We start from the raw sequence: 142,457 nt of genomic DNA, 5'->3' as shown, positions 1-142,457 counted from the left end.
GTGAAGTGGCACTCAGGAGGGGCAGTGTCCTGAAGCTCTGGGGGTGTGATGGGGGCATTTGTGAATAACTTAAAACCAGCTGGTCTTGGCCATTAGTAGGCCACGCTCCTTCCTCCTTTATAGCTTTCCATCCACAGATTTGGAAGACCCTGAAGGTCACCCTCCCTTCTTCTCTAAGATCCTGCCCCTACCTCCCGCTGTGGCTGGCCCCCGCCCTGGGCTTCTGTCTTTCCTCTGGTCTTCTCACCAGCCCTGCTGGCCCCTGCTTGCAGGGTCAGTTTCTGAGCACTAAGCCAACCAGCATTTGGAAGAGCTCCCTATCCCCAACCCTGGAGATGCCCACCCGTCCCTACCTCCCACTCTGTGGTCACGGAGAGCCCCACGTGACCATCGGAGACAGATGTTTCCTTCCCTCAGGAGAATGCTGTGCCAGTGACCAGGCGAACCCCAGAACTGACATCTGCCAGCCCAGTCATGGGCCCCAGGCTTCTCCTGCTGCTGCTCCTGGGACGAGCAGGTAAGACTCAGATGGAGCCTTCCGTGCCCAGGAATAGCTGGGGTTCCTGTAGATGCCATATCCCCACGCTAGAGGCTGGGTTGGGAGGTGGCCCCAGCCCCCGGCCCACATTCACTCCCACCTCCTTTCCTTCCCTAGGTCAGGGCTCCGAGGGCAGCCTCCCAGAGGTGCTGCAGGTGCCCGTGGGGGGCTCCATTCTGGTGCAGTGTCACTACCGGCTCCAGGATGTCAGAGCCCGGAAGGTGTGGTGCCGGTTCTCGCCTGAGGGGTGCCAGCCCCTGGTGTCCTCAGGGGTGGATCGCTCAGCCCCAGGAGACAGGCACATGTTTCTCACCGACCTGGGAGGGGGTCTGCTGCAGGTGGAAATGGTCACCCTGCAGGAGGAGGATGCAGGGCAGTACGGCTGCATGGTGGAGGGAGCCTTGGGCCCCCAGATGTTGCACAGGGTCTCTCTGGAGGTGCTCCCCTCGGGTGAGTCATCTTGGGCCTTCCATCACCCTCTGACCTGCCCTCCCAGCCCCCACCTGTGGCCAGGGCTCTTGGGCCTTGAGGGATGGGGGTGCCTGCGGGGAGGCTGTGGGAGAGATATCTTCATAACAGCCCTGTAGGGAGCGGAAACTGAACTGGGTGGGAGTCTGAGATAAATCACCTCCCACATCATGGATTCCCCTGCCACTAAGAGTCTCCTCCTCACACACCATGGTTTTTGCTTCCTTTTCCAGCATACTCAATGCTATCTTTTTTTTTCCTCCTTAGAAATGTTTTAAACAAAATTGAGTTTGAGCCGAGTGTGGTGGTGCAGGCCTGAAATCCCTGAGGCTCGGGAGGCTGAGGCAGGAGGATGGCGAGTTCAAAGCCAGCCTCAGCAAAAAAGTGAGGGGCTAAGCAACAGTGAGAGTCTGTCTCTAAATAAAATACAAAATAGGGCTGGGGATGGGGCTCAGTGGCCAAGTGTCCCTGAGTTCAATTCCTGGTACCTGCCCGACACCCCAAAATTGAATTCGAGCATATAAATAAATTAAAATTTTTATACCTTTAAGATTTTTCATCCTGTAGTAACGAGTTTGATGACCTAAAATGAAATGAATTCATATCTTAACCTGACAAGTCTTCATGGAGCATCAAGTGGGTATGTGACCTCCAGGCAGGGTACAACTCAACTATTTCAACTCATTCAGTTTTAAAAATGGAAAAAGTGTCATTAATATGTAGGCCCAAATTCTCAACCCTAATTTCAGTATATAAAACACTTTGCTTTTACATTTCATTCATGCAGTCCATATCTTTCAAGTATTTAAGTACTAAAATAAACATTTTTTTTTACCAGAAAAATAAGATGCTATATAATAAAGTATACTGAAGGAAAATATCAGCCACCTAAAGTGGGGACTACTGCTACTTTTCTCTGATGGATACTGACTTTTTTTTCACTTTTTTCCCTTCCTTTTCTCAAATCATTTGTGTCTAATCCCCAAAGAATAAAATTAAGAAATGTATTCCATAAATAAGAGGGTAGACTGAATGGTGAGTGGAATCTGCTCATCTTGAGTTGTTAACCTGTACCACAAAAATAGTGGTTAATCCTAGTTATTCTTTGTCACTCTGTGGTCAAGGAATTCTTTTAAATTCCTAAAAGGCAAATTGTGATAAGCCTCACTGGGAAGAGGGGGCAGGAGGCAGGTCCCCAGAGCCCTCTGCAATGTGTTGCTGCTGCAGAGGATGCAGGTTCAGGCAGGTGTGTGGAAATGGTATGGGGAAGCCAGAGGCTGTGGCCTGAAGCTCAGGCAAGCATCTAGCTTCAGAGAGCATTGACCAAGGCAGCCTCATGGCACCAGGAGGGCAAGACATGGGCAGCAAGATTGGCACCACAGCACTTTCATGGTGAATCTCAAGAATAAGGTGAGGCCCCATCCTAGATGGCCTGAAAAGACTGGCCAGGTACCCAAACTGATGTTCTGGCCCAGGTCAACTAAACCTGAGTCCTGTAGCCAGAATTCAAGCATTTTGTAGGGATGACAGTCACAAAACTGAGTCTCGGGTACTGGTGAGGCTCTCAGAGAGTGTCCCTGTGTTGCCTCACATTAATGCTGACCAGAGGGCGGAGCTTGGGATGGGGCTCGACCAGCACTCAGGTGGGACCACAGGGTCACAGGTATACAGAGAGGCAGCATTTGAGGCCAGTGAGTTGGGAGCAAGGTCACCACTGAGGGTGAAGCTGGAGAGACCTTTCCTGGGTGGGGGCAGAAGACAGGCAGAGATTACTCAGTGGTTTTTCTGCATAGTCTGGGCAGCCTGGGAAGACTAGGGGGGTGCAGCGCGGAGCAGGCAAAAGAGAAGAAATGCAGGGGGACAGGGAGGGAGCTGCTGGCAGAGGAAATGCAGGGGGCCAGGGAGGGAGCTGGTGGCAGAGGAAAGAGGGTACATTTGCAACTAGGTAAAGATACAGAGTCAGCGCCATTCCCCGACCCACAGAGTGAGAGGCCCTGAGGAACGTCCCAGCTGCTCCTTTGTGTCCCTTTCTCAGGGCTTCTTCTTCCTTGGCTCCATTTTCCTAGTCCCTCAGACCCCATCAAGCCACGAAGCCTGCCCACAGTGGGTGTTCTCATTAAATGTTTCCTTCTGAGTTAGCTCCTGGCCTGAGAGAGGAGGAGGAGGAGACCCATAAGCATGGCAGTCTGGCTGAGGACCCCTCCTTGGACCCTGCAGGCAGTGCCAGCCCCTGGGAGCCCAGCCAGCAGAAGAGGTACTAGCAAGACTGGATTAGGGTGGCTGGGAGAAGGTGACTGGTGAAGATGTGACTTATTTTGACTCTAGACTAAATTGAAGGGGGATTCCTTCCATCCCCAGGAGCTTCTGATTGACAGACAAACTGACCAATCTCTTTACCCCAGTTCAGCATTGGGTCCTTCATCCTAGAGGATCTTTAGCCAGGACACCTTGATAATGTGTTCGTCTACCTGAGTCTACTCTCCCCACCTGTTCCATGTCCTCTCAACCCTGGATCCCCAAGAATGTGGCTCTCCTCTCAATGTTCCAGAGTTCCTGGTTAGCAACTCTCTGTAGGGTTAGGGCTAAGCCTACCTATTCCTTTCTGTCCCTCAGCATCCCCTTGATCTGGTTTGCTGTGTCCCTTCTTGGCCTTCTGGTGGCAGCTGTGGTGCTGTTTGCTGTCATGACCAAAAAGAGAGGTCAGTAGCTGTCTACCCACCTAGCCCAGCCTCAACCAGTTTTGCAGATGAGGCCAGGAGTCTAGGTCTGTTCCCCTACAGAAAGACTTGTCTGGGCTTTAGTTAAGCACCCACACCCTAGAATTCCCATAGCTGAGGGGTGAAGAGGAGGGAGGGAGAGTCAATGGGGGCAGGCCTGGGGAAATACCGGAATTGGAAAGAATGGGGATGGGGATTAGAAGAAAGGGGATGGAATAAGTAGGGGAAGGGTTCTAGGAGTAGACTGAATATGGAAGCAATAAATGGGTGGGGAGAGATGGGGAGACTGGGGGAGGGGTCTGGGAGATGAAGGGTAGAGGTTTAGCAGTGGGAAGGGGTAGGCAAATATGCACTAGGAAAAAAGTTTCAAAGGCTTCTGAAGGGAGTGAGGGAGTAGAGTCAGCCCTGGAAGTAGACTGTGTGCTGTTGTCTGTCCTGCCAGGGAACAGGCCTGATGTCTGTGACCAGTTCCCGAGCCAGAGAGTTGCAGGCACGGTAAGAGGTTTCTGCATGTCCACCACCAAATTCCCCCCGAGTCTCTATTCATCACAATTGCTGAGAGGTCCCAGGATGATAAAGTGGAGAAAGGAGAGGGACCCAGTCCTCTTCCTAAATGCTGTAAACTTGGCCCCAGTGATCACCTGGGTAACTCACCTCCCTAGATCTGGGGAGTAACTTGGTCTTGAAAATATTCATCAACTTTCAAAGTCCTCCTGTCCACTGATAGACATACTTAGGATTGGAGAGAGGTGGAGGGATGGATATCCAGGATGCTCCCAGGCTTCCCACTGAAGGTAACTGGGGCATGGGGGGCACTCCCTCTGCCTGACCTGCCTGCTTTTGTTGCAGGGCCCCTCCTCAGTAGTCCACCACATCCACGATTCTGGACCCGCTGCTGGATTGCCTTTGGATGCACCATGTGCTCAGATTGACTCATCACTTTCCTTTGACAATGCCGCCTATGCCAGCTTCCCTCTTGATTGCCCAACCGGGAAACCTCCATCCCCATCCTCACCTCCTCTGCCTCCTAAGGTTCTATGTCCTCCAAATCTGTGACATATGCCACAGTTTTTTTCCCAGAAGGGGACAAAAGCGGAGGGGCCTCCTGGGAGTCGGTTCAGGATCTGCCTAACAGTCAGACTCTACCCAGCTGAACTGCTCACCATACTGTACACGCGGAGGGGCTGACCCTGGGGGCTCTGCGCACCCATCCCCCCAGCTCAGACCCTATATTCTCAGAACCTATGAACAACTAGGGATTATCCAATATCCTCACTTTATGGATAGGGAATGTGCTACTCAGATATGACTGAGGGCTCTTGGGGAAGACCCCTGCCCCACGATGCTTCCTCTGCCATTACACACTGGGCTAAATAAACCATAATTGATGATATGTGAACTCTTAATGGTTGATTTGGGAAGGAAAGGGACCAAGTTTGACAATCACTTGGGCTGCAAACCAAAGTTATTTTGGTCCAGTGTTTGTGCTGCGTGATCTCCTGGCTGTCCTGCAGCGGTTTCTTCCCTGGTCAGAACCTTGCAGTGCAGTTTGGGTCAAGGGTCACCCAAAAGACTCCTCTGAAACTATTTCCTGCCTCTTCCCTAAGGCCTGGAAGTAGATTCATTTGCTTGAGTCAAGGAAGCTCTTTTGCTTCCTGCTTTGCACCTTTTGTACAAGTGACATGTTGATAGCATATGATGGGACAGTGGGGCAGTTAGTGATAAGTTAAAAGAGACCCAGGACAGATGGGATATGGGAGATGGGCCTGAAAAGAAACAGGAGTTAAGGAGAGAAATAAAAATAGACACCATGTCTGTTTCCTGGAAGGACAAAGGAGTTTCAAGCATTAGGCTATAAAAGACCTTTGTAGACATCAGTCTGACCAGAACTGGTTCTCTTGGTTAGGTGACCATATGGTAGCTCTGTTTCCTTTGGTCTGAACTATAGAGGCTGGGGAAAGCCCAGTGGAGAAAAGGCACAGCAGGGCAGGGAGGGCTGTGGCCATGTTCAAGTGTGAATAAAAGTTAGACCAGGCTAGAAACAGAAAGGCCTTTAAGGTCTCTGCCAGAACTTCATCTGAAACTGTTCCTTTGAAAACATCTGCCCAAATTGGGATGTACAGCTTAAATGCAGGAGATAAGTACTCAGGAACTGGCCATATTACAATCGCAGAGAGTTTAGCCTAAAGAGATTTTCCCTGGTCAGGTGTGGTGGCACATGCTTGTAATCCCAGCTACTCAGGAGACTGAGAAGGGGGATCATAAGTTCAAGGATGGTCTGGTCAACTGGTGAGATCCTGTCTTAAGAAAAGGAAGGAGGGCTGGGGATGTGGCTCAAGCGGTAGCGCGCTCGCCTCGAATGCGTGAGGCCCAGGTTCGATCCTCAGCACCACATACAAACAAAGATGTTGTGTCCGCCGAAAGCTTAAAAAAATAAATAAATAAAAATTCTCTCTCTCTCTCTCTCTCTCTCTCTCTCTCTAAAAAAAAAAAAAAAGAAAAGGAAGGAAGGAAGGGAGGGAGGGAGGGAGGGAGGTTCTAGATGTAGATGTAGCTAAGTGATAGAACACTTGTCTAGCAAGTGTGAGGTTCTGGGTTCAGCCTCTAGTACTATAAATAAGAACAATAACAACAACAAAAGTGGTTTTCCCCAGCTGGAGGAACCCTAAGGTTTGGCTTAGGCACATCAAGAGAAGGGTCAGGGGCTCTGCCCCAGGTTCTAGGTTTTTAAGTCTAGGGATATTGTTTTCAATGAGCTTGGGCAGGATGTTCTGAGTTTCCTGTGATAAAAATTTCAGGTGGTGACAGAACCTATTTAACTTCTGTTCCTTGTGGACTCAACTGTCAGGTTACTCACCAATCAACTAAGCCCTAATTTTCTCTGGATAAGATGATTAAAAACTGGAGGAGAAAGGAGGCAGACAAAGGAGAGAATAAAGATTAAAAACAACCAGAGGGAAAAATGTGCTCTGAATGTATTTAGAACTTTTTACAATCTGGCATAAGTAAAATGTCTATTCAACAGTGCAAGGAAAATACTAAGGAAGATTATATGATCAATTGAATGGAGTGGAAGCAGGAATATGAAGAGTAAGTACTCCTCTACTTACCATGGGATTATGTCTTGATAAACCTATTTTAAGTTGAAAATATCATAGTTCAAAATGCATTTAATACAAGTAACCTACCAAGAGTCATTTGCCTAGCCTACCTTATGTGTTCCCAAAACACATTAGCCCATAGTGTACAAAGGCATCTAATGCAAAGACCGTTTTATGCCGAAGTATTAAATATCTCATGTACACACACACACGTGAGCATTTTGTAGACTTGATGGGATGTGAGAACTCAAAACTCAATAACCTAAGAGCAGTGGCAACACAGTACACTATGGATATCGGTGTTTTCCTCTCGTGATCCTGCAGCTGAGTGGGAGCTGTGACTCATTGCTGCCACCCAGAATTTTGAGAGAGGATCTACTGCATATCACTAGGCTGGGAAAAGATCCAAATTCTATGTATGGTTCCTACTGAATAGGTAGCACTTTTTACACCATTGCAAGGTTGAAAGATCACAAGTTAAACCATTGTAAGTTAGGAACTGTCTAAATTCTGTCAGTGCTCATGATAAGAAGTCTATGAATAGCAACCAGAGCCATAGTTATAAAAGTAACTTCTAAGATGCAAATACTGACTTTCTAAATTTTATCATAAGAAACCACATGCAAAACAAATGCAGGCTGCCTGGTGAGACAATTTCTTTATATTAGAATCTTTGGAATTCAGCTAAAAACACCTTTAGCAGTGATTAGGCATCTTACTCAAATAGCTAATTTTAAAAGAAAAAAGGATATAATACATACATAAGACATAAATAGTCCCTACATAATACATAAATAAGAGAACTTATTCTTTGAAATGAAATAAAAGACAAAGTTATTACTCAAGAAGGGTCAAATAAGAAATTAAAAGTGGGAAATAACACAGATTCAAAGACAATGAAAAAACAAGTATTTTTTGTCTTTTTTGGGGTACCATGGATTGTACTCAAGGGCAGCAACCACTGAGCCACATCCCCAGCTCTATTTTGTATTTTATTTAGATACAGGGTCTCACTGAGCTGCTTAGTGCCTTGATTTTGCTGAGGCTGACTTTGAACTTGTGATCCTCCTGCCTTGGACTCCTGAGCTGCTTGGGATTATAGGCACCCAGCAACGATAAGAATATTTTTGTGCTGGGCTTAGGAGTATTGATGGAGTGGGAATGATGACAAAGGAGCCTGAAAGAATTTTTATTTTATTTATTTAATTTTATTTATTTATATGTGGGGCTAAGGATCAAACCCAGTGCCCTCACACTGTAGCTCTGCCATTGAGCTACAGCCCAACCCCTGCAAGGAATTTTTTGATTGAAATGTTCTCTTAACAGATTGTACTAGTAGTTGCATTGGTACTAGTGATACATTTGTCAAAACCCATTATTAAAATGGGTGTATTTTCTTATATGTAAAGTATATTTCATAAAATTGATAAAAAAAACCCATTTTTTTGTATGTGTGTGTGGTTCTGGAGATCGAACCCAGGGCCTTGTGCGTGTGAGGCAAGCACTCTACCAGCTTAGCTATTTTCCTAGCACAATATCAGATAAAGTGGACTTCAAACCACAGTTAGTGAAAAAAAATAATAGGTATTTTCAGAAACAAAACAAAACAAAACAAAAAAGAATACTTTCAAGACCAGTGGGGAACAGTTAAAATAATCTTAGAGGAAAAGGCCCTTTAAAGTATAACACAAAAATTCAGAAGCATAAAACACTCTCAGATACATTAAGATTGCTACTTTAAGACACATTAAAAATACTTGGAAATCAATCTAACAAAAGAGGCAAAAGACCTCTACAATGAAAACTACAGAACACTAAAGAAAGAAACTGAAGAACTTTCCTTAGAAGATGGAAAGATCTCCCATGCTCCTGGATAGGTAGAATTAATATTGTCAAAATGGTCACACTACCAAGATTTATTGCAGTTCCTATTAAAATCCCAATGACATTCTTCATAGAATTAGAAAAAGCTATCATGAAATTCATTTGGAAAAATAAGAGACCCAGAATAGCCAAAGTAATCCTTAGCAAGAAAAGTGAAGCAGGTGGCATCACAATACCATTTGACCGAACTATCCCACTCTTAGGTCTATAACCAAAGGACTTAAAATCAGCTTACTATAGTGATGCAGCCACATCAACGTTTATAGCAGCACAATTCACAATAGCCAAACTGTGGAACCAACCTACATGCCCTTCAATAGATGAATGGATAAAAAAAAACCTGTGGTATATATGTACAATATATATTACTCAGCAATAAAAGAGAATAATGACTGGGAATAAGACAATCCTTCAATAATAACCCCAAATGTGAATGGCCTAAACTCCTCAATTAAAAGACATAGACTGGCAGACTGAATTTATTATTAAAAAAAAAAAGACCCAACAATATGCTGCCTTAAAGAGACTCATCTCACAGGAAAAGACAACCACAGACTGAAGGTGAATGGATGGGAAAAAAATGTATCACTTACATGGACCATGTAAACAAGCAGGGGTTTCCATCCTCATGTCAGGTAAAGTGGACTTCAAACCACAGTTAGTGAAAAGGGATAAAGAAGGACATTTCATACTGCTTAAGAGAATCATACATCAATAGAACATAACAATCGTAACTATCTATGCCCCAAACAATGGGGCATCTATGTTCATCAACACACACTTCTCAACTTCGAGAATCAAATAGATCACAACACCATAATAATGGATGGCTTTAACATACTTCTCTCACCACTGAATAGATCTTCCAAACAAAACCTAAACAAAAATATTATAGAGGGGATTCCAGAAGATGGCGGCGATGGGAGAGCAGCACCCCAGTGCGCCGCGTCACTGTGTGGGAGAAAGACGAGGTAAAACGGCTGAAGGCTACCTTGGTGGGAATTTCCAGTGAAATTGAGGTGCTCTAGAATCTAGAGGACAGATTTCCAGCGCGTGGGATTCGGCTGCAGGGGCTTGGTCGCGGGCGATTTCTCCAAACGGAGGGTAGCAGTACCTGGTCGGCGGACCGCCCCGCGGATGGAGTCTGGGGCGCGCGCTAGTTAGTTATCGGCGAGGTACCAGAACGGGATTACAGCGAAGCGGATTCTGGAGGCTCCTGCCAGCGGTGCACTGGCTGCGCTGAGTGCTGAGTTCCGGCCTTGAGACAGAGGAGAGAACCGGTCCAGTTCGATTCCCGACACCGGTCGGAACTCAGAGGAGGGCAGCAGCTGCCATCTTGGAGAGCTGATGCAATCATCCCTGTTTTCTACTGATCTCAGCTCATTCAACTACGGAACAGGTGATTCCAGGCTGGTATTTGCCTGCGTCTCGCAGACAGATCGCTCAGGCTAGCGACTGGAGAACCTGAGGTGAATACTCTTCGGGGCTCACCCCTGGCAAGGCGGGCGCCGGACTTTGAGCGGCCAGATTCTAGCTCCCCGGGTTGCTTTGGCCCAGGGCAGGGGATCCTTCGGGGACTCCGGGCTGAGGCCAGTTACAAGTGGATTGTGCGCTGAGGGGTGGCGTGGCTCGGACTCCCGGAACAGTTTTGGCCCGGGGCTAGGGAGCCCGCGGGGACTGCGTCTTTGACCCTGCCCCTGGCGGAGCATACACTGAGCTGGGAGAGGTTGGAGCGGCCAAGCTCAGGCTCCTGGGGCTGCTGGGGCCTGAGGCTGGGGTACCTCTGTGGAGCCTACTCCTAGCAGAGTGTGGCAGGGTTCGGAGAGGCTGGGTTCTGGCTCCCGTAGCTGCTTGAGCCCAGGGCCGGGGAACCTGCGGAGACCGCGAGCTGAGGCCAGCTACAAGTGAAACTTGCGACGAGGGGCAGCGGGACTCTGACTCCCGGAACAGTTTTGGCCCGGGGCTGGGGAGCCCGCGGGAACTGCGTCTTTGACTCTGCTCCCAGCGGAGCGTGCACCGAGCAGGGAGAGTCTGGTGCGGCCAGGCTTGGGCACCGAGCAGGGAGAGTCTGGTGCGGCCAGGCTTGGGCTCCTGGGGCTGCTTTGGCCTGGGGTTGGAGAACCCGCGGCGGTTGTTCTGTGGAGCCTGCTCCTAGCAGAACGTGGCGGGGACCGGAGAGGCCGGCTCCTGACTCCGAAGCTGCTCTGGCTCAGGGTTGGGGACCCTACAGGGACTGCTTCTTGGTCTGGGTCCTGCTGGATGCTGCGGGGGCCTGGGGGGCAGAGTGGAGCTGCCACCTGCGCCCAGAGCAGGCTAAGGGACCCGCCGGTGTGGTATCACGACACCCCAACTGCAGCTGGGGCCGAGGAGAGTAGCCGCCCACACCTGGAACGGGACCAGCGACCCGACGGCAGGGTAGCCAAGTCACCCCACTTGGAGTGAAGGCCGTGAAGAGTCGCCATCTGATCCTGCAAGGTAGGCAGACCTGCGTCCCACTGGCAGGACAGGCTTGGCAGCCTGCCAGTGTGGTGGACAAGTAGCATCAAGGCAGTCACGTCACACTGGTTGGAGTGGGGGTTGAAGAGAGCCGCCGCCAGTGTCTGGAAAAGGCCCAGCGACCCATTGGAGAGGCAGTTAGGTACCCCCACTGGGAGTGGGGGCTGAGCAGAACTGCCGCCCAAGCCCGCAAGGTAGGCAGATCTGAGACCCACCGGCGGAACAGGCTTAGAGGCCGACCAGCGTGGTAGACACGTCACACCAATTGGAGTAGGGGTGGAGCAGAGCTGCCGCCCACATCCGGATCAGGACCAACGATCCGAGGACGTGGTAGGAACGTCACCACAATTGGAGTGGGGGCAGAGTAGAGCAGCCACCCGTGCCCGCAGGGTGGGCAGACATACGACCAACCAGCGTGGTAGATAGATCACTCTAATTAGAGGAGGAGCACAGCCACTACCCGCCCTACAAGAGAGATATCCCAACTATACAAGAGCAATATAAATAAATAGGGGGAAAATTTCAAAAACACAACAGTTACACCAAGCAGAAAGAAACGCAAGCAATATGAAAAGACAAGGAAAGAAAGGTCCACAAGCAATGCAGGTCAACTCAACTCTAGAAGAGGTAATAGCTGCAACAGATGGAATGTCAGATAAAGAGTTCAGGATATACATGCTTCAGATGATCTGGAGTCTCAAAGAAGACATGAGACAGCAAAATCAGACAATGAAAGATCACATTGACAAGGAACTACAGAAACAAATCCAGGAAGTAAAAGATCAATTTCACAGGGAGTTAGAAGTAATAAAAAACAAACAAATAGAAATCCTAGAAATGCAGGAAGCAATAAACCAACTTAAAATCTCAATTGACAATACTACCAGCAGAATAGATCACTTAGAAGATAGAACATCAGACAATGAAGACAAAGTATTTCAACTTGAAAAGAACATAGACAGTTCAGCAAGACTGCTAAGAAACCATGAACAGAACATTCAAGATTTATGGAATAACATTAAAATACCAAACTTGAGAGTCATTGGGATACAGGAAGGCACAGAGCTCCAAACCAAAGGAATGAACAATCTATTCAATGAAATAATATGAGAAAACTTCCCAGACTTGAAGAATGAAACAGAATCCCATATCCTAGAAGCCTACAGGACGCCGAAAGTGCAAAATCATAAGAGATCCACACCTAGACACATTATAATGAAGATGCCCAACATACAGAATAAGGAGAGAATTTTAAAAGCTACGAGAGAAAGGAAGCAGATTACATTTAGGGGCAAACCAATCAGGATAACAGCTGATCTCTCAACACAGACTCTGAAAGCTAGAAGATCCTGGAATAACATTTTTCAAACACTGAAAGAAAATGGGTTCCAACCAAGAATCGTGTATCCGGCGAAATTGAGCTTCAGGATGGAAGATGAAATTAAAACCTTTCACGATAAACAAAAGTTAAAAGAATTCGCAGCTAGAAAACCATCTCTTCAAAAAATCCTTGGCAAAACATTACAGGAAGAGGAAACTGAAAATAACATTGAAAACCATCAGTGGGAGGTAGGACAGTAAAGGGGGGAAAGTAATCAAAGAGGAAAACTAATCAGGTTTAGTAACATTAATAAACAAATATGACTGGAGGAACAAACCAAATCTCAATAATAACCCTAAATGTTAATGGCTTAAACTCACCAATTAAGAGACACAGGCTAGTCGAATGGATCACAAAACAAGATCCAACAATATGTTGCCTACAGGAGACGCATTTGATAGGAAAAGATATACATAGACTGAAGGTGAAAGGCTGGGAAAAATCATTCCACTCATATGGACTGCGGAAACAAGCAGGAGTGTCCATACTCATATCAAACAAAATAGATTTCAAGCCAAAGTTAATCAAAAAGGATAAAGAGGGACACTGCATACTGCTCAAGGGAACCATACACCAACAAGACATAACAATCATAAATATATATGCCCCAAACAATGGTGCAGCTACGTTCATCAAGCAAACTCTTCTCAAGTACAAGAGTCTAATAGACCACCATACAATAATCATGGGAGACTTCAACACACCTCTCTCACCACTGGACAGATCTTCCAAACAAAAGTTAAATAAGGAAACTATAGAACTCAACAACACAATTAACAACCTAGACTTAATCGACATATATAGAATATACCACCCAACATCAAGTAGTTACAATTTTTTCTCAGCAGCACATGGATCCTTCACAAAAATAGATCATATATTATGTCACAGGGCAACTCTTAGACAATATAAAGGAGTAGAAATAATACCATGCATCTTATCTGATCATAATGGAACGAAACTGAAAATCAACGATAAAAGAAGGAAGGAAAAATCATGCATCACTTGGAGAATGAACAATAGGTTACTGAATGATCAATGGGTTATAGAAGACATTAAGAAGGAAATTAAAAACTTCTTAGAGTTAAATGAAAACACAGACACAACATATCGGAATCTCTGGGACACATTGAAAGCAGTTTTAAGAGGAAAATTCATTGCTTGGAGCGCATCCCTTAAAAAAAGAAAAAACCAACAAATAAACGATCTCATATATCATCTCAAAATCCTAGAAAAAGAAGAGCAAAACAACAGCAAAAGAAGTAGAAGGCAAGAAATAATTAAAATCAGAGCTGAAATTAATGAAATTGAAACAAAAGAAACAATTGAAAAAATTGATAAAACCAAAAGTTGGTTCTTTGAAAAAATAAATAAAATCGACAGACCCTTAGCCACGCTAACGAAGAGAAGAAGAGAGAGAACCCAAATTACTAGCATACGGGATGAAAAAGGCAATATCACAACAGACACTTCAGAAATACAGAAGATAATCAGAAATTACTTTGAATCCTTATACTCCAATAAAATAGAAGATAGTGAAGGCATCGATAAATTTCTTAAGTCATATGATCTGCCCAGATTGAGTCAGGAAGATATAGACAGCCTAAACAGACCAATAACAATAGAGGAAATAGAAGAAACCATCAAAAGACTACCAACTAAGAAAAGCCCAGGACCGGACGGGTATACAGCAGAGTTTTACAAAACCTTTAAAGAGGAACTGACCCCAATACTTTTCAAGCTATTTCAGGAAATAGAAAAAGAGGGAGAACTTCCAAAGACATTCTACGAGGCCAACATCACCCTGATACCTAAACCAGACAGAGACACATCAAAGAAAGAAAACTACAGACCAATATCTCTAATGAACCTAGATGCAAAAATCCTCAATAAAATTCTGGCGAATCAGATTCAAAATCATATCAAAAAAATTATACACCATGATCAAGTAGGATTCATCCCTGGGATGCAAGGCTGGTTCAATATACGGAAATCAATAAATGTTATTCACCACATCAATAGACTTAAAAATAAGAACCATATGATCATCTCGATAGATGCAGAAAAAGCATTCGACAAAGTACAGCATCCCTTTATGTTCAAAACTCTAGAAAAATTAGGGATAACAGGATCATACCTCAACATTGTAAAAGCAATCTATGATAAGCCACAGGCCAGCATCATTCTGAATAGAGAAAAATTGAAGGCATTCCCTCTAAGATCTGGTACAAGACAGGGATGCCCTCTCTCACCACTTCTGTTCAACATAGTCCTCGAAACACTGGCCAGAGCAATTAGACAGACAAAAGAAATTAAAGGCATAAAAATAGGAAAAGAAGAACTTAAATTATCACTATTTGCAGACGATATGATTCTATACCTAACAGACCCAAAAGGCTCTACAAAGAAACTATTAGAGTTAATAAATGAATTCAGCAAAGTGGCAGGATATAAAATCAACACGCATAAATCAAATGCATTCCTGTATATCAGCGACAAATCCTCTGAAACGGAAATGAGGACAACTACTCCATTCACAATATCCCCCCAAAAAATAAAATACTTGGGAATCAACCTAACAAAAGAGGTGAAAGACCTATACAATGAAAACTACAGAACCCTAAAGAGAGATATAGAAGAAGACCTCAGAAGATGGAAAAATATACCCTGTTCATGGATAGGCAGAACTAACATCATCAAAATGGCGATATTACCAAAAGTTCTCTATAAGTTCAATGCTATCCCAATCAAAATCCCAACAGCATTTCTTGTAGAAATAGATAAAACAATCAGGAAATTCATATGGAATAATAAAAGACCCAGAATAGCAAAAACAATGCTAAGCAGGAAGTGTGAATCAGGCGGTATAGCAATACCAGACTTCAAACTATATTACAGAGCAATAGTGACAAAAACAGCATGGTACTGGTACCAAAACAGGCGAGTGGACCAATGGTACAGAATAGAAGACACAGTAACCAATCCACAAAACTACAACTATCTTATATTTGATAAAGGGGCTAAAAGCATGCAATGGAGGAAGGATAGCATCTTCAACAAATGGTGCTGGGAAAACTGGAAATCCATTTGCATCAAAATGAAGCTGAATCCCTTTCTCTCGCCATGCACAAAAGTTAACTCAAAATGGATCAAGGAGCTCGATATTAAATCACAGACACGGCGTCTGATAGAAGAAAAAGTCGGCTATGATCTACATACTGTGGGGTCGGGCTCCAAATTCCTCAATAGGACACCCATAGCGCAAGAGTTAACAACTAGAATCAACAAATGGGACTTACTCAAACTAAAAAGTTTTCTCTCAACAAAAGAAACAATAAGAGAGATAAACAGGGAGCCTACATCCTGGGAACAAATCTTTACTCCACACACTTCAGATAGAGCCCTAATATCCAGAGTATACAAAGAACTCAAAAAATTAGATAATAAGATAACAAATAACCCAATCAACAAATGGGCCAAGGACCTGAACAGACACTTCTCAGAGGAGGACATACACTCAATTAACAAGTACAAGAAAAAATGCTCAACATCGCTAGCAGTCAGAGAAATGCAAATCAAAACCACCCTAAGATACCATCTCACTCCAGTAAGATTGGCAGCCATTAAGAAGTCCAACGACAACAAGTGCTGGCGAGGATGCGGGGAAATGGGTACACTTGTTCATTGTTGGTGGGACTGCAAAATGGTACAGCCAATTTGGAAAGCAGTATGGAGATTTCTTGGAAAGCTGGGAATGGAACCACCATTTGACCCAGCTATTCCCCTTCTCGGTCTATTCCCTAAAGACCTAACAAGAGCATGCTACAGGGACACTGCTACATCGATGTTCATAGCAGCACAATTCACGATAGCAAGATTGTGGAACCAACCTAGAAGCCCTTCAATAGATGAATGGATTAAAAAAATGTGGCATTTATACACAATGGAGTCTTACTCTGCAATAAGAAATGACAAAATCATAGAATTTGGAGGGAAATGGATGGCATTAGAGCAGATTATGCTAAGCGAAGCTAGCCAATCCTTAAAAAACAAATGCCAAATGTCTTCTTTGATATAAGGGGAGTAACCAAGGACAGGGTAGAGACGAAGAGCTTGAGAAGAAGATTAACATTAAACAGAGATGATAGGCGGGAGGGAAAGGGAGAGAGAAGGGAAACCGCATGGAATTGGAAGGTGAGCCTCAGGGTTATACACAATTACATATAAGAGGAAAGGAGGGGTAGGAGAAAAATTATATAAGTGGAAGAAACGACTTATAGTAGAGGGGGTGGAGAGAGAGAAGGGGAGGAGAGGGGAGGGGAGGGGAGGGGGGATAGTGGAGAATGGGATAGACAGCAGAATACATCAGTCACTAGAAAGGCAATTTGTAGATCAATGGAAATGTAACTGATGTGACACAGCAATCTGTATACGGGGTAAAAATGGGAGTTCATAACCCACTTGAATCAATCTGTGAAATATGGTATATTAAGAACTATGTAATGTTTTGAACAACCAACAATAGAATTAAAAAAAATATTATAGAATTCAATAGAACAATCAATAATTTAGACTTAATAGACATATATAGAATAGTCCATCCATCAAAGAGTAAATACACTTTTTTCTCAGCAGCACATGAATCCTTCTCCAAAACAGACTATATGTTATGCCACAAAGCAAGTCTTAGCAAATACACACACACACACACACACACACACACACACACACACACAGATACTACCCAGCATTCTATATTACCATAATGGAATGAAATTAGATATCATGATAAAACAAAAAAAATAGAAGTTACTCCAACAACTGGAGTATGAATGAACAAAGGATTGCAGAAGACATCGGGGAGGAGATAAAAAAATTCTTAAAAGGCAAATAGAAACCCTGATACAAAATGTTAAAATCTCTGGGATACTATGAAGGCAGTATTAAGAAGAAAGTTCATTGGATGGACTTCATTCCTTAAAAGAAGAAAAAGTCAACAAATAAAACGATATACCAATATATCTTAAAGCCCTAGAAAAAGAAGATGTTAACACAAGTTAAACAGATCAATTTCAAACAATGAAATAGAAGATATTACCAAAAGCCTACCAACCAAGAAAAGCCCAGGACCAGATGGATTCACAGCTGAGTTCTACAAGACCTTCAAAGAAGAACTAATACCCAATACTCCTCAAATTATTCCATGAAATAGAAAAAGAGGAAACTCTTCCAAACTCATTCTATAAGGCTGGTATCACCCTGATTCCAAAACCAAAGACATATCAAGGAAAGAAAACTTCAGACCAATATCTCTAATGAACATAGATGCAAAAATTCTCAATAAAATTCTGGAAAATCAAATACAAAACCATATTAAAAATACAGTGCACCATGATCAAATGGGGTTCATCCTAGGGATGCAAGTTTAGTTCAACAAACAGAAATCAATAAATGTAATTCATCTCATCAATAGACTTAAATATAAGAATCATATGATCATCTTAATAGATGCAGAAAAAGCATTTGACAAAATACAGCACCCCTTCATGTTCAAAACACTAAAAAATCCTATGAACATATCTCAACATTGTAAAAGTTATCTATATTAAACCCAAGGCCAAGACCATTCTAAGTGGAGAAAAATTGAAAGCATTCCCTCTAAAAACTTGAAGGTGACAGGGATGCCCTCTTCACCACTTCTATTTAACATAGCTCTTGAAACTTTAGCCAGAGCAATTAGACCACAAAAGAAATTAAAGGGATACGGGGCTGGGGATGTGGCTCAAGTGGTATGCGCTCGCCTGGCATGCGCGGGGCGCTGGGTTTGATCCTCAGCACTACATAAAAATAAAATAAAAAAGATGTTGTGCCCACTGAAAAATTGAAAAATAAATATTAAAATTCTCTCTCTCTTAAAAAAAAAGAAATTAAAGGGATACAAATGGGAAAAGAAGAACTATCACTGTTTGCCAACAACATGATTCTATACTTAGAGGATCCAAAAAATTCCACCAGAAAACTTCTAGAACTAATAAATGAATTCAGAAAAATAGCAGGATATAAAATCAACACCCACAAATCAAATGCACGTCTATACATCAGTGATGCATTCCTCTGAAAGAGAAAGTAGAAAAACTACCCATTCACAATAGCCTCAAAAAACAAACAAACAAACAAACAAAACAACAACTTGGGAATCAACTTAACAAAAGAGGTGAAAGACCTCTACAATGAAAACTACAGACCACTAAAAAAAGAAAGAAAGAAATTAAAGAAGACCTTAGAAGAGGGAAAGATCTCTCATGCTCCTGGATAGGCAGAATTAATATTGTCAAAATGACCATATTACCAAAAGCACTATACAAAGTTAATGCAATTCCAATCAAAACCCCAATGATATTCCTCATAGAAATAGAAAAAGCCATCATGAAATTCATTTGGAAAAATAAGAGACCCAGAATAACCAAAGTAATCTTTAGCAAGAAGAGTGAAACAGGTGGCATCACAATACCAGACCTTAACAGAGCCATAGTAACAAAAACAGCATGGTGATGCACCAAAATAGACTTGTAGACCAATGGTACAGAATACAAGACACAGAGACAAAATAATACAATTATTTCATATTAGACAAATGCGCCTAAAACATATATTGAAGAAAAAGTAGTCTCTTCAACAAATGGTGCTGGGATAACTGGAAATCCATATGCAGCAAATGAAATTAAATCCTTATCTCTCACCATAAACAAAAATCCATCTCACAGTGGATCAAGATCCTAGGAATTAGACCAGAGACTATGACTAACAGAAGAAAAAGTAGGCCCAAATTTTCATTATGTCAGATTAGACCTCGACTTCCTTAACAAGAAAATCAAGAATCAATAAATGGGTTGGATTCAAACTGAAAAGCTTCTTCTCAACAAAAGAAACAGTGAGGTGAGCAGAGAGTGTATGGGAGCAAATTTTTGCCACATGCACATCAGATAGAGCACTAATCTCCAGGATATATAAAGAACTAAAAAAAAAAAAAATACCAAAAATCAAACAAAAAAACCCCACAAATAACCCAATAAGTAAATGGGCTAAGGAACTGAACAGACACTTCTCAGAAGAAGATATACAATCGATCAATAAATATATGAAAAAATGATCTCATCTCTAGAAATCCAAATCAAAACTACTCTAAGATTTCATTTCACTCTAGTCAGAATGGCAATTATTAAAAATACAAGCAACAATAAGTGTTGGCAAAGATGTGGAGAAAAAAGTACACTTCTACATTGCTGGTGGCAAACTGTTGCAACCACTATGGAAAGCATATGGAGATTCCTTATAAAACTTGGAATGGAACCACCATTTGACCCAGTTATCCCACTCCTTGGTTTATATCCAAAGGACTTAAAGTCAGCATACCATAGTGACACAGCCACATTAATATTCATAGCAGCTCAATTCTCAATAGCTAAACTGTGGAAGTAAACTAGATGTCCTTCAACAGATGAATGGATAAAGAAAAGTGTGGTATACATACACAATGGAATATTATTCAGTCTTAAAAGAGAATAAAATCATGGCATTTGCAGGTAAATGGATGGGGTTGGAGAATATCATGTTAATTGAAGCCAGCCAATCCCAAAAAACCAAAAGCCAAATGTTTTCTCTGATAAGTGGATGCTCATCCACAATGGGTGTGGCCAGGGGAGCAGGGGAGGAATGGATGAACTTTAGATAGGGCAAAGGAGAGGGAGAGGAAGGGAGGAGGCATGGGGGTAGGAAAGACGGTGGAATGAGATGGACATCATTACCCAGGTACATGTATGAAGACACTAATGGTGTGACTCTACTTTGTGTACAACCAGAGAAATGAAAAATTGTGCTCCATATGTGTTTTATGAATTGAAATGCCTTCTGCTGTCATGTATAACAATTTAGAACAAATACATTAATTATTAATTTTAAAAATAATAAGTAAAATAAAGCAAAAAAATGGACAAAGAGAACTGGGGATGCAGTTCAGTGGTAGAGGACCCCCCTACCCTGAGGGGAAAAAAAGCAGTGATTTTCTTAGATTTCTCCAAGAAGGTATGCTCAGTATCATTATTCCTTAAGGAAATGCAAATCAAAACCATGAGATATCATTTCATACCTATAGAAAGGCTACAAGAAAAAGATACACAATAACAAGTGTTGACAAGACTTATGTAAAGTTGGAAATGTCATATATTGCTGATGAGAAAGTAAGTGGTACAGTGACTTTGGAACAGTCTGGCAGCCCCTCAAAAAGTGAAACACAGAATTTCACTTGACGATTCTTGGGAATTCATAAATTACACAATATATACCCAAGAATATATCCAAGAATTCACACAGAAACTTATACATGAATGTTTATAGTAGCATCATTCATAATATTTAAAAGTCAAAACAAGCCAAATATTTAATAATGATGAATAAACTGATAGTTAAAGTGTGGCATATTTGGGCTGGGGCTGTAGCTCATTGGTAGAGCGCCCGCCTTGCATGTGTGAGACACTGGGTTTGATCCTAAGCATCACATAAAAATAAAGATATTGTGTCCAACTATAACTAAAAAACATATTTTTAAAAAGTTTTTTTTAAAAAGTGTGGCATATTTATACAATGAAACATTATTTAGCCATAAAAAGTAATGTTACAACATGGATGAATCTTGAAAATGTTAAGTGAAAGAAGCCAGATGCAAAAGACCATATGTTCTGCCATTTATAATAAGTATCCAGAACAGGCGACTGTATAGGGACTGAGAATATACTAGTGTTATCAGGGACTAAGAAAAGAGGAGCAGAGGGTGACAGCTCACGGGCACAGAGTTCCTTTTTGGGACAATAAAAATGTTCTGGAATTAGATATTGATGATGATTGTATGACCCTGCAAATAGAACTTAAAATATTGAATTGTATACACCAAAAGGGTGAATTTTATGTTATGTGAATTCTATCTTCAAAAAAGTGCCAAAAGGGAATGCAACAACAACAAAAGTATGTAGTGGCACTGTGTATCACCACCATTTATGGAAAAGAAGGGTGCGATAAATATACATGATTGCTCGCATGTGCATAGAAGAATTTTGCCAGGCTTCTCAAGGAAGTGTTAATACAGTTCACCTCTGGAGAAGCCTACTGGAGACAGGAATGGGAAAGACTTTTTTACTGTTAAAGTGTTTTTGTTCCTTTTGAATTTTGTACCATATAAATGTATTATCTATTTTTGAAATATAAAAATTGAATTGGTAACAATAGCTAACATTTGCTGAGTGCTTACTATGTGCCAGGTACTATTCTAAATGTTTTGCATTTATTTCTTTTTCACAATGACATTCTTTTGTGCTCTTTTTTTCTCATCTATAGAAAAGGAAATGCAGGCATACACAAGACAAATTATACACCCAAAAAAACACAGCTAATAAGTCCAGTCCTTGCTTTTGACTGCTACTCTATATTGCCCCTCAGAAATTTAAAGCAGTGAAGGAGGTGTGGGGGGAAATGTAGGTGAGGAGAAAGAAAAGAATGGGTAAGATGAGGAGTGCAAGGGGGAGATGGAGGGCGCAAAGGGAGAGAAAGAAGGTTGGCAAGAGGGGAAAAGGGGTGTGAGGGGAAGAGGGACAGGAGGGCCTGAACAGACTGCACAGCATAATTTATCGGGCAAGTACAGCTCCCTCTTTGCACACATTTCCCTCCTTGTCCTTCAATTTCCCATCTTGGCCATTTGCAGAGAACAGTGAAGACTGGGTATAGGATAGCTTAGTATAGGCCAGTTCCTGTAAAAGCCTATATAGCCTAGAGGTTAGCAGAATAACCTCTGGAATGAAATCTGAACTGGATCCCTGATTTCCATTTGTGGCTATGTTTCTTTTCTTTTTTTTTAAATATTTTTTTTTAGTTGTTGATGGACATTTTTTATTTATTAATTTATTTATATGTGGTACTGAGAATCAAACCTAGTGCCTCCCACATGCTAGGCAAGCGCTCTACCACTGAGCCCCAGCCCCAGCCCTTGTGGCTACATTTCTTGGGTAAAACTTAGATTCTAAGCTTTTATTTCTTCATCTGTAAATATGGGATAAAATCAGCTTACCTCTCACAGAGTTGATACAAGTATTGAAATACTCCATTTCAGGCATAGATTAAGTAACTACACAACACTAGGCAAGTGACTCCATGGACAGCAGGTGACTGAGGTATAAAGCAAACAAAGTGAGTGGGAAGATCACACCCATGGATGAACCACCACCAAGGAGAAAAGCCCAATGGTGGCAGCTCCAAAAAGGAAGATGAAAAAGGAAGACGGTGGGAGTCCTCCACCTTCTGGCAACACCCACAGTTTCCCCTGGGAACACCCAATCACAAAGCACAGAGGGAACAGACTCCTACACCTCCTGTACCTCTCAAAAGAATCCTTGACTTTTTTGGATCCCCCTGACAAATCTCAATCAAAAGAAGACAACACCCAAGTACCCCACTGCTGGCCTTCTTGAAGCAACGACAACCTCTTTTTTGTAGATGGATACAATACCTTTATTTTGTTTAGTTTTTTTTAATGTGGTGCTGGGAATTGAAACCAGTGCCTCAGGCATGCTAAGCAAGCACTCTACCACTGAGCCCCAGCCCCAGCCCCCTAAGGGCAACCTCTTTATTAGGGGTGCAGTTTCCCAACTGCTAGTGGATCCCACCTTATATAAGATAGAACTGGTTTATTTCAAAGCCCCCAGTCTACCTCTGGTTCTCACTTCTGTTGCAATTGTGGTAATGACTATAAGAGTTAACGAAGATGTCAGTGCATGCTTTAGAAACATAGGCTTTTATTTTGACAAAGACATAGGCTGCAGTGACTATGAAGGCTAGTCTATTCAGCATGCACATGGTGAACACAGAAAACTCAGGGCATTTCCTTGCATTATATACAATATGAGAATCCTGGTCCCATCAGGTTATTTTTCTTTTGTTTTAACATATATATTCTTTGAGTTTCTTCTGTGTCCTTATTCTCCTTGACATCAGCCACACTGTCAAATTCTGAAAGAAGGAACATAAAAAATATCACAAACCAGCCTCGAAAGGAGGAGATCTGCAGGGCCCTGAGGCAAAAAGTTATATTCTTTCTTTCTTTTTCATGCCTACATCTTCACATACATTACTCTGTGAATTTTAAGGCCTTCTTTTTTACCCTTTGTGACCATCCATCCACAGAAACAACCCAGTTATTTAAGCCAAGTCCAAGGAAAAATTTTCTATGACTAAGAGTTTTAGATGCCAAAACAATTGAAGCAATTTCTTCATATAACAATAGAATTGTCTGGGCTGGGTCCAGCACTAGGGAGAGGACTATACTTACCTCTGGAACAAAGACTAACTTCTTATATCTGTGTGTCCTTTTTTTACATTAGAGGTATAGCCTTTGACTGCTTCTAAGAATCTGAGACTGTTCTTTGTGTCTCTCACACAAGGGTTCCAGGAAGGAATGCTTACTCTGTATTCCTAATTTTTTTTTCATAACAGTTGTTTTTCTTTAGGAATTCTCCCTCTATCCAAATCCTGGTCAAGCTGGTCTCAAAAGGTCTGATGGAGTTAGTCAAGGTCATGGATTCTTTCTTTCCACACCTCATCACAGAGGCCTTAAGCTCAGAGACCCACTCATGATAGACAGGGCAGGTCACACACCGAGAGAAGAACTCCTTAAAGTACTGAAAGAAAAGGAAGATCCATTAGCTCTGGAATTAGTACCCTCTTCCCCTACATGCCACTGTAGCAGAACATACAACAGTCTTCACTCAACATACTCACTCAGTGCTTAGGGGACAGGGAAGAGTTACTGATGGCAAAATAAGTCTGGAAAATTGGTTCTGGGATACAGTAACTTGGAATGTATCTTATACTCAGAAGGTAAGATTGTAGAAAGATGTGTTTAATCACAGACTGAGTCACCGAGTAAGCCCACTGAGGAGGGCTAAATATTAACATTTTAATGATATTGGGTAGTAGCTGTGTGAAGGCATAAATATAATGAACCAAGTCCTAATCTAGATATAAAAATATCTAGGAAGGTACATGATATGTTGATAGCAACTTTCTAGATGGATAAACAAAGTATTCAAGGAGAAAAGGGAGGCAGAGACAGTGAGAGAAGAATGTGGAGAGATGCAAGTGGCAGGAACTTTTACATTAGGTGTTAGTTGAATGACAGAAGAGAAATAGCTACCTGGAGGGTATGGCTGGGGGTCTCTGGGGAAAGACCAGAGACCTCCTCTGGCATCTTCTGTAACATCAGCACACAGCACTCTAGGAATCGCACAAAGCCATGTGAACCAAATAGTGAGGCATTGGTTCTTTTCACCAATCGGCAAGCCTTGGAGAAGTGATGCTCAAAAAGGTCCCACTGTGAGTTCCGGGCAAACCTAGAAGGTAAGAGTTACAACTCTCAACTCTACCCCCTGTTTATAAACCATGGTTCTTTCATGAACTGTCACTTCTTTAAGGCCCTGAGGTACCCAGTCAGAATTATGGTGCTGGAAAATGTTGAAGTCTAGCTCACATGCAGGGAGACCAAAGAACAGACCATGATAATCAGCCTTGCTGTGGGACAGACCATGATAATCAGCCTTGCCGTGGGTTACTCTAGCTCTTAAATGTAACCCTCAACGTATGGGCCCAAATCTACAAAGGGCGAGAAGAACTGTTTTAGTAAGATATAGGGGATGGGTGGTGAATGGTCTTTAAAAGTAAGATGTTGAATTGTCCTGCTTAGAGGGGTGAGGTGCCGAAATGAGTTCAGGAGGACCTTAGAATTCTACCCTTTCCCACAGATCCTCAGCGGGACATTACCACATGGCCAGGGAGGAATGGACCCCCAGCATGACATTGCTTTGAGAAGTTAGAACGCAGCTGTGCCCATAGTGTTGAATGAAACACAGACACTCGTCAAAGGGCCGACACAGCAATCCTGTGGACAGAGAGAGTAACCGGGCTAGTATATATCGTCAACATAGAGAGTGAGGTATAGAAGGGGTGGTACAGGGAGGAAACAAACCAGAAAAGCAGATACCCTCTAAAACACAACTCAGACTTTAGGAAAAAGGGACCATGCCCGAGGGATGGGTTCATATTGCCTATGTTCCAAACCTAGTGCCCCATCTGACGTTTGCATCCCTTAAGCGTAGAGCAGAGCCCTGTGCAATATTTACCTTTTCCATACAACAGCAGATCTAAGCAAGCAGAGTAGAAGCAGGCCAGGCCAAGGACATCATCACCCTGGGAAATTAGCGCCCACTGACTCTCCAGCACATGGACACACAGATCATATCTGCCGAGAGACAGAGCCACTGGGACCAGCTAGGGAGTGGGGGAAGATGGTGCAGGAAAGGAGGGGATCTTAACCTTCAAAGCATCTAACACTCCCAAGAACTCCTCTCCAGAGCTGTATTTATATAGAGAACATAGGCCTGAGATCAGACTTTCTCTAGGTAAAGGAGGTGGGAAATGCCTCTGAGGCAGTTTCAAGGAACCCGAGCTGTTGTAATCCCCTACCTCCCTGCAGGGAAATGGGGGGTGGGGAAACAAAGTTTGCCCACTAGGTCCAAGTGGAGTTCCACTCTGCATTTCCACTCCTGACACCCTGCACTTAAGATAATGCTTCTTGGAGGGGTCAGGGTAAAGAGCCCTGGCTGTGGAAATGGAAAAGCATCTCCCATTCCAACCCAAACTTCTCTGAAGGACATCTCTCCCATTCTTATACAATGACTACAATAACTGAAAATGATCTTAATACTTCTTCTTCAGAAATGCAGATCTGAAGAGAACTGAAAGAACTAGATTCTCCAGAGCCGGTTTCTTGAGGTGTCTGCATATCTCATGAGCTTGAAAACCTAAGGAGGTTAAAGAGCATTGTGTGAGGTCTAACTGTGAATCTGGACACTGTGAAATCTCTGGGCCCACCAGCCCCAACATCCCATTACCCAGCTTGATGGAGAAGTCAAGATGGCCAAGGCAGAGCTTGGTGTAGGCCAAGGCCTGCATGAGCTGGGCTGTAGCCAATAATCCTTCCCTGGAGAACCAACACAGGCTACTCTTCTGAATGGCTATCTGTTCACAGTGCAGCCACTTCTCCCTATCGCCCATGTTCTGGGAGAACTGGGAGAGGTCCACGTAGGTAGAGACAACCTGTAGGGTAATAAACAAATTCCCATTGCCCATTCATGTGACATTTCCATTTGGCTTCTTTCCTGTTTAAGGGCCTACTATGGTGCCTTACTGCTCTCAATCTGGACTCCTGGTGTTGCTACCACACTCTTCTACTCCACCTAGGAAAACATGCTCCTTTTACCCTTCCACTTCTAATTTGATCATGCCCCCTGCCTGTTCTTTAAACAAAGCACTTTCTCTACATGCCCCTCTTCTCCTTCAATCCAAGACTGATTGAAACACCCCCTTTTTTACCCCTCCACTAAGGCCTCTGAGTCTTGCTCCTTATGGCTCTTCAGAACAGCTGCTTAGATCTCTATTACAACTATGTACACATTTGACATGTTAGTGGCTCTCTTCTTGAAATACTGTATTCCCAAGGTTTCTAAAACATATGCTCTTTTGGTTTTTCTCCTGTCTCTCTGGCAACTTCTCAGCTTCTTTTATTAAACCAACCCTTATCATTCCTGACCTCTAATATTGGAGTTATATGAACACAGTCCTTGGATTTCCTCTTTTCTATGCTTATTCCTATTTCTTTGATGTTCTCATCCAGTTTCACAGCTTTAAATAGCATTTATACACTGTGACTTCCATATTTCCATTTCTAGTTCAGAAAGGTCCTATGATATCCAGACTCATATATTCAACTTCCTACTCCACAGCTTCACCTGGATGTTCAACAGGCATTTGAAATTGAATATCTCCAAAGTCTAGCTCCTAATCTTCCACTGAATCTGCAGACTTCCCTGTCCAAACGAAGAGCACCTCTATGCCTCTAAAGGGCAGGACGCAGATCTTGAAATTATCCTTGATTCTTCTCTTTTCCATCCCATAAGAGGTCCATGAGCAAATTTTGCTCATTTTATTTTGACAAAAGATCACTCTTCCTTCTCCTTCTGCTGCTGTAACAATCTTAGCTATCACCATCTCTTGCCTAGATGACTGCCAACAGACTCTGAAATGGTCTTCCTCCTTTGTCCTCTTCAGTTTGTTCTTGGCATAACATCTAAAATGATCTTATTAAAAGTAAACCTTGTACTGCTCCCCCCCCCCTTTTTTTGGTGTGTGTGTGTAGAACCCACCAAAAGCTTCCCATCTCTTTTAAAGTAAAAGCCAAACCCTATTTTTGGCCTACAAGGCCTGTACCATCTGCCATCCCGCCTTTCCCTAGTCCCTCTGATCTCATCTCCTGGTTGGCTCTCTTCCTCTCCCTCCCCTCCAGTCACACTTGCCTCCTCACCATTTCTCGCACACAGAGGATGTGCCTTGTGCTTTCATTGTGTCCTCTGCCTATACAATCTTTCGCAAGACAGCCTGGCTTCTCATCTCCTTCAGCTCTTTGCCGTAATGTCACCTGATCAGCAAGACATTCTCTGACTACCCTGTTTAAAATGGCAACCTAATGGGTGCAGTGGTGCATGCCTACAATCTCAGTGGTTTGGGAGGCTGAGGCAGGAGGATCACGAGTTTAAAGCCAGCCTCAGCAAAAGTGAGGTGCCAAGCAACTCAAGAGAGATCTTGTCTCTAAATACAAAATAGGGCTGGGAATGTGGCTCAGTGGGTGAGTGCCCCTGAGTTCAATCCCCAGTACTCACCGCTCAATAAAGGCAACCCCTGCTCTCAGAACCCCATGCCTCCCCGTCTCCACTTTATTTTTAGCCATTGCACTTATCATCACCTAACAAACTATATGTTGCTATATTTTAACACACTACATGTTTCCCTGGAGCCAAGTTCAGTACATGACATATAATGTTTTCATCAAATATATGTTGAATAAATGGGTAAAAGAGAAAAACAGATGGGAACTAAAATTAGAAAAATATTCACCATGTTTTCCCCCTTAAGTCAGCAGTTCTAATCCCTTTTTAGATCAGGGACATGGAGAATCTGAAGAAAGCTATGACCTTTCCCCCTCCTACTACCCAAGAAATGCCATTTTGAATATAACACAAAATTCTGCCTTCAGTTCAGGGTGATCCCACATAGTTCCACACCTGGAAATCCTTCTATAAACTTCGAATTGAGAAGCCCTTCTCAAATACATGACCAATAGTGTCTCGTTAAGTCTGGGGTGTTGGGGAATGATGCTAAAAACAGGAACTTGACAGGGTCTTTCTTTCTAGTACTTGAGGTTTCTCAGTGAAGTCCAAGAATTGCTCACCTGGGCTTCATTTGCAAACTCCTCAGCTGAATTTTTCTGCATGAGAGTGGCCAGGCAGGCAAACCTGCGGCTGCTGGCTGTGGCCTCCAGATTATAGAGTTGCCAGAGCAAGGAGAGGCAATGTACCCGTTGTTGTAGAACTGCCAGCTTCTTCTTACTGTTGTGAAGCATGGGGTGGTTAGTCAGCACACCCTTATTCTTCATCATGCCCAACTCTCCCTCCCCACAAGAGTCCTAGGTCTACTCATTAGGGGCCATCTACAGATTGTCAAACACAGAAATGTTCCTGGAACTCCACTGCTCCCAACCCCACGGACCATTTTAATTCATCCCTCTAAACCAGGAAAAGTCCAGAAAGAGATTTTTTAAAAAGGCTCATTCTTTGACTTGCTATTTGTCATACTTAATTAGCTGGGAGAAGAAGGTGGATCTTGTTATATGCTTTTCTGCTAATATGCTTGAAAGTCACTTGATAGCAAGAAAAAGAGGACTCTTACTTAGATCAATATAAGAAAAGCTCTAGGCTGGGTCCTACTTTAGCTGTGGTTCTCTGTAGCCCTAAAGGGAACCAGGACAATCTGGACTGTCTTCTCACTTCTCACTGGGATTATTTGGAGACTGGCTCAGGAAACAGGAATACCAATACTTTTCCAGAAATGTTTGGAAAAAGACACCGATCCAGGTCCAAGGGAAATTCCTTTTCAGCAGTCGAAGGGCTTGCCTGGCTAATTTTTTGGCCAAGGTGATCTGTCCCATGTTGAAACAGACCTGGAGTTGACAAAATAAGAAACACTTGTGTAAATGTGGGAAGAATACCATGGACTACGTTTTGTTTTGTTTTGGGTACTGGGAATTGAACCCAGGGGTGCTGTACCACTGAGCTACGTCTACAAGTCCTTTTTATTTTTTATTTTGAGATAGGTTCTCACTAAGTTGCAGAGACTGGCCTCAAACTTGCAATCCTTCTGCCTCAGCCTCCCCAGTCACTGGGATTATAAACATGTGCCACCACATCCAGCTATGGATACAATATACTGGCTCTTTCATTTGGAGATGTGTATGTAGCTGGAATCACTAAGGTGCTAGAGTGAACTGAGTTGGAGAACAGCCTGGTCAGAAGTCACAAAAACAAGGACCAGGAGGGCAATAAGCATTAAAGGGGTGAGAAAACAGAATTCTGGAGAAAACACCTTCTTTTCTCATTGCCTACACATCTGTCAGTGGGCAGTAGAGACAGATTGAAAGAAAGTGGTGCTGGCTAGATTGAGATGGCATCATCATTTGGGCAGAGACTCAGATACTCTCAGCTGCCAGAAAGCATCTGTAGAAAATCCTATATCTCTCCTTCCTAAATAGGTTGTACTACCAGAGATGTGGATGTAGGTGTTGGGTTTCAAAACTACCTTGAGGTTATCCTATAACTTCATGTTCTAAGGCTCAATCTCCCAAGAAAGTGATGAAGTTTATGTGATTCTTGAACAATCTTGGGAGAAATGACAAATAATTTCTTTCCATAAAAGGAAAAAAATGTTTAACTTTACTCCAAAGACCACTTTGTTGAAGCAAAAATAATGTAACACTGGAAAACTATAATATTCTCTTTAATCTACAAAAGCCTATATATTTAAGTTCATAACCAGATTATCTTAATGTTTATCTTAAATTAATTTATTTACTCCAGAGGGCAAAGAACATAAATGGATAATTCACAGAAAATAAACAGAAATAACCAATGAACATAATAAAGAACCTTAATAATTAAGAGGTACACATTAAAACACAATATAACTTGTCTAGGAATTAGCAAGTTTAGAAAAGACTGATAATATCTGATGTTGTTAAGAATATGAAGAAATGGGAAAAATTCAAATTTATATAATATTTTTGGTGGTCAATTTGGTGATATATTTAGTAAGTGTAAAATTGTCCATATCTTCTGCCTGAGCATTTCTACGTTTGGGAACTTCTCAAAGAAGTTCCTACAGAAAGGGAAGAGAGAGATGGAACAAGAATATTCACTACACCAATTTTCAACCCCCAAATTAGAGACAACATAAATTCACATGAATAAAAGGAATAAACTATGCTCTATCCATACAATATACTTGGAGTACTTGTCAGTTGCAATTATTTGATGGATAAATAAGTATGCACATATGCAAGTATATATTCAATTGTACTATGAAAAGTAAAATTAGCTGCAGAAGAAAAAGAATATGGAATATGATCCTATTAAAATGATATAATTGAAAAATGACATGATTGTGTATAGTTGGCAGACTACAGATCAAATTTTTAACTATGATGGGAGTGATGTGGGATGAGTGGGGGCTATTTCATTTTCTATATAACATATAATTCTATAAAATATATCCAACTTTTTATCACATTATCACATTTACAACCATACAGAAAAAAAAGACATGATGGAATTTAAAAAATAGGGTAACTCTTAGAAAAAACAAAACTTCAAGGTTATGCTCATCCTCACCTCTGACCGAAGCCTGCAGAAAGTGGCCTCCTCAAACTGACAAATCTTCACTTTGTGCTTTTTCAAGAACGAGAATGCTGAGGGTTGGCCCAGAAGACTGCTTGCCTTCCTTAAATAAAAGAAAGCCTTCAAACAAAGGATGAAGAAACTGGATTAGGATTAGGATGGTGCTGGGGGTAAGGTTAGGATGATGCTGGATACGGTTAGGATGAGGGTCAAGATCTGAATTTGAATCAGGTTTGGGATTTTGAGGTAGAGTGAGGGCCCAGCCTGCTGTGCAGGTCAAGGGCAGGGCTAGTGTGGGTCAGTGCTCTCTCTCACCACATTCCCATTTCACGTCTTCTCCTAAATCCCTCCAGCTTCTCTCTCTCCCATTTTCCTCCACTTTCTATTCCTACTTGACAGGAAGCACTCTCAATCAAATTCCCAAAGTAAAAAGGCTCAGTTCAAGAGCAGAGAGCTGAGCTTGCTCACCATGTAATTATCAGACAGGTCCAAGGAGGCAGCAGCAGCCTCCAGCAGATAATAAAATGCACAATTGGTTTCTCCAACAACCAAGCAGTGCTGGGTGAGTGGTGAGAGCACTAGTTTCAGGATTTCCTCACAGTGGCAGGGCTTTGTGGTCAATGTTGGTCTGCACCCAACAGTCAACAGGTCTTTCTTGGGGCTGGTCTGAGCCAGCTTCCTGTTCACTCGCTCTAGGAACTCTTCCTCTGTTCTTTATGGAGAGAAGATCAAGAACTGAGAGTGGCCACAAAACTGTCACTTTTGTTGGGGCATTACAAGGTCTCAAAACCACTTTTCCCAGGAAGTGTCTGTATAATTAATTACTCTATTACTCTATAAAATTTAATAAGTCAGAAAACAGAGCTATAACTGTAATGCTCTATTAGGGATTTAAAAAATTAAAGCCAGCCAGGCACATTGGTGCATGCCTGTAATCCTAGCTCTTCAGGAGGCTGAGGCAGCAGGACTGCAAGTTCAGGGCTGGGCAACTTAGCAAGACCCTGTTTCAAAATAAAAAGAGCTGGGGATATAGCTCAATGGTAGAGCACCCCAAAGTTCCATCCAAGTACTGAGAAAAACAAACAAACAACCACCAAAAAACAAAGATAAAACACCCCCCAAACCTAAAACTAACCTAAGTACTTCATAATCTAAATGGGGAAACATTACGCCTAAAGAGTAAGCTAACAAAATAAATGTTAAATAAAACAAAATGATACAAACCAATATGTAATAATATATCTTCTAGTAGCATATTTCAATTTTGTAAAAAATATGCAATTTCATAGTATATTTAAATATTATTGTATATAGCAGCATCAATCCTATAACAATTCTATCAGGAAGGCAAAAAATACTTCTCTTTACTGGTGAGGAAACTAATGATCAGAGAAATTACATGACTTATGGTATCACAGCTAATGAGAAATAGAACCCAAACTAGAGCTCACCTCTCTGACTACTAGCATGTACTTTCTAAAGGCATCCTGAGGTCAAAAGAGGTCAGATATTCCTGAACCACAATGGTCTAAAACAGTAAAAATTGAGGAGGGGCTTGAAGGTTGGTCAACATGCTGATAAATGGAGGGAGGCAGAGGCCACTCAGCACTGAAAGAGGGATAGCTGGCACAGGTGAGTATGGGAAGTTCATGAGGAATACAGGTTTTTAAAATAGTTTTGTTTGAAATCAGTAGAGTAGCAGGTTAGGTAAGTGGAATGAGAAACTATGTCTAGAACAGCTGGTGAAAATGAAAGTTTAAAATTGATGGGATAGGCATTAGAAAGTCAGGAAGTGCATGGTTAGGAAATACACATTTTCATATCATCTGAAGCAAAAAAAAAATCGACAGATTTATAGCTGAAAAAATCTGCTTTGTATACAATGTTTGAAAGCTTAAATAAAATTATTCTTGACCCTTAAGAAATAATTTCCCTTTAGAGAACTGTCATTCTGAATTTTGGGCTGATTATAAGAGTTCCCACTTCTTTGCTGTACATTGCCTTTTTAATTTGATGCCATCCCAAAGGAAATAAGAATGTGAAGAGAGAATCACTAAAATGGGACAAATTATTTGCTAACTATTCTTCTGACAGAGGATTAATATTTAGAATACACAAAGAATTAAAAAACTTAACACCCTCCCCCCTCAAATAACCCAATTAATAAATGGACAAATGAACTACACAGACACTTCTCAAAAGAAGAAATACAAATGGCCAATAAATATATAAAAAATGTTGAACATCATTAGCAATTAGGGAAATATAAATAAAAACTAAACTGAGATTGTCTCACTCCAATCAGAATTGCAGCCATTAAGAATGGTAGCCATCAAGAATACAAACAGTAATATATGCAGGAGAGGTAGGGAGAAAAAGCAACACTTATACATGTTAGTGAGATTGTAAATTAGTCCAATTCCAAGATTGGAAATCAGTATGGCAGTTCCTCAATAGAATAGAAATGGAACCAACATATGACTCAGCTACACCACTCCTCATTATTTATCCTAAAAAATTAAAGTCATCAATGCATGTCTATCCATGTTTATAGCAGCACAATTCATAGTACCTAAACTATAGAACCAGCCTAGGTATCCATCAACAGATATGTTACACATATATACACAAATATGTAATCTATATACACAACAGAGTTTTATTCAGCCGTAAAGAAAAATAAAAGCCATTATTGGGAAATAGATGGAACTTGAGAACATTATGTTAAGCAAAATAAGCCAAACTCAGAAGGTCAAGAGTTGTATGTTTTCTCTCATATACTGGAGCTAGAGAGGAAAAGGGAAAAGAAAGTTGATTGTGGGATCTTGTGAAAATCAAAGGGAGATCAATAGAGGAAAGGGACCATGAGAAGGGAGGAAGAGAAGGAAAGGGGAAATACTGGGGAATGATTTTGGCCAAATTATATTGTGTGCATGTCTGAATATGAAACAACAAACCCCACCATTACACACAATTATAATGCACCAATAAAAATAATGGAAAAAAAAGAGTCTTTTGCAGAGTGGTCAGACTCCCTCTGGTATGAGGGTGAGGTGAGTACCCCAGTTTGATGGCTATCTGTCTCTCACTCTGAGACCTCTGTGTCCTCCCTGGGCATCTTCATCTACCTGCTTTGTTGTTCACTTGAGAAGGTCTCCTGACTTCTGAATGTTTTTTCCTGGAAATTAAAACTATCTGTGGGGAGAAAAAAAACAATTATTTTTAATTATCCATGTTTGGATTAACTGAGAATATTTAAAATTTTTAACTACCTTTTTCTCTGCAACTTACAATACAAAATTAGGATGATACATTATAAATTTCTAATGACAATTATTTGTGATTCGCATAAGTAATCCTCATCGTCAATTTCCTCAAACCAGTTCCCCCCTTGAAGGAGATCCTCGATGTTTGCTAAATGAAGGAAAAATATGAAGTATGTGTCCATTCTGGTTTGATGGATACTTCCAATGGTGGAAATCCCTAAATATATGTGGATCAAGTAGATGACCAGATCAGAGTGAATTGTAGGGCCAAAGACCAATAGAAGAAAACTATGGTAAGCACAAGATGCCGCAGTCTACTAGCTGAACTTAACTAGCCTTTATCTTCCATATTTGACCTGCAGCTGCCTGTCACAGATCAAAACAGCAAATATTCTGGATATTAGTGCTCTATCTGATGTGTGTATAGTAAAGATGTTCTCCCACTTTGTGGGCACTCTCTTCAGGCTACTGATTATTTCCTTTGCTGAGAAGAAGCTTTTTAGTTGGAATCCATCCCATTTATTGATTCTTGATTTTATTTTTTGTGCATTAGAAATCTCGTTAAGGAAGTCAGAACCTAATCTGATATGATGAAGATTTGGGCCTACTTCTTCTATTAGATACAGAGTCTCTGGTCTAAAGAACTCAAAAAACTTAACACCAAAAAAACAAATAACCCAATTAATAAATAGGTCAAGAAACTGAACAGACACTTCTCAGAAGAAGATATACAATTGACCAACAAATATATGAAAAAATGTTCTCATCTCTAAAAATCCAAATCAAGGGGTTGGGGATGTGGCTCAAGCGGTAGCGCGCTCGCCTGGCATGCGTGCGGCCCGGGTTCGATTCTCAGCACCACATACAAACAAAGATGTTGTGTCTGCCAATAACTATAAAAAATAAATATTAAAATTCTCTCTCTCTCTCCCTCTCTCACTCTCTCTTTAAAAAAAAAATAAATAAAAATCCAAATCAAAACTAATCTAAGATTTCATCTCAACTCTAGTCAAAATGGCAATTATTAAGAATACAAGCAACAATAAGTGTTGGCAAAGATGTGGAGATAAATGTACACTTCTACATTGCTGGTGGCAAATTGTTGCAACCACTATGGAAAGCATATGGAGATTCCTTATAAAACTTGGAATGGAACCACCATTTGACCCAGTTATCCCACTCCTTGGTTTATATCCAAAGGACTTAAAGTCAGCATACCATAGTGACACAGCCACATTAATATTCATAGCAGCTCAATTCTCAATAGCTAAACTGTGGAAGTAAACTAGATGTCCTTCAACAGATGAATGGATAAAGAAAGTGTGGTATACATACACAATGGAATATTATTCAGTCTTAAAAGAGAATAAAATCATGGCATTTGCAGGTAAATGGATGGGGTTGGAGAATATCATGTTAATTGAAGTAAGCCAATCCCCAAAAACCAAAGGCCAAATGTTTTCTCTGATAAGTGGATGCTGATACATAATGCTGGGGGGTGGGCGTGGGGAGAATGGAGGAACTTTGATTGGGCAAAGGGGAGGGAGAGATTGGGAGTGGGGATGGGGGCAGGAAAGATGGTGAAATGCGATGAATATCATTACCCTAGGTACATATATGACTGCACATATGTTGTGATTTCACATCTTGCACAACCAGAGAAATGAAAAGTTGTGCTCCATTTATATACAATGAATCAAAATGCATTCTGCTGTCTTGTATAACTAATTAGGACAAATTTAAAAATGTAATATGGAAATAATGATAATAATAATAATAATGATAATAATAAACTAGCAAATATTAAGAATGATGGTGAGATTTTACCTACATGGGCAGGATTGATAGAGTCTAAGAGCATTTTTAGAAGAAGAATGTTTGGGTTAACTAAAAGGACTGGCTCTCTCATGGTAATGATCTTTATAATAGATAAGGTAATTAAGGAAAAGGGTTTGGCAGCACTATTGTGGGCATAACTCCAATTGGCACTTTCTCATTCTAGCCTCTGGGAGTAGTGGCCTCTGGAGTTGAGTAATGTCAAGGCTGTATGGCCTGAGTCTGGGAAGCCCACTCAGCATTCGGCTGGGCTCTGGAGGTCTCGAGCCTCTCTCTCACAGACTGACCAAACCATCTAGTCTAAAGCTGACACTGACTTCTCAAAAGTAAAGGGGCCATACAGGAAATATGGTAGCACAATTTCTTTACAATACCAGATTTTGGAAACTACAAAAAATGGAAATGCCCACAGGATTGCTCCAAGTCACTGGTTTCACATTCATATTATGTTATATGTAGAATAGGTATTAGGATCATAGGTCAAATCTCTCTCTCACTTTAGCTGTCCAACAGGAACAATCTACCACTTTCCCCCTAGTGTCCCTGCCCCCTAACCCTCTACCCAAACCAACTTCTAACAAATACAGAAGGAGAAGATTTGGTTTGATCTTGACAGCTGGTTTCAGTCACGGAAGATGGCACAACTGGGAAAACTAGGTGGAGTGCAAGAAGGTAGATCCCAGCCTGATGAAAGAAGAAATTTTTTGATAGGCTGAGGTAAAGAAATATGAAATCCTCCAGGTAAGCGAACTGAAGAGGTTAAAACAAAGATGGATGAACCCTGGTCTGGTTTAAGAGGCTATGGTGAACATCTATCAACTAATACAAGATTCTTCAAATGGCCAACTTCATTATCCCACAGATTCAATTCTGGCATTATCTCCTTCAGGGAAGTGTTTTCTCTGAAACATTCCTCAGTCTGGGTTAATGGTGCCTTTTTCTAGGCATCCCTAAACTCGATGTGTAGGCCATTTTCAATGTTTTTACCATGCCATACTAGAATTCTCAATTTATACCCCCAAAACTGACAGCTTCAGGAGTTCAGAGGCTGAGGCTTACCCACATTGTATCCCTAACATCCAGTGTAGCATCGGATACATGTAAGGACTCAATATATGTATAGTGAACTGAAAAATAATGAAGGCAATTACTAAACTGTACTGAGTACCCAACATGTGCTTGGCAATAAAAGCTGCACATTATATATTTTAACCAATTCAATTCTCAAAATGATAATATGAAGTTGATATTATTACTTTTTCTAATTAATTGAGATCAAGTAACTTTCTCAAGATAGTCAAGTATTCCTTGGAACTCTGAGATCACATTTTTTAAAACACTCTGTACTTCAGGGTTAAACAGTTCCCTTCTACATACTCTCTCCCGATCTGAATCTCAACTTTTTGATGGAGAGCTCCAAGTGCATGGAAAAAGAGAAGTGCTGCCCACATGAGTTCTTTCTGCCTACTGGTTTACCTTGGGGAGAAGGCAGCTGCAATTTGTCTGTGGTCACTTGTGTTAGAACTGAGCCTCTATCTTTGTAAGTACAGAATCTAAAGGTACCCCCAGAGCGCTTAGTAGAACAGATTGCAAAACGATGGAAGGGGACAAAGTCTTCTCCATGGCAGCTCCCACAGCGGCAGGCCAAATCTTGGAGAAAACAGGCACATTCAAGGTGCAGCGCAATCTGTTGTTCCTTGGGCCACAGCTCCCAAGCAGCTTCCCGCAATAGAGGCATTCCAAATTCTAGAACATCAGTTTGAGGCAGGGATGGTTCTTTTTGCAGCCGGAGAAGAGAGGCTGAGCCAGCGTCTGAAATTTAGGAAAATTCAAGTGAGACTCTCCCTTATAGTATTTCAATGCTTCAGTATAGCAAACTCCCAAGCACATTGTTGCTACTTTATAAGATTTTATTTACAACTCATGGTTGGTGTGCCTGCCTCCTTTGTATAAAAAATTTTGTACCTATCTGAAAGTGGTATTGACCATTTCTACTTGATGATATGGTACAAAATGGAAGAAATTATTAGTTTTACTGAAATACATTGGGAAGATTTCTTGACGGTTCCTTCTAACTGAGCTTTTTTACTTTAAATTGTTACAAATCTCAAATCATAAGACATATTCTGTTGAAATATGAGTGCAAACATCTCAAAGTCAAAGAGAAATGGGAGACTGGGAGAGAGTATGTAGAAGGGAACTGTTTAACCCTGAAGTACAGAGTGTTTTAAAAAATGTGATCTCAGAGTTCCAAGGAATATTTGACTATCTTGAGAAAGTTACTTGATCTCAATTGGATCATCAATGCTATGACTTTATTCTTTCATATGGAGAATTTGAAATCATAAGCTGTTCAATTGAATTTTGCTCCGTTCAAGTCTGTTTCAATACCCCATGAGTCATTTTCTTTATGAATTTCTAAAATTCAAAATGATTTATCTTTTTTTCCTTATTATTTGTACCTAGAAAACCAGTAAATGATTATGACAATATTTTATGAACCAAAAAAATCAAAACACAAATACTAACACAGGAGTTAACAAGGAGCTGGAATAAGGATACAGGATATTTTTCTATTATAACCATGGCTCCTTCATAGATAAACAAAAATTTTCTTTCCATTTCTGAATCGCCAGCCTTCAGAGAGAAGCCCCAATACATGATATTAATGGTCTTTCTAAACACAGAATACCCCCGCCTTCCTCACCTGACTTTTTCTTCTCTTTGGTTTGATCAATTATGTCAATAATGGAAGGTACTAACATGGACTCAGCAGGAAGCTCAAGCCAGCGGAGCACATGCATATCCACAAGAGCCCCCAACAACTGAAGTAGCTTATTTTTATGCCAGCCAGGCAGGAGGTGATGCAGCAGATTTATATGGAAGGAGTGACCAATGATTGCAGCACACTTCACTAGCAACTGTTCCTCTGGGCTCAGTTGATCCAGTTGGTTTACTGCTATTTCTGTACCCCCACCAAAAAAAAAAAAAAAAAAAAAAAAAGGAAAGTAAGAAACAGCAGTGAACAATGGTTCTATAAACCTGGGATACATTATGTTGATAATTTGTACATCTTAAAAATAAAAAAGCTTGCTTCTTATATACCCCTATTTATTTCCTACCTTAATCCCCCCTTCTCTAGTCAACCAAACCTCTTGAAAGAGTTCTATCTCCAAGTTCTTGTTTCCCATTAATTGTTCAACCAACAACTAGGTCTCTACCACACTACTGAAACTGTTCTCCTATGATCACCAAAACCCTTTGCTGGCAGACCAAAACTGTGCTCTGGATCACTCGGCTACACTAATCCTTTCCAACTTCATGACCTATTAGTACTTAGACTTACTTTTTATATGAGAGAGAGAGAGAGAGAGAGAGAATTTTTTAATATTTATTTTTTAGTTTTTCGGTGGACACAACATCTTTATTTTATTTTTAAGTGGTGCTGAGGATCGAACCCAGTGCCCCGTGCACGCCAGGAAAGCGTGCTACCGCTTGAGCCACATCCCCAGCCTAAGATCCTTATTTTAAATTAAACTTTCAAGGCAGATTTCCTGGTCCTAGATCTCTAATAACTGTAAAGATCTTAATAAACTCCAAGGATTTCATTAAATCTCTCCATATTCTGACCTAAACATTAAAGTGGTTGGTATTAAATAAATAAGTCATCAAGTTCAAAAACTTGAAATCATCCTAAACTTTGTTCTTTCTCTTCACAACCTACTGGTCATCCATCCATCCTCTTTCTAAATGTCTCTTGGATATATTTCATACTAAACAATTTTAAATGACTAGCAAGCCATTTTCACCTGGATCACTATAAATCCTGTTTTGCACATCTCCAATTTCTTTTTATTCTCATCCCAACAATATATTATTAACTAGTGGCAAAATTAGATATCTTAAAAACACAATATGATCAAGTCAGTCTCTCTCTCAAATACCTTTAAAACTCAGTGTGATCTTTCACAATCTAGCTTTGGCCTTTCTTTTAGACCAAGGCTTTGCTGACCTATTCATTTTAGCTTGCAGTTTACAACCTCTTTTCCTTCCCTGACAATGTTGACTTTGGGTTAATTTTCTAGCTGTTTCTTGGGATCCCAATAAAATTAGAACGTGGGCAGTGTTACCAGGCAACATGGCTATGCTAAGAATGACCTTTGAATTTGGACTGGGGAAATGTAAATGAGCTGATTGTGAGATACAATTTGGGGCTTCCTTGAGTGTAATAATTCTTGTAATAGATCATGATCCTTGCAGGGCCAAGTCCTTATCTGGGACTTGGGGTTTCTAAGCATCCAAGCTTCATGGGTCTCATTCCTGACACTGGGACTATTATTCCTTGAGGCTCCAGGGAATAGTCCCTGGGTTGCCAGGTAAATTGTTGTAAGGACTCCCACTGAAGAAAACCACCTGCTACTGTCCTGCCAGCATGCTGCATTTACTTCTAACTAGAGCCAATGCCAAGTTTGGCCTGTCAGGGTTAGAGCAAAAACTGTCTAGTTGAACCCAAAATCTCCAGAACGAAGAACTATGGTGTCATACATTAACAGAATATTATGTGACATTATTTATTTTGCTAAATCCTCAACAGAACCCATGACGTAGGGTCTATTGTTATCCTCTTTTGACTGATGAGAAGACTACAGCTAACTTATCAAAGGCCTCCAGCCAGTAAGTGGAGGGGCCAAAAGTGTCCTCATTTTTCTGATTCCAGAGTCCCAGCAATTGACTAGCATGTCTTTATGGTGGTTTCATGTACATGTCTTATTTTCTCAACAAGATGATATTTTACTTGAACTATATTTATCATAATATTCCTTAAGAGGGCTTAATATAGTATCTCCCCCACCAAACACTTGAATAGAACATTTGAAAAACAAAACATAATAAAGAGAATAAAATCATGGCATTTTCAGGTAAATGGATAGAGTTAGAGAAGATAAGGCTAAGTTAGCAAATCCCAAAAAACCAAATGTGTTCTCTGATATAAGGAGGTTGATTCATAGTGGGGTGGGGAGGGGGAGCATGGGAGGAATAGATGAACTCTAGATAGGGCAGAGGGGTGGGAGAGGAAGAGAGGGGACATGGGGTTAGAAATGATGGTGGAATGTGATGGACATGAATATCCAAAGTAAGTATATGAAGACATGAATTGGTATGAATATACTTTGTACACAACAAGACTTATGAAAAATTGTGCTCTATATGTAATAAGAATTGTAATGCACTCTGCTGTCATATATAAATAAAAATAAAAAAAGTTAAAAACAAAAAAACCATAATTAATCTCAAAGAACGTCTCCTCTCCAACTATGCCTGCCTGCCAAGTTCTTTGTTCCTTATTGGTCAAAATAAACATACTTTGCATTCTTTTTTATTAAACTCTTGCTATATACATAACATTATCAGCATAATAGATTTTCTTAAATCTCAGCAACATCATCTCCCTTGCTTATTGCCTCCTTTGGCACAGGAATTTTCACAAAGGGAAACTCGGGACCTAATTTTTATTAATAAACTGAAAAAGCTTCCAGATCATCAAAAGAAAGCAAAAGGCCATTTAAGTAAACATTATTCATGTCTTCAAAAGGCTCTTCAGGCCATGCTAGAACTTATTTCTGGAAGACAAGTTTCCTGTTTAGAATAAAATGAAACCAGAATGATAATGAGAGACTTGTACTCATTCACTCACCCAATTACTAATTGCAGTGACACCTGTAATTGGTTCACTGGCGGTATTCAAAGAACTTGCCTTTTAACAGTGGTGGGAGAAGCACTGTATCCAAGTTTACATCATCTTTGACTGTGCAGACATAAAGTTCCTGATCTTCTTTGGAGCTGGCAGGAGAAATACTATACATTGTGGATTTTATGGCATTGGCTGTAGGGGCAAAAAAAGGACCATGACTGAGGAAAACACCAAGCTCAGTGACTGTAGTTTTAAAGGCACAGAAATGCAAGATTAAGTCAAGAGACTTCAGGATGAAGATGAATGGAAAACACTATGTTGTTTTTTTTTTTTTTTTTTTTTTTTTTTAAGAGAGAGAGAGAGAGAGAGAGAGAGAGAATTTTTTTTTAATATTTACTTTTTAGTTTTCGGCAGACACAACATCTTTGTTTGTAGATGGTGCTGAGGATCGAACCCGGGCTGCACGCATGCCAGGCAAGTGCGCTACCACTTGAGCCACATCCCCAGCCCAACACTACGGTTTAACATGCTTCACACCAACCCATCCTGCTTGTTCTTTAATTTTCTCTTATAAACTAATAGCATCCTTTGTACCATATTATATTTCACCAATGTTCATTATTCCTGCTTACTTTATAATAGCTCTGTTTCTATGATATCACAGCTCTAGGATGCCTTTCTGGATATACATGTAATTCTACCCTTTCCTCCTAGCCCATCCTCCTTCCTTCTCCCATCCCCCATCCAAATCCTCAAGTCCTCCTCATCATTAATATACAATTCTCTGTTCTGGACTCTCATCGTTAAAAACCCTATTTCCTACCTGATCTCCTAGGCTACTCAAAATAAAACTATTGCAGATTGGTTGACTGAATTAAGTTATCTGAGGCAGCGATTTAGTGTTTTCACCCTAGTTGCATAGTATTTGTACATTGTACTTAGCTGGGCTTAATCTGGCCCACAATGTCAACAGGGAATGACCACAAGCTTCATAAAGACTAGGTAATGCCATGATGGAGATCAAACGTCAGTGGTTGCAAGGCTGAACTTACCTGAGAGGGTTTCCCACTTGCTGTTCTCTTCCTCCTCCTTTTCTAGGTCATGAAAAAGCAATATGTCCTTAGAGAGAAGGTCCTGGCATAGGATCTCACAATACAGGGGGTTTCCAAAGCTCCTGTGCAGAAGGTAGCTGCAGAAAGTAAGTAGGTGATTGCTGACTAAAGATGCCCACTTGAGGGGAGCCAAATATTAAGGATACTTCATACTGAGGAATCTTCTTTTATTAAAGTCAGATCTTGATGTATATACACTAACAGAGGGAAGCAGCAGCAGGGAAAAACGTAGGAAAAAAACAATTTCTTGGGTTTTTTTTTTTGGGGGGGGTGCACTGCAGTTTTAACTCAGGGGTGCTCAATCACTGAGCCACATCCCCAGCCTTTTAAAAATATTTTATTCAGAGACAGGGTCTCGCTAAGTTGCTTAGAGCCTTGCTAAGTTGCTGAGGCTGACTTTGAACTTGTAATCCTCCTGCCTCAGCCTCCCGAGTCGCTGGGGTTACAGGTGTGCACCACCATTCCCAGCAAGAAAAACAATTTCTGATTGGCTTTGAAATATATTTTGGCAGTAACTTTTTTTTTTCTTAACTATTTTGCTTCTACTGATGTTAAAAGGAGCTAACATCTCCTTGCTAAAAAAGGCTTGGCAGAAACTGGCCTGATTGTATATAACTGACACTATAAGTAAGCCATCCAAATCCTAACTGTCTTGTTAAAACTTGCATGGGCAGCCGGGGAGGTAGCCCCTTCATAGTTTACAAGGAGACTGAAATCTCATCTTGGGCTTCATCATGCTTACTAATGCCACTCTCTCCCCCAGCTCTGTTGAGCCCTGAGCCTTCTCTTTTATATTATGGCACTGGTTCCTCCCTTAATGAAGTGCCCAGCTGATCCTAGCCACTCACATCTGCAGCTCTTGGGGGATGCTCACCACCCCTAGTTCCCAACATGCCATTCTCAACAGCGAGGTTGCTGCCAACTTTGAAATGGGCACAAGGATAGCCTGAGGACTCTGTAGGAAGTGCTGGGCCCAGCCACACAGGGTGACAGGAGGGGTCAACGTCATCACCATGATGATGGGCACACTGGAGAGCAATGTTCCCAAAAACTCCCAGGAAGCTGCATCCATATACTGGGCCTCATCAATGAGGAAAATCAGTGGTGTTTCCCTCACTGCCTGGAAATAACAGCAAAGAAACAATAAAAACCTCTGATTAGAAATAAAGATCTACTGAAATTTTTCCATCAACAATTTAAACAAAATGTCAAACAGGATGGAATTTTCAGAGTAAAATGTATTTTAAGTCCAGGTCACATTTTACTTTCTAAATATAAAATATAACCTACATATCTAATTCCTAAATAAAAAATGTATGGATAAAATAAGTGAACAAGAAAATGCTCTAACTAAAAATAAGTATCAAAATATTCTCTAACTCAAACTTGAAGCTTTCAAATATTTCATTTTGACAAAGACTTTATTCTGTATGAGAATTTATAACATTTTAAAATGGCAACTTTCAAACCCGGCTGCACATTAGAATCTCCTGGCAGTGCTTGTCAACACTCTCATTACCAGGCCCCACTCACTGAACATTCTGAAAAAATTGTATCCATTTTTATCCCCACTCCTGCTCTGCTTCCCATGGTGTCAGGTGATCACTCTAATGTGTTTATCCTATAGATTTTTGTTTGCATTTTGTTCTTTTAAAATATGCATTGTTGTTTTGCCAAATACATTGTTTTTATATAAATACTACTGTATTACAGATCTCATTATTTCTTCCTCTTTTTTTATTCAGGACTGTTTTTATTTTTGCGGTGCTATGCAAGCCTTCTACCACTGAGCTACATCCTCTGGCTTCAGACTATTTTTTTTTAATATTATTATTAGTTGTTGATGGACCTTTATTTAATTTATTTATTTATACACAGTGCTGAGAATCAAACCCAGTATCTCACAAATGCTAGGCAAGCACTCTACCATTGAGCCACAACCCCAGCCCTCAGAATTGTTTTTATATCACTCCACATTGTTAAGTTTTCATCTTATTCCCTTAGTTCTAACTTTAACATTTACTTCACTGTGTTTATCCACGTGTTCATGCCAGTACCTCTCTGGCCTCCACAAATAAACACAATGGACATGTTCCTTGGGAGTTCCTAGATTTAGAGGATACATGCTATTAAAATTTGAATTGTTACTTTTAGATTGCTTTCCAGAATGGTCACATCATTTTCTTTTCATATAGATTTTTGATTCTGTAATTCTGAGGTAGAGTCTGGGTATCTGTGCTTTTAATAAATAATAGGTAAAATAGCGATTCACCTGCACTGTAAACCATTGTTTTACATCAAATTACTAAAATTTCATTAAGAAACAGGACCAAGAAAGAGCCAAAACTCTTTTGTGTACCATGCCATGCTGTAGAATGAATACATGTTTGCAGATAGACACAAACACTGAAGATAGCAACAAATGGAAGGCCAAGAAAAGCCTAGAACAATGTATGATGCAAACTGGTTAAACATAAACCATCTCCAAATATTAAGAATAAATGGTATGTAGCAAAAGTACCCACCTCCTGAAGCACTTCAATAAAACACTCTTTAATCTTTTTTTGTCTGGCCAGGTCATCCATGTGTGAAACTTTGAAGGACAATGGAAACTGATCAAAAAGAAATATTATGTATTAGCATTTAAAATGGCAACCTAATAAAAATATGCATATTCTCCAAAGGAACAGAAAACTATTCTATTTTAATGAAGAGTGGGTTTCTGTGAGATTGAGCATAGAGAGACAAGATCCAATCCAATATTAATGTGTAGCTCAAAGTGTAATATTGAAAGTTCATTGAGGGTTAAAGACAGATACTTACATCTCTTTTTGTATACCAGAGTCTAGAAAATTATTAAAGGCTGTAACTAAGGAATAAATGACAGGTTGTACTTAGTAATGCTACTTTGGGCAGCTCCAGTATACAAGTTACACCAAATATACCAGGATGAATCTCTACATGCAACTTGTCAGAAAGAGATGCAATGGATATCACCTAACATTTTTTTACTGTGCTATGTTAAGGCACATAAGCTACCATGGATCTGTTAGCCAAAGTGAGATTCCTGCTTGACTATATGAACAAGGGTTAGAGCTCAGACAAAACTTAATAGAGGGCTATACTGAGGAACTGGATAGATTTTATATCAAATACTTTCTTTGGAGGTAGATTAGAAGTTAGAAGTGATGGAGAATGAACAGGGTATCTTTAGTTTGCTGGCTGTTGGGTACCACATAAACCCTAGACCACTGGAAGATTTTGAGACTTAGATGCTGGCTCAAGGGATATACTCCATGGCTAGGGAATAGGAAGGCAGCTTTAAGGAATAAAAAATCACAACTGACTTAAGAACACATGAATATAATTCCTAGGGTCAGGATCACCTTAACACATGTAGCTGTTTAAAATTTATAATACAATCTCTTATACACTATCTTCTTTAAAATTTATGTAAAATCATATAAAGTATGTAAATCATTTACAGATGAAAAAATTGTGGCTCAGAGAGGCTAAGTGATTTGCTCTAGGCCATATAATTAGCAAGTGTCAGAGTTAGTCTTAGAATCCACTCTAATGAAAAAAAAAAAAAAAAAAACCTGGGTTTTGGTGAATCCAAATCTTGATCCTCCCAAGACTATGTGTTCTTAAGCTACATATATATGGCCTAAGGGTATTAATTACGTTAAAAGACAACAGTGGATCTGACTATCCAGAAAGAATAACAGTAACCCAAATTCAGAAAGTCAAAGTCTTTGTTACCTTCACAAAGAAGAGGTCATTAAAAAGGCAATGAAGTGGTTCATCCACCATTCCATGGAGCTGTCTGTGCAGGCACTCTTGCCGATAATAGGCTGGGCATGTATCAATCTCAAAGAAGATGGCCATGAGGGTCTGGATAACATAGAAGCACTGCTGGGAATCTGCTTCCTTCAGTTTCAATGGCAACACCCTGGTGAATATTAACATGGTCACTGGGGGACCCCAGACCCACACAGAGATTATTCATTCCACCAGTCCAAGGATGCTGAATCTAATGACATGTAGTTGTACCAATAAGGTAAAGAAGCCCCCCCAAAGTAGGTTTTGAGTCAGAAAGCAGGTGTCTTTACCTTTGCCCTTTTTTCTGGGCCAAGAAGTTTATTTCAGCTAAAATCTGGCTTTTTCCATAGCCTTTTCCACCTTCATACAGAACTGCCTGACCCTTCTTCTGTTGCAAACATGACTGCTGTGCCAATCTGAAGGCCTCCAGTTCCTTTTCCCTGTCTGCAAAGAGACAAGAAGCACTCTGTGCTTTATAGTAGAGACTATTTGAATTGATTTTCAAAGCTAGCTCTCTTAAAAGCTCTATCACCTCCCTGTCCCAGAATCCCTGGCAGAATCCAGAATCCCATTCTTTGATGGAATTTCATATCTAGGTCTAGAAAATCAACTTGAGACAAACAGAAGTATGTGCTGAGGAACTGGATAGATTCAGGGTTTATTGCAGAGCCTAAGCAATAACATTCAGAACAACCAGGCACCATATGGATATGGGGCTACTATTATTTTCTTAGTTTGTTATAAAAATTTCCATAATAACAATTTAGTCTTCAAGGTCTGAAACTGTTAGGTAAAGATAATGGATTAATAAATGTAGATTAAAATAAAAATAGGGACTATATAATGCAGGTGGCAGAATAGACCCCAGTAGCAAAACCCTAACTTACAAAGATTCTAACTAAATGTTGGTACTTCTCAAGCAAAATGGTAGAACTTGACCTGAAATCTGAATATTCAACATGAAAAAGAAATGACAGATCCTCTTCAAAACAAATATAAATTCACTAAGAAGGCTGCTCTCTATTTTTAATACAAACTTAAAATCATTTAGTTTGCATTCCATTTTATTTTTAAAATCATGTCTAGCCATCTACAGCTGAAACAAATATGATCTAAGTTAGAAAACTCACCTAACAAAGGGCAATTTTCATTTCTCGTTCTGGCCAAATGTCTTTTCCCAAACATTCTGCAAAAAAAGAACAAAGAGAAATGTTTTATTAAAAATAGCATCAAGAACTCTTGTCTTCCTAAGCAAGTACTTCAAATAACTGAAGAGGTACAGAGATCTGTGTAAAAGAACTAAAAATTGTTAGGGAGTGAGAAAGGGAAAGTAGTATTGATTACTGCAGGCTCAGAGAGGTAAGTAAATTGTGAAGTACATGCACACACACACACACACACACACACACACACACACACACAGAGAACACCTAGATTAGTGATTTACTGCTATTTTCTTCCTGTTGGAGAGAAGGAAATTCCCCAAAGAAGTAGCTAAGAGCTAAACAGACAAGCTAAAAATCTCAAGATGAGAAAGCCTCCTTTTATGTGTCTTATTCCAACAGGGAAGTACTAGTATTACTAAATTTCATACAACTGAAAATTTACCATTCTCATGCCTCTATTCTGCAAGAGATGAGAATAAACTCTCACCAATAATACTCACATACATCTTCTATGGCCAAGATATTCATACATCCTCCCTGGGTTGGAGATGTTTTTCATTATTTTCTCTGGCAGTTTCTTAAAGTTGTAAGCAGGAAGCATGGACCTTAAATATGTTACCTCATCACAGGATACCAAGCCTGGATAAGCAGCTATCATTCTGGCCACAAGGCTCACTTTAGGGCCAATAACTGTGTTAGAAAGACAGTAAAGAGTGGAAAATTTTTGGACCACCTCTTCCATCTTCATCCCTTAAGTCATAGAGCTAATAATCCAATCTATTCTACCTGTATATTCATGTCTTGCTACTGCCCCAACCAGGCCACAGAATACTGGTCCATTGGTGATACTGATGGAAACAAGCCTGGGGATCAGAAAAGTAACAACTGAGTAAATATATAGTCAGAAGCCTCCAAATTCAGGCACAAAATCTGCCACTCTCTAGATCTAGAAGTCTAGTTTTAGAGCTCAGAATGAAAAAAGGTCAGTGGCTAATGCCAATCTGCATCACATGATGAATATGAAGAACTTAACAAGAAAACAACAAAACCTACAGAATGGTCTCCCTCTTTTAGGAGTTTTATTTGGGGAGTTATTATTGGTAAAAAGATTTTTAAAAACCACTTTTATCTGTCAGATGATTTATATATGCTTTTTGAGGTACTTTCAAATTGATTGCCTCATCTGGTCCTTTGAGATATAATTAACAACAAACTTGTATGACAGTCAAGGCAAATATTTTAATAGGCTTTGAGAAAAGAGGAAAAAACTAAAGGGGTTAAGTTAACTTTCCAAGAGTTATACAGCAAAAGTCAGAATGAGAATCTAGATTTCCAGATCCTTAGATCAGTGTTATTTTTGCTATTCCATGCTGCCCTTAGATAAAACCCAAAAAATGAAAAGTAGAGGAACAGATGGCAATACAGAGTTGAATCAAATAATTCAATGTCAGAGTAATGAATAATCAGAATGTCAGGACTGCTGGTGGAAGAATTCTGAAACAAACTGATCTTTGGAATATACTTTTTCAATGAGCAACTTTTTCATTCAGTTACACATGCATAAAATTATTCAACAAGCACTGAGAAGTATGCACAGTGCCACACACTTAGCTGGATATTTAAAATGTGTGTCCTGGAGAAGTTCAGGCTGGGGAAGAAGGTTGGGAATAAGGGAGGTGAAGAAACAGTTATATGATGTCAAGACAAATATTCTTATAAGAGATCAGTAAAGCACATTCATAAAGCAAACAGAAGGTATACTAACTTTCTGTACTAACTTGTACAGAAAGAGTATTCATAAGGGAGAGGACATTAGTCAGACCTTGAAAGTTGAAAACACTGTTGAAACAGAGAAACAGCATTCTTTCCAGTAGAAAAAGGCACAGGCTTTGGAAGCCTGGTGTAGTTATGCAAAACTAAGTACTTCAAGATGGCTAGAGCACCGATGGTGTTTGGAGTAGGGAGAGGTGAAGGGAGAAGTGATCTTATATAGATGAGAGATGGGAAAACATGCACAATACGGATTACTTAAAAAGAGAGTATAATAGAGAATGGGCAGATTTACTTGATTGACATGACAGGTCACAGATATATGGATGGAGAAAGAAGGAGCAATGAGGCATAATTAGGTTCAAGTTAATGTACAAACAAACAATTTTCAGTGGTTCAGAGAGAACGTGAAAAGTAGTGATCATGTTAACATGACTGTCTCCTATACCAACCAAATTCTCCTGGCTTCCTGAGGACAGGATTGAGGGCTCTCACCATTCATATGCTGTACCCACTGTCCATGGTGAATAAAAGAAGTGCACAAGACAAGAACCAGGTAGTCGATTCTATCATCACCCGAACAGCAAGAATCAAAATCTTCTACTGGTTTAAGATTCTTCCTCAGGCTAAAATGACATTTCCCACTTTCTCCACCTGCCAAACTCCTTTCTTTTTCTACCCAGCACAGATATCCCCAGAGATATCAAAGATATCAAGACTTCTTTGATATCTCTGGGGATAATGAACTATCTCTTCCTAAAGCATCTTGCTTTAGCTCCCAGAGAATTTTATTCCTGCACTTAAATTTCACTGTACTACAAGAAAGCTGTTTACCTGGATGGGGAGGAGGTGGTCTCTTTATTGTTCTTATGTCCAAGGCATAAGAATACTTAATGAATGCATTTATGCACGTGAGAAACTCAAGCACTGGATCACTAACAAGATAAGTCACACTGTACTTTTCTCACTTGGTTGTTTCTTCTTTTTATTGTATTTTATAACTACCCCCTGTTCTTCCTGACAGTCCATATTCATTTTTTATTTTAAAAACATTCTCTATTGAGGAAGAATATATTCTTTATTTGACATATGCAATTATACATGAAGTATTTATGGTACTAAACACCATCCTGATCACTCCATGCTCAGGGAACCATCTTTTCTCTAAAGGAGCTGGAAACTAAACGTATTTTTCAGATTAGAAAGAGGAACTTACAAGGTGAAGAGGAGACATGGAATGCAGTTTAGGATCTGAGTGAGAATTGATGTGATGCAGACAGACATGAACAATGACATTTGTTACTGAGGCTCCAAAAGTACTGCTGAAGCTTCAGCATTTGATTAGTGTGGCATTTCCCAAAATATATTCCAGAACACTAGTCATTCTGGATATTTATAGGTCCTTTTAGAGAAAAGAGTTTGATGATCAAGTACATTTAGAAAATTGTGAGTAAAACTAAATATATTAATTTTCTTCATCATAAGACTACCCAGACCCTTTTATGTATAAATGTATACTGTGAATCTCTAGGAAGAAAATAGAGTTTGTTTCACTACCCGTTAGTATGATAAGGCACTAGAGTTCTACCGAACATACTTAGGGAAATGCTGAATTGGTAATTTGTCTTCAAGGAAAAAAATAATGACCTTGAAATCTAGCTTTCAGGTTGTGAGATTGTCATACTATTTGTCTTAACAACATAATCTCTCTGGATCTTAGTTTCCTTAGGTTAAGAAGGTCAGATTAGATGACTCTAATATTCCATCTTGTTCTTAACATCTATTATATTATAAACTAAATAAGACCAAAACGACAAGGTTATGGCCTAAGAGTCACAGAATGTATCTTTAGGGCATTGTAAGACAGCCTCTACAGGCCAGAGAAATGAGTATCTCACTCAAGGGTAGCACCATTGAAGGCCACAGGTCAAAGTAATATTCAAGAACTGAAAAGATCAGTACTAGAAGGGGAGGCCCTGTATAAAAGTGGTAGGTAGGCTATGAGAGTCTCTGCAGATCCCACCCAAATTGAAAGAAGTGACAACATATATTTGCCTTGGGCTGAGAATTTGAGTATGTTTTAAGAAACTATAGCATCTTTCTTTTCTGTAAAATCAGGAGTTAGATCAGATAATTTTTAAATTCCTTTTCATTACTAACATTCTATGTATCTACAATTATATTAATAATATATGTAATCCTTTGGGGGTAACCTTTGCATATTGTAAGAATCAGCTGTGGAATAATAAACAACATAGGATTTGAAAACCAAAGATCAGGGTTTCATTTCTAGCTCTGCTATATGCTAGTAAATTCTCTTATACAGTCTTAGTTTCTTCATGTCTAAAAGAGGGATATAAATTTTCACACTGGTAGAATGTACCTTAAGTAATCTACAAATGCTCAAGTGCTATATACATGTGTGATAAAATTTTTTATTCATTCTTTTTTTGGGGAGGGGTTGTACTGGAGATTGAACTCAGGGGCACTAAACCACTGAGCCACATCTCCAGCCCTTTTTTGTATTTTATTTAGAGACAGAGTCTCACTGAGTTGCTTAGGGCCTCACTAAGTTGCTGAGGTTGTCTTTGAACTCTATGATCCTCCTGCCTCAGCTCCAGAGACAAAGGGATTACAGGTGTGAACCACTATGCCCGGCTTTATTAATCTTGAATAAGTTAGAGCAAGTAAATTAATCTTTGACTCAATATTAACATTGGAAACAACTGTTTTTCAAATTCATTCATTCACACTTTTCCTAAGGCTTTCTATTGAAAAAAAAAAAAAGGTCACTTGGGAAATTCCAACTAACTTTGTCATAATGCAACAAGGGGCACTTTCTATGCCTTCATTAGTATTAGGTTTTGTAGAAGGTGGTGTGGGTGGAGTGGGAGTGAATATGAAGGCAGGAGATCAGTTCAGTGTGAAATCTAGAAAAAGCAATGGGATCTGGGAAAGACCAAGAGTGAGAGCCAAAAACACAAGTGTTAACTAGCTGTGGTCCCTCCTCTCTAGGTAATAATCATCCTACAACTTCCCTCATCTTCCCGCTTATAAATAGGTAGCTTTGTTTGCATCCTTTCCATATACAGCTATGTTATTTGCACTATATAAATTTCCCTATTTGCTTATTCCTTTATAATGTTCTTGAATTCTGTCATGTATATTCTGTTCCTCTACCTTTCCTGCTTCACTAAATGGAAACCTATATTCCCCACCCCTGGGTATCCAGTATAGAATTCTGTATCTAATAATTTCTGAATATCTTGTTTGCTGACTTTCCTTAGCAGGTTCCCTCCCTATCAGGCAGATTCTGAATACCCTCAACCCCTGCTACCTGTTACTGCCTCCTACCCTGCCTGAAGAGCCCCCTGGGGCCTGAGAAGCTCCTCTCTGCCCCACTTTCCTCCTCACTTGGTCTCAGCAAGATTCTCCCAGCAGAAGCTGAAGATGCTGAAGGAGCTCTCCAGGGCATGTGCACATTCATCTGGCTTCTTATCTCCAGGAAGGCCGAAAACACAGAGGAACATGCAGCCCTGGGATAGATGACAGAGGAAGAACAGTTTATCTGATGAAGGAATATGACTTGCCTCAACTACGTTACTGGTTTGCTACAGGGAATAGAGTATTCTATATGATTTGTGAAGTGGGTACTCTGGGCTACAAAACCAGGAAAAAAAATCTTGGCTGGAGGTGTGGCTCAGTGGTATGAACATTTGTGTAACATGCATGAGGTCCTGGGTTCTATCCCGTTTCATGAAGAAAAAAAAAATCTTGATTTAATGAACTACTTCAAAAATAGGAATTTAAAACATAAGAAAAGGTGGTATCAAGAACCATTCAAGCTGGATGCAGTGGTACATGCTTGTAATCCCAGCAGCTTCAGAGGCTGAGGCAGGAGGATCCTAGTTCAAAGCTAGCCTCAGCAACTTAGTGAGGCCCTAAGCAACTCAGTGAGACCCTGTCTCTAAATAAAATACAAAAAAGGGCTGGGAATGTGGCTCAGTTGGTTGAGTGCCCTGGAGTTCAATCCCTAGTAATCTCCCCCCCCCCAAAAAAAAAGAACCATTCAAGCCAGGTACAGTAGTGCATGTTTAGGGTACTAGCTACTTGAAAGGATTGAAAGGAACCCAAGTTTGAGGCCAGGCTAGACAACAAAGCAAGATCCTGTCTCAAAACAAACAAACAAACAAATAAAAAAACATGCAATTTCTAGTGTTAAGACTATCTGCCCACATTTTCTTTGCTTATAATGTCAAGTATTAAGATGTTGCTCTTTTTCAAGCTCAATTGGTTGAGAAAAATATGATTATTTACTTTGTTATTAGATCCAGTAAAGCACTCCTAATGCTTTCACAAGGCTTTTTCAACAAGAACTGAATAAAATCTTCAGTAACCCTGAAAATTAAACTAACTATAACATGGCATTTCTTAACTTACATTACTTGAAGTTTTAATGTTATATAGAGGCCTACAAAATAAGCAGCAGGAAATCTGATTTACACTTGTGTTACATGGGTGACAAACAGATCATACAAGATGTATTATTTCTCACTCACCTTTAATACTTACTTTCTCAAACATAAAGATCCGGCTTAACTGGCCACCACCTTTCTCAATGACTGTAGAGATATATAAGGCAGCCTCCTGGATAAGATGACACAAATGCAACATCCACGCTGTCTTATGGAACTCAAGATTCACCAAAACCATAGTCACTATACGGAATTCAGATACATACTCCATAGGTTGGCCTTCATCAATCTACAAGACACATAGAGTTACTTTGCCTATGTCTTCAACTCTCAGTAACATGTTCAGGCATTGTAATTATTCATTTCATGCTAAATATAAGCAAATAACTTATGGGTGCCAGGCGAGATCTAAAACTTCAGGTTTGAGAGGTACAGAAAAAGTATGAACCAGTGTGCTTAGAATTAAATTATTTGACTTTAAACCTAATTCCCTGATGAAAACTTCCAGGATTTTATATTTTCTAAGAGTTAGTTTGATATGCCTAACTGTGCTAATCATTGTATTTATCAAATGTTCATATTCATACATACACAATCAAACAACACAAATTTACCAATCATGTTTTCTAAACCCTGCTTACAGTGTAATAAATGCTTCAAGGACAAACAAGAACAAATGTGGCTTCTACTTTCTAGGACTGAGAAAGCCAAGTAAAAGACACATTCATACAGTAATTATATTGGTGCAGATGATAACATCTGCTGAGATTAGAGTGGGGCACAGGAGATGAACTAGATCAATATTAAAACATTATCTCATTTAATGTACACTTATTTACACAAACACACACAGTCTGTGTAATGATTCAAGAAGTAGGAAATAACCTTCTTCAAAAGGTTTTTCATTATGTATTTCCGCAGTGTTTGCTCAAGTGCAGAGTCTGGATCCAATTCCAGGGCAGTTCTTAGTGTGTCTAACAAAAGAAAAACAAAATGTCTCCAGCCATATGGAAAATTAATCTTTAAAATTTCAGAGTTAGGTAGAAAGGACACGTAACTTACCAGCACTTGTACGGTAATGTGGCAGATAATCAAGGCACTTGTCAAAATGCTCATCAAAATCAAATGGGTTAATGATCCGCATATCTCTTAACTAGAGAAAGAAAAACTGCTCAATTCTGTGTTCATACACCAACTTGATTACCACTGATCCCTTATCAGAGGGGCTGAGGACTCTAACTCCCTTATTTATTTTGAATCTCCCCAGCCTTACTATTCTGCCTTATCTCTTTTCTGGGAGAATATCCCTGGCCTCCCTCCAAATTTGAGTTCCAGTGGTTACTGGTTTGTTCACAATAATATGTGAACACCACCAGAGCACTGCCCTATGTAGTGGGAAGTTTTTCAGGATGTGCTATGGACAGAACCAGCTTCCTACCTTCACAGCTTCATCCTCCCTCATGATTTCCACTTCAAACATGTACTGCTCACAGAGCTTCCAGCAGTTCCAGGACAGGACAATCTCATTTGCCTGAGCCAAACGCTGAGCTAACTGGACACCATCTACATCACGCCCAATCACCAAGAGGTATTGCCGTTGCTCATCTCCAACAATAACTTGGGATATCCGACCTGCAGATAGACCTATCCAGAGGGGAAAAAAAAAAAAAAGAAAGAAAAAAGAGAAGCAGAGAATAGCCAAACGCAACTGGAAAACTATACAAAGGGAGGGGTCTAGAATCCCAACATGGCTTTATGTATCATGCCAATCTTGTTATTGCCATTAGTTGCAAAGTCTTAGGTGAGCTCACCTTTAAAAATAACACCTTGTCCCAGATTTCCTTTTCACTTATATAGACCTAGAGGTTGAAATTCAAATACACCTGGGTTGCAATGGGGGGAAGAAGTAAGAAATCTTATCTAAATTGCTCTCAAAATTACTATTCTAATTTACAGCTAGGTCTGATAGCAGAGTACTGAGGGAGGAGACCATATGGTTATACTAAGAAACTGCTACTGTCCCTCCTCAGTGTTACCAGGACTGAGTGACTAGGCAATCAGTATTACACCAGACATGGGTCCTTTTGTTCTACTTCCATTTTTCTGACCCTGAGGGATTTCTTACTGCTAATACAGCAGAAATTTTTGGTTTGCTTATCAAGAAAAAAAAATATATATATATATATATATAAAACCAATAGAAGTCTATCCCTAGCTAAGTCACTTAATCTGAGCTTAAAGCAAAAAAAAAAAAAAAAAAAAAAAAGGGAAAGTCAAGTACAATGGCAAATGCCTATAATCACAGCAGCTCAGGAAGCTGAGGCAGGATTGCAAGTTTGAGGCCAGCCTCAGCAACTTAGTTAGACACTGCCCCAAACAAACAAATAAAAACAGGAAAAATTTTTAAAAGAATGGCAAAGATTTATATTTTCAGCCAAGACAGAATATTTCCTAATACTTGAAACAACTAAAGGACTGGAAAAAATATATGAAACAATGGTTTTCAAAATACTGGATTCAGGTAATAAAGAACAGTGAACCCTGAGAGACAGGAAATAAGCTGTTATTCTAGTTTAGTTTTGGAGAGTTTCCAAAACACATCTCAGGAAGGAGGGAAACCTAGGTACAGTGAAGAAGACTCCAAGTTGAGAAGTCAGAGCTGGGAACATGAGAAAGCCTAGATAGCTAGAGTTCACAGAGCACTGACAGGAGTATTGGAGCAGTAAATCATGTACAGAGGGAGAATCCTACATGTCTGCACTAGGTCCCTTCTAAGTCTTAAGCTGAATACTGATATGTACATGAATATGAGAAAAATGTCTGATGCTGAGGAAAAAAACTACATAAAAAGATTAGAAAAATAATCTTTGTTATCACACAATGATGGGAATAGTACTTATTATCACTAGCCACATATCAAATTTAATTCACAGGACATCAGGGATGGTATTAAGAAGACGTCTGCCTCAGGAATGGGGTAAAACTAGCCTTAGACAAAACATTCTCTGGTCTCACCTAACAAAGTTGACAAGCAAATCCTAAAAGAATTAAGTTGACCATATTCCAGAACTAAGCTCAGGAATACTTTTAGAACTATTAAAAAATCCAGCACCAAACAAAGTAAATTCATGTCTGGCGCCCATCTCAAAAACTACTGTGCAGGCAAAAAAAGAAAATATGACTTATAATAAGAAGAAAAATCAACCAATTGAGCCCATAATAGAACTAGCAGAAAAGGACATTAAAAGTTTTATGATAATTATATTCCATATACACAAAAACCTAGAGAAAAGATTGAACAAGTAGAGACGTGATATACATATCTCTCAAACCAAATATATAAGTATGAAAACTATAGTGTCTAACATGAAAAATATCCTAGATAGGATAAAAGGCAAATCAGATTCTGCAAAGGGAAAGGTATTACTATGAAGACCTAGTAATAGAAATGATCCAAAATAAACACAGGGAGAAAAAAGAGTGGGGAAAAATAAAAGAACTGAACTGTGAGATTATTACAAGCAGCCTAATATGTGTGTAAATGGAGAGAGGAGTAGGGGAACAGATACAATTCTTTGAAGAAATAATGAGGGAATATTTTTCAAGTTTGAAAACAAACACACACCTATAGAATCAAGAAGCTCATGAGCTCCAAATGCAAGAAAAATAAAGAAAACTATACCAAGGTACATCATAATCAGATTACCTAAAACCACTGATAAAGAGGAAAATCTTGAAAACAGTCATAGGGGTGGTGGTGAGAAGACAAATTATGTACAAAGAAGTAACATTAAAGATTAAAGCAGACTTCTTTGTTGCAAAATCTGTAAGGTAGAAAACAGTGGAACAAAAGTTTCAATGAGAGAAAACTTCATCAACCTGAACGTCTATGTTCGGTGAAAATACCTTTCAAAATTAAATATGAAATAAAGATTTTTTTAGGCATGCAAATGCATGCGGCCCGGGTTCGATCCTCAGCACCACATACAAACAAAGATGTTGTGTCCGCCGAAAAATAAATATTAAAATTCTCTCTCTCTCTAAAAAAAAAAAACAAAGTTAAAAAAAAAAGCCTGGCATGCAAAAGTTGAACTACTATATGTTCAGCAAATCTGCACTATGAAAAATTCTAAAGGAAGTTCTTCAAATAGACAATAATGAGTATTAACAAAGACACAGAAAAACTGGAGCCTTCATACATTGCTGGTGGAAATATAAAATGAAATAATCACTTTGGAAAATAGGCTGACAATTTCTTAGAAGATAAAACGTACCATATGACCAACCTCTTCTACTTTTATTTACCCAAGAAAAATAAAAGGATATACCTATACAAATAATTGTTCATAGATGTCCATAATAGCTTTATTTGTAGCAGCCAAAAACTGACAACAGCTTAAGTGTCCATCCATAAATTAGCAGATATACAAACTGTAGTATAATATAGCCACACATGTATCACTAGTTAATTCCTAATACTACCCAGCAGCAAAAAAGGAATTAACTAGTGATACATGCTATACAATTGATGAAACTCAAGATAATTATGCTGAATGAAAATAGCCAAAAAGTATATATGTTATATAACATTTTTTTTTCCAGTGTTGGGAATTGAACCATGGTCTCACATGTGCTGAACTACATGCACAGGTCTATAACATTCTTTTTATTTATTTTATTTTTTAAAGAGAGAGAGAGAGGATTTTTTAATATTTATTTTTTAGTTTTTGGTGGACACAACATCTTTATTTATTTTTTTTACTTTTATGTGGTGCTGAGGATCGAACCCAGCACCCCGTGCATGCCAGGTGAGCGCGTTACCACTTGAGCCACATCCCCAGCCAAACATTCTTTTTAAGAAGCAAAATAATATCTAGCAACAGAAAGAAGATCAGTGATTGCTTAGGAATGTGGAAAGGGAATGGTGGGAGAAACCTTGTACAGAGGGACACAAGAAAATTTTTTAATGAATGTGTTTTTTAAAAAGTTGCAGAAAATCTCACTGTAGACATATGACTTATTTAATCAGTCCCTTTAGACTATTTTCTATTGTTTATCACAAACCATATTGCAATTAATAACCTTGAATATATAACACTTCACATATGCTGGAATGCCTCTAAGATGAATGGTCAGAAGTGGAATTGCTGGGTTAAAGAATGCACCTTTATAGCAGAATACAACAGTCACTAATATGGCAGTATGTAAAAATGTGGATGTGTAACCGATGCGATTCTGCAATCTGTATTTGGGGTAAAAATGGGAGTTCATAACCCACTTGATTCAAATGTATGAAATATGATATGTCAAGAGCTTTGTAATGTTGTGAACAACCAATAAAAAAAAAAGAAAAAAAAAAGAATGCACCTTTACTCTTGATGAAGATTAGCAAATCACCCTCCATAGATACTGACCATTTTTCATTTCATCAGTATAATAGTCATTCCTTATATCTTACCGACAACTGGTGTTTTCTAGCATCTGAATTTTTGCCTATCTATAGGTAAGAAAAAGTATCTCAACGTATTTTCAACTGGCATTTTTCTAATCATGAATGAAAATGACCATCTTTATACAGATTTAAATACATGTTTGTCTATGCAGCATTTATTCATGTCCTTGTCCATTTTTCTCATGTTAATTTTAATTTCTAGGTGCTCTTTCAATATTAGAGAAATTTACCCTTTGTCTATATGAATTGCAAATATTTTTTTTCTCAGTTTGTCAATTATCTTTTGAAACTTTTTGAAAAGATTGCTCTTTCTTTTTCCAATTGGAGCTCTCTTTTAGGAATTACTACCTATCTTTAGCCGCAGATCTTGGCCTTCTCTGGTGTGGTAGATCCCAAATTTCTCCTGTATCTCTAGACTGCATTTTGCCACCAGGGTTATGATGTCACTCAGTTGATTTTTCTCCACTGTCCAGAGTGCCAGGAGTACATTCCCTGTAGACACAGGAGTCAAATATCTAGACTTGTCCTATAGCAAAGCCTCCTATTATACAGAATATCAACTTGATCTGATGTGGATATCATGCAATGTGCCAGGCAAGGTTTCTCAGCACTATATATTATGCAAGGTTAAAATATTGCCTTTGATCTTCAAAATCATTCAGTATACAAAAACCCAACTAGGTAAAAACTGAAAATGTTCTAAGGATATTTTTTGTCATTTTTTCTCCACCAGTATATTAACAAGGGTATAGGTTCTAGCAAATTGGTTCATAACACGTAGGTTCAAGTTAAAAATCTAATTTTAAGGCTGGTTTATTAAGTTTAAATAAGGTGACAGGCAAACTCTGGACCATACAACTGTTAATGATCCTAAGAGTTCTCCTGATAGGAGACTCTTAAGTCTTCCCTATTTCACATTTAGCTTCTGGTATTAATGACCAAATTTCTCATCATTTTTCTCAAAAACACTTTATAGGCACATATTTTCCTATCATTTAATCTAAACTGAATGTAAAGCATATGTGATATTAATATGGGCAAAGCTTTTTTAAACTGGGAGATCCTTTGAGGCAGAGATACTTCCCTAGTGCTCAGTACCTATTAAATAATCAATGAATGCAGAATAAGCAAATATGCCAAACTCCACTTAAACACAGTTTTCCTCACTCACAGTCCTTTAAATAGTCATAAAAAGTACCTGTGATATTAAGTATATCCCCTCCAAAACAGAGCACATCTGAAATCAAGCAAGGGAGAAAATAAGTCAAGATTAGAGGGATATCAGATCATGGAAGAATTACAGTACATTTTTTTTAAAGGCCTACTGTTTTTATTTATTTTTTCCTTCTTTCTCATCTACTTATTCATTCCCAGCCTCAGGACTGAACCTTATCCTCAGATCTACTTCTTTTTTAAAAATTTTTAATTAATTTATTTATTTTGGTACCAGGGATTGAACTCACGGGCACTCGACCACTGAGCTACATCCCCAGCCTTTTTTTGAGTTTTATTAGAGACAGGGTCTCACTGAGTTGCTTAGCACCTCGCTAAATTGCTGAGGCTGGCTTTGAACTCAGGATCCTCTTGTCTCTGCATCCCAAGCCGCTGGGATTACAGGCATGCGCCACCATGCCAGGCTGATCTATACTTCTATATATCATCTCTAAAAAGTACTCCTATTCCCTTCAAAGCCACAAATAGTGTGATCTTATCACCTCTCACCTTCTCAAGGACTTTGCTCTTATCTACTCTCTAAGGATCATTCCCATCCATATCTTAAAAAAATCAAAAATAATCTACTTCTTCTGAGTCTATCTCATTCTTTTGCTATTGGCTGTTTTCTGATTTTTTTTTTCTGAGAGAGAGAGAGAGAGACAGAGAGACAGAGAGAGAGATAAAGAGAAAATTGACTGTATATACTTGTCTCATTTTCCATTCACTCTTTCTTTTAAATATCTCTACTATTCTCTTCTCAGCTTTTGCCGAAATGATGTTCATCTCTATCACCTCACCTAAATGATCAGGTCATCAACAACACTCATCTAACTAAATTCATCATTTTTCCAAGTTCACTGTACTTCATGACATAGCATTTTCAACAGCTAGTCACCGCCTTCTTCTAAGGCATACCATTTTCCCTTTGGCCTAAGGAACACAGTAATATCCTACCTCACTTGCTGCTTTATAGACTATCTTGTAGGTTCTTTCTCCCTAATCATAATCTTCCCTTGGTGTTCCTCAAGTCTCAGTCTTTCTCTTCTCTTTCACTAAGGCTCTTCCTGTATCTACTCTTTCCATATGAACTCAAACAATTTTTATGTACCATCTCTATGCCATTAGTAGATCTCTAAAGGAGATCTAGCCTCTGAGCTCCAGGTTCAATTATAGCTAACATGATTTCTCCACTTCAGTGACTTGCTGGCATCTCAAATTCAACATATTAAAAACAGAACCCTTTTCTAAGGATATTTTTCTTAAAGAGTTTCTTAATATTTTCTTAAGAGGTCAGTTTTTCTCATTTCAGTGACACTATCATAGCAATTCAGTCATGGAAACCAAAAAACCAAAGGTCCCTTTTTTTTCACCACTTCCTGCTGAAATCCAGTCTATCAGCAACTCCTATGTGTTGAACTTGCAAAATACATTTCAAGTTAATCTATCCCTATACAGCTATGTTGCCATCTCTAGATCAACAATTTTAAATCCGGACTATATGTTGGGGCTGCTTGTGAAACTTAAAATATCCTTATTCCTGGATATCTCCATCCCAGAGATTCTGATTTAAATGGTCTAGAGTGGAGCCATCAGGACTTCCCCAACTTTCTCCTGGAGTTGGCAATGGAATCCAGGGCCTCCGAGCATGCTGGGCAAGCATTCTACTATTGAACTACATCCCTGGCCATCAAGATTTTTTTAAAAGTTCCCCAGGTTTTCTAATGTGTAGCTGAGGTTGAAAAACACTACCCTAGACCAGGTAGCCTTAAACCTGTGATCCTCCTGCCTCAGCCTTCCAAGAAGCTGGGATTATAGACATGTGCCACTACAACCAGCTTCTCTATGACTATTCTAATTGCCTCTTTAAGCTTCCATTCTTACCATTCACTCTCCACTAGCTCCCTTTAATCCAATCTCCACGAGGCAGCAAAAATGAGCTTTGAAAATGTAAATCAGATCATATTACTACTCTTGTAGCACCTTTCAACAGTTCCCTTTTGTATAAAAATAACCTCAACTGTCCAATTCTTATTATGAATTCCAGAGCTTGATAATCTTATAGCTGCCTTCCTACCATCTTACCTTAAGCCACTCTTTACTCTGCTAGCTATACTCTGGTCCCACCAGCCTTTTGTCAGTTCCTAGGACATGCCATGCTTTCTTCTTTGTCCTTGGCATTCTTCTGCTTGAAATGCTTTACTGGTAGCTCTTCACAGTGTTCCCCTCATCATTCCTGTCTCAACTTAAATGTCACCTCCTCAAAGGAGCCTATGATCACTTGATTTCTTAGAGAAACTCCCTACCATTTTATTTTACTTCACTTGATTTATTTCCTTAATAGGATGTATAATCTATAATCACTGGGTTTCCTTATTATGGGTCTCTCTTACTAACATGGGAACTTCACAAGGGCAGGTACTATGTCTTACTTTCCTCTGTATTTCTAGCACCCAGCTGTTCCTGATATTATAATATATGAATGCTACATAATTTTTAATCTTCCTCTTTATTCAAACCTGATGAGAGAAAGACTTTCTATACTCATTCCTCATAGGTGAGGGGTGAGTGAAATAATAAAGTTCCTAAAGGAGGTGTCACATAGTAATGATTCTGGTGAATCTCAGAATATGGATATAACTGTATGGGGCACTATCTGTAAATAGTGAGAATATTATTTAAGTAGTAAACAGTACAGGGCCAGAGTTATTTCTGTTGGGCAAGTTTGAATGGGGTTCTGCCACCCAAAAACCAATTACAGTGCTTGTCATAGAGTAGGTACTTGAAATGTTTGCTGTACAAATAAGGAATTTTTTAAGAGTAGGTAGATATCTAAAAGCTTAACACATCTAAGAAAACAGTGAGAACACATTTATTTCTCAAGATCAAAATGCCATAACAGAGTAGAAAGGTGTTTTCTAATATATATATATATATATATATATATATATATATATATATATATAGTATAAATGGGACACATTATTAGAAGACATATCATGAATTTTATTTCTAAATAAAATTCAATGTACAAAGTAAAAATCACCATTAGGTCCCTCCCTCCCTCTCCTTTTACTGGGCAATCAATCAATGGGATTGGAGACTGGATAGAATGGCAGATAGAGGCAAAGAATTAATTCATCATTAGTAATCTGATAAAAACAAAGATAAGTGATGCCTAAGGAATGACCCTTTAGTACCTATTTAAAGTACCCCAGGTTCCTTCTTATAAACCCTCAGGAGACCAGACCACAACTCCTTGCTTTCCTACAAGGATCACTCACGCTCCACGATGTCACTAATGTAATAACTGAAGATGTGGGCCAGTTTGTCCATGTCATGTTCCGACTTGCACGTCAGGCTGAACCTGTCCATTAATGCTGTAAACCCTGACCAACAAAGCAAAAGTTATTATATTAGCTGTCAAGTTTAAACTTTTAAGCCCTCTTCCTTCCATGTATTACCTAAGGTAATCAGATCCTTTCAAGTGGAATAATTCCTTGATCCATTAGCACAGTATTGGGTATTGGAAAGTACCCAGGGCTGGGCTGGTTGCTGTTGTAAATGAAGACGATTTACCTACAAGTACTTTTTTCATCTGAAGCCAGCTGCCTCTTTCTTCCCACCCTCCCTCTCAGGCCAGAGGAAAGTGCAATTTCGCCCCATATGATGGCAAGAAAACACTTGACAAGGGAAAAGGATTAAAACTTGATAGAGAACTCATATGGTAAGGGCAGGCACCTCATGCTACTCATCTTCAAATCCATGACACATATACTCCATATTTATTAAATGAAGTGACTGCTAGGTTGCTAGCAAGTAGAACACGTGGGCGCATACTTAGAATGAGTTAACTGATGGGATAAAATGGAATGCTTATTGGAAAATACTCGGGGTTTGGAGGGAAACTTGGGTTCAAAGCCTCCTGTGGCCTGAAGAAATCCTTTTCCCCGCGTATTAATTTAGTCATCTCCGAACCGGGGCTAAACCAGTTCATCCCAAAGGGTGTCTTCCCGCTCGGAAAACAAAGGCCTTCAAAGGTTCCTGCACGAAGTTAAACCGCGCCTTAGGTTGCCTGGGCACCAGGGCTGTAACTGCGGCCGCCTCCCGGGGATCAGGCCAACGGCCGCCGCTCCCCGCCCTCACCCATCACGTGGACTCCTAGGAGGACGCCCTGGGCCGTGGCGAGCTCGGGTTCCGATCCCCGAGGCTTCCTGAAGACCAGCAGGTCGGGAAGCAGCGCCGCCAACCGGGCCTCCACAGGCCAAAGAGGCGGCGCCGCCTCCCGCTCGCCCGTCGCCATGGCGGCGGCGGGGCTGCCCGCAGTTACCGTGAACAGGTTCCCTCCAAGCAGCTGCCAATCCGCTTCGGTAGCCCTGGCGGGGCCCGCCCCCCAACCAATCCGCGCAGGCTTCCTTGGGACTCCGCCCCACCTGCTTCCCGCCGCTTAGGCTCCCAACTTCCACCAGGGTCTAGGGGAGGTGGTTTCTGAAGACTGCAGGTTTTAGGTTCCTTGAAACGCGAAAGACGCTCTTGGGATAAAACCCATCATCTGGGTTTTATCACCAGAGTAGTAATTTGGGTCACTCTGAATTTAGTAACTATTCAACACTGTCATTTTCCTTTATTATAGGAAGATTGAGAGGAGGTAAAAACTAGGAAGCCTTATCTTTAAAGGTCACAATTTTAACATTATCTGTTATCTGCCAGGACGGGCCTATGGCCTCATTCCAAGAAAGCTCCCAAAGTCTGTTTTTCTCTAGCTCTTGGTTCCAAGACTTGTGATAATGGCACATTGGAAGCTGCTAGTCTTTGTTGCTCAAATTGCTAGATCATAAAGCAGCAATAGGATGAGCATGCTGCGGATTTTCAACAATCAGAATTTGTTTTGTTTTAGCTCTCTGAAAATATAAAAAAGTGCCTCTTTGCACCCTTTAGGTCTAAATGCTTAAAATACCTAATAAATGAAGGCTGTTTTGATGATGAAAGGGCTAATTATTTCCGGTAGTTAAGACCAAATCTATGTTTAACCCACAGGTGACAGAAATTCCTCAGCAGGGTGGGAAAGCCAAAAGGGAGAGAAGACTGAGGAGATAAAACTAGGAAGCCTGGACACTACTAGATTATGATAACAGAGATCAAATGTCTATCTACAAAGTTCACAATTTTAATATTATAAACACAACCTATAATCCAGGGATGCAAACTCCTCAAAAGTCAAATCATTTTTTAGTATTTTTATAAATTTATTTTAAAAAATAACAATTGCAATGACATCAATGATTGATCACCTGTACTCCCCCTACCGCTGGAGGAAAACCTATATAGTGAGCCCCAAAGGAAAATCAAGACATTATTAGGCACCCTGTAGCTAGAAAATGCTGTTGGTCCAGTGGCATAGACACTGACATGTTCAATGTACCAGTGCAATTAAAATATATACATTTACAATTATCCTAAAAAAAAAAAAAAAAAGAAAAAAGCTCAAGAAGTGACACAACTATGCATCAAACCAATTATTCATTCATCTGTTCGCTCTGCATCATTGAAGTCATCACTGCAGTCACAAGGACAAATGAGTAGAAGACTTAGTAATAAAGGAAAAAAAATCCAAAGGTCAACTCCCCTGTTCCCACTTTGTGGGCTATTATGGTGTGCAAAAAATAACCATTATAAAAGGGCCATGAGCTATCTGAAATGCAGTGACAAAATGACAACTGATGCATTTCATTTCAAACAAAAGTCAAACTTTCCCCCCTCCATGAAAAATTCAGTAACAATGAGGTTGGTATTACTATGTACAAACTTATAGACACAAATAAATAGTATTTTAGAACCACCATTGGCTTCAGCACTAGAAATTAGGTCTGAGGAATTTCTCTCCAAACTCTCCATCTTAGACTCCTAAACTAACCAAGATAAATTCCTCATCATCTTTAATGTTATCTGAAAAAACTGGGGTGGTCTAATTTCTGAAACATAAAAGAGCCAGAAATTTCTAGTGAGCTTACCAAAGAGTCAGCCCTCTGACACCTGGAAAGCAGGAAAAACTACTAGATTCCCGGATCTAGGAAGATATTACACTTCCAATTTCCTTTGCATAGCTCTATATCTCTATTTCTACCTTTACTATGGCCTCCCCCTCTGATTTTCTCTTCAAAGGGTTTACTTTCTTTTCTGTCCTAATGCATTTAGAGTGATGTCAAGGATGCAATCTTTACTCTTGGTATTTAAGCCAACCCCAAATGGTCTTCAGAATTATTGGATTTTCCTTCTTTGTTTCCAGAGAAGGCAGCCAACTCTTCTGAAATATCATCTTGGTTCTGTCTCCCAGAGTTCAACACCTGGAAAATAGATTTCTGAGGTCCAACTCATTCTGGCAACTGTGGCCCAGTTCCTGACCCTGCAGCGTCTCTCCTTTCTTCCAGACTGTAGTTTATTCCTATAGTATGGGCGCAGTGTGAAAACCTTTCTGCACAAGGCCTACGGAGAAAGGGAAAAACAAATGCAAATGGCACCAAAGAATCAGCTGCCATGGGAAGAATAAGAATGTCTGATCTCTGGAGCCAGCACAAAATGCTGCTGGAATGAGGCCAACATCCACATCAAGCTATAGCAGGTAACCTGGACTATGCCCAGGACAGTGTGCTTGAATAGTGCTTTCCTGGCCCTTTGTCAAGGACTCAATCTCAGAATTCTCCCTGGCAGTACTTGTAAAAAGGTTTTAGAATAAATGTGAATTAGTCTCTTCATCTTAATGATCCATTCCAGGTACTCATCCACTGGAGGAGAATCAAGCTCTATGACAACACCTGATAGGTAGACTACTCTTTCTCTTTCTTCCTAGACTGAAACACTCTTCTATTCCCCAAATGTCATCAAAAAGACTACACTTGAAAATCTCTAGTTTGACTCTCTGTTTAGGAATTACTACAGATGTTTTCAGTGCATCAGCACAGAAGTTTTTGAAGAGTTTTGTTTTCTACTTAGGAAAGGCAGTTTCCAGTTCCAGGACCCTCTATATTGTCTGAAAAGTAGCCACAGCAAGACCTATGGTCCTGATGACCTGTTAACAGAGACAAGCAGACCACAACTTGTCAAAGCTAAAAAGAGAGAGTCAGCAATGTATATTTTAGGTTCTTCAAAATTTTATCACTTTATCCCTGGACTTTTCTTGACTGAAGTCCTAAAATATGAACCCACAGAGATTCTTATTATTACCACAGATTAGATGGCTGTATCTCAGAGAATTTATTGTTTCCATATCACAGTATGGAACTTTCTTGCTCAGAGGCCATCTGAATACAAAGTGTCTATTCAGTTGGTCAGCCTGAGATCCCCCACCAGAGGGATGGATGCTATCTAGATTCCATGGGAAGGAATGAGCTGCGGCTTCCCTGATTGCAGTTCAGGTTGAGAAGGATGTTCTTCCCTGCTGAGATGGCTGGCTGGCTTCACCAGTCAACATAAGTGCTTGTATACTGCTGGGCTGGCAAGTGTCTCCTTGTATCATCCTAATCCATGAAATGTCAAATGTTATCAACAGTCTAAAATAGGTCCTGACTGAAAGGGTGAGACAAAGGCTTGCAACTTCAATTTGCCAGACATTGCTGCAATTATAATACTGAGCCACTTATTAAAAACTAAGTGGTTTCTGTCCTGTAGAAAAGGGCAGAAGTGATCGTCAGTGTCCCATTGGAAGAGTAGATCAATTTCCTGGAACAGTGGCAAACATCGGCAAGGAATATGACCTTGATCAGCTCCATCATATGGCCTGGGGTTAGGAGACTCGAATTATCTGTGTCATTGCTTCTTCATCAGCTTGGTTTGGATCCTAGAGACAAAGACAGCATAATAATGATTAGAGTCCTCTGTAATAGCACAATGACCTCCTGGCTTTCAAAGCCAGGAGGGAACATGTACAACTTTGCCAAGAAAATCAAAGTTCTGTAATATATCTTTAAAGTCCATCCACATGGTTTAAATGTAGCTCCATTAGGAAGGAAACAATAAACCTTATTTCTTAAAAAAAAAAAAAAATATAAAGTGTAGCCTGGACCTCTATCACCAAACACTTCAGAGTTGATAGTGTTATTTCTTTCCTAAACACATGGAGCTGTGCTCTACTCTTAAGGGTTAATCAGGTGGCTAAGAAACAGACCCAGAGAAAACACTGACACGCTGCATTTTTATGTCATTTTCTGATCATCACATTTAAATACTGAGTGCTTAGCAAGGCTGGAAAAAACCTATATAATTTAATGCACTCATTTTGTAGATACTTGATGCCTGAAAGGATAAAGTGATTTGTTTGGACTATAATCAAAAAGTCAGGAGGCCAGCAAGGGTTAACTCCTAAATCTTTTGTCTTCTGTATGATTTTTCTTACTAAACTCAGGGTGCTGCTTCTCACTCGAGACCCAGTGTAAAGGCAAAAATCAGTCCTGGGAGGATTTTTCCAATACTCCACAGGAACCACCTTTAGTTCACCATAGAAGTCTCTGAAATCTCAGTAGGCAAGATCTGAGAAAAGACTGGAAGATTTCTGGATGTATAAAGACTGGAGTTGGGCCTTGAATAATAACTAGCACTTTCTGAACACTCATCATGCACTATGGACAGGCTAAAAAGGTGCCTAATGTGCATTACTACATGAAGTCCCCACAATATTCCTATGAAGTACCCAACACTATTCTACTTTACAGATGAGAAGACACAGGTTCAAAGAGGCCAAGTTAAGAGCAAGGTCATGTTGTTAGCACCTGGAATCAGGAAGAGCTCTTGGCACAGTGGCCTACCACATTTGGCAGTCCGCATTCACACAGTACATGGATGAATAGCAGTGAGAGTGAGGAGCTCTAAGAATACAGGTGAGGACTAATAGCTTCAAAGAGTTGTTAGTGTTCCTGTGTGGTGACATTTGAGGAAATCTAGTATAATTGTTGAGAGACATAATGAGAAAAATTGCTTAGAAACTACAAAGAAATTGCCTAATTTGTGGTGGATTAAGAAATGAAGAACATATATTGTTGAGTAAGGGACTTTTATGATAAAAAAAAAAACTACACAAGACTGACCTTGCATTACTGTATAAAGATCAATTGAAGGAGACTGGAGATCAATTTAGAGAATACTACAATAGTGTGATGGAATGTAGTATTTATATGGAATGAATTATCAGTACATGGAAGAAATTCATTAATTCCACAATCATTTACTGAGTGCTTGCTTAAAACTGGACATTATGCTAAGACCAATGAATACAGTAGAGAATAAAATTCTCTACTTTCTACATAACTGTACTCTAGGAAGAAAATGATCTTGAACATTTAGACAAATTAAATAATTAAATGGTAATTATACTGGAAAAAAAAAGATAGCATGAGAAAATTCTGGAATAGAAGAGACCCATCTAGATATTATGTGGGCTGGGAATAACCTTTCCAATCTAAACCAAGGCCTAAAAAAAAAAAAAAAAAAAAAAAAGAGACAGTTATACAAAAAGAGTGAGTGAAGAAGATTAAAAACTGAGAACTTTAAGGACAAAGGCCTATGGCAAGAGTCAAATAGATGAACAGTGAGCACAGAGAACCAAGAAGCAGGAAGAGATGAAACTAGAGGGAAAGGAGCAAGAGCACATGGGTGCCTTGCTGGCCATGGTAATAACTCTAGGTTTCAGGCCAACTGCAAATAGGAGAGGGTCAGGGGTGAAGGAGCTCAAGCAGGACAGTTATACATATTTAGAAGACCACACTAAGAGGTCAAGAATGTGAAGGCGGGGACAAGAGTGGAAGAAGGAAGACAAGTTGTTTTTTTATACCTAAGTCAAAGAAAAGAGGACTAGAACCAGGCTGACATAAGTTGGGAGGGAAAAAGGTAAATCAATTCAAATTATATTTCTAAAGATAAAATCAAGATATACTAACCCAGAAATGCCTGTAAGGTAATTAATTTAATTTCAGTAACCATTTTATTAAGTATCTTATATTAGGTAAATTACTAACTTTTCTCAGTCTGTTTCAATTGTAAAATGGTGATGATAGGTAATTATTATCTCATGGGGCTTGAGGTTGCTTAGAGCTAATTAAAAAACATAATAATTAATATAATACCTCTCATATATAGTATTAGTGAACACTGCTGTTACTATTACACTAAGAAACACTATAACTTATTCCATGAAAACTTAAGTAAGAATTTCAAGAAGGAAATAATAGTAGTAACTGGGAAAAATGAAGAGAGAAGAAAGGTTACAGGATTCAAGACCTCAAGGGCTTTTAAGAACAAACAGAAAAACTAAGAGATTATGTTGCATTCAATTTAGAGAATGTGATTACTCCCTGAGCATGAAATGGCAAAAGGACACTGGTAAAGGCTTCAACCCAAGAAAAATACAAGGCAATAAATAGAAGAATGAGCTCTTATCACCTCACCTGCATATGGGGACTATCCTTTTCTTTGGGAGAAAAAAATCGTCCACCTTCACCACGCTTCCGAGCCATGGCATGACGGTGCCGAGACTCATGCAGGTATTTCTAAAATAAGAAATAAAACTACTTAGTGACTAGCCAGAACCAGCAGAATTATCTAGTACACACACTGCATTGCTAAAAGTTCAAGAGAGCTGTGACCAGAGAAAGAGATAAGACTTTGAATTATGGAGCAAGTTTTGGAGAAAGTACTTAACCTAGAACATGAATAAAATGCAGTTAATCATACATAACTACTACTGTAAGAATGTAAACGTTAAATGGAAAAAAAAAAAAAAAAAAGGCATAGCAGAGATCACTACTTCCCCCTTAATAGAATACCAAGTTTTAGTTAGGCAAATGGCTGGTCAGTTAAAAAGACTGCATTTCCTAGCCTTAACCGAGGTAAGGTGTGACCATGTAACTAAACACTGGCTAGTGAGATGGATCTAACTTCTTGAGAGAGGGTACCTTTCCTGTTTCCTCTGTTCCCGGACCAGAGCCCAGTCTTGGACTGTTAAGTAGCGGACTGAAAATATTAATTAAAGCAGTAGACAGAGGAGAATGGATCTTGAGAACTGAAGGAATGATCTAACTACCAATCCAGGACAATTTATCTCTGAACTTCTTTTAAGAAAGAAAAAAAAAAAAAAAAATTTCAGACACAGTGGCAAGAGGATTGCTAGCTCCAGGCCAGCCTCCACAACTTAGTGAGACTCTGTCTCAAAAAATAGATAGATGGATAGATTTAGGAAAAAAAAAGGGGGGGGGGGGTCCTGGGAGAGTATCACTGGGCTCAGTCTCCAATACCAAAAACCAAACCAAAATAATAATTAAAAAATCCCATTTAGTCCACTGATTCTGTTGTTATAGTTGAAGCTATACATAAGCCATAACAAGTGCTAACTCTTACAATAAAAGATAATAGCCTCCTAATTAGCTTCAGTTGTTTAGAAGGAAAATAAACCATATAAAGGATAATTGTGATACTCCTGCTCTTGTCTTGTGTCCTTCCGAATGTTACACATACCCTTCTTTCCTTTGGAATTTTCCCTTCTGCTTCTAGTTTTGCCCGAGCTTGCCTTCTTTTGAGAATACGGTGGTACTGTTTGGCATTCACATAGAGGGGCTCTTCTTCAAGCATCTCTGCTCCAGGTAGGGGGATTCTCTGGATAGCAGGCACAGAGCCAGCTCCAGGCACCATCTGCACAAAGAAGAAAACAGAGTTTACAAGCAGCATAGGAAACAGTTTTTTTGGGTTCCTGTTATATAGATTCCTGAAGAACATTTATTACACTAAAGGTCTATCTGAATTTTAAACAACAGCCTCAGATGATTCTTTTATAGGGAGGTCAGGACCCACAAACACACACCACACTTAACTTCATGTACATCTGTTAACATTCAGACAAATCTTTTGGTGCTGCCACATTTTGGACTTTTGTATTACAGGCTCAGCCTTGGACTCTTTTGCTCTTTATGAAAAGGCAAAAGCAATACCCTTCATGAGGCTTTACTGGGTATTATGCTCAAGCACAAGAAAGCCTATTGGCTTAGGTGGCTCTAGGCCTCCAAAAAACAAACCTATGTCCAGGAAAAACAAAACAAAACAAAACAAAACAAAAAAAAAACCAAAACCAAAACCAAAAAACAAACAGAAAACACCACTGTTGGTTAGAGGGAGGCATTAGAGGGTTGGGCCTCTTCTAGTCCATCTCATATTCATGGCTTCACTTTCTAAGTATGCAGCCATAGAATGGCCAGAAACAGTCATCATAAGAATGAAATAGCAAAAAGGAAGGGAGGTACAGGATGACCAAGTGTTATAAATGCCTACAGGTATAGAAATAGGTTAATAATCCTTTCTGGTAGCTTTCTCACCTCTATGCAGACTTCTATTCATTCTTAATTTATGCATTTAGGAGCTATGAACTAATGTTCTATTTTGACATATGGTATTTAGCTTTTACTCATACCCCAACTCCCCAACATACTTATACTTTTGTTTGTTTCTCTAATGATTACAATCTAATTTTTAGTTTATTTTTTGTTTCATCCACCACAGGCGATGTGTTTTCCATTTTCCAATGATCAGTAGCCTATTCTTCCTTTCATTATCTGAATTCTGAATAAAATCATAAAAAATTAGATATTTACATCTCTTTAACCACTGCCGTATCTCTAGCACTTGAATTAGTCCATGGCACATAGTGTGGGCTCAGAACAAATTATGTTTCATTGTATTATTATTAGCAGGCAAAAATAAGAATGGAAAACAACAGTATATAAGAACAGCAAGCTGAAAAGTAAATTTCCTTACCATGACCATTCCTCCTGAATTGACCACATTGCCTGCCACTGGTAATGTAACAGTGACAGTCCCTTGTCCACTGCTGGTTGTGTTGGTATTGGCTCCTGTCTGAACAATCTGTGCTCCTGCCAAACTGGCTGCTGGGATGGTGATCATGCCTGAAACAGGGACTGTAACTTTAAGAAAATAAAATATAAAAACAAAATAGGCACACAGAACAGAAAGAAGGGAACACAGTTAGTCCCTCTTCTACCTGACAACATTCATCCACCCTGGAAAAACATGCTGAAAAGCACAAGAGAAAAAGTACTTTCCTAATCTTAACTCTGGTTTTCTATACATAAAATCCAACTATTAACTGTTTAGGACCTTGTCCGGAGTAAATCTATCCTTGAGATGAGTACTTGCCCTGGACAATCCAATAATTTCAAAAGGAAGCCAGAAAATATGGCAGCCTCTCCTATGCCTTAGTCTTGACTACAGCTATACCCACTGCTCTTATAGGTAGGAATAATCAATCTGCCACAGGCAGGAGGTTTTATAAATTTATAAGTTTAAGACCCCAAATTGAGGGGTTATAATCTTAAAGCACTTCAACTCCTTAAACTATCAGCAGTAATTGTTCACCATTCAGTCTGAGCTCTCACGAGAGCCCAGTCCAGCTCAGGCTCTAGTGCTGGATGATAGCACATGATTCTTGTACTCTATGGATTCTGTATACTGCAAAATTTTATTCACAAATCAAATCTTTAGTCATGGAATCTAAATGAGGTATTCTCTTTTTATTGGCAATACTGGATACTGAACCCAGGAAGTGCTCTAACACTTAGCTACATCCTCAGCCCTTTGCTAAGTTGCTGAGCCTGGCCTCCAACTTATTATCCTCCTGCTCAGTCTCCTGAGTCACTGGTATTACAGGTATGCACCCCAGCGCCTGCCTGGCCTAACTTACCCAACTATCTGACAAATGTTTCCAAAAGCCTTCAAGTTCAATTTGAGCACCTCTCCTCCCAAGCAAAACAGATTTATGCATCTATTCCTGGAACATTCTTCTCTAAGGGTCCTGCACTATATGTATTTGTTCACATCTCCCTTATTATCCTAGAGGCTCTTTGAGAACTCTTCTTTACTCCTGGTTGTTAAATGCTATATATGCAATAGACATATAAATCTTTTGGGAATGAATAATGAGTGACCAAACAAACAAAACACAACAGCAATGGGACAAAATGTTAACTTGATTATTGATATAGAAACTTTGTATTTACAATCTTCTATTTAGAAATATTTCTTCCCTATAACATTTAAAAGCTCACATAATCCCTTGGATCAGTCTTTTGACAACCACAGTGAGAACTCCATTCTATAAAAAAAAAACATTGTTCATGGGGTCCTGTAAATGAGTCCTGTTGAGCTCATAGCCTTCTGAAGCACTTACAATTCTCAGAATATAAAAAGATGCCCTAAGAAGTTCCAGGGAACCTATGGACCTACTTACCTTGCTGGAGAATAGTACCATCTGCATTAACTGGCTGGTAGACAATGGTTTGCCCTTCAGCAGTCTGTGCCACTTGCTGTCCCTGAACAGCAATTTGCTGCTGAGTCTGTGGGAAATAAATAACAACACAATGATAGTGTCCAAAAGATATCTACCAAAGAAAACTGACCATGTGGTCCTTTAAAACACAACACTTTTGATGGATTCCTTTCCCTATTTCCACTATATATGAAATACTTGGTTTTGCTATCTGATTTTCAAAGTCAGTTCTCCTCTTGAATTGACTCATTACCTGAGTCTGGCCAGCAGTGACGGCTGTCTGAGGCTGCTGAATGATGATCTGCTGGGTCTGACCCTGCTGTCCCTGGACCTGCACAGCCTGCCCACCCTGGATTTGGATCTGTCCAGGTGGAACCAGTTGTATCTATGGAAAAGAACACAAAGAAAGAAATGGTATTCTATTGCCACCACTTTCCTTTAGTTAAATGAATTTCTCTAGAAAATAGGAAATGCTTTGAAGAGGGAAAAAGACATAAGTCCTATTGTGCTCTCAATTTTGAATTAGTGACAACTTATTTTCCATTTATAAAATGATCAGGGAATTTTAATATGGTCTGGATATCTGATATTGAGGAATCAATGTTTATTTTTAAAAAGATGACAGAGGTGTCATTGTTATTTATTTCTAGAAGAATGTTCACTTAAAAGTACATTCTGGGGCTGGAGATGTAGCTCAGTGGTAGAATGCTTCACTAGCATGCACAAAACCCTGGGTTTAATCCCCAGTGCCACAAAAACAAAAAAGACCCCACAACATTCTGAAGTGCTTTTCACTGATGAGATGATATTATATGTATTCAAAATATCATTCCCAAGTCAATGGTAAACTGATGGTAGCACAGGTAGATATCTTTATGAGAGAGATACTGAACCACAGAATCCAGTTAAGCTACACGAGGATTACTGACCACAGAAACGATGAAATGTTTTTTTGTTTAGTTTCGAACCTCTGGGATATTTTGTTATGCAAAAATAGGTAACTAAGACAACGTGAATGATCCTAATCTTCTTTCCAATGCAATACCCTAATATTCAGTGCTGTCATTAATGTTTGCTGGCCTTTTTCTGATGTTTTTTCCCCAATATTCTTGTATCTATTTCCTTGTTCTCTCTTCTGATTCTATTGTCTATATCAGGCCAAGAATCTTAATCTAAAAATTATATGCAATGTTTTGCAATCTAGATATCGATCCTTTTTCTTAGAAGGCGTATGGTTTCACAGAAATGCTAAAATGGAGAATACAATTCAAAAAAGGTTAAGAAGTACCTTTTTTTTTTCTTTTTAAAATAATGACTATCAAAGAACACTCATAAGAAGCCATTTCTTACATAAGAGGGATTTAAGCCTTAAGCATTTTAAGGGAGACTGGAATCTCACCTATAGCTTTGTTTGTGTGTGTGTGTGTGTGTGTGTGTGTATAAGTAATTTTTCAGCTTAATTAGTTACAATCCTATTTTAAAAGCAGGGAAATATACAACTCTTCCAAGAAAAACAAAATGTCATTATATCAGAGAATTCAGAGCTAGAATGAATCCTAGATGTCACCTACATAAACTACATTTCTGGTTGGAAAAACCAATGATTAAATGGCTTGGCAATGGAAGTTAGGTTACTACTCTCACAGTATACTGTGCCTAGAACTTGATCATAGTGCCTCTATTTGACAGTGGAGAAGGCATCATGACCAGGGACTGGAGAAGAAGCAGACAGAGAAGGGCAGAAATGAAAGAGTAATGTGAAATTGAAAAAGCACACACTGAAAATAAATTTAGAGCTTCATACATTTATGCATGGAGAAATGTGGAAACTATTTTTAATCTCAGCTACAACTCGATTTTGGTAAAAATATGCCAATAGCATTAACAATGTTCTTACCCTCTGCTCAAGCAACCCCACTTTGAAACTACACTTAAAACTCAATTGAAAAGTAAAACTGTAGTGATCTATGTTTATAATAGCCTCATCTATAAAAGCAAAAACAAACCCAAAAACCTTCAACTACACTTTAAGGATTCTGAATTTCTGAATCATCAAATTGAACATTATGAAGGAATTAAAAATGACAACTAAGAAAACAATGCAATATATATTTAAAAGAACAGGTTGAGGGGACTGGGAATGAACCTCAGTAGTGCAGCACTTGCCTCACATGTATGAGGCACTGGGTTGGATCCTCAGCATCACATAAAAATAAAGAAAGATACTGTATCCATCTACAACTAAAAATATTTTTTAAAAGATAAGTAAATAAAAGAACAAGTAAAGAAAACCTATGGGCATGGTATAAATTACGTATAAAAACACAGGGATTATGCAAAAATTACAAGTTGAATTTATAAGCAGTGTCATGGCTGATTTTTTAAAACTTATTTACTGTAACTACTAAAACTATTCAAATAAGTAAAAAGTTAATATTCTTCCACATCTCCTTTTCTGGGCTCATAAACATATATACCCATAGGGAACTGATACTGTATTAAAGATGAAACCACACAGTGAACATTGTTTTTGCAAACTATTTTTCACTAAAAATCCTTCAACATTAACCCAAGTCAACAGTTCATCCTTTTTAGCAATGACATAATACTTCATATGTGAATATAATTTATTCAAATCATTTCCATAGATAATTAATGGATTCAGATTACAAAAAAATTGTTTTGCTAGCACAATGCTGCACTAAATGTCTGTACATTTCTCTCTACACATTGATACTTTTCTTCCCATAGGCTAGATTCTCAAGTGGGACTGCTAAATGGTTTATGTATTTAAGAGATAGTGAGATGACCTCCCAATGGGAAATGACCAAAACCAATGTGTGCTTCTGTTTTTCCACATCCATTCTAGCAGTGGATATAACCAATTTAATATCCCTCCAATTTTAAAATTTTGATGCCACGGAGTTGCATGTTAGCATTCCCTATATATTTCTTTCAATTTCTTCTACACCTATGTCCTATTTACTTTTGTTTTGTTTCCCAGTTTTCAAGTCGATTTATCTTTTTAATTGATTTTCAAAAAGAATCTTGCTTTTTAAAAATTCTTTCTATATTTTTGGTAATGTTGTATCAAATTAATTTTAACCTGCTTTTCATTCATTTTCTTCTTCTCCTAACTTTCTAAGAGAAATACTATTTATTTTCATTTCTTTTAAAGTAAAGCATTTCAGATTATCAAATTTTGTTGTAAGTACATCTTTAGGTAGGTTTTCTTTTCCATTATTTATGAAAAAAAAACAAGTTATATGGAAAAATAACAAGTTATTTGTTAAAAAATGAGAAGGATAACATTTCTGACTAGAAACAATCCAAAGCAGGTTGGTATACTCCCTCCCCTAACCCTCAAGTGTGCCAATATAACTTATATCAATAAATCACTTAATAAAAGATTCTTATCTTTTTATATTCCTTATAGCAATTCAAGATCATGCTCATATAATTTCTGCATAGTTCTGCTTTATATCACTAGTACTACAAAGAAAGAAAATTAACTAAATAAGAAATAGTGGGTAAAAAGCAATTAAATGTAACATGACTGTCTAGCAGTCTTCAACAACCTATTCCTTTAAACTTCTTATGTGACAGACTTTCGAAACATTTTTTAAAATAGCACTCACTTGTTGCAAACCCTGTGTCCCAGAAACAGGTACTTGCATGATGGTTTGACCTTGTCCCCCGGGGACAGCCTGGACCATAATAGGTTGGCCAGTTGATGTGATTAATTGGCCTCCACTGACTTGCACCATTAATGGTTGGCCCTGGACCTAGAATGAAATAAAATAAGAACAATGAAATAACACAAGACACAAAATTATTTTTACTAAGACAATCACTGGAACTATTCTGTTAATTGCTAGAGGGGGGGAAAGGTAGGAGAAATACTAGGAAAATAAGCTTAGTTCTCAAATTATCTTTTTCAAATATCCCTGGTATCTCTGACTAAACACCAAACTGAATCTTTTAAGGTCTGATATAATGGAGCATATCTAAAATCTTCAGAAGTATTAACAGATACAAGACATTTATCACCAAATAAAGTTTTCCTTTTTAAACCAATACCCATGAATGGTCTCTTGTGAGGGCTGCAAACCATGAATTGAGAAGAAGGTGATGGATGGTTGAGTGCAATTCTAAATAATCCAGAGGGAGTAAATCAAACTGCTCTAGGAAAGTGGGTAACATGAGTCCTGAAAGCTTATGCAGAGGATTCCTTTTCCCATAGTCTCTCAAGCAAAAGTGAAATGTACACATTTTATTCTCTTCACCCTCTGAATCTAGATGTTTGTTGCTTAAAAAGTCCACTATTAAAGACTTCCTGCAAATATTTTCTGGTCAGTTTGCAATCTTCATGGTAAAGTTCCTCACACTGCATCTTGTAGTATCTACAGTTATTTTAGCTTTATCAGAAGCAATGACAAATACCGAAATTAGAGCAGTCAAGTGTACAAACAGAATTTCCAACTTTCAAGGGCCTAGAAGTAAATGAATTACTCTAGAAAGCAGGTCACTGCAAGTGCTCCACCACATCTTAAACCTCAAATACCTAATAGGAAGAATGCTTTCTGGAAGCCAAAATATAAGCTATGTTAGGAATAAACAGGAATGATCAACACAAGAGCTAAGAGACCCAAACTTTCATTTTCATGGTCAATTTTTGTTTTGAGGAATTATTTAAGAGAACAAAAGAATACTTGTATGACTAAAATATTCATTCTTAATGCCAGAAATTAATGTGCCAGATGAGTAGGATAGTAAGAACTTCCTACCACTGCCACCAATGTACTAAATCTACAGAAATATTTAAATACTAGGTTTTGCTTAACTATTCCATGAGAAATTTCACTTTAAGGACTTTACAGCCTGACTTTCATGTTTTCTCCTTCCCTTACTTCCCCATTCGAATTCCCTTTGCTACGCCAAATGCTTGCATATGCTGTATCAGAAAAGATTTATTAGAAGACTTACTGCATGAGTAACTGCAGGAAGTATTTAGAATTCTCCAAAAATAATGAGACCCTTAGAGAAAAGGTTTCCATTTCTTTAAAATACAATTTATTTAAGTAGTTACAAGACACATCATTAATCATTTTCTGGCTACCCACTGTCTTAATTTCCTCCCCCACTGACATGCTATATGCACATGATAAAACTGAGACTCCAAAGAGCTCAGTGTTTACAACACATAAATGATACAAGGACACATGCATCAGACAATAAGCCATACAGTTAAGAGCATGTTACATTCCCATTCCACAAGTGGTTAACGACAATCCAAAATACTATTTTATACATTAATAAGATGAAGCAAGCATAAACAACATAAACAAGCTGTTGAACTAAGATTCCAATACAGTTCAGGACTACCAATGAGCTCAGCTTCTTTTAGACTAATTTATGCTCAGAACTAGCTGCATTATATCATCACTAAATGCTACTGGTGGCAGAGGCAGGAGTTGAAAGGGTAAAGTGAAATGACTGTATGAAACAGTTAACTACAGGATTCTTAGCAGCACTAGTAATAAAGTGAAATGCTGGTTTTATATTCTAGACCCTACCCTGAATCATTTCCAATTCAATGAAAGAAAAAAGAAAGGGCATCTAAATTTTATAATTTTTCAAAAATATGGTCTTTTTAAAAAATATCTTTATTTCACTTATTTATTTATTTTTTATGTGGTGTTGAGGATCGAACCCAGGGTCTTGCACTTTCGAGGCGAGCGCCCTACCACTGAGCCACAACCCCAGCCCAATACAGTCCTTTTAATCAAAGTAATCTACAAAGAAAAGACTAGTGCCTCTACTTCTGTTTTTGTTTGTTTGTATTGTTTTTTTGAAAATAGGAACAGGCCAAATTTTAACCCCAATTTATGGCAATGAACATGGCCATACATAATGAAAAAACTGCACCGTTCAACTTAGAAACCTTTAAAATATACTTTTTTTTTTTTTAAAGCATATCCAAGTAACTATCAAGAATCATTAGGGTCGCTCTAATACCTAAGTCTTGAAAGTGTACCCCACCCTGCTGAACCAAACAGAATGGGAATAATCTCTACAAATCTAGTAATAAGACAGGTCATTATTTTCCCAGGAAAGGTAGTGAAAACTAACAGTTATGAAGAGATCAACATGATTCAGTGCTTAAACCTTGCTCAACTATTATTTTACAATCAAGTTGGCCCTTTAATAATAAACAGCCTAGTTAATTTGCATGTGTGTAAAATTCTTTCTCAACTATAATACAAACTCATGAAATTTTGCCATGCAATCAGATCGAATCTGAGCACTTTATGAGTCCTAATGCCACTTTTAAGAATTTTTTCTTGTCATGTTTCTTTCTTTTCCAGAGACTTGCTCACTAGTCAAATACAGTTTTCTGAAAACAGATACAACAGTCACTACATGACTTAGCATGGATCATTAGGGAAGTGGCAACTTAGCCTCAAAGACAAGTTAGAAGCATCAAAAACATGCAACTGACTGATTCCTACTTGAGATCCTAACACACACAGCACCAGACATAAGGAGAAATTCATGCAGTGCTCACAAAGAATCAGAGAGGGCACCACTACCTGGAGGGTCTGGACCTGCTGGCCTGAGGCAGATGCCACCTGGGCCTCAGTCTGCAACTGGACGGCAGTGACACCACCCTGCTGCTGAGAACAGGAACAGGAAGATCTTGAAATGTATCAGGAAGGAAATGTATAGTTCAAGACATGAGATTACCTTACCTCTTGTGGGAGGGGGAGGAAAGTCTTCTTTCAAAAGACTTACCCTACACAGGGCTTTCAAAATGTATAGTCTCCCTAAACTGAAGCTGTTGTGTGGTAGGATCAAAGATATAAGCATCCTACACCCAGAATGGACCTTAAAACTTACTTCCACACTCAAAAAGGCCAAATAACATTAACACAAAAATTTGTATATAGGCTTTCCCTCCAGAAATATTTCACTCTTCTGCTTACATAATTTTAATCCTCTTTATACTTCCTCAAATAAGTTCACAAGAAACAATGAAGATTTTCTGGGGCTTAAATGCAATCACCAATAAAGGAAGGATGAATTGATCACCGTGAACCATCATCTTCATAGCCATTGGCTTTTATGTCCCAAGACCAAGACTTATTTCTATCCAAATGAACTGTCTTAGAAACAATGTTTTCAGTGATTCAACCTTATTTTGATGTTCTCATAAGTTTTGACAGAATAGAAATTCACACACCACAACACTGGCCTGCATGGAGGACCCTTTGTAACTTTCTCAAAGGCAGCTGGAGGAAGCTGCCAGAGCCACAGCAGCTACAAGGAAGGGAAAAGCAGCAAGGGAGTATAAATAATTAATCTCTTAATCAAGAGGAGCTCCTTCCTTTGATTATTAGATCAGAAAAACTCACCATTAATACTTCCTTTGCTCTCCCTACTTTGCTAAGTTGGATTTTGAATGCAAAAACTATTTCTAAGATATCAATCTTGGCCTAAGGTCAAATGAAAGCATAATACATCTCTTTTTTCCCCTTTCTTCTAGGATTGGGAAAAAAGTGAAGTTTTACTGAAATAAATCTAGACAAAAAGTGTATATATTCAAGGATGCAATTTATCTTATTTAGGAATAAACTAGCAGCTGGGAATTTCTTTCTAATATGTGGTTATCCACATGTTTAAATAATATCTGGGTGTTGAACTAAAGCTTTTTAGAATAGGTACTAGGGTGGACCACATCAAAGAATGATGAATTTCTTGAAATCTGACTGGTGTGTACTATGGCCAAACCTTCACAAAATCACAAGTTAGCTCAAAGAAGGGGTGGGAGGGAGGGTTGAAAAATAATAATGATTTAAAAAAAACAAACCCAAACTCCAAATGTCCATCAGATAAACAAACCAGATTTTATCATTTTCAGTGAGACCAAAGAGGCAATTTATTATTAAACCAGGCTCCCATAAAGAGCAGATTCTAGATGGTCATGAACTCATAACACTTTAGCATAAATTATACCAAATAGTTCACTAGATTTGGTACCTCTTAAATAATTCCCAATAATCATGTAACAGCCAATTTGTGCTATTATCAGTTCCACTGCTGTGATGTTTCAGGATGTTTTGCTTTCATACCTGCTGCTGAATCTGTCCAGCCTGCACAACAATCTGCTCTGTTGAGCTATTGCTATTTGCCGTATATTGCTCCATGGCCCCTCCCAGATAGAATCCTGTCCACAGTGAGCTTCACTTTGGAGAGCCTAGAAGACTGTGAGGTGGTGCACTCCTGTTAGAAAAGTTGGGAAAATAAATTATAATGAGATTGTCAAATTATAACTGTGTTTAACATTTATAATAAAATGAGATAAGAGAAAAGAAAATGTTAATTATCAATATTATCTTTAACTAGACTTACATGGTCAAAAATAACATCACAACACCATTTTCATGAAAATACTTTTAGTCCTTTTTTATAAGCGATCTTACCTTTCAATACTACCAGAACAACACTTACACCTTGGCAATACTCATTAAGCTATAATATCTTTGTTGCAAGGTCTATTTAACACAGATTTTCAGATCTGTGGGAGTACTTTAGAGAATAAAGATTCTTTATTTTGTATCACACACTTGCTGCCCATCAAACATGTTACTCTAGTTCACTATATATGGTAAGCAATTTAAAATTTCAGGGCTTATTATTTAGTAAATAGTTCACTCCAAATGTGAAGTCAATTTTTTTTATATCAAAATCTCTATCCTATGAACAGTGCAATTATTGTGTGTCACCTAAAAAAAAAAAAAAAAGATAAGAAAATATCCATTGGTAGCACTAAGAAAGCTCTAGTAAAAGTTTAAGAGTTTGTATCATAATACAAAAACTAAAAAAGACATTATACAATGTCAAAATTTGCCACACCATCGGAGTTAATCTGTCTTTCCCTGTTTTATGCAGTGGTGTCTCCTTAGCATCATTACTTTTGTACTTTGGGGTCATTATTAAGTAAAATGAAGATTACATAAATGCAAGCAGTGTGATTCTACAACCAACAGTATGACAGTTGAGATAGCCAATAAACAATTAATGGTGGGAATTAGCATGGATACACTATCTTGTCTTTGGCCAAACAACGTGAGATTTTCTCACACTACTTGGAATGACACACAGTTTAAAACTTATGAGTTATTTTCTTTTGTAATTTTCCATTTAATATTTTGGGACTGTGGGTAATTGAAACTATGGAAAGATATCTTGCATAAGGGGGAACCATTGTAAGTGTGGCAGGGTAGCACACCTCTGTAATTCCAGCTAATATATGGGAACCTGAGTTAGGAGGATCTCAAGTTTGAGGCCTACCTGGGCTATTTAATGAAATCCTGCCTCAAAATAAAATAAAAAAGGCTGGGGATGTAGCTTAGAGATAGAGTACTCCTGGGTTCACTTCCCAGTATAAGGGAGGGTGATGGTGGGGGGAACAACCTGCCAAATCCTTAAAGTCAGCAAATAACCAGTTACTGTTCAAATCTATCCTTTTCACACACTTTCAGATTTGAAGACTCCTTTTTAAAATAAGGACACAATTAGATAAACTGAAGTGATATGAGAACCCAGAATAAAGACTTGATTGAAACAGTAACATTATAAAATTCCAAAGATTAACTTCATTTTGGAAATAAACAAAATGTAAACAAACCATTCCTTTTCAATTTTTCTGTAGGCCTTCATAAATTCCAAAATTTGAAAGATAAAATTTTGTGCACTAAGTTGCACATTACAGGGGCAAAGTGAAGTACCACTCTCCATCAACCTATGTGTGGTAGATGAGATTAATCACTTGAAGATGTCTCAATACCATGTTGTAAATGAAGAAATCAAAATAGATTTCATTTGCAATGTTCCCCCAAAGCCCCAGCTTGGTGCTACTGGAAAAGAAAACCTTGAGAGAATTAATGGCAAGTCTTCTAGTCACTGGTGGTCTGTCCTCCAAGGGAACCCCTATCTATACTAAAAAGTGTACTATACTAAAATGTATTCTGAAATGTATCAAAAAATAAGATGGATGAATGGGTCTGGTAAGGTAAGTATGGAAAAAATGTTAATGGTAGATTCTAAGTGGTATGTATACAGGTGTTCACTGTAAAATTCTTAACTTTACTGTACAAAGAATTTTACACTAATTTTTGGGGAGGAAATATATAATCTAATCTAAAAACCAATCAAGCCTATGACCCCACAATCAAAATAGGTACAATATAAGCTTATACAAGTCTTTATGACAGGATGGCTATGCCATCATAGCACAGTGGCTTGTGGCTATATGGTTGTCCAAAACACTGCCTTTGCTCCATCAGAATGCACATTTCTGGCCACCATTTGGATTTACACATAGGGAACTAATATGCTTAACACATATGTAAAACTGATATTTTTCACTGCATACTGACACATAGATCTTCTGATTTTTATACCAGTCTCTTTTGAATTGGTTGACTAAGTCAGCTGGAGAAACTCTGAACATAGTACAGAAAAATCAGGTTATCAGCCAGACTAAGTGGCTCTGCTAGGGAAGCCAATTGACCTCCTCAAATTTTAACCAGTCTCTAACACACAATACACCTGTTTCTAAACTAATAAAATCAAGGTCAGGATATTTTTATGAACCTTACTATAAGATAGTAATCTAGAGACAAACAAACAAAAACAAAACAGATCAGTAGTTCCTTTGGATTGTAGAAAGGCAGATGGAGTTTTACAAACTTCCTGGTAATAAAAATGTTTTACATCTTCATTATGGGGGTAGTTATGCAGGGGTATATATCTGTTTAAACTCATTAAAGTGCTCGCTTATAATGATTATACTTTGGGCCTAAATTGTATCCCAATATTTAAACTAAAAAATAAAGATCATGAGATGTCCTCTGTATTTCAACATTTTCAACCAAATTCTCTTCTTCTAATTTCCAGAAATTTACATTTGTCTGTGTTTTGAGTCTTGCTCTGTTGCCCACGATAGACTTGAACTCCTAGGCTCAAGTGAGCCTACCTGGCTCAGCTTCCTGAGTAGCAAGAATATAGACACCATGAAGCCCAGCCAGAAATTCACATCTTATCACACTAAAACATAACCTGAAGCACATGGGAATGATTAATATATGTATAACATATATTTTCTTAATTAGTTTATTCTGATAATACAAATGCTCCAATTTAAGAACATTTAAATCCACTATACTCTGAAGGGTAAAAATAGAAGAAGCCTCAAAATCTAGCATAACTCGTTAACATTAATGAGGGGATGATTCAGTGTTGAGTGGAGTTCGATACTGACACTACTAATGGTGGATGCTATGAGCATTTGGCTTCAGTGAAGCCATATGTTCTCACTACTGTGAACTTCAGTTAGTGGAACTGTAACACAATCTTGACACATTGTCTTTCCTCAAGAGCTTCTCTGCCTAAGATTATGACAAAATTAAGTCAACCAGATTTAGTCTGGCTAGTTCTTAATTCTAACACAAAGTTTTGAATTTTTTTTTCCTCCAAGAGAGAAAGAATGAGAGTGTGCATTTATTATGGTTAGCATGAAAATTCTCTTCCCATAGCATCTGTGCCCTGCCATTTCCAACTGCAGAAGCAGAAATTTGGCCAATGACTAGGTATCCATTCTATTTGTACATATAACATTCTAAAATCAACCCTTCCAGAAACTCAACTTGCAAGCCTATGAAAAGCCCTCTGATCACATTTGACAATCATTACCAGGTAAACATTAGACTTAACTTTTCTAAGGATCTCTTTCTAACTTTTGATTTTTTTTTAACCACAAATCACAGTAAGAAATACACTTTGTATCACAATTCAGTACACACATAAACTACAAAACATGTTGCTAAAACATTTCATGAAACATTACTTATCTTTATACAACATAAAATGCACTTGGATATTCTAAATTTTATTATTAAAAATGACCAGTTTGACTCACTAAAACTTAATTTCAAAACTCAACACATGAAAAGGGTAGTTTCATGTGTGTTTGATAAAAGGCTGGACAACATTGTGCTGTCCAGCGTCCATCTCCCTTGAAGTTTTTGAACTGGAGCTTCCTAATTTGCCCCTTCTCTCCTGTACGGTATACCATGTTGTCAGACACTGTTCTAGTGATTTTGGAAAGAAAAAAAAAGTGATTAAGATTCTGACTTCAAAGAGTACTTTTAAATTTAGTAAAGGAGTAAGAAGTAGTTGTGTGTGGTGGTATACCCCCGTAATCCCAACAACTCAGGAGGCTGAGGCAGGAGAATTAAGTTTGAGGTCAGCCTTGGAGACTCAGTGAGACCCTTTCTCAAAAATTAAAAAGGGCTGGGGATATAAATTTCAGCATATTAATAGTATACAATAAGGCCCCACATGCAGAGAAAGGTCACACTACTGTCTCTAAAATGTCAGGCAATACTACAAAGTTTCTCTGCCCACAGGTGGAAGATCTTGAGGTATTGAGCAAATGACTTTTGCAAAGACGTCTAGTTGGGTGGGGAGGTAGCTCAGTGGAAGCACTTGCCTAGATGGTGAGGCCCTGAATTAGATCTCTAGCACTGCAGGGTAAGGGTGATAGTGGAAAGATATCAGGCAAAAGTATACGGTATTTTTAAAATGATCAAATGTACTTATTTTTAGCTACCAAGATTAAAGCCGTGATTCAAAGACAAATATAAATGCTTGTTAAAAACATCTAACCCATGCTGTCCCATCTATTACAAATAATATGAGAATTAATAGGATTTTAAAAATAATTTAAATAGAAAAACTCTTCCTAAAAAGTGAAAAACAAGTTTTAATAGTGGAAAGAATACTGGACTAGTTTTCTTGACCTCAGAAAATGTGATTAAAACAAAAAGAAAAAAGTACCATATACTTAAGTTAACTGAGAAGGACTGCAATAAATGTTTCATCTGAGTAAAAATAATTTTTAGTCTCCTAAGAGAAAACAACTTTCTAGCCCCCAAGAAGTCCACCACTACCATGGGACACAATCCACAAATGAGAAACTAGCTTTCCAATCTTAGAAGGGAAAAAAATATGCATGCCACCCACAGGTTCTAGATTCCCCTCTACCTGAACCTCCAGACAAAATAACTGCTTCCAAACAATTTCTTGGCAAGATCTATATGGGTGATCTTTCTTGCCTAATCTCATTACTATTGTACACTTCCTTAACCTACTTTATCCTTTGCCTCAAAAACACAACACAATATGATGCCTCTGAACATGCTTCTCTCTGAAAGCAATGCTCTTCCATTCTTTCCGTCCAAAGATAACTAATCAACTGTCAAGGCTAACCAAAAGTGTGGCCAGGAGCCACTGACTGCTCTTAAAACACTACAGGACGGAAATTGGCCCCTACACAGCACTAACCATTTAGACTCATTGCCTTTCAAATGTAAATCTCCATCAAGCAGGTGCGGCTCTTATTTACCTCTACCCACTCCCTTTCTCCAGCACCATAGGTGATGAGTTTCCCCCTCAGCCAACAAAAAAAGTCCACAACACTTTCTCGGGATTAGAAGTATATCAGGAAAAAAAAAAAAAAACAAGCCACCGACAAATGTGTGGCCAGAACTGTCAAGTCAGACACTTTCAAAGTGACACAGAAAGGTAAAAGGAAAAAAAAAATAATAATCGGTACATTTCCAAGGGAGGAAGAGTTCACAGAATGAGCAACGGAGAAGACAAATAATATAAACAGTAGTTGTGCAGCCTCCGGGAAAGAATGCGCAGGGCTATCAATCTTCTAAGAGTGAGGTTCCAAGCACCGAATGGCCGGGCCTGGCAGACGGACAGCTTGGTTGGGCTTCAGCACGGAGGTGTGCGGTCCTGCCCGGACAAGCGAGGCGGGGAGGAGAGGAAATGACGAGCCAAAAGGGGGTGGTAACGGCGCCCGGCCAAAGACTCGGGGCTAGTGGGCCAGGAGGGGGGGGGGGCGCGGCGGGACAGGGGAGAACCAACGGCCCCCTCCCCGGCCCGGAGTGGCGGGGCGGGTCAGCTGCGGCCTGCGGCGGGGGCGGGCCGGCCAGCTCCGCCCGCCGCACTCCGAGCCTGTGGCCGCGGCGCGCGTATTTTCCAGGCCTCCCTGCTGACCCACAGGGGCTGCGGACACAGGGGCCCGGACTCACTCAGGGCCGGGGACACGTGCCCGCGGGAGGTCCTTTCGTCCCGAGGGTCGGGGCGTGGAGAGTACAAGGGCGGATTTAAGGATGAGGCTGGAATGACGGGGAAAACCGCCGGGGCCCAGGACGCGCTTGTGTTGAGTGTAGGGGCACTTGTGGCAGTCAAGGCCACCACCCGCATATCCGGAGCCCGAGAACCCGGGCCTAAGGGTCGGAGGAAAGAGGTTGCATCCCCAACTGGCACTGGCACCCCGCAAGGGACAAGAACCCAAAGAGCCTTCCCCCGGGGGAGCCATCCCCACACTGGGCGGCCCCTGCAGGCCCCCGCCGGGAGTGCCCCGAGTCGCCAGCAGGCTCCGGGCCGGGGCCTCCGGCCGCCCTGCTCGGCTAGGCTCAGCTCGACTCCCCGGGCTCGACGGGCGCCTGGGCCTCTCCTGAGTGGTCAGCGAGACCCGCCAATCGGGGCGCTGGGGCCGGCTCTGGGCCGCTGGATATTGGCTCCTCATACTCACCGTGCCTCGCTCCCCCGGTTCGCTGCCCGCGCTGATTGGCTCCAGTACCGGACCCCGAAACCCAATCAGAGGCTCCAGCCGCCGCTGCCGCCGCCACTGCCGCTGCCTCGCAAAATGGCGAACCTGAACAAAGGGGAATCGGGCCTCCCTCCAACCGCCTCCGCGCAGGCGCCTCTGAGACCACGCCCTCTAACCCCAGCCGGGCTCGTCCCGCCCCTCTTCGGAGAAGCATCGCGCAGGCGCCCCCGAGACCACGCCCACTTCCTTGATTTGACTACTTCTCCAGTTGAAGAACTACGCAGGCGCCTTGGGGTCGCACCGAATCCTTCAACTCAACGCCGCCCTGAGCGTAGTACCACGCAGGCGCTAAATCGTCTCTTTGCCAGCTACCCATCCCCTTCTAAAAGGCGACTGGGACACACCCCTGGGTCTAATGCGCAAGCGTAGCTATCTCCAACTCGCGGTCGGGTTTCGTTACGCATGCCCGGGCGGCGGCGGGAGAACACGGCCTTACCGCCGGAAGTGCCGTGGCCATCACCACAGAGAGTTAGCTCGCCTAGGTAGCTAGAGGGGCTTGTTTTCGCCCCGCTACAGGGCGGGTGCGGCCATCTTGGGAGCGTGCAATCAAGGGCTGTGGCGGGATTGGCTCCGCTTCGGGGCTCGTCCTTTGCTCCCCACCTAACAGAGTCGGATTCCGAGCCCTTCCCCGCTGGGCGGGGGCGTCCTAACGGCCGACTCCTTTCCAGGTGATGAGTGACCCCTGTACTCACTCTCCCACGGGATGCCAGGACTGACCCCTCCTAGGGTGGGAGAGAGAATGGGAATCTTTAGACTCTTTCCTCCCCCAGTTCCTCAAGCTAGGGAGCAAATCTTCAAGGTGAGGCCGCCTTTCCTCGCCCCTCCCTGCGGCTCAGCAACGTCCCTGCCCCGAACACTAGTTGCGGCTTAACGGGACTGTGGCTGGGTCCCTGCGTTGCATTTATAAGCCAAATCCACTGGAGAAATGCTTTTGCGTCCTGCCGAGAAAAGGAGACAATCCTAAATCGTCCTGCTCGGGAGCGGGCTTGGAGAAGAGAGGAGGCGTGTCTGGGACCGCCTGGGCTTCCTCTCCTGGAAAGCGCGAAAAGAGAGCTAGCGGGTCACTGCAGCCTGCGAACCCCGGCGTCTTTCCTTTTCCTTGTCCCAGAACAGTGTTGTGCTGCTGAACGAAGTCATATTCAGCAATAAACATTGGGGAAGAAAACTAATAAGTGGGTGGTCAAGGCCGTTTGAATATAATATCTTCAGGCTGCTTAAGCATTTTTACTTGCTTTTCCCTCTCATAGCAGAAGAAACATTTAAATTCTGGAAATAGCGACTGTCATGGCCAGCAGTCTTAATGAAGATCCAGAAGGAAGCAGAGTGCGTAACAACTATTAGCTTATCGGTGAACTGAAATTCAGAATAATTGAGGTCAAAAGCATAAACACCTTTTAATTAAACCAATAATTGGATCGTCTGTTTTGTTTCTCTCTAGTTGATTTATTCAAGAAAGGCTAATACAGTCCTAGTCAGGGACCAACCATCACTTTTCTTTTACACATGCCTTAATTTTTTTGTGGTAAACTTGTTAAATTCTGTGGTTTTGGTTTTCGTTCATATTGCAGGAGGGTCGGGAAGAGGTAGTGGGGGACACAAACTAAAGGATATGAAAAAATAGTTTAGTATTTTTCTGTATCTAATAAAGCATTCTTTCTCTTTGCACATTTTAGATTACATATGTGAAAGGAGACCTTTTTGCATGTCCCAAAACAGACTCTCTAGCCCACTGTATCAGTGAGGATTGTCGCATGGGTGCTGGGATAGCTGTCCTCTTCAAGAAGAAATTTGGAGGGGTGCAAGAACTGTTAAATCAACGTGAGTTTTTCAAACAATATACCTGTTTTTCCCTAGTTAAAAAGCATTTTCTCTTATACTTTATTAAGACATGCATGCAAACAGGATTTCTAATAATTGCTTTTAATTCTTCAGCTAAAGTTTTTCTTTACAAAAATGGCTTCTGGTTTGGACCCTTATCACATCAAATCAGAATTCTTGTAATAGTTTCTAATCTCTATCATAAAACTTCGCTGATAATATTACTCCACTTTTCAGAAACCTTTAATAACTCAAAAGTACTGAGCAAAGTCCACGGGTGTTAGCTTGGCATTCAAGATCTTCTGTTTGCTAATGTTCTACCTAATCTTCAAGAAGGAGTTCAGAAACCACCTCCTTCACAGACTCCTTCCATCGCTTTTTACTAATGGCTTTAAATCAGAGGTATACATTAGAATCTCATGTGGAGCTTCTGAAACAATTTCTCAGACCAAATTCCAGGCCTACTGAGTGTCTACCAGTCATTCTGATTCCGGCTTCAAACAAGAACAGTTTCTTACAGCTTTGTATTGTAGCTATTTACAAAGAGAACACCTTCTCTGATTTGAATACTTACTAACTTTTTAATTTGTTTCTTATAATGCTGAACACAGGTATAAAAGTCATTAGCAAAAAAAAAGGTCATTAGCAAATGAACATTTTCAGTAATTTAAGAAATAGTACATTCTAAATTGTAAAGCAATAGACTTCAAAGTTTTTTAAATGGTCAGGTAAGGATATATTTGAAATTAGGGGCAAGACAAAAAATGGGTTTTAAAGAAATGTGATTATAAGTAAGCTATCAGTAACAGTATTTGGGAAGACTGATAAAAGCAAACAGTTCATGGGAGACGGTGGTTTCTTCACAGTTAAATTATTTCTAGTTCTTAGATAAACTCAAGATTTATAAAGATTAAAACAATCTTAAGAGTGGAAATTGGTGTTTTGGCTTTCCTTTCTATTAAAGAACTGTTTTTTTCTTAGAAAAGAAATCTGGAGAAGTGGCTGTCCTCAAGAGAGATGGGCGATATATATATTATTTGGTAAGATGGGGCCAAATCTTAATACATTCTAAGGATTGGTGAACAGATGGGCTGCCTTGCATTTGTGTTAATTATGAAGCTTCATTCTACACAACAAAGAATATCAAAATGCTTTTGATTTTGTGACAACTCAAATCCAATGGTGCTGGCTACTTGGAGCACTCAGTTAGAAAGGAGCATAAGGCTGCATCCCAGCTCCATGGTCAAGAGTACTGTGCTATGCCCCAAAGTCCTATGTTCTAAGACTAGCAAAAGTTTGTGATGCCTCCTATACTTTATTTCCTAGTCATAGTGATAGAAGCAACAATGTCTCAAAAACCAGAAACCCCAAAGGGTTTTTTTCCCTTATTTTTCTATATCAGATGCAGTGCCAAGTGTTACCCAGCTCCTCTTTTGCCTGCTGGTAGAGTAAGGAACTCTCCACTTGTCCAAATGCCTTTGCCCCCAGAGGGAGCGTGGCTTCCTTAGTGATGATGGTGGGTGGCTTAGAGCCAACCCACCACATGCCTGATCTGGACAGCATCTGAGTGAGGAGATATCCTAGTTGATGAATTCTGATTTTATAGCTGATGTGATTTTCAGTGTTTTTACTTTGGAAAACTACCACTTCCTCTCTATTCTTTGGTAGAGAAACATAAAAGCAAGCAAGTACAGTTACTAAATAGAGACTTTTAATAGGGAATTTTCAGGTGGTATAGCTTCTTCCTTGTTAACAGGTATGCAGCTTATCTTTTGGAAGTGGCACAAAGATTTCCATTTACTTTGCTTAGAAACAATTGGCAATAGACACAGTTTACCAATCTCATGAGTTTCCTTGGGAAAAGAAAGATTTCAAAGGTGGAGTCTGAGTTTCTCAATCCCAGTTTTAGTGAGTTTTTCTGGGGACCTCCTATAAAATGTGGAAGGAGTAGTATGACATTTGCTATTCTTTTTCTAGATTAATTATTCTATAAAAAGCATTTATTCTTTTATTAGGATGTAAAGGAATCAAATGGCTTTTTCATTTTGAGCTAATGAGAATGTGAATCTTTGTGTTCAGATTACAAAGAAAAGGGCTTCACACAAGCCAACTTATGAAAACTTACAGAAGAGCTTAGAGGCCATGAAGTCCCATTGTTTGAAGAATGGAGTCACGGATCTCTCCATGCCCAGGCAAGGAAATCCAGGGCCCTAAATGAAGATTTAATTGGTGGGGTTGACTGTTTTAGTCAAAGATGAACAACTTCAAAGTTTAACTGAAAATACAGATTTAAAGAGACAAATTTCCAAACTTTGTATGATCACCAGTGAGCCAGTTGTCTGATTTAGGCCAAGGGATAGCCATTTTCTAGCTTGAGTTGAATGAATCAGTATAAACCCACATCAAAACACATGCCTGCCTCAGCCTACTTATAGGGGAGAAACCATTTCCAATCAGTCACATTTATTGAATTCTTGGCATACTTTTCTTGAAGCCTGTTCGCCAAGTAAACTAAAGAATCAACTTCACAGCAAGAATTATTTCCAAACTCTGACAATGGCAATTGTGATTTCCTTCTTGGGCCACTTGTGGTCTCCCAAACCAATTAATCCTGTGTCAAGAAAATTGTAAATTATCGTTGCCTTTTACACTGCATGCTTATTTGTGGTCAGCATGAGTGGTAGCCAGAGGATTTGTCCCTGATGTAACTTCTTAGATATTGGGGACTTATGGGAAGGACAGTGGGTATTCAATGTGTCCTTTATTTCCTTTTCAGGAAGTAGTCCTTAACTCTTTTTTCCCCACTACCCTAGTAGTTTTCCATCAGTGCTGACCATGCATGCAGGTTTATTGCAAGCCTTAAATTACTTTGCATGTGCTACAGTGTCCCTTATCTTATACTGGTTTTTAATATACTCATGGCTTATGAATCTGAAACTATTTTTTATCATAATTCTTCAGGGACTTAATTATCACATGATGATGTGAAATTAGCAATTTTAACCCCGTCTTGTCCTGAGGGATGTTGAAGATCAATAAAGTAACATCTTGGATGAAAGGTGCTAGGTGATGTAAGTTTCTCACCAGGGTATTGCAAAGACCTTAGTCCTGGATTGCAAGCATTTTGGCATTTTCCAACATTCCATCTTGACCTCCTTTTTTTTGCAGAGGTCCTGTCCCTTGTCCCCTTTCTCCTTTTCATTTTCCTTAACATTCCATTATTTTGAATGTATTTGGAAAATATTAGCTGGGTGTGGTGGCGCATGCCTATAATCTCAGCAACTCAGGAGGCTGAGGCAGGAGGATTGCAAGTTTGAGACTTGCAACTTAGTGAAACCCTATCTCAAAATAAAAAATGAAAAGTGCTGGGGATGTATTTCGGTGGTTAAGTGTCCCTAGGTGCAATCCCCAGTATTTGAAAAAAAGAAAAATGCCAACCTTTTCATATCCATCCATAGCCAGTTTTATCAGTAGAGAGGTAATGGGATAGTGAATCTCCTGTATCATGGCAGAGTTACACATTTTTAATCTAGCATGAAATAATTGGGAAGTGGTATCTTATTGGGCAAAGAGAAGTGACAGCTATTGGATGTTTGAGCTGTGTAGGAATGGTCTCTGGTGACTTCACAGCAAGAATTATTTCCAAACTCTGACCATGGCTGCCTATAGGTGTAAGGCCAAATAACTGCTTTGGGGGGATATAGCCCAAAAGAAAAGGGAAAGAGCAGTCTCCTAGATGCCTTCATCACAGCCAATGGAAATGTTTTGTCTTTTTTAGGATTGGATGTGGTCTTGATCGTCTGCAATGGGAAAATGTATCTGCAATGATTGAGGAGGTATTTGAGGCAACAGACATCAAAATTACTGTGTATACGCTCTGAGAGACAAACACTTTCTACGTGTTCATGTTCTCCTGTGTCATTCCTACTTGGCCATAGGACTGAGCAAACTGACCTTAAATTGGGCAGCGGAAAATTTTCACTTTATATTCTGTGTCATAGGCCAACCTTGGGTTGTTGTATTCCAGTATTTGGATTGGGACTCTGGAGGAGGGATAGCTTGGGATATGTTTCTCTGCTTTTTGCTGGAGGTCAGAAGTCTGTAGCCTGATACTGGGCCCAGAACCCAGAAAATTGGGCCTGTGACCTCTGGTTGTTCCAGTATGCTACCTGATTTGTTTGGCTGGCCACTAGGTGGCAACATTGATTGTTTCTTTGCCGTTTAAGAGAAATTTCAGCAAGATTGAACATTTGAGTTACTTGTGCATCTTTTGTCATTTGTGCACTTAACTTGGCATTATTCTTGGTGAAATTCATCCTAGGAGAGAATCATGTTTTGTTTGTTAATACAAAATTGAATTCTACATTGTTAACAAGGAATTTGTGACCAAAACGGAAAAATAAATCTCTTTTCCTTGGGGTTCAATGAGGTTCTGTGATCATATCTGTTCTGGACTTGAGTAGCAGAGGATAGCTGATAACTTAATTTCAGAGTTGGAGGGACCACTGGGAAGAGTATCAAGGTAAGAAACATGAGTGGACAAAAACTATGGATCAGTGCAGTTGGAAGGTAGGTTTTGAATCTCATGGTGAACTCATCCTCTGCATAGATTCTGTGATGGAATATATCCGAATTTAATCATGACACACAGGAAACAGCATGTGTTGAGTGCCTGGTAGAGTGCTTCACACAGAATAGTGACGCAGTAACTCAGTGATCTAAACCAAGTCCTTATGAAATCTTCTGAAAATTATAAAGGCACTTTCACATCGATGTTCATAGCAGCACAATTCACAATAGCTGGACTGTGGAACCAACCCAGATGCCCTTCAATAGATGAATGGATAAAAAAAATGTGGCATTTATACACCATGGAATATTATGCAGCACTAAAAAATGACAAAATCATGGAATTTGCAGGGAAATGGATGGCACTAGAGCAGATTATGCTTAGTGAAGCTAGCCAATCCCTAAAAAACAAATACCAAATGTCTTCTTTGATATAATGAGAGCATCTATGAACAGAGCAGGGAGGAAGAGCAGGAAGAAAAGATTAACATTAAACAGAGACATGAGATGGGAGGGAAAGGGAGAGAAAAGGGAAATTGCATGGAAATGAATATATACAAAATTACATAATTACAAAATTACATATAAGAGGTTGTGAGGGGAATGGGAAAATAAACAAGGAGAGAAATGAATTACAGTAGATGGGGTAGAGAGAGAAGATGTGAGGGAAGGGGAGGGGGGATAGTAGGGGATAGGAAAGGTAGCAGAATACAACAATTACTAATAGGGCATTATGTAAAGTTGTGGATGTGTAACCGACATGATTCTGCAATCTGCATTTGGGGTAAAATTGGGAGTTCATAACCCACTTCAATCTAATGTATGAAATATGATATGTCAAGAGCTTTGTAATGTTGTGAACAACCAATAATAAATAAAAAAAAAAAGAACTGGCATTCCCATCAAATGCATCTGCCTCAGATGGGGTTATCATGGGGTTTTCATGCATAGGAAAGCTAGACTGGTCAGACACCAGAGGTGAGGGACTCCCACTGTCAAAGGAAGGTTGGTGTTACCTGAGGTTTCAAGATTGTCAGTTTTATCAGAATCTAACCAGATACTGCAAGTTTCTGAATCCCATTCTTTCCTGTTCCATATCCTAAATTTTAACATAATAAACTTGAAACACTGAATCCAACTATTCAAAAAAAATTATAAAGGCACTTTCTCACAAAGTTTTAATTTGTTGGCAAGGTGGGGTGACAAGTTTGTTTTTAACCTCCCTAGAAAATTCTAATGTGCAGCTAACTGGGATCCCAAGAATACCACTGTAAATATTCTTTTTTTTTTTTTTTTTTTCTGAAGTTCAGATGTCAAGTCTGAACTTTCATAGTGGAAGAATAAAGTTCATGGATTTAAACAGTGGCTTGGTATTGGAGCTATTGGGAAAGCTAGGAGGCATATTTTTTTCCCCTTCTTAGCTATGGTTCTCAGAGTTAAAACAGCCAGACATGCTACTGATTTTTCTCCCAAAGATGAATGCTGGGTTTGTCAGGACTTGCTGCTTTGCTTAGTGTCAAAGAACAACTGGAGTTTAGAAGGGGCTTACTGAAACACCAGAAAAGCACTGGTTAAATATAATCTTCGTACTTTAGACTTATGTTCTTATCACATTTCAGCCTGATAGGCAACAGTTGCTAAAAAGTATTTCCCTTTCATATCTCTGTTTGGAGCAGACAGTTCTGCATGTTGTTGGTGAGCAGGGGCAAGTTCATCAGCAAAGAGACCAAGGCTTTTCTTATTTTCTATCTACAGAAAATAAAATTGAAGGGAGAAAAGTGGGGAGAGGATATCTAAATACACAAAATTGAAAATGAAAGTGGGGTGATAAGTAGAAACTTGAAGAATTAAAGTATTTTGTTTAACTCTAGGCAAAATAAATCTTTGTGTCTCCCCAACTCCACTATGATGCTGGGGATTGACCCCAGGGACTTGTGCATGTTAGGCTACCACTGACTACACCTCCACTCCTAGGCAAATAAATCTTAACACTCCGTCAAAGCATTGGTTTTCTAGGCTTCCTTTACTTTTAAAAAGATTACAGCTAATTTTTTTCTTGGACTATGAGACATGATTCTTTTAACAAAACCTAGTCTCATCCAGGATTGGCTGTAAGTGGAATTCTGGGACTCAGCAGGGATGTGATAAAGTGTTTTGTCAGTTGCAGATAGTCTTGGGGTCAAATTCCGATGACTTATCACACTTGAAGCCTGGGGAAAGGAGGCATGGCCTGATAATCAAAATGAACACATTATTCTTGGAAACCCAGTTGGAGTTTGGCAAACACCCAGAAGTTCACATGTGAAATTTTGTTTCCATGTAGGACTCAAAACCTTTTAAGAAGTAAGACTTTTGACATTCTTCTTCCAACACTATCAAGTATCATGTATTGAATACTCTTACATGATGTGTGTCTACACGTTGAAGTGCTTTTCATCCTCCTCTTAATCAAGAAGCTAACTGCTTATTCACTGGCAATTGGGATGTTGGTATCTTATAACATTCCTCTGCTTTTTGTTCCACGTTCTGCTATGCTTTTGTCAGAGAAGTGGGAAAGCCCTCATTTACAAGTCACCTCAGGAGAAATTAGTTTAAGAGAGGCAAGACCGTGGTGGGCAGTGTGCATGGGAAAGTTAGTTCCTGTTGTCTGGGAGGTCCTGGTTTAATCTTCCCTCTCATAATGTCATGGTCTAAGACGTCCTTACACCTGATTCACTTACTGTCCATGGTAACTTCCTGATGCACAAGGTCCTTAAAATATCAGGCCACAGAAAAAACACACTATTTCTTTTATTAATGTTGCTGTTTTTCTTTCTTAAAATAAAACAGCCCAGTTTAACATAAAATGCATTTCTGGATGTATTTCAAATATCTATACTGTGGGTCTGAAGCCCTATGCCTTAAGAAGCTCCATTGGGGAGTCATTAAGACCTGCAGCCCCACAGATGCCTGGTGCCCATATGTGGTTGCTTTTCTCTCCTTGTTTCCCCAAAGCAGCATAAGAGAGGCACAACCTGAATGGATTATAGCAGTGAGAAGTGTATTGAGTCCTCTGAGGGCCTTATCCAGTGTGATTAGTTGATGTCAGATGTTGTCCAGCTCCAGATGGTCATATTAGGAAGACAGGCAGGGCCAAGATGGCATATATGTCACTACTGTCTCTTGATGGCAGCATGCAGACCTTCATGAAAAAAAAAAACCAGATTGTTACTGAGAGCCCTGTAGGTACCAACAAATCCCTGAATCTAGAATTTCTTCTCCATAGTTTTCTGTGGTTCCTGGCTGAGCCAGGATTGGGTTTGTTTCTTTCGTTCATATTTTGGTGTGATTTATGCAGGGAAAGGCCCAGAGAAATCTTTAACTCTTCTCTTGGTTAAATATATGGTTAAACTTTTTTTTCCCCAAAAGGTGAAATAAGAGATAAGAGGCAAATTTTATTTAACAAATGCTCATTTCTTGGGATGATTTTAAGAGGCAAATCTTATTTAACAGATGTTCATTTCTTGGGATGATTTTAATTAAGCTGGGTTGTTCTTTTGAGCATTTAGACTACAACTCTATTTCATGCCTTTTTAAAAACTTGGTGCATTTCCTTCAGGATTGTGAAGAAGGAGGCTTATAATGTGGACGATGTCCCAGTAGTACTCTATTTTTAAATAATCTGACTTAGAAATGGACTTTTTCTTCAAACTGCTTTATTTTTTGACTTAAATCAGTATGAGCTACAACCCTCAATTATCCAAAATCATACTACCCCTGAAAATGCTTAATTTTAATGGAAAAAAAATCCCTGAAAAATCAAAACAAAATCCCTGAGGATTGTTAGTTAGGTAGCTAGAAGTGGCCCATGAAAAATATTTAAGAAAGGATAGTAGGGTTAAAATTAAACTATTCTTCATTTCTCTATAGAGTCTATGTTGGGTTTATGATTACAGTGATACCAATTATACAAAAAAAAGTTTCAGGAATTTTGAAAGTTAAACTTTGTATTTTCAGAGGTCACTCTCAGCAGTCTGTCTCTTGATGCTCACCACTACCTAGAGTAAGTGTCATATTTTCTGTGAGCAGATTACCTCATGCTTTTCCCCAACTGAATTCATAGACTGAGTCCTTCTTTTTTAAGAAATAACTGAGAATCATGTCTTCAGGAATTGCAGATGCTCAGCCTGAGAATGAGCAAGTGCCCTATGTGTGTGCCTAATAGAAAACACCTGCCAACAGCAAGCTCCAGAACATTGATATTTCCTAAATGTGTCTATAAAGCAGCATCTCCTCTTAGGGGTATTAGGAGTGAGAATCACCAAAAAAAAAAAAAAAAAAAAAAAAAAAAAGAATTAATAGAAACATGTTGCTTTCATGTTTTACTAATATGGGAGTTGTTTGAGAATTAAAGTTGAGTATGAGGGTGGTTAAATACCCATCTCTATCATCAGAGGTTTTGATCAGTAACTGTGGCCTTGTAATGGGGCTCAGTTCAGTCATAGCATTTCTGTGGGAGCAAACTAGATCAGACAAAATTTAAAAAAAGATAGTAAAGGATCCTTTACCCTCTTTCCTGAGGATAATTGGCCTGTTTCTGTAAGAGTCTAATTTACCCTCAGCAAGAGGCCAAATTGGCCTTAATTGTGTCCTAATTATTTGCTTAAATAGCTAATCTTTACTTCCAGTTCTCCTATCACCTCTTGATATCTGTAGGAGGCTACTTCTGAGCTGCCACCTAATTTATAAACATCTTTTTAACCCTTTAAACATTCCTGTATAAACCAGTTTGTGGCTGTGTTATCCTGATTTTTGCATTCAGCATTTTCCAATGCTGAGGTCTTCTCAATAAGGAACATGTTCTTGCATTAGGCATTCATGCAGCAATTATTGATCTCCCTCAAAGCATAACCATTTGCTTGAAAACATAAAAGCAGGTCTGGCCAAAACCAAAAATTGACTACAAATCCACTTGGGAATTTCAGAATTACCAAAAATGAAAGAATTGCCCCTAAAGAACGAAAAACCTGCATTAAAGAAAAGCAGATGTGTAGACTGCAGGCAGCTTGGGAGCAGAGTAAGCCTGGATCCATGCACAAGAGGGCATGCTTGAAGGACTTAAATTTATCTTCTCTGCTGTTGTTCGGTAAGTGGCCCTTGTGCCATCTAAATCTTACTGAAGTTTCATCTGTCTCAAAGCTTTAGGATCCCATTCAACCTCTGTTTTCCAAGTTATAGGAAGTTAGTTTGAAGTAAAAGGATAGAAAAGAGAAAGGATTTTGGCACAAAGATTCAGAGGTAAGAGAAAATGAAACAAAATGTTCTAAAATGTTTTAAAACCAACCAAAAGCAGAGAAGCGCAATCCTTCCAATGCAGATTAAACATTGTGCCACTCATTCTACCTGACCTCAGGTCTTATTCAAGTGAACGGTTGGTGGAAAAATGGTGCCCTGGAATCAGGAGAACTCACATGAGGCCGAGCCCAGCTGCCTACTTCAGGATTTCTGCCAACTTCTCCTCATAGTATAGGAAGTTCTCCTGAATGTCCTCCCAGGGCTCGAAGGCCTTGGATTGACCCTCTTCTTGCTCCACAAAATTCTGCCAGATGTACTCGAAATCCTGGGGCTTCATGATACGCAGTTTGCAGCCAGCCTCCTTCAGTTTCTTCAGAGCAGTCTGGATCTCTGGTTCTTCCCACATGAAGAGTCGCCCCACCAGAATGAGCAGGCGCAGGTTCTTGGTCTTCCCAAGGGTTTTGATAATACGGTCAGCGCAAGCTGCACAGGGACTAGAAGACACATACCAGGTGACATTGTACCGCAAGGACGGGTCAAAGGTAGGCAGGATGGTGTTGAAAAAGGCTTCCTCTGCGTGGGCAGCTGCATGCTCATCCTCTAGGTATCCCCGAGATGCCTGGACTTGGCCTCCCTTGCCCTGCGCTTCAACCACATAGCAGAGAAAGGTCTTGTTCCGCCCAGAACTGTACTCCACATTCCGGAACTGAAACTTAAAGAAGTTGACAGGCAGCCGCTCCCTGTAGGTAAAGGAGACAAAGGGACAAGGAAGGAGAGAGAGAATGATGAGTTCTTGTGTCTAGAACCAGCCTAGAGTAGGTAGATCTCCAAGATATCCACTCTTACTAAAAATAGGTCTTGCCTATGCTAATGACAGTCATAAAAAAGCATGAAAGAACCCAGAAGTGTTTACCTGGAGGGAGGGAGAGAATTTGGATTGGGTTTTTGTTCTGTCACCTCACTAGGAAGGATCCTCAACACTTTCCACCATCTAAACAGCACATCCTAAATCAGTGAACCCTTAACCTGACTATACTTTCAAGTCACAAGGAGGACTAAGCCTGGGTCCCACACCAAATCAATTAAATCAGAATGTCTAGAGAGAAGTTCCAGGCATCAGTATTTTTTTAAAACTCTCTAAGAGAATTCTAATGTGTGTCTAGGATTGACAAGCAGTGTTCAAATAGCAATTTTACCAAGTAGCAAGTGTGTTAAATTTCTCATGACAGATCAAGACAAAGATTTTGCAAAGCATTTCATGCTTTCATTTCTCCTTGTAGCTCATGTAAATTGCATTTTGAGCACAGAATGGCCTAGGTCTTGTAGTATGCTTGTAGACTGTTTCTCAAGTCTGTCTTTTCCTTCAGGTGAAAAGATTGTCACATGGTCTGTGTGAGAATTGCTACCTGTGAGACAAGACTGCCCAAGGATACCTTGGGATAAGCAAGCTTGTGTGTAGTATTGAGTCATTTCAGAGTCATGAAAGATGTAGCCACTGCCATCCAGATGCTTATAGTCCAGCAGCTGGATTCTAGCTGGCCCAAGAAGGCAAAAATAAAAGAGCTGAGAGCATTAGAAAACTGCTGAAAGTGGAGAGGTAGACTAGAGAACCTGTGGTATTAAAACTTTCACCTTCATTCAATCAGGAGGCAGCAGAGAACTGTTACCAGTTTTTTAGTAGAAAAGCATTTAAAAGTGACACCCACAGCAGGTTACTATGGCCAATGGAGTGTGGCTGGGGTGAAAAAGTGACTAATCTTCTTAGGACACCAAACTTAGTGACAAGGAGTTCAGGTGTCCAGTGGCTTCAAAGAGGAGAAGGATGATTAGAAAATTAGGAAAAGGCCAGGTTTTTAATAGTAAGAAGGAGACAAAAAAGGAGAAGAGCTACAGAGGGCGTCAGAGTTGATAGTTTTTGTATTTCTGTATATGTGTGTGTTTTTCTAAAATAGGAAAAATCTGTGCAGGTGTGAAGGTCAAGGAGAATGAGGAGGTTTTAATAGGAGGGATTGATTTTTCAGAAGTAAAGGAGGGGTGAGTACCAACTAGAGACGCCGAATGTATTTCTTTTTAAAAGTACAATCTCAGAGCTGGGGATGTAGCTCGGGGCAGAGCACTTGCCTACCATGCACAAGGTCCTAGGTTCCCTCCATGCTCAGCGTAGCCAAACAAGTAATCTCTGTGCCTTCCCGAGAAGATAACTGTGGCATCACTAACTCACATGCCCTGTCTCCACCCTTTCTTATTCCCCAGAAAGGTCACCAGACTCCCTGGGTTACAGGGGAATCCCTGGTATCCCAGAACCTTGGCTGCTTAAGGGTAACAGCAGATGCCAAGAGCTGACCTGAGTTGTTTCCTTGCAGGATTCCCTGCCCCCACTCCATCACCAAATTTTTTCTACACAAGTTTCCATGTCTCTTGCTGTCAGGTTAAGTTTCCACTGTGGAGATGAATGTGTTTAAGGACCCAGCCCCAGAATCCCTTCAAGTACTATACTTAGCTCTCTAAGCCCCTGTGTCCCTAGTTGCAGGTGTTTATTATTTACTTAACATTTTAGCAGAATAGATCACCTGATGTTTCCTCTCTCTTTCAGTCCCTGCTGAAAATTCACTTACCCTGAGCTCTTCCTAGTTACTCCACCTGCCTGCTCCTGAATTCTACAAGTTGCTCAGGGGTCCCATCACTCTCTGGAGTAGATTTTGCCCCTGAGAAGTAGAGAACTCATCTTTTTAGCCCAAACCCTTGTTTTATTCCTCAAGGTCTTTTGCCAGGCCACCCTCCCTTCTCCAGGTCAATGCAGAGCCACCTGTATGAGAGATTCTCCAGTGGAATCCTTGGAAATATTCATCATTACTTGGGGACTTCAGCAGTAGCTACCTGTGTGGTCCCTCAGGTTTCTTCTGGAATCTCCCAAAGCATTGCTCCACTTTTGCTAAGTGTAGTTCAGCCAGAAGTATGAATTTGGCTGCATACAACTGCAAGTTTGGCTGGGTAGTTGTGAGAAGCCTGCTTCTCTCTGCCCCACTAAAGTTCTGACATTTTCCCTACCTCTTCCCTGGGCAAGAGGAGAAGAATCAGAAACCTGAAACCCAAGCAGGGAGAAGAAAGGTCATCTCTCTATAAATATCATTTTCTGACCCCTCTGGCCAGCAGCCCCAGAGCTGGTTCTGTCCCTCAGCGGGGCCCTCTGGAAGAGGTGCTGGAGGAGAAGAGCTTTCAATGGGCAAAGGAAAGGCAGGGAAGATTTGGCTTTTAGTCTTTCCTTTGGGCTTGCCCAGATACTGAGCTTGCTTGGCATCTCAATGGGCTTCTTGCTCTTCCAGAAGGAGCATGAGGGTCAAGTGAGGTACTCTGGGCTTCCCACAGACTAAAACAGCCAGGTCCTGGAGGGAATCCAGGAGAATAGAGGTAGTGGAGGTCTGACATTTCTGCAGCAAGCTGGACAGCATGGCCACCTCAGGTGATTTTGTGGAATCACAAGATAGGTCAACACTATTATTCCCACTGGTGGAAGAAAGGACTTGGAGACACCTACCTTCTTAATCACAAACAGTGTTTTCTAAAAACATGATATGCCTAGGCATTATATCTACTTACACCTTTTTTTTTTGAACCCCAGCAGATAATTTCACTATTAAAGGAGTGTATGTGTGCAGGGGGTACATTGTGTGTGTGTGTGTGTGTGTGTGTGTGCATGCACATGTGTGTTGGAGTGATGTGACGGAGAGATGATGGTAGTAGATCTCCCTCCCTCTGCATTCATTCCCTTCTTCAGGAACAGAAACCACCATTATATGATTCCTGTTTCCTTCCTGCAGCTTCAGGCAGCACTTAATTTAGGCATCGTTTTCTCATGTTTTCTGCATACAAGGCCATGGGCATCATAATTATCTAAGAGGAAAACCCAGAATCCTAATATCTAGCAAGAATTTGGAAGATGGTCTGCTTGAAGGAGGGAGATGAGCTATGAGTACGTCTTTTTCTCAGGTTTGCATTTTAAAGGTTTGTATTTCCAAAGTAGAAATCTGTACTATGAAAAGGGGCAACCTGGAGGGCAGTAGAAGATGGTCTAAAATGAAACGTTTGCTTCCAGATAACTCTCGGAGTGGAAAACCTACTCACAAGGGATTGAACATTGACTCATTTCAGCTTTCCCTCACTAGAATTGCCAGTGACCTGTGTGGAAGATGTAGCCTTGCTCTTTTCTTCGGTTGCCTTCTTTTTCAGACTACTTTCAAAGTGGATGCCAAGGAGTAAGCCTAGTCAGGGAGAGGAGTGTGGCGCAGAGGCAGAGGGTTACAGAGCTGAGGAGGGAGCTGTAGATTCGCAGGACTAGATGAGGATCTGCCCTAGGCAAGCCCTTCTCCCCAGGAGGTACCATTTTTGCCCATAGCTTTGACCTCCTACCACCACTCCACACAGGCCAGGGTGGAAGTCGGTGGGCTGTCTTCTTCACCCATCATGCTCCAGAGGCATCCCTTCTCTAGACGCTGCCTCTTCTCTCTGTCCCTCATTTGGCCACAGGAAATTCCTGGTAGCTCAAGAAGTGGTTGAAAGAAGACCCACTCCATCTGCCACTTATCTCTGTTGTGTAATAATCCCATTGATGATAGATTTTGCTTTTTGCAAAAACATACACAATACAACTAGCAGGGTGCTGCCAGTCACTCCTTGCTGGGATGGGGAGATGGGGATACAACCTACCATGGTGCCTCAGAGCACCCCTAAGCTTCCTGCAGGCAGAGCTAGGCATGCACCAGGAGAATTCTCATCTAAACCCAGCACCACCAGGTCCCCAGACATCCTGAGCTTCTCTATGCCAGAAGATCTTTCTCCAGTTCATTCCCCATCACAGATCTAGCAGAGAGACTAACACATAATAAATATTCATTCATTAGTTCATTCATTTATTCAGGAACTATTTGTTGACTTCCTATTAGGAGACAGGTGCTAAGGATAAAGCAGAAAAAGACAAAGTCCCTACCCCCTGTGGGGTAAATGTTACTATTGGGGGAAAATGGGCAGTAAATAGCAAGTCCTACTCAATAAATATTTGTGAATGTAAAACTAATCCTCTTTATGGCTTCGGTTGCGGTGGGATGCTTTGGAATCAGACAGTCCTGGGGTTCTTGCCCTTCTACTAGCTGGGCAAATTACCTAGCCCTCTAAGTTTTAGCTTCCTTATCTGAAAGACTGAGTTATCCAGCCTTTTAGATTGTGAACAATGGTAGAATCTCAATAAATTAAAGCTAGTATTGATGGACAGTGTCTTTTCCAGGCTCAAATCATATCTTTCAGAGCTTCATTTTAATTAATTTATTTTTGTGGTACTGTGGCTTGAACCCAGGGGTGCTCCTACCATTGAGGTGTTTTTTTTTTTTTTTTTTTTTTTTTTAAATGAATCACATTCTCACTAAATTGCCAGCTTGAACTTGTGATCTTCCTGCCACAACCAAAGCTCTGGGATTCCAGGGGTGTGCCACCACATCTGTCCTAGAGCTCCATCTCCTGCATTTCCAAACCTTTCCTTTTTCTTCACTTCCTCTCACTTCTAGCAGTTGGAGTAGTGTACTGCTAAGTATTTAACACCCAACTCTGGAAGAAAGAAAGAAAAAAACAACAACCCCGATTTCTAACCTTTTCTGATTTTTGTAATGTAATTACTTCTGCTATGGAGAAGTCACTGAACATAGAATAGGGAAAAGATATACATGATCACCTTTCAAGCCAATAGGAGCTAGTTTCACTGCCGTTTTAGGCCTTTTTCCAGCACTATCCACCATGTTGCTTTATTAATGTGCTCAGGTCTGCTTCATCCTGAGCACCTTATTCAATCTGAAGCACTGCAGTCATCTCTTATCCTTACCAGCTACCCCCTTTTTCGGACTATTCTCTGAAAAGCCATCTCTCTTCTGCTGGTTTCCAGCCCAAAAATATAGGGAGCATTTTGGATCCATTCCCTGAGGGAGTCCAGGCTAGGAGAGGACTGGCTTTGCTGGTCCCTTGGATTTCTGGGCATGTAGAAGGGAAAACTGTTTCCTCCCTCTGCCCCAGCAACAGTCATAGCTCCACCTCTGGGCTATTTTAAGCATCTGTTTACCCAGAGGGGCCAAGGAAAGAGATCTCCACAGCTGTTGCTTGTGGCCAGAAAAGACTCAGGCTCCACCTTCCACCTGAAATGCGCTCAGAGTGTGCAGAAAGCTGCTTGCTTTGCCTGTTTCTCTGAGCCTTGGGTCATGGGAAACCTCTGACCCTCACTACCTTGCAGATGGACCCATGAGAAAGTCTGTTCTGGAAACATGGGACCCAGGATGATAGGAGACAAGTGGCAAAAATGAAATCAAGTAAAGAGACCAGTGGCCAAGAAACTTGACTGGTGATCAGAAGACCTGCCACTTCCTGGTTCTGTGGCCTTGAACATGTCACAAAGCCTCCCTGAGTCTCAGTTTCCCCTGCTGTAAGGGGCAGTAATCAGTCTCCCTCTCCTAGCATCTGCTGAGGATTTGAATGAGCTCATTCACTTGAAAGCATGAGTGATTTTAAAGCCCTGACAAATGTCAGTTACATCAGAGGACTTAACCCTCAGGACCCACTTCCACGGGACCCAGAGCATGTTCAACTCAATAGTCTAATTTAGCTCCTGTGCTAGGGAGAGCACAGTGCTGCATGCAGTGGGGTGTGTGTGAGCAAAGACAGCGTGGCTTAGCATGCTGAGGTGTTAGAAAAAGGATCTTCCACAAGAGCCCCTGGAATTGAGGACGCCCCTGGCCTGGTTGCCCTAGGCTTTCCCTGTGTCTATATTAGTCTGTGCCCAGCTGCTCCCCTAATCCTAGGATGAGGGTACGATTAGCTGGTTGAGCATGGGCAAACGGAAGTACAAGGGCTACTCACACCTCAGGAACTAGACTGCATTTTCCCTTAGGCTCCTTTAGAAATCGGAAAAATATCTGAGCTAGAAAGGGTCTAGAAGTCAACTAGGTAACTTTCTCCAGTTAGAAATGATAAAACCAAGACTGGAAAATCACTTGTCAAGCATCAAATAGCAAGTTCAAATTACCACCCAGGGCTCCTCCCACCCTTGAGGGCATGGTGCCTCCATTCTTTCTGAAACTTCTCTCAGTAGGGTGCCCACTCTGCCTGTGCACGGTGCTGGAGCCCCCTGTGAAGGAAATCCTGGACCTGGAGAAAGTGTGGGCCCACATTTTTCTTTCTTAAGGATTCTTAAAGATTTAGCAGGATCTTTCTCTATAGAAAGAGAAGGGAAAGGAGGAAGTCACTTGATTTTATTCCTAGAAGTGGCACAATTGACAAGACAGACAGACCCTGTACATGGCCCCCCTCTGGAGCCTCTAGACATTTTTCTCAGCCTCACTTGAGCTGAGCTCATTGGAACAGCTCCTCTGTCCAGAAGTCCCTGGGCTGTGTTATCTGTGCTGTGATTTCTTCCCTAGGAAGGGAGCAGACAGCCTCTGGGGAGACTCAGAAGAGACTTAATAAGGTGAAAACTGTTTCTCATTCAACCTTGGAAAAGGATAGCTCTGCTTTAAAATCTTCTACTCCAGAGAGAAACTCTAAGAAAGTGCCAGAGACATAAACATAGAGGAGAGACCTACTCAGAAACAGAGCAGAGAGATGAGGTGTGTGGTAGTGGTCGTGGGGGCAGGGGAACATGACTTTGGGGCCATCTTAAAATGCGCAAGTCTTACCAAACTTCTTGGGAATAAACCTCTCTCCAGAAAGGCAGGTGACTCCCGATATCAGGAGGCCATAGTGGTGGTTTCATTCTTTGGGTGCTTGCCTCCGAAGAGTTCCTCCCCTTCTCCTGAGAGAGCTCAAACTGGTGGCCAAGAGGCCAAGACACCCCAAAGACCCCTGCCAGGTACACAGGTGCCTTCTCCCAGAGCTGTGGCTAACCCTGACCTCTGCTCTTACATACTAACTGTCCATAGCCTGCCCCACGCCTAAAATCTCCCAGGGAGGAGGACCCAGGCCCATGTCCAAGTCTCACCCTGTGACGATCTCAAAGGGCGGCAGCTCAATGAGCTCCTTCAGCTTCTCGGGGTTCTCCAGGTCGTCCAGGTCCTCCCCATTTTGGGAGGCCGGTGCAGCAGCCGCAGCAGCCTCTTCTTTCTGGGCCATAGAGGGGCTGTGGTTCAGGAGTTACCGAGAGAGGAGAGGCTACGGGTCTGGGCCAGGCCTGGCGGCAGAGTCCCAAGCAGCTGTCAGCAGCTAAGTATGGCTGGGGATGACGGAAAGAGGACCTGGCTGGCCAGGCTTTGTGCTTGTGTCCCTCAGTGACAGGCTTTATAACCAGGGCCTCCTGCCCCTCCCCCAGGCCCTCTCCCTCTATCTTTTTTTAATTGAGTGACAGAGGGTGCCAGGGTGGGGGAATGGAAACTCTGGCCATTACTATCCCCTATCTATCAGTCTGAAAAGACAGGAAGCTGGCAGGTGGGCATGGGAGGCCTGCTCTTCCCTGCCTTCCTCTCCCTCTGCCCTTTGTTTCCAACCCACTTTCCCAGCTCACAGGGGAGATTGTGAAAGGGCCACCACGGGGCAGACATCTGAAGATTACGAGGAGAAGCTCAGAGTTTCAAGCAGGCTGTTGAGGGGGTGGTGCAGAGAGCCCAGCCATTTTCACTGGGGGAACCTGGCTTCAGGGAGGAAGAGTCCCAAGGAGAGGTAGGATAAAAACATGATTTAGGAAGAGTGTGTAAATTGTGACTCAAAGGGAGTAGATGCTACTTTGGCTTTTGTGAACCCACGATGCTATGGCCAATGGAATAGGAGTGACAGGAGCTGCGCACTGACCAAGATTTTAAATGGGCCTGGCGGTGAGTTTAGTGGTCTACACACGAGATTAGACTTAACGTCTCTACTGCTGGGGGAGACCATGTGTGCTATACCCATGCTGCACACGGGGAGATTCACAGACTGTCTTACTCCAGAAGACAAACATTCGGCCTGCATGCGAGGCTCCCTCTCAGTCAATCCTTGATTCATTTAACAAATATTTAACTGAGCATCTGCTCTATGCCAGGTGTTGTTTTAGTATTGAAATGATGGCAAAGAACAAAGAAAAGGAAAGTCCCTGCCCTCATGGAGCTTGCAGGGGTTGGATGATAAATAATATAAGTAAAATATTTATCTTTATGATGTTTGGTGTTGCTAAAGGCTAAGGAGAAAAGGCAGGGAAGGGAAGATAAAGGGGCAAGGTGTGAGACTGCGTTTTCATAGGCTAGCCAGGGAACAAGAATTGAGATACGATCTGAAAGAGGCAAGGGAACTAATCATAAGGATCTCTAAAGGGAAAGTTCAAGTTCCAAGGAGAGAAGTAGCAGGTGCAAATGTCCTGAAGTGGAATGTTCCTAGTGTGTTTGAGGAACAAGGGGGCAAAGGCTGCAGAGTCCTGGGAGAGAAGGCGAGAGAGGGCGGGGTTGGAGAGCATGAGCTAAGGAGACTGGGGCTCTGTGGACTCTTCTAAGGATCTTGGCTTTTTCTTTGGGTGAGATGGGAAGCCATTGTCCCTAAAGAGATGAAACACATGCTCCAACTTTTAGTTTTTGCAGGATCCCCCTGGCTGCTTGATTGAGATCGGGCCAGTGGTGGGAAGGAGCAATAGCAGAGACCAGTTAGAAGCCTGCTGAAACTGCAGAGAGGAAAAGCAAAAGCCCTTGAGCTGAAAAGCAGCAGAAGATGCAGATGCTTCCCCAGGTCATAAGTCTTTGTGTTTGGGGCAGTGTAAACCCAAACACTAGAACATTCTCGGGAAAATGAAAGGGAGGGATCAGGGTCATCTGCAGGTTGAAATGAGGAATGGAAAAACACTAGGAAACTGGCCTGAACATAGCTTCACTTGGGGTTGGACAGTGCTAAGAACATAGGGTACCTTTCCAAGGGTCTGCCTAGGAGCAGCCGGGACTGTTGGTTACAGAGGACTCCTGCCTCCAGAGAGTTCCGAGCAGCATGGTGCAGGGTTGGTAGGGTGCCTGGTCACTTATGCTCCCTCCTTACTGTCTAGGCATAACCCTTTGACTCCCCAAAGTGTCTCAGTGTGGACAGTGAGTTATATGTCACCCGGCCTATTAGACTCATTACTAATTCTTGTCCAGAGACTACTTTTTAGGCATTTTCCCAAAGGAATCAAGCACAGGGTAGAGGGAATAGTGCCCATGTCCACCATGAAAAGATAGTAGCAACTGGTGAATAGCAAAGAATATTTATCATCACACAACATACAGCATTTAATTACGAAGAGTTTACTTCATCCTTTTATTTAATTAACACTTAACAAGGGCTTCTGTGTGTAGTAAATACCAAGAATACAGAGATACATGAGCAGGGACTTACAGTCTTTATGACACTTGAGGCATTGACCTCACCCCAGCATGGGTGTGGATGATGCCCTCATTTTACACATTAGGGATCTGAAGCAAAACCAAGGATTTGAGTCCAGGCCTTCTGAGCCTAAGTTCAGCCTAATTTCCAGGGCTGATGAACATCTCTAACACATTTGAAGCAGGAGTCCTTATCCCTTAGTTGATGCGCTTGGATCAACTAAGGACAAGGAAAACTCTCTGACAGGAAGACTCCTGTCAGTTTACTCTTCCTGGTAGGGGTTGGGTTGTTCCTGAGGGCAGGTTCTTACTTTTTTTTTTTTTTTTTTTTTTTTAGTGGGGGATCAAACCCAGGGCCTTGTGCGCGCAAGGCAAGCACTCTACCAACTGAGCTATAACCCAGCCCAGGTTCTTACATTTTGGCTTTCATGTATAACTCTGGATTAGGAGGAAGAACAGTTTGTGTTCACAATCCTATCTCAGCCTCTGATTCGTGTGATCTTGGCTAAATTGCATCTCTGGGCCTCAGTTTTCCTCCCATGACACGGGCTAACTGCTGCTGTCTCCTCCAGGATGGTCAAAAGAATCAAAGTGAAGGACAATGTTGGGGGGATGGCAAAGACCACAGAGCACAGGTAAGTGGTGGTGAGCTTTCTGACTCTCCTAATAGCTCTGGGAGAGGGCGCAGAGGGAGTCCCTCTGACTGTTCTCCCTGAAGAGATGATCCCTTGCCCCCACCATACCCCTGGATCCCTTGCCCCCACCATACCCCTGGATAGTTTTCCTATAACTCGTGGGAGAGTGCCTTGAGGCTGATGACTGACAGCTTCCTTTTCCACAGCACCTCCTGTCATGCCCCCCCACCCCAACCCTGGAGGCCCTTTGACCTGCTCTGGCTATTTATGGCTCCTCCTGTAGACCTAAATTCCTGGCTCTCCTTTCCAAGTCAGACCAGTTCCCCCCACTGGCCCCAGAGTTACAACAGCTAATCTGGGGGATCAGGTGCCAAGATCCTGGCTCCTCCCCTGCAGCTGCTACTACACTCTTTGGGGGGCTGGGTGCCCTGTCCCTTACCCCTACCCCTTTTGGGGAAGGTTCTATCAATGCCCTCCTGCACAGGAGGAAACTGGGCAGTGAGGTATTTTGTTCAAGGTCACACAGGATCTCAGTGGTGTGCTGGAGTTTAACCCTAGCCTTTTCCTCCTGCATCTTATGCTGCCTGGACCTCAGTAACAAGGAGAGCAGTGAACTGACATTAACACAGCCCTGGCTGCTGGTCGGACAATACCCTCAGCACCTGCACATTAATTCATCCACTCTTCACAAGGATGTTTGGGGTAGGTACTGTTAGAACGCCCATTTTACAGATCTTGGATCTGAGACCTAGCGGTTAAGTGGCATGCCACTAGTGAAGCAGAGCTATTTGTTTCCAGTGTCATGCTCTTGAACCCTTTGCCGTTCAGTCCCTACCCTACCAGGATTCCTGAGGCCAGCTAGTGAGGAGGGGAAGAAGGAGCTGGGGCAGCTGGAGAGGCCCGACAGGAGCTCTTACAGGGAGAGCAGTCTCTGGCAAGTATTTGATATTGAGGGGTACGTGTGTGTGTCGGGGATACAGGGATAGCGACACCACATGACTGTGAGTGGGGAGAGAAAGCTAACAGAACTCTCCCACATTTCTCTGTGGGCTCCTGTCCCTGAAGGAACTGGGTGAGACCCTGGATAGTTGCAGCCAGCCACTCCCCGTCCCATTTTTTTCCATGATTATTTCAGAAAACATTCAGGGGCTCTCTTGGTGGATGAAAGGGAGGGGATGAGGTCAGGCCTGCCTGTTCCTTGGGCCTTGGCTAGATGTGGAGCAGAGAGGCCAGGAAAAGGGCTAATGGAAAATAGAACCTCAGAGGAAAGTTTAAATTCTCACTCTGAAAGAAGATACCTTGGGGGTGCATGGCTGGAGTCGGTGCTTTATGTGCAGGGACAGCTGGAACCCCAACAGAGTGTTGCCCCAGAGACAGCTCGGGCGTGCCTGCCCCTTCGGTCACTACTGAGACAAGGTACACAAACAACAGGCTACGGGCACCAGACACCCCCTGGCGGGCAAGAGTCTGCCCCCTCTGGAAACCACTTTGTTGACATAAACACGGGGTGTCCAGGGCCTTAAGCCACCTTGGCCAGGGACAGGGAAGGAGGCCAAGGGTCTCCCAGAGTCTGAGGCTGGGATTGGCGAGGGCACCAGAATCACAGAGTGGACCGGGTTTTTCAATCTTCAGTAAAGGACACAGCGCTTGCCTTCCCTTGTAGAACACGCTGCCCTGGGAAAATGGTGACACCCAGGACTTCGGTGCTGGTCACTGTGATCCTCCATTCCAGCAGCCACTCCTGGCTCTGCCCAGCTCCCTCAACATTACCTGGCTTGAGTCTTTGAAGAAAGTGGTCTGATAAGAATCTACCCATTAAGGTGACTAATACGGTTCCTTTGAAGGAGTGTTTGTAAGGCCAACAGACCTACAGGGACAAAGTATAAACTCTGCAATCAACTTCTGAGAGAATTCCAGCCCTTAAAATGAGTAAATTGTTGGAGTGGATCCAGGTGCAAGAGTAGGGGGCTTTTCTCGTGCTCCTCTGAGTGGACAATTTCTGTGTGGGTCCGGGGACCTTGTAGACATAGACACTAGGTCAAGAATGAGACCCTGAATAGACACTGTGGAGGCCTCTCCTGGCTTGCACACTAGAAGAGGGGACCTGAGCTTATGAAGGGTCTTAAAAAGCTGGAGGGCAGAGGAAATGTTTCAGGGGTTCTACCTGATTATAGAAGAGGAAGCTCGGGGTCTGAGGGAGTCCCCAACAAGTCCAGCTGTAGACTGAGTACTTAATGAGCTGCTAATGAGGATCAGCAGTAAAATCCTTACAAAAGGGTCTTGAGCTTGATTCCTGGCACTACAAGAAAGGGGAACTCTGGGAAGATTCTGAAACTGAGCTTAGGGTATAGGAGAGCCTCAAGAGATAGAGTGGGTGGTAGCCACCCACAGAGGAAGATGTAATTTTGGAGCCTGGCCCAAGCCTGACAACGAGGAGGGTGGCCTCTGTGCCATCAGCTCTGCCTGCCGAGGGTTGCAGGAGCCTGAAGTGCACTTCCTGCCCCTGCCTCCTCCCAGCCCAGCTGACTGACCTCTGCCCACCGGATGTACACCTACATGTCTGCTATCTTACCTCTCCTCTCTTATGTTTCCATTCTGCAGAAATTGGCAAAGAGAGGAAGAGCAAATTGTTGAAGAAAGAGAGGAGAGACAAATATATCACTACCTGGCTTTGTTCTTTCACCTACCTCTCCCCACCTCTCCAGCCATGGGGTGAGAGATATGCTCAGCCTTGTGAGGAGTCTGTATCTCCCGCCCACACAGAATAAATCATATTCAGACACCCATTCCTATGCATAAGGAATAATACTACCCAAGGACAAAGAAGCACATGTATGTGATTTGGATGGCATACATTTGGCAAAGACAAGAGGTGGCTCCAACTCTTTTATAGGCACAACTCTGGTGACAAGAGGGGAGAGGCTGAATGCAGGTCTGTTCCAGACTAGTCTCTGAACTCAGAGTTGGGGAGGGGAAGGGCAAGAGGCCCCAAAGTATTGAGAGACTGTGAAATTAGAGCCTTCTGCCTAGGATCAGGGAGCTGGTGCAGAGGGGGATTTTTAAGGACAGATCTTTAGGGTCAGATCTTTAGGTTCAGAGCTTGGGGTTGGGATCCTACCCTTTCATTTCATGCTGAATTTCTGTACAAGGCCAAGAAGCCTTTTAATTTGGCTCATGCCAGCGAGGGCTAGGGACACTGCCCAAGTTAATATTCTTTCTAGGACTGTGAGTCTTGACAGCTGGGTTTGTGGCTGGTTTCTTGCCCTGGGGAGGTCAGAGTCATATCATAGACATGGTGCATCTTCTTGGAGGATCAGCTTAACTTCTGGAATTAACTAGTTATGTGAATAAAATCCCAGCAAATATTATAATGCCTGTATGTAATGATAATAGTACCAGTAGGCATTACTGGGGTGTTGACTTGTCCAAGGTCCCACAGTGAGAACAGAGCTTGATAAGAAGCCATGCAGTGGTGGCTCCCAGGCCCATCTTCTGTCCATCAGAATTTATAATGAAATTTGGAAATTTAAAAGTTTAAAACAGTTAATATATATAAATGGAGCCATAAGTTAAGCCAAAAGCAAAATTTATTTTATTTTTTGTGGTGCTGGGGGTAGACCCAGGGCTTTGTGCATGCTAGACAAGTGATCTACCACTAAGCCACACCCAATCTAAAAGCAGCTTTTAATAATTTGATTGAGGTAAAGATAAGATATACAAGAATAAGTAAGAGTTGGTTGTTTTGTGCCTGTGATGATGGCCAGGTTAGCTCATGACCTGAGGAGGAGGCTCCAATTTGCTAGCTGTCAGGTTTGGGAAGTACTTTACTTACTGCCTGCAACTTGGAGTAGGGTAGGCCTGCATCGGACCGCAGGTGCTTACCAGCCAGGTGGTTTCCTGGGGTCCACTCCTGGAACAACAGACATTTATGGAGAACTTATTCTCTGCCATTATCTCATTTATCCCCCCCCCCAAATCTGTGAGGTCCTCATTTTAGAAATAAGGAAAATGAAACACAGACAGCTTAGGTTGCGCTAGGTAACCAGTTAATCAATGACAGAATCAGTCTCCAACCTCGAGTTGGTCTGACTCCAGCGCCAGAACTACAAACCACTGTACCATATTATCCTCATTCCCCAAGATGATCTGACTCCCTGGGTCTGGAGCTGGGCTGCATTCTGCACCTCAGTAAGTACCCCGGAAGGCCACTGGACCACACTTTGAGAAGCAATGCTCTATAGCAGCAGTTTTCCATCTGGCTGCAGATTAGAACCAGAGATTTCCAAAACTATTAAAGACCTTCCCTTCTTTTTCAGTTGGTCCAAAGTAAGGGTGGGAGTGGTGGCATTTTTTTTTTTTTTTAAGTGTGACAGTGTATTCATTAATCCATTCAATCTGTCAAAGTAGGTCTGGGTATCTACTTTGTGTCCTTCCCTGCCCTGGGGCTGCAGATACAAAGGTAGGTGGGACCTATGTTTGCTTTCCCTGGACACAGGTGACTGGCCTGGCTGGGTGGAGTCTGCTGTTGGTGGAGGAGGGGAGGCTGGGTGAGCTCTGAAAAGAGCAAGTTCATTCTCTTCTCAGATGCTGCTGCTGCTGCCTGGCTGCCCTCTTTGTAAGGTCTTCAGCCTCACCCTACAGGACTGTTTGTTTGAACCCCCAAGCTCCTTCTCAGAAAACCACAGATTGTCAAAGTTAAACAGGGCCTGAGAAATGCTCTATGTCCTGAGCCCTTGAACTTTCGTAGGCAGCTGACAAAAGTCCTGGGGATCATGTTAAATCTAAAGATGCGGGGAGCTCATCACAAAAGGTCTAAACCACAGGTTTCCGCTGGGGCCCCAGGAACATGTCTATTTAAAAATGCTAAAAATGGCTCTGGCACACTTTTAAGCCAGGGTTCTCGGCCTTGGCTGTAGCAGAGGCGGTCCTGGGGAATTCTAAAACCATCAATGCCCTGGCCTCATCCCTGGAGAGTCTGATCAGTATTTTTAAAAACTTCCTGGTGATTCCACCAAGCAGCAGGTGGAGGCCCCCTGACTACAGGACATATGGGGCTTTCCAGCTGGCCTTGTGCAGACACTGGGGAGGCAGCCCAGGACAGCCACTCCTTGCCACCATTGCAACTTTGAAACAAGAGTAGAGGAAAATAGGAGGGTGGAGACAAAAATTTAAAAGCCACGGAGAGGGTGGAGAAAGGGAGAAACCAGAAGGCTGGATAAGAAGTTCCTACTGAACTCACCTCCCAGCTCCCTAAGGCTTACATTCACTTTTTTCCTTATTATATTAATAGTTAAGTGATATAAAAAATTGGAAGTATAAGAGTATATGAAAACAAGAAAAAGCATCTGTAATCTTACATCAGAGATAATCACATAAAATCTTAGCATGACATACATTTTAGCTTGTTATTTTAGTATTTTAGTATTGTTATAACTGTTATATTGTTATAATATTTTAGTATTGTATTATGTAATATATAATTATATAATCTTTAACCTTAACATGGGACATTAGTATCCTTTTTACTTTATTTCCCTGTTTTGCTTTTATGTAATGTTTAAAAAGGTTTTGTTTTTCATGTAATTACAAATCTAAGTGCTAAACCATCATGCTGAGTTTGGGAGGGCTTGAGAAGGGTGGAAATGGTACCTACCCTCCCCCAGGTGTGGTCACCCATCCATGTCTACTCACATGTAGGGGCAGAAGCTTCTATGCCCACTCTACAGCCCTGGACATCCTGCACTCAAATGTGCACTTGGCATCATACTTTCAAAGTTATTAGTAGAATTTCATATTTAAGTATTGAAAGATTTCTCCCTCTTTCCCAGATCTCTAAATTCTAAGGAAAAACAGTACCAGGGTACCCAGGAGAGTGGCCATATTAGACACAATGGGTCCCTGCTCCTGAGCCTGCTCACAATCTCTCCTTACTCTTGCCTCCTCTTCCATGCCCTGGGGTCCCAGTTGCTGTTCTCAGCTTTGGATTGAGGCTGGTGCAGTGGATACAGGTTGTTTCTCCACAGGTGGCAGGTCATGGCAGTGTTCATAGTGGATCTGACAGGTAGGGTGTCGGCAGCAGTGTGGCCACTTTGGTGATGGGGTGTGGTTCAGCACTTTACTCAGCATGAAACCTGTGCAGCAGCTGGTGGAACTGCAGGGCTGGCTCCGAGAGATAGGGTCTATGTGCTGCCTGAGAGCTGGGCCCCTCCACTTTTCTGCAATACTCTAGCCCAAAGAACCAAGTCCCAGGGCCCTGTGGGAGGTCTGAGTAGTCTTCCATCCTGTTACCTGCATGTCCCTGATCTGAATGATCTGCTTCCGGGGCCTGGTGCTTTTCCTCCTCCTGCACTGCTTCTGCTACAACCACCACGTGTCTTACTAGATCAGGTTTGTGGACTGCTAGGAAGAACATCATTATAGTCCAGCTTATGGTGAGTTAAAGGGCGTAAGTCTAAGGGGTGGGACCAGGGGCCACCCAAAGGTCCCTCCCAGGTCCTTCCACCCCAAGTAGAGAGATGGTGATAGAAACACTTAACAGAGGTTGTGCCTCGGCATCTGGAGGAGGTCCTCTGGCGTAAGGACTCTTGATTACCAAGAGGGAGCCCTGTGAACTAAAATGTGGGATAGTCATTATGGTCCTCATTTGAGGGCCAGGGGGAGCTGGTGGGAGGGGAGTGGAGACTTGGAGAGAGTGGAAGAAGAGGGCTGGTTGGGATTCCAGGCAGGCACCGAGGGTTTTCTCCAGTCTTGCTGCTCTGAACCGCCTTCAACCCTGGCCCCGGTGTCTTGCCTGTTTCCTGGATTCTAGGGACTTATTTTCTTCACACCACTCAGTTGGCTCCTGGAGGACACTGTCCAGTATTGGTACCTCTTCTAAGTGGGAGGCTTTCCTCCTTCTAGGTGTATGTGACTTCTGGAGGTCAGGTTCAGGTATGACCATCTTTTCATTCTCCCACAGTGGCCAGGTCCTTGAGAGGATGATGCCTTACCTAAGCTGACAGTAACCAACCTGGAAGGACCACATTCTGAAGGCAGGAGCCAGAGATTCCTTGGCCATTTCTATCCACAGGGAGCCAGTCCATCTGCTCTAGCCTTACCTCACGGGGTTGGACTGGCATACTCTGGTCTCCTGTGCAGATCTACACAGGGGCAACTGGCACTGGGATGCCCCCTGTCTGAAGCCTTAGCTCTTGTCTGCTGGAGCCATACGGATGAAGTTCATCCACCTCTTTTTAATTCCAGGGGGTTGAGCTGCAAATGCAAATGTCCGATTTCTTGTGGCCTGACTCTCAAGGAAACAAAAGCCTGATCTTTGATTAAAAAGCTGCCGTGCTCAATTGCTTATTGCTTTCTTTGCATGTCACTTGCATGTGAGACAAGGGATAGACCTTCCTTCAACCAAGGCCCTCACCCAATATCATTCTTCTCATCTGCTCAATATTTCAGCCACCTCCCTGTGACTGACTGGATTTGAAGGAAAATTACCCAATTATTTCCAATGCTCTAGAGTGACAACCTAATCCATCCTTTCCTGCCAAGAACACTTGTCCTGGAAGCTTCCAGGAGAGGGCTACCCTGCGTGCCTGCCTGTGCATCTTTTTGTCTTTCTTTGCTTCTCACCATCCATTTGCTCATCTTCTAACTTCCTGTCTTAGTTTTTCCTATTTTTCTCTCCTGTGTTGGACGTTCCCTTCACCGCCCCTCCCTTCCCATATCCTCTTTTCTCCCATTACCCACCGCTCCCAGGGCTTCCTTTTCCCCAGGCCTCATGCTCTCCTCACTGCAGGCAGCAAGGTTTCTCTACCAGTGTCTGATGGTGCATGATATGTGGAGGCAGAGAGGCCAAGGGATAGGAAGAAGGGGGAGCAGGGCTCCCAGCTGGTCTACTTTTCTCAAATGATAAAGGTAGCAACACTAGTTGGGGAGTCCAGGCTGCTGCTTGCAGGGGCCTAAAGTTTTCTCTCACCAGGGGTTCCCCTGGTCTTCAAGAGTCTTGTGTGTGTGTGTGTGTGTGTGTGTGTGTGTGTGTGTGTGTGGGAGGGGGGGTTACTGAGGATCAAACCCAGGGTCTCAAGCATTCATGCACCCTAGGCAAGTGCTCCACCCTGATCTATACTCCTAGCCCTGCTATAGATCCTTGGTGCCTGGTGTTTGGAGGGAGCCCCTTCATGGAATAGTTAAGGGTTTGTGTTATGGTTTGGATGTGAGGTGTGCCCTGTAAAGCTCAGGTGTGAGAAAATGCAAGGTTTAGAGAAGAAATGATTGGGTTATTAGAGCCTTAACCCAATCAGTGAATTGATCCTCTGATAGGATTAACTGAGTGGTAACTGAAGGTGGGTAGGGTATAGCTGGAGGAGGTGGGCATTGGGGGAGTGCCTTTGAGGTATGTATTTTATATCTGGTGGGTGGAGTCCCTCTCTGCTTCCTGATCATCAAGTGAGCTGGTTCCCCTCCCCAACTCTTCCTCCAGGTATGGAACCAACCTTCTATGGACTGAGCCTCTGAAACTGAGCACCTCAGATAAACTTTTCCTCCTCTACAATTTTTCCTGTCAGGTCACAATTTTTCCTTTTAGTCACAGCAGTAAAAACAGCTGACTAAGACAGTTTGGCTCTGTAAGGGCTGGCCCTCATGTGATAGCTCAGCCCCCCACCCCCCTCTAGGATCCCATTTATGCCTCTGGTCTTTGCATCCTATGAACCAGATCTGTGTCTATAGGGCTGGTAGGGACCTTTGGATTTCTTCAGTGCCTTTCTGTAACCAGGATTGTCCCCAAGCGAGACAGATACTAACTTTGGAAATGAGTTCATTATTCTTGAACACAGACCCTGAAACAGGCTTCTTGTTGGCATGACCTTTCCTGACTTGGAACTCGAGCTTGACAGATATTTTACAAAGCCCTAGAACTTCATGACTCAGAGATGAAGGCAGCAGACATGGAGGTGGGTGGGGAATCTGGGCAGGAGTGGCCTGGTGCTTCCTGGAAGAGTCCTACCTCCCAGTCACCCTGAAGAGGGGAAGGGAAAGTGTCCCTGTCTGTTGTCAAAGTCCAGTCTCCTGTGTGACTCAGACAGAGCTTCATCCAGCAAAAACTAACCCCTCCCCTCTTTTTCATGTCAAAATTCTAGGCACCCCTTCCTTGCTGGTCATTTGAGCATGAGGTCTTCTTCCCAACTGGCTGCTCTCTCTCTCTTCCCTCCTGACAGGGAAGGGAGAAGAAGGGAGGGGGCTGTGTCATGGACAAGAGGCTAGAGAATCATCAACTGAGACAAAAGCAGAGGAAGTGACCACTTATCTTTTTTTGTTAAGTTGTATTTTATTTCCAGTTGACATAATAAATGCACATATTTATAGGGTACCATGTGCTGTTTTAATTCTTGCATACTTTTTGTAATGATCAAATCAGGGCAATTAGCATGACCATCGCCTCAAACATTTGTCATTTCTTAATGGTGAGAACATTCAAATTCTTTCTTCTAGTGATTTTGAAATACACAATGCATTATTGTCTATTATTGTCACCGTACTGTGTGATATAGCAGCAAAAATTAGTGCTGTCTTATTGTAACTTTGTACCTGTTAATCAACCTCTCCCCATATGGCACTCCTTCTGATACCTGCACTCCTGTGTTCATTGGAGCACTTTTCACAAGTACCAATAGGGAATCACCCTAAGAGCTGGGATACTATTCAGTCTTAAAAAGCAGAAATCCTATCATTTGTGTCTCATGAATTGAGCGAGGCACAGAAATATAGATACTGTGTGATATCACTTACATGCAGAATCTAAAACAGTTGCTCTCATAAAGGGGAAGTTACTTGTTTTCTATGGGAAATGGTAACTGGAGGTTGCAGGAACTCACCATGATTCCATAGGGAGGCAGGCCAGACCATGGTGATAACAGTTTCCATTTATTGAGCACCCATTCTGTGGTATTTGCTTTTCATTTACTAGCTCAATAAATGATAACTACTATCCTATGCAAGATAGATATTATTATCTCATTTGACAGACCAGGGAATTGAGGCTCAGAGGGGTTAAAGATTGCCCAAAATTACATAGCCAAAATGCAGGTCACCTGGGATCCAAAATACATCCTCTTCTCTCTCCGCTGGCCATTCATTCAACAAGTCTTTATGCAACATCTGTTTGCACCTGAAGCTGAGGCGACAGTAGGAGACAGCAGGGACACAAATGGAGGCACTTTCATTCTAGTGGTGCCATCTCTCCTGGCCAGAGTTCTTAAGGGCTCAGCCCCAAAGTTCAGCTCTCCCCCAAGGGGCAGTGTCTCTGCTAACTCTTGAGTGCGGGGAGTGGTACCAACACTGGGTAGGAAGCGGATTCCAATGCCACCGGCTACGTGTGGGTCAGTAGCCCTCCCTGTACATCCGCATTTTTCCCTGGGCAGGAGGGGGCGGGCTATATGCTAAGCTCCCTTGACCTGTACATTGGCACCCGCCTGCAACTTCTTACAGCCTCAGAGCCTCAGGCCCAATCCAGACTTCCGGAGAATCATAACGTGCATTTTAATAAGATCCTCTAGGTGATTCATGCACACATTGTAATTTGAGAAGCTCTGGCGAAGTCTGGCTTCTCTTACCTTCTCTCATTTTAATAACCTCTGGCTGGGGCAGTCGCTCACCAGCAGGGGGCGCCGTAGGGAGGGGTTTCAAGGTGTACGGCCTGTACCCAGGTGAATCCTTCCCTTTCTCCTCCCTTCTGGACCTACTCTGCTAGCTAAATCGACTGACTCCTGGGATCCTCGGCCCCTACCCCGACTCTATTGGACTTTGCCAATAGAAAAGGACACTCTCCCCCACTCCTTATGGACGCTGGGAGGCAGGAGTCGGCCAGGAAGCACTAGGCCACTCCTACCTGATTCTCCGCCCACCTCCACTTGTAGGCTGGCCTGGCTGACACAGTCTGGCTGACCTGTCTATTTCTCAGAGAAGGAACTACTGTTCCGGGACAAGCCAGCAGCCTCTGGGAGGAATTAGCCAGAAAGGTGAGCCCCTTTCTGGGGCACCTGGAGTGGGTGGGCACTGCAGCGGGGTCACCTGGACTCAGGGGAGGGGCGAGGCCAGAGTGTGGGGATCTTCTGTGGCAGGAGAGGAAAAGGGCCCCTGCTGCTGGGTGCTGCTGGGCTGATCTGTGCACTGTAGAAATGTGGGCATCGCTAATGAGCGCTGGCTGTGACTCAGCCGCGGCCTCACTCATTCCAGTGCTTTTATGTCCAGTAATGATAACCGGAGATCTAGCAGATGTTGGGAGGTGCGGTGAGAACAATGAGGGAGAAGGGTTGAGTTTAACAGATCTGAGCAGCACTTTGCAGCAGGACTCTGGATCTTTGTGCTGGAGAAAGCAACTACCTAGGGACAGGCGATGGCGGGATTCTCAAGGGCCCTCATTTTAGGGAAATGCTATTCAGGACAATCTGGGGCCTGGAGCAAGACAAACTGGAGGAATGAGTGGATGTGTGTGTGTGTGTGGGGGGGGGGGGCCGGTATGGAGTTGGGAGGCTCCAAACCATACTTGAATAACTGTAGTGCTGCAGGTTCTGTTCAGCAAAACTGGGGACCCTTTCCCCTCCTGGGGCTAGGGGGAGGATGGACTGAGGGTCAAGGCAGTCTGCAAGAGCTCTCAGCCTGGGGCCCCAGGGCTGAGCTGGGGGAGGAGCTAACCTGCTAGGTAAATGAATGGTCTCCTCTTGAAGGGCCCCTGAGGCTTTGGGGGTGGTACATACATACCAGCTACTCTGGGTGGGGACGCTGGGCCAAGGGACATCACTGCACCACCCAGTGAGGTGGGGAGGATTTGGACTCTGGTCTTGGGAGGCCCCAAGAAGGTTGTTGCTGTAGAAACGAAGTGGGTCCCCCCCTTCCCTTCCCACTAGCTGGCTGGTCCCCTGACACTAGTGCATTGGTGGGCAGGGGCTAAAGGACATCACTCATGGAACCAAGAGCGTGCCGTTAGGTCCTTCTATTTCTTTTTACTCTATTTCTATTTCTTTCTTGTCCAGCTTCATTCCCTCTAGAGGAGGAAAGAAAGACCTGGGACAAAAGGATGGGCGGGGAGGGTGAGGGGTGTTTCTGAAAGTTCTTGTCATCCTGGCACATCCTTCCTTTCTGTCTTCAGTTGGTGCTTAATAGTCCCCGTCCGTCCTGATCTATGAAATGAGATACAAATAACACCAGCTCTTTGAGGATCAAATGAGATGAGCCATGGAGAGGGCAGCGGTGTTAAAATTATGAATATGGAAGAACCAAAAGAAAGGGATGGAACCTGAGGAGTAGCTCGAATCCACCTTCCCACCAGATGTGGGGCACTGTCAGCTCACCTGAGTCACCTGTGTGCCCTGCAGGCAGGCTGGCTGAAGAGGCTGGTACACTGACCACAGGGTCAGGTTTTAAGGCACAGGGGGCAATGCAAGCCTCCCTTCTGGTCCACATCTTCAGTGAGGAAGCCGGGTAAAGAGGCCCCGCCTTGAGTCCATCCCGAGGACATAGAGGAGCTTCTGCCCTGTCGGAAGAGGGTGGGAAGGGGGCTTAGTTTTCCTGGGGAAGGAAAGAAGGTAGGCAAAACCTCAGCTCCAGGTGGGTGGTGTGAGAGAAGGAGCAGGACGTAATGGATGCCAGAACTTTTTCAGTGGAGATCCTGGTGAATCAACCCGAGGGGATTCTGAGGACTTGGAAGGAGCACATCCTGCCTCACAGATCTCAGCCGCCAAGTGAATGAATTCCACTCCCTCAGCAGCTCCTTGAGAGCTGAGTAAGACGTCATCTTTGACAGGACCGAGCTTCCCACAGTGCCTGATACACAGCCGGTGCTCAGGAAATACTCATTTGGGAGAGCTGCATGTGGCGGCAGATGATCAAGAGCTGCTCAGGCTGGTGGGATGGCGGTGGAGAGAGATTCGAGTGGGGGAAGAGACTGCCAAGGGAGGGTTGGTGACCCAGAGAGGTTCTACTGAACAGGAGGGCTGCAGAGGGGACACAAGGCAGGTGGGGAGAAGTGGGAAAAGTGGGAGCCAGAATGAACCTATCCCATAGAGTGAGGGGGTGTTGGAAATCAGGGGGACTTGAAGGTGGATTAAGGAAGAGCTGGCATTTCTACTGGAGGCTGCTGGGAAGTCTTCTGTGAGGAGCAGGCCCCCACCTTTGTTTTTCTTTCTTTCTTTCTGCTTCTTTCACTTTTAACTTTTGTTACTCATGTTATATTGTGTGTTTGCCTGGGAGCTACCTTGGGAGTTTCTGGCAGAAGGAGGGGCATAAAGAAACAAACACATTTGGACAGTGCTTATCATCCACGGATATCACAGGACTTCCCTCCATCCTCAGGATCGCCTGGGACATTTCCCCTCCACCTTTAATAACTTTGGAAAAGAATGATAAAGTTTACATAAAATACGTGTTTGGTGCCATTCGTAGTCCTTGTTCACATCTTCCGCCCTCTCAATTTTCCATGGCCTTTAGTTGTCACCAGTGGGAAGAGTTTGGGGGGGTATCCTTCCAGACCTGCACTGTCTTAAGACAGCAGTCACTAGTACATGTGGCCACTGAGCACTTGAACTACAGCAAGTCCCAGCTGAGATGTGCCTTAAGTGTAAAATACACACGGAATTCACAGACTTGGTGTTTGGAAAAAGAATGGAAGATATCGCAATAAATTTATATTAATTGACTGCTGAAATAATATTTTGAATGTATTGGGTTAAATAAAAATAACATTAATTTGTCCTATTCCTTTTTTTAATGTGGTCACCAGAACACTTAAATTTACATATTTGGCTTGCATTTTGTTTTTATTGCACACGACGACTCCAAATCTTTCTCTGCACATTTATATCTACACACACACACACCCATAAACCCATATCTATACATATACACTTATCTGTTTTGCAGTGCTGGGGATTGAACCTAGGGCCTCTCACATGCTAAGCACACACTCTACCACCGAGCCATGCCCCCAGCCTATGCCTTTTTTTTTTACATTAATGAGATCAAAGGAGGCCTATGTGTGTCTTGCTTTTTTCACTTAAGATTTTGCTGTATCAGCCACTTGCAGATCAAGATAAAGTCCTCTTTTTCCTCCTTTTTTTTTTTTTTGTTTGTGATGTTGGGAATTGAACCCAACACCTCACTCATGCTAGGTAAGCACTCAACCACTGAGCTACATCCACAGCTTCCCCCACCCCCCCACCTTTTATATTTTATTTTGAGACAGGGTTTTGCTAAGTTGTTGAGGCTGGTTCTAAACTTGTGATACTCTGACTCAGCCTCCTGAGTTGCTAGTATGCCACCACACCTGGCCAGGGTAGATATTTTGACAGGTGAAGAAACTGAGGTATACTAATCAGATAAGCATACCCAGCCATAATGCCCTAGATAGCATTTGAACTCATTGTCTAAATGTAAACTCTTTCTGCCTCGGAGTTTATCTTGATGTACTAGGTCATGAAAAGTTTGTCAGAGAGAGAGAGAGACAGAGAGAGAGAGATGGGGGAGGTGAAGGTCTATGAAAGGAATTGATCCGGCAGCTGTGCTGGAATGTGCTCCTTCACTGCAGCCACATGGAAGCCAAGTCTTGGCCTCTACAAGTCTTGACTCAACCCATTTTTTCCTCTAGGCCCTTGGCCTTGACTGGCACTGGGTGCAGGAGAGCCAGCAGCATCTAGTGACCAGGCGGATGTGCCCCCAGGAGAGTTCCTTCCAGCCCTCCCAGTTCCTCCTGCTGGTGGGGATCCCAGTGGCGAGTGCTCTCCTTCTGGTTCAGTGCCTTCGCTGGTATCGCTCTCGCTGGCTGCTGGGGACCTGTCTGAAGCCAGATGGGCAAGAAGAGCCAGTGTCCCCGTCCACTCCACTACCAGAATACGATGCTCCAAGGCAGTGCCCACCAGCCACACTGCCAGAGATAGCTGCCTTCTACCAGCAATTGCACACGCCCACGCAGGGCCAGACCATCATCCGCCAGCTGATGAACAAACTGTTGGTGTTTTCGGCTCGAGAGGTGGACCACCGTGGCGGTTGCCTGATACTCCAGGATACAGGCATTTCCCTGCACATCCCTCCAGGTAGCCACTCCCAGCCTCCTCCTCGGCATATAGTTGTTGGAACTGTGCATTAGGACACCACATCTGTTCATAGGCATCTTTTTAATTTTGAAAATTGTTTTTCTAGTATAACCTTATTGGATCCAAAGACAGACATATTATCTTTTGTGACAGCTTCCTGGCAGGTGGAAGTAAAGTGCCTTGTTCTAGTGACACTATGCGTTGACAATTCTCAGATAAAAGGAAGAGCACGGTTTGCAAATCTACACAAGGCCCTGTATGGGTTAGCAGCAGCCCTGGAAGATCGGGCGCTGACTGGTTTAGGATTAGGCCATGAGTCAGCTCATGGCTGTCTCGTTCATGTGGCCTCTCTGGGCCCTGCTGGGGGCCTCTCCTGGGCTCCTGCCTACCAACTCTCTTACTCTGGCTGACCTCTTTCCGGGGTAAGGGTGCCTGCCTACCAGACCCGTCTCAACTCTCCATCTCCCCAGGTGCTGTGGCCGTGGGCCGCCAGGAGCGGGTATCCTTGATTCTGGTGTGGGACCTGTCAGATGCCCCGTCACTGTCCAGGTCTCAGGGGCTGGTGAGCCCTGTGGTAGCATGTGGCCCCCACGGAGCCTCCTTTCTGCAGCCCTGCACCCTCACGTTCAAGCACTGTGCCCAGCAGCCCAGCTACGCCCGCACCTACAGTAGCGACACCTCCCTGCTAGATGCCAAGGCCTGGAGGCCCCTGGGTCGGCCGGGGGCCCACACATCCCTGGATGAGTGCCGCATCCTCCTCTCCCACTTCAGGTAGGCACCTGCCCACTGGCCTGTCTTCCTGCTCCCATGTCCCCCGTGTCCCTCTCTGGGCCTCTGTCCTGCTGTCCATGGCATCTTGTTTCTTTCCAACACTGTCCGGGGCGGTGCAGCCCACTCCTGTCTCTGCCTGCCTGGAAGTGTCTGTGCCTGGAGGGGGTCTGCTCCATTCCTACCAGGGTCTCTCTGCAACTGTCTCTGTCCAGTACTATCTCCAAACTACTGAGGCCAGTTTGTCCCCTCCAGTTTCAACTCATGTTTGTCCTCCATCTCTGACCTTCTGGAATGTTAAGGTGTCTGATTCCCCATGTCCTTACCTCTTGTTGATGAGAGCAGGGCCATTTGTGGGGCCCCCTCACAAGCATGGGGATCCTGAGCCTCCCTTCCCACTCTCCCTGCCACAGAATACTCATTGGCTTTCCTCTGCACTCAGTGAGGGGCACCAGGACACATTCACTTTGGGACACCTCTAGCAGCCAGTCCAGCCCTCTCCAGATCCTCTCCATAGGTCCCTCTGGAGTGCTCTCCGCACCTCCTGGGAGACCTGCACTGGGCCCTTCAGGTGACAGGAGCCTGGTGGTAGATGCACTGGGGTCTGGCGTTTCCCGGCCCTCTCGTGCCAGTCCCTGCCACCATCTTCCTCTGCAGCCTGTACACCTGCGTGCTAGAGGCACCTGTGGGGCAGGCTGCCCGTAAATGGCTGCAGCTGGCCGTCTTCTGCTCGCCGCTGGTGCCTGGGCAGTCCCACCTGCAGCTGCGTGTCTACTTCCTGAACAACACGCCCTGCGCCTTGCAGTGGGCGGTGACGAACGAGCAGCCCCACGGTGGGCGCCTGCGCGGGCCCTGCCAGCTCTTCGACTTCACTGGGGCCAGAGGTGACCAGTGCCTGAAGCTCAAGTACATTTCTGAGGGTGAGGCGGGTGGGGCCTGGGAACTGGAAGCAGGGAGCCCCATGAGAAAGAGGGGTCCGTGGCTGCCCCCTGGGCTGGGAACCCTAAGTTTCTTTCCTGGACTCCTGGGCCAGCAGCAGCAGCAAGGAGACCCCCTGGTTTCTGCTGCTGCTAAGGAGCTTCAGGCTTTGTCCTCTTCCTCCCTCTGCTGTGTGCCCAGCCCTTGCTACCCACCCAGGACAGGGTGATGCCAGGTGGGAGGTGGGTGGTGTTGTACCCTGAAGGAATGGGGGAGGGGAAGGTGGAGGCTTTTATTGTCCTCCTGGGTGGAACTGGCACGGGAGAGGGCCTCCAGTCTTTCCTTGGACCCTCTTGCCCTTATGCTAGGGCTGCTGGCATTGCCCAGGGCAAATGCCACACTATATTTGTGTGGTTGCGGGCAGGGCACACGGTGGTGGTGCACGGCTGCTTCGGGGCTGGATCGGGGATGGAGGCTGCAGGGAGAGGGAGAAGAGGGAGAATGGGGTACAAGACCCCTTTGGTTCCCTGCCCAGGTTCTGGAGATTTCCATCCACTGAGACCCTCCTCACTTTACTCTTCCCACAACTTCCTTTAAGATTTGTAGAAGGCCCCACCTTCTGAGCCCCTCTGCCCTCTCTCCCCTCCCCAGGTTGGGAGAATGTGGATGACAGCAGCAGTCAGCTGGTTCCCCATCTCCACATCTGGCATGGAAAGTGCCCCTTCCGCTCCTTCTGCTTCCGGAGAAAAGCAGGTAGTCCAGGAGCCCCGAACCCTCCTGCTCCCACCCACCAACAACCCTGATATTCTGCAGCTCCACGCTGGGCTGTGCACACAGACTTTCTGTTAAGGGAGTCATTGCAGATCTTTGCAGTATCCAGCCTCTGCTTCTTCAGAGCCCTAGTGTTCCTGTAGAGTCCCTTTGACTTCTCCTCCCCTCTCACCCCAAGTCTTTTCCTCTCACATCTGTCACTTTCTACCTCCTCTTTTTAGTCAATGAGAACGAGGACTGCTCAGCATCAACCAATGAGATCATTGTCACCATGCACACCTTCCAGGATGTGAGTTGTTATTGAGGGGCAGAAGGAGGGGAGGGCCTGTGACAAGTCCCAGGTAAGGTGGGCCAGGGGTCTGGTACCTGCTGAGTATGGTCCTAATCACATAATCCACAGAACAGACATCTCACTCCCTTGTCTGTCAATGGAGGAATCCAGCAGGGAACAGAACCAGATGGTAGATCAGCCCTTCTCCCACCTCAGGGACTGAGGCAGCAAGGAGACCTGGTATCTCCTAGGTGCCTACATCTGAGAGACGAAGCCTGGTATCTCCAGTGGGAGAGTGACCAGGAAGGGGGCCTGGAGTAGGTGGGAGGGAGTTAGTTCTTTCCTCCATCTCACAGCCTCAAAGGACTATACGAAGAAATCGGGGGGTTTCATCTTAGTGGAAGGTAGACAGGGACCCTGATGTTGTCTCCTGGGAGGAAGGTGGGATGGAGGGAAGGGGGCACAAGCGCCTGAGTTTGGTATCTCCCCCCACCCCATGACCCCATCCAGGATTTCTCCTGGCAGCTTAGGATGCACCTGTATGGGTCTTCGTGTTCCAGTCCCCAAAGAGCTCAGTGGTTCAACTTGAGGTTGAATGTGGGGTTCTGGGGTCAGTGAATTAGAAGGAAGAGAGGGCTGGGTGGGGCATTATCTCCTGGTAAAGTGGCTCTGGGTCACAGGCTGAATCAGAGACACAAGAAATGGGGGTAGGCTCTCAGCTTCTTCCAAGGGGAATGTCTTATGACCCCAAGTGTATTCATTGCCCTTCCCTGAACTCAGGGCTTGGAAACCAAGTACATGGAGATCCTCAGATTCCAGGCATCAGAGGAAGAGTCCTGGGCAGCACCACCCCCTGTCTCCCAGCCGCCCCTGTGCAATAGGTGAGGTGAGGGGTGACCTTTCTGCCTGGGGGATGTTTGGGATTCCTTCCCCAGCACCTACAGGGCAAGTACAGCGTTTGGGGGTCTCTTTGATCCTTCCCTCCAAGAACACTCTTTCCCCCTGGCTCAGGCTGCCCCCAGAGCTCTTTGAGCAGCTGCAGATGTTATTGGAGCCAAACAGCATCACAGGCAATGACTGGAGACGACTGGCCTCTCACCTGGGGCTCTGTGGCATGAAGATCCGGTAAGAAGGGCAAGATCTGTGGATGGAAGTGGCCGGTGGGTAGGGGTAGGGAATCCTCAGGGTAGGGAATCCTCCCTGGGAACTAGACCACAGATAAGGGGATGACTTAAAACATAACAGTAGCTACTCCCTACCCTCTTTTCCGTAGAAGGGTAGCTCTACTGATCACTGTATCCTCAGTACCTAGAGTAACACCTGGCTCTTAGTAGGTCACAATAAATGAGTTAACAATGAATCAATTATCATGCAAGTCACTGGGTGCTCGTGATTACTAACAGGTAGTGTGTGCAAAGCATGGGGCTATGCACCTGGCATGTGTTCACTCAATAACTCGCATTTGTGGTGGCAGTGCAGCCACAGTCCCTGTCAAAGGAATTCACAAAGAAATCTGAATAATGGAATAATAGAATAATTCTGAACCAGGTCCCAGAACCCAGGCTGTGAGTGCAGGAGTCAGGGAAGGCTTTCCCAGGAGATGGGGCTACAGCTGGACTTTGAAAATGGTGGGTTTAAAAACCAGCCACTTATTTAAGCATTTCTTCAAGACCCACTATGTCCTGCTAGCACTGCGATACAAGAATGACAGCCAGTCCCAGCTCTCAGGAGCTCATATCCTGTGTAGTAAGGGATGCAGAGAGTTTAAAAATAAAGTCAAGTGATCTTTGTGCCCGCTTGTGTGCATCTAAGTTGCCTACCACACTGGGAAAATACACAATAGCTGAAGAGCTAGCTATGACCAGAGGAACCTGCAATTAGGGCTTCAGGGAGGAGGGGTGGGAAGAGAAGAGAGCCATTGTCTGAGGGGAGCAGCAGAGGTGGTTGTGGGTGTGGTGTGTGCAAGGTGGGACAGGGACAGGCCTCAGGAAAGGAGGCTCAGGGTGGGAGGAGGGGAGTGAGGGTCAGAAAGGCAGGGCTTCACCAGGGCCGGGGTGAGCCAGAAAGTCAGGAGCACTGGCTTGTTTAGTGGGCAGAAGACTCTGGAAGATTTTTGAGCAGCAGAGGGTCATGATAAAAGCTATGGTTTAGAGCAACTGTTTCCTTTCTGGTGGGTAGAATGTTGTGGCCTGGGAGACAGAGAGGGGAGCCATTAAGAGCCTGGGTGAGGCAGGAGTGTGTTTGTGATGGGGGAGGTGAAGGCAATCACAGATATCAGAGCAAGCTCAGAGGTCCTTTCATCCAAGCAGCTGAGGCCCAGAGAGGAGCAGAACCGGGGAGTTAGCTTCTGAGCCCCAACAATCTGAGGTTTTAAGATCCTGGGGCCTCAGGCTACCCAAGTCCCCTGGACCGTAGGGAGAGCAGGAGGAGACCCAGAGCTAGGCTGGAGAGGAGGGAGGGTCGCAATTGTGCCTGGAGGAGAGGGGGACCCCTCCCCAGCTCGCTCCTCCTGGCTCGGGCCAGGTTCCTGTCCTGCCAGCGCAGCCCCGCCGCCGCCATCCTGGAGCTGTTTGAGGAGCAGAATGGCAGTCTGCAGGAGCTGTACGACCTCATGACCGCCATGGAGCGGCTGGACTGCGCCTCGGTCATCCAGAACTACCTGAGCCAGACACCCAGAGGCAGCCCAGCCCCCGCCCGTGGGAGCGCCCTGGAGAACCAGGGCTTGGAGCTGGACGAGAAGCTCTGAGCGTCTGCTCTCGGGGGCGGGGGAAGCCGGGGGTGTGCTCCTCTGCCCAGAAAGAAAATGGCAGCTCGATGGACGTGCCCGGAGTCCTCTTCAGAAGCCACAGTCCATGACCAAGGCCATCCAAGATACCAGAGCGCTCTCACCCGCGGGCTGCACCCCGACCGCCCCTGCGCCCACAAACTTTGTTCTGCGTGCAGGTCCTCTCTTGGCCAGCAGGGGGCGCGGGAGCCCAGGAGATGGCCCCAGTCCGGCCAGCCTCTTAGAAGCTACTTCATAGACCAGTGGTCTGCCAGGTTGCCCCATGGGCACGGCATAGCAACAGTTTAGTCTACAAGGGTTCACTGAACACTTAGTAAGACCCAACACTGGGCTGGGGCACTGGCGAGTACTGGAGTATCTGAGGTGAGGCCTTGAACCTTGACCAGCACAGGTTCCTTGCAGGAATCAAGATGACCTTCACATGAGCTGAGGGCAAACTCTAAAAATAGCAGGTACCTGTGGTTAGGGGGTGTGATGGTCTGCTATGGACTGTGCTATGTTTTAGGAGTCAAGAAGGCAGGGACGTTGAATATGGCCCTGGGATAAGGAGAGGGTTTTAGGGAGGATGTTGGGTGGTGTTCAGTTGGATTTAGGGGAAAGAGCTCAACTGTGCACAGTAGGAGCCAAGAGCAAGCACAGAAGACCGGAGACATTAAAGAGCTGCCCGGGTGGGCATGAGGGAGGGTGGCAGGAAGGTTTTAGAGCTGGGCAGTCACATCTGCTGTCCACAATCTCCCCTCGCTTCCTTTGCCTCTCATGTTCCAGCTCATGCCTGTCTTCCCCTCTCTGCAGTTCTCTCTCTCATAAAGCATTCAAGCTGAGAAGAAGCTGCAAGATTAACATTCTTGCCCAGTCTTTATATCTCTTCACCTCCAACTGTGTGAGTTTTAAGTCTCTGACTTCATTTTTTTTTTGCCTCTATTTCCTGCCGTTGTTCCATCTCTAAATCTGCTCACTGACTGCCTTAGCATCTTTTTTCTCTACCCAGTTCCTGTGCCCTGTCTTTGTGGGTTTCTTTCTGTATTTGAAATCCTCAATCATTCCCCTCAGGCAAATGTATCCAAACCAATGTTACGCATATTGGAAGAGACTGGGCTACCCCAGGAATGAATGGGGCTATTTTACCCATGAAACAAGACCCAGATTAGGGTCAGAAAATAAAGAAAGGGGTGGAAGAACTTCCCACTCAATCAACAAATACTTATTTAGCACTTACTGTGTGTTAGACACTGTATACAAAAGAGATGGATAGGCTTGGCCCTGAAAGGAGAACAGAAGATTTGACTGGATTCTAGCAATGCTTTTGTTTGCAAACAGGTGTTGTTAATCTGTTGAAGGGACAGCAGTCTCTCTGGCAACCCTAACAGTTTGCTTCTATACTTAATTAAAAATATTAATGCTTTTTTATAATGAATCCTATTGTATAGTAAAGTATGAAAATTGCCTTTTCATAAAAACAGACACATAGATCTATGGAACAGACTAAAAGGCAAACAAACACACACAGATACAGTCCTCTGATCCTTGACAAAGATGCCAAAAACACATTGGAGAAAAGAGAGCCTTTTGAACAAACAGTGCTGGGAGAACTGATTATCCTTATGTAGAAAAATAAAACCAGACCTTCATCTCTCACCTTAAACAGAAGTCAACTCGAATCAAAGGCCTAGGATTTAGACCAGAAACCATGCAACTCCTGGAAGGAAATGTAGGGTCAATACTCCAACACATAGGTGTAGGCAGTGACTTCCTCAATAGGATCCCTGAAACTCAGGAAATAATACCAAGAGCTCATAAATAGAATGGCATTAAATTAAAGAGCTTCTGCACAGCAAAGGATATAAGTTAGAATGTGAAGAGAGAACCTACAGAATGGGAGAAAATCTTTGCTAGCTACTCTTCTGAAAGATGATTAATATCCAGAATATATAACAAACTCAGAAAAACTTAACACCAAAAAACAAAATAAAACAAACATCCCAATTTTAAAAATGGGCAAATTAACCAAATAGACACTTATCAAAAGAAGAAATACAAATGGCCAACACATATGTGAAAAAAATGTTCAACACTAGCAATTAGAAAAATGCAAATCAGAATGACACTGAGATGTCATCTCCAGTTAGCATGGCAACCATCAAGAATACAAACAATAATAAATGCTGGAGGAGATGTGGAGAAGAAGGAACACGTCCTTTTTCTTTGGGTGCTGGGGACTGAAACCAGAAGCACTTTACCACTAAGTCACATCCCAGCCTTTTTAATTTTGATACATGGTCTCACTAAATTGCTTAGTGAGACCTCAGCCTCAGCCTCAGCCTCCCATGTTGCTGGAATTATAGGCTTGTGCCACAGTGACCAACTGAGAAAAAGGAACTTTTATGCTGTTGGAGGGATTGTCAATTAGTAGAGCCACTATGGAAATCAGTATGGAGGTTCCTAGAAAGACTAGGAATGGAACCACCATATGACCCAGCTCTACCACTTCTTGGTATTTGTCCTAAAGAATCAGCATACTGTAGCCATACATGCATACCCATGTTTATGGCAGCACAATTCATAATAGCCAAACTATGGAACTAGCCTAGGTGTCCATCAGTGGATCAGTGGATAAATAAAATGTAGTATCTGAAGGATGGAAAACAGCAACCCCCAGGGGAAAAGGGACCAACAGCCTCCAAGGAGAAAGGAGGACCATGGTTCCCAGAGGGAGCAGGCAAACAATGGGTTCTAGACTTTCACCACTTCCCAGCACAATGGGCTTTGAGTATTCATAACTGCTCTCCCTGAGCTGGGCTTTGAATTTGCACAAGTGTTCCCCCTGACTGGCCAAACGATGCATTCTGCTATGATTCAAGATCCACGTAAACCCTATAAAAATCAGACCCCTCTTGTAACCAGTTTCCATTTTCTCTCCTGAACATGTGCCATTCCCGTTGCTTAATAAAGAAAGCCTTGCTGATCCGATGAGGTCTGTCCCCATTTTGGTTATTTTTGCTTTCAGTACCTGTGTACATGGGGCTTTATTTAGCCATAAAGGAGAATGAAATTATGTCATTCGTAAGCAACTGGGTGGAACTTGAGGACACCATGTTAAGTGAAGTAAGCCAAACTGAGAAAATCGAAGATCACATATTTCCTCTCATATGTGGAAGTTAGAGAGGAAAAAGGAAAAAAAAAAAAGAAGTTTCAGAAGGTGATCTCATGAAAATTGAAGGGAGACCAATGGAGTAGAAGAACAGGGAGGGGGAGGAAGAAAAGGAGAAATGCTGGGGAATGCTATTGGCCAAATTATCTGGTCATGTCATGTGCATGTACAAATATGTAACCGTGAATCTGTACAGGGAATTATGTATAATTGCAATGCACCAATAAAAAATGTAGAAAAAAAGAAGAAAATTGTCTTTCTTTGTTATTAACTGTATTTTGCTCCGATTGGTAAATTTGGGTGTAGATATGAGTAGTTAAATTATACCCATGAATAAGGGTTAGAGGGAAGCATTTGGTAGATTGTGCTTTCGGTGTGAACATTGTCCAGCATGATCAGTCAGGCAGATTCATTTCCCTTTCTGTAGAAGCAAGGCTTCAGAGTTGGGCTCTACTTGTCCTCTCCTCTCTTCTTTCCACCCCACCGGGGCTGCCGGTCACTCTGGGTTGGTTCCTTGGCCTTTATCCCATTGCTTGGCTCAAAATTGACCCATGAAGGCCACCTTCCTCCCCTGACACCCTTGCTCTGTTTTATTATGGTCTCCCATGGGCTCTTCCCAGCTCTTCAGTCCAGTCTAAAGACATCTTTGCATTCCTTCCTACTCCGGAACAAATCATTTAAAAGGTTTCAGGTCTCCAGGTGTTATGAACAGAAACCGTGGGGGTTTCTGGGATGGGATAGAATGCTTTCTGGTCCAATTCCAATTTCTCAGAGTGGGTTCTCAGGGCTGGCAGAGGGATGCTTAGAAATCCTGGGGCAGGTGCAGGCTGGGTGATTCCCATAGAAGGGTCCATTCCTTTCTCAAATCAAACCTGTATGTATTTACAGCACCTAAAGCTGAGACAAGATGTGTTCTAAGGGGTGTTGGGGACTTAATGCTTAGTCATGGCTATGGGGCTGACTCAACAGCTCTCATGTCTGTGGGCATGAGTCTCTCCACCCTTGGAACAAACTGACCATATTACAGGCTCGTCAAGGGTCCCCTTTGAGTCCACAGACTGTGAAGAGATGGCACACCGATGACCCAAGGAAGATTCACTGAGCCGGAGACTTTTCCTTTGTGTGTTGCCTTTGGATGGAACAATTGATCACGGCTTTATGGCCTCACCTCCAGCCCTTTCCTTAATAGGTTACTGCCTGGTCCCTAAAACAAATTCATGACTTCTGCCTTGTGGGTATCATAGTATGAGAAATAGAAAGTCTAGGGGTCCATTTTCAGAATACAGTATTTAGCTTTAAGTGTAAAATGACTTGGGATGTAAGAAAGGCAGCTGCAGGGGGCGAGCAGAATGAAAAGTCACGAGCAGTTAACACCCAGGGTACAACTTCACAGCCCCTTGACAAACAGGAGGTGAGAGAAACTGTGTATATGCCCAAAGGCGCTCAATCCAAGGGAACTTTAGTGCCACGAGAGAACAAAGTGGGGTGGGGGCGGGGGAGGTGCAGACAACTAAAGGTCTATTTTGTTAGCCAGTAGGAGACAGCAAGACCTAGGTGGTGTTTGGGGGGATTGTGCACCCTATACTACCCAGCCAATGAGAAACCAGGGAGGGATCTTATGTTCTAGGGGATAAAACACTATTTTTTTTACCCAATCCGTGTGTCCCTGACTACCAGGCACCAGATCTTGCAAGACCATTACTAAAGTAGAACCTCCCTTTTTGCTGTTCCTTGTGTCTCTGGGTCCATTCTTTGGGCTTGGATAGGTGAGCATGTTTCTCACAACTGAGGCCCACGTCTGAACTTCCGTTGGGATCAGAGTGTGGGTTGGTTTGGGGGTTGAGGAAGTAGGTGGGGGTCTAGTTAGAGCCTCCAGTGCTCAGGGATACCCTGTGCTCAGCATCCCTTCCGACTGCTGAGTGGTATTCATGCTGATGTCCGGATCTGCAGTGTCCAACAGAAGTACAATGAAAGCCAGATATATAATCTTACACATTCTAATAATCACATCAAAAAATGTCAAGGGACTGTGGTGGTAGCTCAGTGGTGGAGTGCTTGCCTAGCATGTGTGAGGCACTGGGTTCGATCCTCAGCACCACATCAAAAGAAACAAAGGTATTATGTTCATCTACAAATAAAAAAAAAAAAGTAAAAAAGAAACAAGTGACATCAATTTAAATATTTTGTTTAACCCAGTAGATCCAGAATATGATTTCCTCACATAATCATTAGAAGATCAATGCCATATTTTAAGTTATTTTTTCATGTTGAGTGTCAGGCATCTGGCACTTCCTTTACAATTATAGCACATCTCAAATTGTATGCTTCTATAGTTTGCTTCTGAAATGTCTCCTAAAGGCGCATGTGTTGAAGGCTTGGTCCTCAAGCTGTGGTGCTGTTGGGAGATAGATCTGGTTGGCAGGATATAGGTCATTAGGAGCATGCTTATCATATGGAGGTACCAGCCCCTTCTTGCTCTGTGCTTCCCAATCATTGTGTGGTGAACAGGCCTTCTCCACCATGGGTTCCTGCCATGATGATGTACTGCGTGACCACAGGCCCAAAGCCACAGGCCATGTGACCATGGCCTGAAGCCCCGGAAACCATAAGCCAAAATAATCCTTTCCTTCCCACATGTTGTTTATCTCAGGTATTTTTCACAGTGGTAGAATGCTGACTATAACCTATGCTAATTTTTATGGGAATTATTTATCTGTATTTAACTTTCCTAAAGTTTACAGCTGAAAAAAATTATATTTACACATACAAGTTAAGCCAGCTAATTTTGTTTTTTCAAAAATAGCATTAGGAATTGGTCTTGAAATTTAAGTTCATTGAAATAAAATAATTCAATTCCTCAGTTTCACTAGCTACATCTCAAGGGCTCAATAGTTATGTGTGTCTAGTGGGTACAGTTAATGGACAGTACAGGTTTGTACTATGCATCTAGCTGGATATACCTTTTTATTGTACTTGATCATCCATCCATCCATTTATCCATCTATCCATCCATTCATCCAACATTTGCTGAATATCTACTCTGTGCAAAACCATGTGGAAATTGCTGGCAATAAAATTCAATGAAGAAGAACATCTTCATTCCGTAGGAGCTCCTGGGGTGGTAAGAGTCAGAGGGAAGGGCCCTTTCCTTCCATGCTTCTTTGCACCTAACTCAAGAAGGAAATGGAGACAAGGTGCAGGCCAACATCCTCTGTACTGGGACGGCTTGCCCAGGTACAGAGGTAGTGAATGCAAAGTCACGTGTTCTGGATTCCCAGCCCATCAGGTGAGCTGTTGGTGGCTGAAAACAGAATCCACTCTGCCTCACACATGCTAGGCAAGCACTCCACCACTGAGCTACCACCACAGTCCCTTGACATTTTTTGATGTGATTATTAGAATGTGTAAGATTATATATGTGGCTTTCATTGTACTTCTGTTGGACACTGCAGATCAGCATTCTGGATCTACTAGGTTAAACAAAAGGCCCATGTGTTGAGGCAAGTGGGATTTATGGGAAGATACTAAAGAATAAACAATCACATGGAGGGCTTGCAAATAGATTTAAGATGAAGTTTCTGTAAACAATGTCTTAAACTGTGCTGACTCAAGTGGAGGCGCGGGGGTTGTATCTCTATGCTGTTTGCTACTTAACTTGAGACAGGAACTTGACTTTACTGCAGCCACATTGATGTCACTTCTGAGTGAGGAACCAGACCTCCACACCACCTCTGAATGCTGAGGCCTCTGCTGCCATCCAGGCCAGCAAAAGTGGAAGCTCAGAGCACCTCCTGATCTTTCATGTGACTCACTCCTGAATCAAATCTCTAGTGGTGATATCAGGTTTTCAGAGCCCAGATCACATGGTTCAATCCTAGCTGGAAAGACATCTGGAAACTGGAATTCTGACTTCAATATTTAGGAGGTGGGACTTATGACATGCTTGTATCCCTGAATATGGAAAAGATACTCAAATGTTGGTGGGCAGAAATGAATACGACAGATATCTACTATAGTTTTTAAGAATTTGCCCCATCTAGCAAATTCTTCACATGGAGTCATTCCCTCAGCGTGTGCCTGTGTGATACTTTCAGAATCTTCTCAATAAAGCACAACTGCACAGTTTTAGGAGGACTCTCAGGCCAGTGTCCCTACATGTGATTCTGTAATCCAGGATTAGACTTCAGCATGTATTGTAAGTGCTGTGATCCGAATGTTCGAATCTTCCCAAAATTCATGTGTTGAATTCTTAATCCCCCAACGTGGTGGTATGAGGAGGTGGAGGCCTTTGGGATGTGATTAGGTCATAGGGGAAGAGCCCTCATAGACAGGATTATTCCTCTTACAAAAGAGATCCCAGAGGGACATGGTCCCTTCCTCCATGTGAAGACATCATGAGAAGGCAGCATCCATGAAGCAAGAAACAGACCCTCATCATACATCGTTTAGGTTAGTACCTTGATCTTGGCTTTCCAGCTTTCAGAACTGTGAGGAATAAATTTCTGTGGATTACAAAATCTACCAAGTCTATTGTATTTTCGTCATAGCAGCCCAAACAGATGAAGACAATAAGTATTCAGCAAATGAGTTCACTGACAGCAATAGGTTGGTTTATTCTGCACCTTGTCTAGCCTCATGTGCCTCCTGCAGAGGCTGAAAACACATATTTCCTAGACTCCTGAGCAGATGGGAAATCTAGATCTGTTAATGTTCTGCCAACCAGCTGAACCCAGGCAGGGCTTTAATTTGGAATTGAATATTTGTGTATGTGGTGGGGGGCATCGAATAGGGCATGAAACTAGTGCCGATTTGAGGAGCCATAGGTTTCGCCTCAAGTGTATTCCTTCAACCCTCCCAGCGCTCTGTGAACTACCAAGCCTCTGTAACGTAGTATGTGGGCTTCAGCTGGCCAGGGAGCGGTTAACAGTGCACAAAAAAGACCCCTGTCCAATGTGCCAGTGATTCCTTCTCCGGACAGTCTGTCCTTTATATCATACCTTTCCTGCTCTGCTGGTATGGAAGGGTCCATGATATCACGAAAGGGTATAAGAGAGATGATAGTGCTCAAGTATTCCCACCAGGTGAAATAAAGATAGAGCATCCTATGCTGAGTCCTACCCCCCAAATTAAAAAATAAAAAAATACCAACAATGCTTTTTTATGAGATCTGTCATCCTTATCCATATTTTAAAAAGCCTCCGCAGGTATGTTTATTCATCTACTCAGCTCATATTTGGGTGCTCACGATGGGCTTAAAAATCATGGTGGGCCTTTACTTATTTTTGTCCTTTTAGGTAAACTTTAATCCAGCCTATGCCAGATCCTTGTTGGTAGAGATGTTCTGACTTTCTGGCCAGCAAAAGCGAACAGCAATCCTGGCAGGTGAGTGTCATCATGTCATAAATATATTAGCCCATAGACAGGAATGTGCTTATTATCAGTTGTCAAGCCTCAGGTGGGGACACTTTCCAAACAACTAGGAAGGATATAATCAGACAATGAAGAATAATGTTTGGGAAATGCTGAAGAGGGTGGACATGAAAGGAAGAAAAGTCCCTTAGTGGAGCAGAGAGTGGAGATGGGGTGGGGAAGGGCCCAACACCTGACTCTCCTGTCCCTTGTCATCTCAGAAATCTACCAGGAGAGCCTTCACATCTCTCTGGTGCCTGTTGTATACCCATGGGGTTCCCCCAAATCAGGCTGCTAGCGCTCTGGCTGAAGAGGTCATCTGTGGCCAGGTGGTGGAAGTGGGCC

At 42.0% G+C, this 142,457-nt stretch overlaps 6 protein-coding genes across 46 annotated transcripts in view; 3 read left to right on the top strand and 3 right to left on the bottom strand.

The window, feature by feature from the left end:
* Positions 1 to 4,869, top strand: part of TREM2 (triggering receptor expressed on myeloid cells 2) — a 13,504-nt gene extending 8,635 nt beyond the window's left edge. The window contains exons 5-8 of one of the 2 annotated variants that reach the window (XM_081293842.1): positions 418 to 517; positions 3,620 to 3,705; positions 4,166 to 4,218; positions 4,573 to 4,869. In XM_081293842.1, coding sequence (XP_081149968.1) covers positions 418 to 517; positions 3,620 to 3,705; positions 4,166 to 4,218; positions 4,573 to 4,779 — 446 coding nt within the window. In that variant the 3' untranslated portion in view covers positions 4,780 to 4,869. Of the gene's footprint in view, positions 1 to 417; positions 518 to 655; positions 926 to 3,619; positions 3,706 to 4,165; positions 4,219 to 4,572 lie in introns of those variants that run through there. The other variant, XM_081293843.1, reaches the window with a different exon arrangement.
* An 18,726-nt stretch (positions 4,870 to 23,595) lies between these two features.
* Positions 23,596 to 65,575, bottom strand: LOC308649152 (adenylate cyclase type 10-like). Its single transcript, XM_081294563.1, has 32 exons — positions 65,413 to 65,575; positions 64,551 to 64,655; positions 61,253 to 61,291; positions 60,403 to 60,546; positions 56,041 to 56,246; positions 55,665 to 55,755; positions 55,488 to 55,576; positions 54,700 to 54,891; positions 53,542 to 53,663; positions 49,144 to 49,220; positions 48,858 to 49,047; positions 48,322 to 48,377; positions 47,482 to 47,635; positions 47,132 to 47,321; positions 45,895 to 45,981; positions 44,218 to 44,489; positions 43,310 to 43,446; positions 42,321 to 42,449; positions 39,273 to 39,530; positions 38,042 to 38,377; positions 34,592 to 34,658; positions 31,932 to 32,175; positions 31,458 to 31,583; positions 29,562 to 29,734; positions 28,967 to 29,123; positions 26,574 to 26,778; positions 26,387 to 26,483; positions 25,803 to 25,921; positions 25,444 to 25,561; positions 24,821 to 25,016; positions 24,091 to 24,305; positions 23,596 to 23,637 (listed from the first exon to the last, which is right to left on the bottom strand). The coding sequence occupies exons 1-32, from the start codon at positions 65,567 to 65,569 to the stop codon at positions 23,631 to 23,633; spliced, it is 4,755 nt and encodes a 1,584-aa protein (XP_081150689.1). The 5' UTR covers positions 65,570 to 65,575; the 3' UTR covers positions 23,596 to 23,630.
* A 1,349-nt stretch (positions 65,576 to 66,924) lies between these two features.
* On the bottom strand, positions 66,925 to 90,409 carry NFYA (nuclear transcription factor Y subunit alpha). 14 transcript variants are annotated; one of them, XM_081296629.1, is made up of 10 exons: positions 90,258 to 90,409; positions 83,716 to 83,866; positions 82,174 to 82,260; positions 79,222 to 79,368; positions 75,837 to 75,968; positions 75,545 to 75,650; positions 74,056 to 74,222; positions 72,818 to 72,939; positions 71,700 to 71,801; positions 66,925 to 69,100 (listed from the first exon to the last, which is right to left on the bottom strand). In XM_081296629.1, the coding sequence occupies exons 2-10, from the start codon at positions 83,788 to 83,790 to the stop codon at positions 69,070 to 69,072; spliced, it is 969 nt and encodes a 322-aa protein (XP_081152755.1). In that variant the 5' UTR covers positions 83,791 to 83,866; positions 90,258 to 90,409; the 3' UTR covers positions 66,925 to 69,069. The 14 variants fall into 14 exon arrangements, with proteins under 14 accessions (XP_081152755.1, XP_081152764.1, XP_081152762.1 ...); XM_081296638.1 differs by having other exon boundaries at positions 72,766 to 72,939; positions 74,056 to 74,204; XM_081296636.1 differs by having other exon boundaries at positions 72,766 to 72,939; positions 82,177 to 82,260.
* Positions 90,410 to 90,764: 355 nt separating this feature from the next.
* Positions 90,765 to 96,578, top strand: OARD1 (O-acyl-ADP-ribose deacylase 1). Of its 6 annotated transcripts, XR_014022347.1 has the most exons (7): positions 90,765 to 91,003; positions 91,583 to 91,658; positions 92,009 to 92,153; positions 93,135 to 93,193; positions 94,233 to 94,345; positions 95,115 to 95,224; positions 95,932 to 96,578. XR_014022347.1 is itself a non-coding variant. In XM_081296646.1 (6 exons), the coding sequence occupies exons 3-6, from the start codon at positions 92,087 to 92,089 to the stop codon at positions 96,032 to 96,034; spliced, it is 342 nt and encodes a 113-aa protein (XP_081152772.1). In that variant the 5' UTR covers positions 90,803 to 91,003; positions 91,586 to 91,658; positions 92,052 to 92,086; the 3' UTR covers positions 96,035 to 96,578. The 6 variants fall into 6 exon arrangements, 5 of the variants coding, with proteins under 5 accessions (XP_081152772.1, XP_081152771.1, XP_081152769.1 ...); XM_081296646.1 differs by lacking the exon at positions 95,115 to 95,224 and having other exon boundaries at positions 90,803 to 91,003; positions 91,586 to 91,658; positions 92,052 to 92,153; XM_081296645.1 differs by lacking the exon at positions 95,115 to 95,224 and having other exon boundaries at positions 90,803 to 91,003; positions 92,052 to 92,153.
* Positions 96,579 to 99,496: 2,918 nt separating this feature from the next.
* APOBEC2 (apolipoprotein B mRNA editing enzyme catalytic subunit 2) lies at positions 99,497 to 110,275 on the bottom strand. Its single transcript, XM_081295151.1, has 3 exons — positions 110,005 to 110,275; positions 102,173 to 102,736; positions 99,497 to 99,903 (listed from the first exon to the last, which is right to left on the bottom strand). The coding sequence occupies exons 1-2, from the start codon at positions 110,133 to 110,135 to the stop codon at positions 102,193 to 102,195; spliced, it is 675 nt and encodes a 224-aa protein (XP_081151277.1). The 5' UTR covers positions 110,136 to 110,275; the 3' UTR covers positions 99,497 to 99,903; positions 102,173 to 102,192.
* A 148-nt stretch (positions 110,276 to 110,423) lies between these two features.
* On the top strand, positions 110,424 to 136,769 carry UNC5CL (unc-5 family C-terminal like). 22 transcript variants are annotated; one of them, XM_081295149.1, is made up of 14 exons: positions 110,424 to 110,678; positions 112,906 to 112,968; positions 113,564 to 113,670; positions 113,797 to 113,902; positions 114,632 to 114,788; positions 115,570 to 115,900; positions 127,598 to 128,042; positions 128,513 to 128,813; positions 129,468 to 129,730; positions 130,380 to 130,481; positions 130,721 to 130,788; positions 131,551 to 131,651; positions 131,782 to 131,895; positions 133,294 to 136,769. In XM_081295149.1, the coding sequence occupies exons 6-14, from the start codon at positions 115,895 to 115,897 to the stop codon at positions 133,514 to 133,516; spliced, it is 1,623 nt and encodes a 540-aa protein (XP_081151275.1). In that variant the 5' UTR covers positions 110,424 to 110,678; positions 112,906 to 112,968; positions 113,564 to 113,670; positions 113,797 to 113,902; positions 114,632 to 114,788; positions 115,570 to 115,894; the 3' UTR covers positions 133,517 to 136,769. The 22 variants fall into 22 exon arrangements, 13 of the variants coding, with proteins under 13 accessions (XP_081151275.1, XP_081151276.1, XP_081151272.1 ...); XM_081295150.1 differs by lacking the exon at positions 113,797 to 113,902; XM_081295146.1 differs by lacking the exons at positions 113,797 to 113,902; positions 114,632 to 114,788.
* Positions 136,770 to 142,457: the final 5,688 nt, after the last annotated feature.

The sequence above is a fragment of the Spermophilus citellus genome (genome assembly GCF_964194105.1).
Source record: "Spermophilus citellus genome assembly, chromosome: 5".
Taxonomy (NCBI): Eukaryota; Metazoa; Chordata; class Mammalia; order Rodentia; family Sciuridae; genus Spermophilus; species Spermophilus citellus.
This window is presented reverse-complemented; position numbering and strand designations above follow the sequence as displayed.

What these genes read in the sequence shown, in the direction of transcription:
- LOC308649152 (XM_081294563.1), bottom strand. Translation starts at nt 65,569, where the DNA reads ATGGCGACGGGCGAGCGGGAGGCGGCGCCGCCTCTTTGGCCTGTGGAG. An exon ending in CCTAGGAGTCCACGTGATGG is followed by an intron (nt 64,656 to 65,412) that starts GTGAGGGCGGGG and finishes TTTGTTGGTCAG; the next exon opens with GGTTTACAGCATTAATGGAC. An exon ending in AGATCTGCGGCTAAAGATAG is followed by an intron (nt 56,247 to 60,402) that starts GTAGTAATTCCT and finishes CCCTCTGGATAG; the next exon opens with GTCTATCTGCAGGTCGGATA.
- NFYA (XM_081296626.1), bottom strand. Translation starts at nt 83,790, where the DNA reads ATGGAGCAATATACGGCAAATAGCAATAGCTCAACAGAGCAGATTGTT. An exon ending in CTGGACAGATTCAGCAGCAG is followed by an intron (nt 82,261 to 83,715) that starts GTATGAAAGCAA and finishes TCCTGTTCTCAG; the next exon opens with CAGCAGGGTGGTGTCACTGC. An exon ending in TCACTGCTGGCCAGACTCAG is followed by an intron (nt 75,651 to 75,836) that starts GTAATGAGTCAA and finishes TATTTCCCACAG; the next exon opens with ACTCAGCAGCAAATTGCTGT.
- OARD1 (XM_081296643.1), top strand. Translation starts at nt 91,620, where the DNA reads ATGGCCAGCAGTCTTAATGAAGATCCAGAAGGAAGCAGA. An exon ending in GCAAGAACTGTTAAATCAAC is followed by an intron (nt 92,154 to 93,134) that starts GTGAGTTTTTCA and finishes TTTTTTTCTTAG; the next exon opens with AAAAGAAATCTGGAGAAGTG. An exon ending in ACGGATCTCTCCATGCCCAG is followed by an intron (nt 94,346 to 95,931) that starts GCAAGGAAATCC and finishes TGTCTTTTTTAG; the next exon opens with GATTGGATGTGGTCTTGATC.
- APOBEC2 (XM_081295151.1), bottom strand. Translation starts at nt 110,135, where the DNA reads ATGGCCCAGAAAGAAGAGGCTGCTGCGGCTGCTGCACCGGCCTCCCAA. An exon ending in CCCTTTGAGATCGTCACAGG is followed by an intron (nt 102,737 to 110,004) that starts GTGAGACTTGGA and finishes CTTTACCTACAG; the next exon opens with GGAGCGGCTGCCTGTCAACT.
- UNC5CL (XM_081295146.1), top strand. An exon ending in CCATGCACACCTTCCAGGAT is followed by an intron (nt 130,789 to 131,550) that starts GTGAGTTGTTAT and finishes CCCTGAACTCAG; the next exon opens with GGCTTGGAAACCAAGTACAT. An exon ending in CAGCCGCCCCTGTGCAATAG is followed by an intron (nt 131,652 to 131,781) that starts GTGAGGTGAGGG and finishes CCCCTGGCTCAG; the next exon opens with GCTGCCCCCAGAGCTCTTTG.